At 43.2% G+C, this 144,179-nt stretch overlaps 6 protein-coding genes across 12 annotated transcripts; 4 read left to right on the forward strand and 2 right to left on the reverse strand.

The window, feature by feature from the left end:
- The first annotated feature begins 8,544 nt into the window (after window positions 1–8,544).
- LOC106577645 (claudin-15) lies at window positions 8,545–11,409 on the forward strand. Its single transcript, XM_014155947.2, has 5 exons — window positions 8,545–8,985; window positions 9,550–9,714; window positions 9,837–9,918; window positions 10,072–10,179; window positions 10,287–11,409. Exons 1-5 carry the CDS (start codon window positions 8,769–8,771, stop codon window positions 10,381–10,383), a joined length of 669 nt encoding a protein of 222 aa, XP_014011422.1. The 5' UTR covers window positions 8,545–8,768; the 3' UTR covers window positions 10,384–11,409.
- A 9,397-nt stretch (window positions 11,410–20,806) lies between these two features.
- On the forward strand, window positions 20,807–32,780 carry LOC106577647 (dnaJ homolog subfamily C member 3). Its single transcript, XM_014155948.2, has 12 exons — window positions 20,807–21,299; window positions 21,674–21,784; window positions 22,139–22,263; window positions 22,521–22,595; window positions 23,355–23,498; window positions 23,718–23,899; window positions 24,150–24,269; window positions 26,747–26,852; window positions 27,124–27,244; window positions 28,286–28,418; window positions 28,652–28,800; window positions 29,035–32,780. The coding sequence occupies exons 1-12, from the start codon at window positions 21,215–21,217 to the stop codon at window positions 29,181–29,183; spliced, it is 1,500 nt and encodes a 499-aa protein (XP_014011423.1). The 5' UTR covers window positions 20,807–21,214; the 3' UTR covers window positions 29,184–32,780.
- Window positions 32,781–37,362: 4,582 nt separating this feature from the next.
- Window positions 37,363–44,999, reverse strand: LOC106577650 (N-alpha-acetyltransferase 38, NatC auxiliary subunit). Of its 2 annotated transcripts, none has more exons than XM_014155958.2 (3): window positions 44,783–44,999; window positions 38,494–38,671; window positions 37,363–38,189 (listed from the first exon to the last, which is right to left on the reverse strand). In XM_014155958.2, exons 1-3 carry the CDS (start codon window positions 44,801–44,803, stop codon window positions 38,065–38,067), a joined length of 324 nt encoding a protein of 107 aa, XP_014011433.1. In that variant the 5' UTR covers window positions 44,804–44,999; the 3' UTR covers window positions 37,363–38,064. The 2 variants fall into 2 exon arrangements, with proteins under 2 accessions (XP_014011433.1, XP_014011432.1); XM_014155957.2 differs by lacking the exon at window positions 44,783–44,999 and adding an exon at window positions 40,128–40,251.
- On the forward strand, window positions 38,896–42,818 carry cyb5d1 (cytochrome b5 domain containing 1). The gene is made up of 5 exons (XM_014155955.2): window positions 38,896–38,927; window positions 40,492–40,779; window positions 40,847–40,923; window positions 41,028–41,246; window positions 42,508–42,818. The coding sequence occupies exons 2-5, from the start codon at window positions 40,659–40,661 to the stop codon at window positions 42,736–42,738; spliced, it is 648 nt and encodes a 215-aa protein (XP_014011430.1). The 5' UTR covers window positions 38,896–38,927; window positions 40,492–40,658; the 3' UTR covers window positions 42,739–42,818.
- On the forward strand, window positions 43,789–106,179 carry chd3 (chromodomain helicase DNA binding protein 3). 5 transcript variants are annotated; one of them, XM_014155949.2, is made up of 39 exons: window positions 43,789–44,440; window positions 46,503–46,636; window positions 46,837–47,016; window positions 47,136–47,260; window positions 47,515–47,804; window positions 48,127–48,290; window positions 53,039–53,171; window positions 53,411–53,592; window positions 57,069–57,341; window positions 57,513–57,716; window positions 57,948–58,165; window positions 58,466–58,597; window positions 58,823–58,919; window positions 59,100–59,291; window positions 59,452–59,652; window positions 59,843–59,980; window positions 66,841–66,962; window positions 67,500–67,673; window positions 67,926–68,067; window positions 70,658–70,789; window positions 70,917–71,034; window positions 71,274–71,398; window positions 74,108–74,339; window positions 74,639–74,856; window positions 75,226–75,403; window positions 75,761–75,847; window positions 76,279–76,367; window positions 80,261–80,394; window positions 80,635–80,779; window positions 81,136–81,334; window positions 84,220–84,377; window positions 84,475–84,856; window positions 85,007–85,144; window positions 87,902–88,010; window positions 88,409–88,541; window positions 90,279–90,474; window positions 91,086–91,249; window positions 92,220–92,346; window positions 95,056–95,347. In XM_014155949.2, exons 1-39 carry the CDS (start codon window positions 44,275–44,277, stop codon window positions 95,283–95,285), a joined length of 6,561 nt encoding a protein of 2,186 aa, XP_014011424.1. In that variant the 5' UTR covers window positions 43,789–44,274; the 3' UTR covers window positions 95,286–95,347. The 5 variants fall into 5 exon arrangements, with proteins under 5 accessions (XP_014011424.1, XP_014011426.1, XP_014011429.1 ...); XM_014155951.2 differs by having other exon boundaries at window positions 74,687–74,856; XM_014155954.2 differs by lacking the exon at window positions 95,056–95,347 and adding an exon at window positions 104,796–106,179 and having other exon boundaries at window positions 43,790–44,440.
- Window positions 106,180–110,118: 3,939 nt separating this feature from the next.
- tnfsf12 (TNF superfamily member 12) lies at window positions 110,119–118,537 on the reverse strand. Of its 2 annotated transcripts, XR_006760485.1 has the most exons (7): window positions 117,714–118,537; window positions 115,988–116,069; window positions 113,253–113,309; window positions 113,005–113,028; window positions 111,819–111,949; window positions 111,223–111,672; window positions 110,122–111,045 (listed from the first exon to the last, which is right to left on the reverse strand). XR_006760485.1 is itself a non-coding variant. In XM_014155959.2 (6 exons), exons 1-6 carry the CDS (start codon window positions 117,912–117,914, stop codon window positions 111,406–111,408), a joined length of 762 nt encoding a protein of 253 aa, XP_014011434.1. In that variant the 5' UTR covers window positions 117,915–118,537; the 3' UTR covers window positions 110,119–111,405. The 2 variants fall into 2 exon arrangements, 1 of the variants encoding a protein (XP_014011434.1); XM_014155959.2 differs by having other exon boundaries at window positions 110,119–111,672.
- Between the last annotated feature and the right edge of the window lie 25,642 nt (window positions 118,538–144,179).

The following is a 144,179-nucleotide window of genomic DNA, read 5'->3' on the forward strand; positions in this document are numbered from 1 at the left end:
GCTACTAGCTAATTTTGCAGTCGGGTAGACATGGATCGATTTCTTTGTAAAAAATAAACGGAAATCATTGACAATGAAAATGAGGGGGAAGAGCTGGAGAACAACGTGACAGCTATGAACGAACAACCACCGGAGAACCAGGAAATTCAGGAAGATGGCGGTGGGGAAATGCAGCTAGCTAACGTAGCTAACGTGGCTCCGGTGGCTAAGACGGTCGATTCAAGAAGAATACAGAAAGTTCCAAAAGAAATGAACAGACAAATATTTCTTTGTACCTTTATTTAACTAGGTAAGTCAGTTAAGAACACATTTTTATTTACAATGATGGTCTACCAGTCAATAGTGGGTTAATTGCCTTGTTCAGGGGCAGAACGACAGATTCTTACTTTGTCAGCTCTGGGAATCGATCCAGCAACCTTTCCGATCCACTAGGCTACCTGCCGGGACTAGCTCACGTTGTCTTTTTTGCCAGAAGGCAGTCAATTGTTTTCAATGAGCAAATTTAGAGCAACATTTCCAGTGACACCATGCCACTTTCACAAAACATATCCGCCACAAAGCTACCTCAGAAACAACAAAATAGTGCAACTCAAAGGACAGCTCAAAGGACAACAACAAATGATGGACAGATCTAGCACTGTTGCAGAGAAAACGAGAGGCAACATATGAGATTGCTTGGATACTCACAAGAAACAAGAAGGCCTTCACAGACGCGGAGATTGTCAAAGAATGTTTTTTGGCCTCAGCCGAAATAATGTTTGCTGATTTCACAAACAAGGAAGCTATTTTAAAGCAAATTAAGGGACTGCAACTCTGACTCGACCATAACAAGACACATAGAAGACATCGGCGAGGACATCGGTAAGCAACTGATTACTGACATATCCGTGGCGCCGTGTTTTAGCATTGCACTTGACGAAAGCACTAATGTAAGTGACATTGCCCAATTATGTGTGTGGGTCCGCTTCCCTCAAAACGAGTTATTCAGAAAGGAACTTTTATGTTCACTGCCCCTTCAGGGACAAACACGAGGAGAGGATATTCTGAAAGCCCTTGTTATATTTTTTGCTGGTAATAATATTGACTGGTCAAATTAAAGATCTGTGCAGCCCTCTGAGTGATTGTCTCAACCCAAAGTGGCCCCCTTAAAAAAATAGTGACTAAAACTGTTAGAAGGTAAACCTTCGCCCCAGTCTGAGGTTCTGAGCGCTCTGCAGCAGGTTTTCATTAAGGAACTCTGTACTTTGCTCCGTTCATCTTTCCCTCGATCCTGACTAGTCTTCCAGTCCCTGCTGCTAAAAAAACATTCCCACAGCATGATGCTTCCACCACCATTCTTCACCGTAGGGATTGTGCCAGGTTTCCTCCAGACGTGCCGCTTGGCATTCAGGACAAAGAGTTCAATCTTGAATTAATCAGACCAGAGAATCTTGTTTCTCATGGTCTGAGAGTCCTTTAGGTGCCTTTTGGCATCTCCAAGCGGGCGGTCATGTGCCTTTTACTGAGGATTGGCTTCCGTCTGGCCACAATCCCATAAAGGCCTGATTGGTGGAGTGCTGCAGAGATGGTTGTCCTTCTGGAAGGTTCTCCCATCGCCACAGAGGAGCTCTGTCATAGTGACCATCGGGTTCTTGGTCACCTCCCTGACCAAGGCTCTTCTCCCCCGAATGCTCAGTTTGGCTTGGCGGACAGTTCTAGGAAGAGTCTAGGTGGTTCCAAACTTCTTCCATTTAAGAATGATGGAGGCCACTGTGTTCTTGGAGACCTTCAATGCTGCAGACATTTTTTGGTACCCTTCCTCCATATCTGTTCCTTGACACAATCCTGTCTCGGAGCTTTACGGACAATTCCTTCGACTTCATGGATTGGTTTTTGCGCCAACATGCACTGTCCACTGTGGGACCTTATAAAGACAGGTGTGTGCCTTTCCAAATCATGTCCAATCAATTCAATTTACCACATGTGGACTCCAGTCAAGTTGTAGAAACATCTCAAGGATGATCAATGGAAACAGGATGCACCTGAGCTCAATTTTGAGTCTCAAAGGGTCTGAAAAGTTATGTAAATAAGGTATTTCTGTTTTTTTGTTATTTTATACGTTTGCAAACATTTCTAAAAACCTGTTTTTGCTTGTATGTAGATTGTGTGTACATTTCTGAGGATTTTGTGGAAAAAGTCAAGGGGTCTGAATACTTTCTGAAGGCATTGTTTTATATATATATATATATATATATATATATATATATACTGCTCAAAAAAATAAAGGGAACACTTAAACAACACATCCTAGATCTGAATGAAAAAAATAATCTTATTAAATACTTTTTTCTTTACATAGTTGAATGTGCTGACAACAAAATCACACAAAAATAATCAATGGAAATCCAATTTAACAACCCATGGAGGTCTGGATTTGGAGTCACACTCAAAAGTAAAGTGGAAAACCACACTACAGGCTGATCCAACTTTGATGTAATGTCCTTAAAACAAGTCAAAATGAGGCTCAGAAGTGTGTGTGGCCTCCACGTGCCTGTATGACCTCCCTACAATGCCTGGGCATGCTCCTGATGAGGTGGCGGATGGTCTCCTGAGGGATCTCCTCCCAGACCTGGACTAAAGCATCCACCAACTCCTGGAGAGTCTGTGGTGCAACGTGGTGTTGGTGGATGGAGTGAGACATGATGTCCAAGATGTGCTCAATTGGATTCAGGTCTGGGGAACGGCATCAGTCCATAGCATCAATGCCTTCCTCTTGCAGGAACTGCTGACACACTCCAGCCACATGAGGTCTAGCATTGTCTTGCATTAGGAGGAACCCAGGGCCAACCGCACCAGCATATGGTCTCACAAGGGGTCTGAGGATCTCATCTCGGTACCTAATGGCAGTCAGGCTACCTCTGGCGAGCACATGGAGGGCTGTGCGGCCCCCCAAAGAAATGCCACCCCACACCATGACTGACCCACCGCCAAACCGGTCATGCTGGAGGATGTTGCAGGCAGCAGAACGTTCTCCACGGTGTCTCCAGACTCTGTCACGTCTATCACATGTGCTCAGTGTGAACCTGCTTTCATCTGTGAAGAGCACAGGGCACCAGTGGCGAATTTGCCAATCTTGGTGTTCTCTGGAAAATGCCAAACGTCCTGCACGGTGTTGGGCTGTAAGCACAACCCCCACCTGTGGACGTCGGGCCCTCATACCACCCTCATGGAGTCTGTTTCTGACCGTTTGAGCAGACACAAGCACATTTGTGGCCTGCTGGAGGTCATTTTGCAGGGCTCTGGCAGTGCTCCTCCTGCTCCTCCTTGCACAAAGGCGGAGGTAGCGGTCCTGCTGCTGGGTTGTTGCCCTCCTACGGCCTCCTCCACGTCTCCTGATGTACTGGTCTGTCTCCTGGTAGGGCCTCCATGCTCTGGACACTACGCTGACAGACACAGCAAACCTTCTTGCCACAGCTCGCATTGATGTGCCATCCTGGATGAGCTGCACTACCTGAGCCACTTGTGTGGGTTGTAGACTCCGTCTCATGCTACCACTAGAGTGAAAGCACCGCCAGCATTCAAAAGTGACCAAAACATCAGCCAGGACGGATTGGAACTGAGAAGTGGTCTGTGGTCACCACCTGCAGATCCACTCCTTTATTGAGGGTGTCTTGCTAATTGCCTATAATTTCCACCTGTTGTCTATTCCATTTGCACAACAGCATGTGAAATTTGTCAATCAGTGTTGCTTCCTAAGTGGACAGTTTGATTTCACAGAAGTGTGATTGACTTAGAGTTACATTGTGTTGTTTAAGTGTTCCCTTTATTTTTTTGAGCAGTGTATATACATATATATATATAGAACATGATCTATACTTGTTTTAAAATGTGACTCGTACCTGGTAGAGTTGAAAAAGGCTATTGAGATTGGTGCCAATTATTACATTTACATTTTACATTTACATTTAAGTCATTTAGCAGACGCTCTTATCCAGAGCGACTTACAAATTGGTGCATTCACCTTATGATATCCAGTGGAACAACCACTTTACAATAGTGCATCTAAATCTTTTAAGGGGGGGGTTAGAAGGATTACTTTATCCTATCCTAGGTATTCCTTAAAGAGGTGGGGTTTCAGGTGTCTCCGGAAGGTGGTGATTGACTCCGCTATCCTGGCGTCGTGAGGGAGCTTGTTCCACCATTGGGGTGCCAGAGCAGCGAACAGTTTTGACTGGGCTGAGCGGGAACTGTGCTTCCTCAGAGGTAGGGGGGCCAGCAAGCCAGAGGTGGATGAACGCAGTGCCCTTGTTTGGGTGTAGGGCCTGATCAGAGCCTGAAGGTATGGAGGTGCCGTTCCCTTCACAGCTCCGTAGGCAATCACCATGGTCTTGTAGCGGATGCGAGCTTCAACTGGAAGCCAGTTGAGAGAGCGGAGGAGCGGGGTGACGTGAGAGAATTTGGGAAGGTTGAACACCAGACGGGCGGCGGCGTTCTGGATGAGTTGTAGGGGTTTAATGGCACAGGCAGGGAGCCCAGCCAACAGCGAGTTGCAGTAATCCAGACGGGAGATGACAAGTGCCTGGATTAGGACCTGCGCCGCTTCCTGTGTGAGGCAGGGTCGTACTCTGCGAATGTTGTAGAGCATGAACCTACAGGATCGGGTCACCGCCTTGATGTTAGTGGAGAACGATAGGGTGTTGTCCAGGATCACGCCAAGGTTCTTAGCACTCTGGGAGGAGGACACAAGGGAGTTGTCAACCGTGATGGCGAGATCATAGAACGGGCAGTCCTTCCCCGGGAGGAAGAGCAGCTCCTTCTTGCCGAGGTTCAGCTTGAGGTGGTGATCCGTCATCCACACTGATATGTCTGACAGACATGCAGAGATGCGATTCGCCGCCTGGTTATCAGAAGGGGGAAAGCAGAAGATTAATTGTGTGTCGTCTGCATAGCAATGATAGGAGAGACCATGTGAGGATATGACAGAGCCAAGTGACTTGGTGTATAGCGAGAATAGGAGAGGGCCTAGAACAGAGCCCTGGGGGACACCAGTGGTGAGAGCGCATGGTGCGGAGACAGATTCTCGCCACGCCACCTGGTAGGAGCGACCTGTCAGGTAGGACGCAATCCAAGCGTGGGCCGCGCCGGAGATGCCCAACTCGGAGAGGGTGGAGAGGAGGATCTGATGGTTCACAGTATTAAAGGCAGCAGATAGGTCTAGAAGGATGAGAGCAGAGGAGAGAGAGTTAGCTTTAGCAGTGTGGAGAGCCTCCGTGACACAGAGAAGAGCAGTCTCAGTTGAATGCCCAGTCTTGAAACCTGACTGATTAGGATCAAGAAGGTCATTCTGAGAGAGATAGCAGGAGAGCTGGCCAAGGACGCACGTTCAAGAGTTTTGGAGAGAAAAGAAAGAAGGGATACTGGTCTGTAGTTGTTGACATCGGAGGGATCGAATTATCACTCAGCACAGCTTGACAATACTCACATTTGTTTCAGTCTCTTAACCTCTATGGGCTAGGTGGGACGCTAGCGTGCCACCCGTGGTGCACTCCATCAACAGCAGGTGCATTTCAAGAGCGGCAAATTTGAATCCAAATAAATGTCAAAATTCAAATTTTTCAAACATACAACTATTTTACACCCTTTGAAAGATAAACATCTCCTTAATCTAACCACGTTTTACGATTTCAAAAAGGTTTTACGGCGAAAGCATAAATTTAGAGTATGTTAGGACAGTACATTTACAAGAGTTGTGTGTAATGTTTTGTCAAGTCAAAGACAGGGTCACCAAAACCATAAAACCAGCTAAAATCATGCACTAACCTTTTACAATCTCCATCAGATGACACTCCTAGGACATTATGTTAGACAATGCATGCATTTTTAGTTCTATCAAGTTCATATTTATATCCAAAAACAGCGTTTTACTATGGCATTGATGTTGAGGAAATCGTTTCCCTCCAATAACCGGCAGTCAAGTCAGCGTCACAAATTAAATAATTAAAATTAGAAAACATTGGTAAAATATTATATTGTCATTTAAAGAATTATAGATTTACATCTCTTGAACGCAATCAACTTGCCAGATTTAAAAATAACCTTACTGGGAAATCACACTTTGCAATAATCTGAGCACTGCGCCCAGAAAAATACGGCGTTGCGATACAGACTAGACGTCATGTTGGGGAGATCTAAAATCGAAAGTACTATGTAAATAATCCATTACCTTTGATTCTCTTCATCAGATGTCACTTCCAGGTATCACAGGTCCATAACGAATGTAGTTTTGTTCAAAAAAGCTCATCATTTATGTCCAAAAATCTCCGTCTTGTTAGCACATGATCTAAGCCAGCCGGACTCTCGTCATGAACGAGGGGAAAAAATATATTTACGTTCGTTCAAACATGTCAAACGTTGTATAGCATAAATCATTAGGGCCTTTTTTAACCAGAACATGAATAATATTCAAGGTGGACGAATGCATACTCTTTTATAACGTATTGGAACGAGGGTACCCAACATGAACTCGCGCGCCAGGTGTCTAATGGGACATCATCGTTCCATGGCTCTTGTTCGGTCAGATCTCCCTCCAGAAGACTCAAAACACTTTGTAAAGGCTGGTGACATCTAGTGGAAGCAATAGGAAGTGCCAAAATATTCCTCAGCCCCTGTGTTTTTCAATGGGATAGGTTTAAAGTCAATACAACACATCAGGTATCCACTTCCTGTCAGAAAATGTCTCAGGGTTTTGCCTGCCAAATGAGTTCTGTTATACTCACAGACACCATTCAAACAGTTTTAGAAACTTTAGAGTGTTTTCTATCCATATATAATAAGTATATGCATATTCTAGTTACTGGGTAGGATTAGTAACCAGATTAAATCGGGTACATTTTTTTATCCAGACGTGCAAATGCTGCCCCCTAGCCCTAACAGGTTTTAAGCTGAGACTCCCAAGGAAAAGGTCAGGTCTCTGAACAATAGTTCAATATTACATTAACATTTACGTCATTTAGCAGACGCTCTTATCCAGAGCGACTTACAAATTGGTATTGATATTGTTTAGCACTCTTACTTATGTGTTTCCTTCAGCATTTGCCTGAACAATAAATGCACTGTTAGGAAGTGGATACTAATTATTTAGCCCAATAATTGATGGTTGTGCCTCTGGAAGGTGAAGAAAAGGAATAGGGCTAGGACAGACTGTAAACTAGGTTCACTACTGTTGCTGCCACCATGGACTTTAAGCCAGGTTCAGGACTGTTGCTGCCACCATGGATTGTAAACTAGGTTCAAACTAGGTTTTATTGATGTATTATATTAAGTTAAAATAAGTGTTCATTCAGTATTGTTCTAATTGTCATTATTACAAATAAATAAATAAATAAATATATATATATATATATATATATATATATATATATATATATATGTATATATGTATATATATATGTGTATGTGTATATATGTATATATACATATATACATATATGTATATATACATATATGTGTATATATGTATATATACATATATACATATGTGTATATATATATATATGTATATATATACATATGTATATGTGTATATGTATGTATATATATATATATATATATATATATATATGTATATATATATGTATATATATATGTATATATATATATATATATATATATATGTGTTTATATATATGTATGTATATATATATATATATCTATGTGTTTATATATATGTATATATGTATATATGTATATATATATGTTTTTTTTTAAAAGCTAAAATAAATCAAAATCGTTATGGGCTTTTTTTGGTCCTCCAATAATCGGTATCGATATCGGCGTTGAAAAATCATAATCGGTCGACCTCTAATAGGATGTGTTGACATATTGGAATCCTACAGATTTAATTCCAGTAGATTTGACCCAGTGACCTTGTTATCCAAACTGCCAGTAAGGAACTGCACAATGGTAGCTGTGGTACCTGTCTTTAGGGAAGACTCACTTCTGAGGCAGATTGAGGATTACAGAATATAAATCCTGTATAACCATTCTCCACAACTCTAGGCCACTATCCCATATGGGTTTAAAAACATTAGAATGGTGTAAACCATTAAACGCAATGCAAAGACGCACCAGAAGCTTGGTCCCCTGCAGTGCCACAGTGATGTCACACTTTGTAATGCAAATAGTAAAGACATAACTGGTCCTCATTAGGGTTGATTATCTGACAAGTACTCAGCAGGATGTGAAATGTCAGGTGTGGTTAATATGACAACATCTTGATATTTCAAGCAATTTCTAAGATTGCAGAAGCACAAGAAATGTGTATCAGTTTGGATCATGTCCCTAGACCGTTTGAGAAAGTGCTGTCCCTGTCAGGCACTTCCCAGACATGTCTCCCCATGGTGTTGCAAAAACAAGTGTGTGTGTGTGTGTGTGTGTGTGTGTGTGTGTGTGTGTGTGTGTGTGTGTGTGTGTGTGTGTGTGTGTGTGTGTGTGTTTGTGAGGGGGTGGGAGAGAACACAGGTAGGCAACGATAAATCACTGAGCATGTCTGATGTCTGTTGCTCATTGACAACCTGACACAATCGTGACCAAGAAGAGGAGCATACACTCAACAGAATTTCAGCCTGTGGAGCTATATGCTTATATATTTTTTAAGCACAAATATCATAAACAAAAAGAAGGGAATCGAATAAAATCGAAGAGGATACAAGCTAACGATAGGATATCCTCTTTCTCTTTTCTTTCTCCTTCTCTGTTTTTATGTACACCAGTTACTTGAAAAACTCGAAATGGATCCTATACTGGAGGTTGTTTGCTTGCTGCTTGGGTTCATTGGATGGGTGATGGTGGGGATAGCTATACCAAACCGTTACTGGAAGGTTTCAACGGATGACGGGAACGTCATCATAACCTCCACCATCTATGAGAACCTATGGATGTCCTGTGCCACGGACTCAACTGGTGTCCACAACTGCCGCGAGTTCCCCTCTCTACTGGCCCTGAACGGCAAGTGCACCCAAGATAATAGGAATCTTTGTCAATAAAAAAATAGAACAATTGCAATAGAGAAATTAAGCAATAATGTTTGAAGAGTAAATGTATTTATTGCCTGTGATGTTTGATATTATTTTGTTGTAGTTAAACAAATATGTAAAGTCCCATAGGCAATACTTTGACCTTTTTCATTTGTGGTTAAACATATGATTATGCAAGAACGACATAAATATTCAATCAATTTAGGTTGAATCAAGATGTAATTGGTTAAGATAAAAAAAATCTGCCAAATAATTGATTCTATACTACACAGTTCTGGTATTTGATTGTGCCAATTTTCCTTCCCTACTCAACAAAACAGAAGGCTGTTCCACTTCAATACATCATATCCTTAAATATTTATCGTAATTATTAGTTTCACGTGGCTATTAAAATGTGCATTACTCAATATGATTCTGTACAAATCACATGTGAAACCAATTTGATGATCATTGTATTTATTATTACAGTATATAAAAGAACATGTAATAGCCCTATTAATCTTGATTGTACAATTTGTCTTTAATTTTTAAGCAGGATACATCCAGGCGTCTCGAGCATTGATGATTGCAGCGGTCATTTTTGGATCTATCGGGCTCATCGCCACCCTGGTCGGGGTACAGTGTTCTAAAGCGGCCGGAAAGGACATGGTTCGAAAGGGTAGAATAGTTGGCGTTGGTGGCGTGCTTTTCATTCTTCAAGGTAACTGGGCATGCTCAAGTTTACTAGAATTACTGCTTCTATGTGTTACAACTGCCAAATCTCAATTTGTGCACAATTAACTTCTCTCTCTTTCTCCCGCTCTCTCTCAATTTCTCTCTCAGGCCTGTGCACAATGATCTCAGTGTCTTGGTATGCTTTCAACATCACCCAGGACTTTTTTAACCCATTCTATCCCGGGATAAAGTAAGTGTGAGGAGACTGATGGCCTATTCCAACTGAAGTAATGAGGCTAGTAGCACACTGCTGCCCTCTGTTGTATTTTAGACAGAAGAGCAGTCTCGCTTCCAAAGCCTGTTTATGAACATGATTAACTGTAGAACATACTGTGTGTTGCAGGTATGAAATTGGAGAGGGCCTCTACATTGGCTGGTGCTCAGCTGTTCTTGCTCTCACTGGAGGGTCATGTTTGACATGTGCCTGTAAACTGGGCACGTCTGAGAAACAGTGAGTTCAGTGGATACTGTGTATATGTATGTGTGTGTCTGTATCCTTCCTTATCCACATCTATGTGTGTCCTCACCCATTCTTCCTCTCTTCTTTCCCTTTCTCAGACCTTACCCATACCAGCCCAGGGGCAGAGTGTACTCTGGAGTTGCACCATCACAGAGTCAGGCTGCCACTTCCTACGGCCAGCACGCCTATGTCTGAGAAAGAGAGGGAACAACACTGGACCCGGTGGATCACCTTCATTCACCATGTGTAAAACCTACCAGACACTATTACATGCACAGCTACTGAGGAGGTGTAAGGGAATGTACGTTATTTATAATGAGGGATACATGGAGAAAAACTGGACTTCCCTTAAATGAAAATTAAATGTCCCTCCCTTCAGTAAAATGTATTATTACCCAACCCTCCCTGAATGCAAAAAAAAGTGACACTCCCCTATACCCACAATAATAATTCAAACATAAAGTGGATAGCAGAGAACATGCCTACCATTTACCGTCAATACTAGGATAAACCAGAGCCTTAGATATGTCGTTTTAGAAACTGTTCTTCGTTTTAAAAGTATTGCATGGCAAACTAGCCAGAAGGTTGTGGATTCGCAGACCACCGCAGACAATGGTAGGGGTGAAAAGATATACATTATAATAAAAACACTGCATGAATCTCTTATTTTCGGTCTGAGAAAAATATGCCTTTTATAAATGCATTTCATGCAATTCTACATGACTGGAGACAAGCAGAATCTTTTTTAATAGCACGACAGAGCATGACAACGAATGAACGCATGGTGCAGCACCGGAGACATTTGCATTTCTATTCATTCTATTGTTAAAAAAGATGATAGTTACAGTGTAACAAGTTGTCTATCAATTGTAGAAATGTAGTGCAACATAACCAGTTACAACTGAAGTAAGTGATCATTCATGAATTCAAGAAAAAGCGATATGCACTTGTAACTTTTTTTCATTTGGGAAATTATAATTTTCTTATTTATTATATTTTAGCCCATGACATTGTTGTTACAAAATTGATTTGTGTTGTCTGTGATTAGGGCATGGGAATACAAGAGCATCTGCTACAGTATTTTAAATTAACAAACTAGGCATGCATAGCTAACTGCATGATCCTCAAACCAAAGACTGGCCAAACTCATGTTTCTTAAAGTGAATTCAAAAGGTACTGTAAAATGACTGCACTGTGGAATAAAGGCATTTTGTTTTATTATTCAATAGTAAGGAATCATTTTTTTGTATACAGCCTAAATGCAAAATGTACAGGCAGGCTATAGCCTTGAAATAATAATAATATAGCCTAAATAATAAATTGTTGTTCCTTCTTAGGCTACCTGGCTTGCTCCTGACTGATTTAGAATTAGTATGTTGTTTAAGCCTGTCGAACGTCAATTGATAGCGACAGAATCACACATTCCGACCCAAGCAAAGTCATTTTTTTGTCTCCTCAGGTATAGAACGTTGTAGCACAGCCTCATTGTCACAGAGACAAACCAAAGATATCCCATGTGCATCAGAGTCACGTCTTCCCCTTGCATTTTACAGGTTGTTTCTAGCATAAAGCTTTGCGGTCTAAAGCGTTGTTATATGTAGATCGCTTTATATAAATCAGGTCCTATGCTTTTAGCCATTTTCTTTAACAAAAGCCACAATACCCTCGCATACCCCCTCAATTCGAGCCCTGGTGTTAACACACCAAGCTCTTCAATGACACAGATATTTAAGGAGTACATGGTGACTGAAGGAATTGGTTGACAAAAATCTAGACTATAATTTCATCTGTCAAACAGGTACCTCTTTTTTTTCTTGAATAGGAAACAAAACATATTGATTTTATTAAAATCTATTATAGCAGTAGCAAGATTACCTCCAGTCCTCCTAATCTAAGTGCTCTATCTCTCAAACTGAACATCAGTAGGCCTAGTCGCTTGCACAGATATTGCATTTTTTTTACAAATAAAAATGTATTTTCTGAAGAAGCCTTTGACTCGCCTCCTGAAGTGCCACCATACACAGCACAGTCATTGGTTAGGCAGCACAACAGGGTTTACATCAGGAAGAGCAGGGCAAGCCAGGGCTCATAATTCAGAATGCCTATCCATTGCAGTGTAGTTTAATATACACCATCCCAGCAGCACAAAAACTTGGGAAGGAAGTATATTTTCTTAGAAACATAACTTTTCCCTGTGCTTCTCCAAGCATGCTCTTCTTATAGCCGGTAGTATAGGCCAAGGGTAGTACTCAACCCTTACACTACGAGATCCGGAGCCTGCTGGTTTTCTGTTTTACCTGATAATTAATTGCACACACCTGGTGTCCCAGGTCTAAATCAGTGCCTCTTTAGGAGGAGAACAATGCAGTGGAACTGGCTTCGAGGTCCAGACTTGAGTTTGAGGAGTATAGGCTATGGATCATTTTATTGACACTACACTAGGAGCACTTGATAATTGCACACCAAGCAGAGAATCAGGGATGAGGGGCATAATCGGGCACACATCGAGATACTATATTAAGCAACTAATTCTCAAACACTGAGAAATATGCCATTTCATCTATTACACATTGCATGCCCCTCCCCTGGACTAAATTTAAAAACTACAAAACCCCCCTCCCCCTGACTGAAATTGAAAACGCATGACCCTCCCACATTTTCCTTCTGGTAACAATTACGTACGTTTCGACCGCTCCCTAAACAATATCTATTGAGAGAGTTTTATACTGTACTGTATAGGGGTGTCAAACATACAGCCAACTTGGCCTGCTGGTGGTTTGAGTATTTTAGACATACACAGTACCAGTCAAAAGTTTGGGCACAACTACTCATTTAAGGGTTTCTTTATTTTTACTATTTTCTACAATGTAGAATAATAGTGAAGACATCACAACTATGAAATAACACATATGAATTCATGTAGTAACAAAAAAACTATTAAGCAAATTCTTCAAAGCAGCCACCCTTTGCCTTGATGACAGCTTTGCACACTCTTGGCACTCTCTCAACCAGCTTCAGCTGGAATGCTTTTCCAACAGTCTTGAAGGAGTTCCCACATATGCGGCGCACTTGTTGGCCGCTATTGTATATATATATATATATATATATATATATTATTATTATTATTATTTGTATTTATTTGTAATTTTTTTTGTAACAATTTGTAACAATATACTTTTAAATTACTAAATCCAAACTGTGTAGAAATTATAACACAGTTTATTGACTGTGTCCAGCTCACTAATAAGCATAGCTGCAAGAAGGGATTTTGAGTTGGAAGTGCTGGATGGTACATTTACAAAAATGGTGATGTGTTGCATGCATCTATAATCAAATTTGTATAGTTGAGCAGAAGCGTTTTTAGGATTTCCACATATGCAGATTTTTTGGGGGTATTTATATTTTGTTTTATCATTATTATTATTATTATTATTATTATATATCATTATTATTGTAGGCCTATTTATGAATCTAAATCAGTTCTTTAAATAGCCTACGCAAAACCTGTTTGTTTCATTCTGAATGAAACAATCCTGCTCGTATTTTCCCTATAAACAATGGCTTGACTTACTTTTGATATTACCTTAATAAAGTTGAGAAAAGGTTGTGAAGGTTTTGTGTGGTGGGGCTATTAAAGGCTCTGCATGGTCAATCCAACCTCTGAAGTGGCCTTACAGCATTTACTGCGATGTAGCCTCAGAAGTCAGGGCTTTCATACTTCTTGCGCTTAGCAGAGCAGCACTATTGTGAAGGAATTTGTCAAGGAAGTGAGTTAGTGTATATACGAGACCTCCCGCCCCCACCTACCATCAACCAATCAAGTCAATGTGGAGCTATACAGAGCCCTCCGCATTGTTAAAGATTTTGAGAGGCGCATCGGTAAGGATTTGGCCTCTGCATGCCTCCGGGGGCTCCACAATTGCGTCACATGTGCCTCCGACCACATTTCCAGATCAAGCATAAATTGGCTTTAAGCCTAAAGGCCTATGCATGCCATGCCCTTATCCATTTAGTGCTCAAAGCTCAGATAGCTGAACTGTGAGACGGACAATTATTGAATGCAAATGCAAATGCATAGGCAACGGAAGGCACACTTCATCAGCGCGTAACACCTCTTTGAGCTGGAGGCAGTATGCATTTTTATTCACTGCTTTAGCACACTCTGCCAACCCGGATGTCCTAGCCGTGTCTGAATCCTGGCTTAAGAAGACCACCAAAAACTCTGAAATTTCCATCCCTAACTATAACATTTTCCGACAAGATATAACTGCCAAAGGGGGCGGAGTTGCAATCTACTACGGAGATAGCCTGCAGAGTTCTGTCTTACTATCCAGGTCTGTGCCCAAACAATTTGAGCTTCTACTTTTAAAAATCCCCCTTTCCAGAAACACGTCTCTCACTGTTGCCGCTTGCTATAGACCACCTTCTGCCCCAGCTGTGCACTGGACACCATATGTGAATTGATTGCCCCCCATCTATCTGCAGAGCACGTGCTGTTAGGTGACCTAAATTGAGACATGCTTAACACCTCGGCCATTCTACAATCTAAGCTTGATGCCCTCAATCTCACACAAATTATCAATGAACCTACCAGGTACAACCCCAAATCCGTAAACACGGGCACCCTCATAGATATCATCCTAACCAACCTGCCCTCCAAATACATCTCTGCTGTCTTCAACCAGGATCTCAGCAATCACTGCCTCATTGCCTGCATCAGTAATGGGTCTGCGGTCAAACGACCACCATCACTGTCAAACGCTCCCTAAAACACTTCAGCGAGCAGGCCTTTCTCATCGACCTGGCCCAGGTATCCTGGAAGGATATTGACCTCATTCCGTCAGTAGAGGATGCCTGGTTATTCATTAAAAGTGCTTTGCTCTCCATCTTAAATAAGCATGCCCCATTCAAAAAATGTAGAACCAGGAACAGATATAGCCCTTGGTTCACTCCAGACCTGACTGCCCTTGACCAGCACAAAAACATCCTTTGGCATACAACATTAGCATCAAATAGCCCCCGCGATATGCAACTTTTCAGGGAAGTTAGGAACCAATATACACAGGCAGTTAGGAAAGCAAAGGCTAGTTTTTTCAAACAGAAATTTGCATCCTGTAGCACAAAGTCCCAAAAGTTCTGGGACACTGTAAAGTCCATGGAAAATAAGAGCACCTCCTCCCAGCTGCCCACTGCACTGAGGCTAGGAAACACTGTCACAACCAATAAATCCACGATAATTGAGAATTTCAATAAGCATTTCTCTACGGCTGGCCATGCTTTCCACCTGGCTACCCCTACCCCGATCAACAGCCCTGCACCCCCCACAGCAACTTGCCCAAGCCTCCCCCAATTCTCCTTCACCCAAATCCAGATAGCTGATGTTCTGAAAGAGCTGCAAAATCTTGACCCCTACAAATCAGCCAGGGTAGACAATCTAGACCCTCTCTTTCTAAAATTATCCGCCAAAATTGTTGCAACCCCTATTACTAGCCTGTTCAACCTCTTTCACATTGTCTGAGATCCCCAAAGATTGGAAAGCTGCCACGGTCATCCCCCTCTTCAAAGGGGGAGACACTCTAGACCCAAACTGCTACAGACCTATATTCTATCCTACCCTGCCTCTTCGAAAGCCAAGTTAACAAACAGATCACTGACCATTTCGAATCCCACCGTACCTTCTCAATCTGGTTTCCGAACTGGTCATGGGTGCACCTCAGCCACGCTCAAGGTCCTAAACGATATCATAACCACCATCGATAAGAGACAATACTGTGCAGTAGTATTCATCGACCTGACCAAGGCTTCGACTCTGTCAATCACCACATTCTTATTGGTAGACGCAACAGCCTTGGTTTCTCAAATGACTGCCTCGCCTGGTTCACCAGCTACTTCTCCGATAGAGTTCAGTGTGTCAAATTGGAGGGCGTTGTCCGGACCTCTGGCAGTCTCTATGGGGGTGCCACAGGGTTCAATTCTCAGGCCGACTCTCTTCTCTGTATACATCAATGATGTCGCTCTTGCTGCTGGTGATTCTCTGTTCCACCTCTATACAGACGACATGTATACTTCTGGCCCTTCTTTGGACACTGTGTTAACTAATCTCCAGACGAGCTTCAATGCCATACAACTCTCCTTCCATGGCCTCCAACTGCTCTTAAATGCAAGTAAAACTAAATGCATGCTCTTCAACCGATCGCAGCCTGCACCTGCCCGCCAGTCCAGCATCACTACTCTGGACGGTTCTGACTTAGACTCACATTAAGCATCTCCAATCCAAAATTAAATCTAGAATCGGCTTCCTATTCCGCAACAAAGCATCCTTCACTCATGCTGCCAAACATACCCTCGTAAAACTGACTATCCTACTGATCCTTGACTTCGGCGATGTCATTTACAAAATAGACTCCAACACTCTACTCAGCAAATTGGATTAAGTCTATCACAGTGCCATTAGTTTTGTCACCAAAGCCCCATATACTACCCACCACTACGACCTGTATGCTCTCGTTGGCTGGCCCTCGCTTCATATTTGTCGCCAAACCCACTGGCTCCAGGTCATCTATAAGTCTTTGCTAGGTAAAGCCCCGCCTTATCTCAGCTTACTGGTCACCATAGCAGCACCCACCCATAGCACGCGCTCCAGCAGGTATATTTCACTGGTCACCCCCAAAGCCAATTCCTCCTTTGGCCGCCTTTCCTTCCAGTTCCCTGCTGCCAATGACTGGAACAAACTGAAAAAATCACTGAAGCTGGAGACTCATATCTCCCTCACTAACTTTAAGCACCAGCTGTCAGAGCAGCTCACAGATCACTGCACCTGTAATATCCCATCTGTAAATAACCCATCCAACTACCTCATCCCCATACTGTTATTTGTTTTTGCTCCTTTGCACCCCAGTATCTCTACTTGCACATTCATCTTCTACACATCTATCACCCCCAGTGTTTAATTGCTATATTGTAATTATTTTGCCTCTATGGCCTATTTATTGCCTTACCTCCCTTATCCTACCTCATTTGCACACACTGTATATAGACTTTATTCTATTGTATTATTGACTGTATGTTTGTTTATTCCATGTGTAACTCTGTGTTGTTGTTTGTGTCGCAATTCTTTGCTTTATCTTGGCCAGGTCGTAGTCGTAAATAAGAACTTGTTCTCAACTAGCCTACCTGGTTAAATAAAGGTGAAATAAATAAATAAACATTTTGAAAACATATAGCCTACTGAACTGTTTAAACCTGAACGTTTTACTACATAATGAGGCATGTTTTACCTTGCTTCAAAGTAGCCTGGTAAAATCTGACCATATTTCTGGAGGCAATTATTTTATAAAGACTTATATGCCATTAAAACCAGTAGCCTGTTCTATTGGTTTTCAACTTGCTTTCACTGTCCAGTAGCCAAAGGTTATACAATCCTAGTCATACTAGCAACCCAGAGTTTTTGCATCTTTAGATTTCCCCTCTTTCTAAATTTCTAACAATATTTTAATCTGTCACTTTGACAAAAGTTCTCTGCTAATTGCATAATAAAACAATCATTAGCCTACTGCCTTGTGTGAATTGCTGCGTTTATAACTTTAAGAAATAGTTATTCAACATTTTAACGTTCTCAACGTTCTGATCTGTTGCATCATTAAAAAAAAATGATGTAGCCTAGGTCTACTGGTTGTATTAATTTTGGATTTATGGTCTCACAACTGCCCCAGAGTCTGTTTTGGAATACGCTATTTCTTTCGACAAACTGACCAATAGAATAGATCAACTTTTTTACTATGAAGGATAGATAGTAAGTAGATTGACCTACACAAAAAAAAATGCTGGGTCAATAATGTAGGCTACATTTACACACAAAAAAATGCTGTAATTAAAAAGTAAAACACTGTATAATGCACAGCATAATAGCCTTGACATAAATGTGTTTTACAGCATGAATGCTGTAGATTGAAAACTTCTGTAACAATTACTCAAACATTCTGTTTTCTTTACAGTAGACCTAGATGTAAGATGACGCCAGAGTGGATGTCTGCCGTTCTATTGGCTCTTAAACAACCGTGCTATTTTGGTTTCTTTTTTCGCATTGTAACTTATTTTGAAATAATGTTGCTGCTACCGTCTCTTATGACCGAAAAGAGCTTCTGGACATCAGAACAGCGATAACTCAACTTGAACTGGACGAATAATTTTTCTTTAATGAGACGGACGAGAGTGATTTTCTACAGACACCTGAACAGGCCCTCATCCCCGTCAATCGCAGGAGAAAGAGACAGAGAATTTGCAGAAGGAGATCGGGGTGCCTTGTGAGGATCAGGCAACGAGTGGCTAATCTGCCTTCACCATCGGTACTATTGGCCAACGTACAATCGCTCGATAATAAGTGGACGAACTACAAGCACGTATATCCTACCAACGGGACATTAAAAACTTGAATAACATACAGCTGGTGGGTTATACACTGCATCGGCAGGATAGAACAGTAGTCTCTGGCAAGACAAGGGGTGACGGTCTATGTATATTTGTAAACAACAGCTGGTGCATGATATCTAAGGAAGTCTTGAGGTTTTGCTCGCCTGAGGTAGAGTATCTCATGATAGGGAAAATTGCAACCTACACAAGAAATAACTAATATTGTTAGCCATCTACAGTAGATGTCACCGTGTCTGCTGAAATACTTTTTGTACATATTTGCATGAATTGATTGTGTTGCACCATGATATAGTCTAGTCCAGGGCTGTCCAACCCTGTTCCAGGAGAGCTACCCTCCTGTAGGTTTTCATTTGCTATTCTCATGTTATTTTCTGGCACACACTCCTTTTCCTCCAGACATCTTTTTTTGAAAAACCTAGCGATCGGCATTTGGTTTGTCATTGCTAGAACTACTAAATTACCTTAGCTGGTGAGTCAATTCAAGTAAGCTAGCATGGTTGAGCTTGCTAGCTTATGCGCTACAAAGTTTAGCCACGTGACGTTGTTAGGTTATTGAGGTTTTTTATAATTCCAACCAATAAAATTCATTTTAAATACTCAAATTCCATTTTTTTTGTATCTAATAAGGAATGAACATCGTCAAACATATGTTTCTTATTACCACAGAAAATTAGACATAGGGTAGGCCTATCAATGATATTCCTTCTGTGATTATTTCTGGTAAATTCCACTGTATGGCATCCCTGCCTGTGCAGTGACGGCATTCTGTACCATACAAGGACATGGGAGTTTCGTGTACGAGCTAAAATAGTTCAACCAATGAGACCGCCCCACGTTTGTAGGCAACAAGGATGTGTGCTGCTAGGACTGGCCAGTGGCCACTCACCGCACATAAATTAGTAATGGAATTCGGCTCTTATTACTGACTCGGATATATTCGACTCGTTCAGTCCAAAGAACGAATCTTTCGACTCATTTCTTTCATTTATGACCAGAGCACGCAGGACCCCCTACAGGGGGCGTCTTTAAACGTACTCTCGAAAGTCGTAATAGTAGAATGCACAGCATTATCCTGGCACCAGAGTTGCCATCTTAATACGGTAATTTTGCTCTCTCGTTCACATCTCAAGGAGCAATTTCATACCTGGGTAGTGCATCATCAGCTCTTCATGTCATGTTAGTCATTGCATAGCTTAGAGAGCTATTTGTAACTTGTCAGAAATGTCCAGATGAACTTGCCCATTTTTATTTCATTTTTTTAGCTACTCATATATTACATGAATACACATTAGGCATGGCACAATGTATAGAATTGCAAGAAAATTCGCTTTAAAATTGCAACATTTTATTTGCACCCCATGACAAAATGTGAAGAATTGCAGGAAATAAGCTTTAAACCAGCAAAGTTCTCTCCACCAACAAGAGGAGTGTGAACAGTTTGTGTTATGAATAGTGCTTGTGCCCATAGAAATAGACGTTGCGCGCGCAGGGGGGTACGTGATGTTCCCGAATGCTGGAAGGGGGGCCCGACAGAAAATGTTTAGGAGCCCCTGCCATAAGGGGGCTTATGGAGCTGTAATTAGTGACTGAGACTTTTAAACGTGTGCTTTAAACAATGTACATTTGTTGATTTCTAGGCATACAATAAAGATTTTTTATTGAATGATACATTTGAAACGAGGTCTAGTTATGGCCGCAACCGGACTAGATTGTGAACGACTCTTGGCGGAATGTATTGCGTGACTGCCGTGAGGGTGATGAGCACAATATCGTTCGCGAACTGCAGCCCCCAAAAATATTCGTTCTCGAGTTCGGGTTTGTTGAGCAGATGGCTCTGAGGCTGTGTATGTTTTGGTTCTAAAACGCTGTGTCCATCATAACGTTCAATAATACATTATTTATATTATTTCTTGCATCAATGATCAGTTCTAAACATGAATTTGTCTTCTCTATGCTCATGATCTATTTCTTTGCGCGTATATGACAGACAGTTGGTGGTTTGATCATGTCTCTGGAGCTTCTGTGCCAGAGGAGCGTGTAGCCAGCCTATGCTGTAGGACTCATTGATGCCAGCACTAGCAAGTTAAACTAACGACTAAAATGAACAAATGACTCAGAAAATGAATCATGACTCTCGAGTCGGTAAAAAGAATCGTTCAAAAAGAATGAATCGTTCGCGAACTGCACATCACTAAAGAAATGTAGGGCAGCTTGAATCAGTGAAGGAGGTGGCCAGTAACGGGACCGGTTGAAGTTTCACTTAAGAAACCACCTATTGTTGACATTTGCCGAAGTTATTCAATGGCATGCCACGTAGAGAAAATGGCAACAATATATTAGATGCATGCTATATTTTTGCTCACTCTTGGTTGTCTAAACAATTTGTGTTGTCCTTCGCAAAGAAATTGCAGGAACCTTCCAGTGGCGTTCCACTGTGTCACTCGGAACTATTTCTTAACCGGACAATGGGAACACTTGTTATCCTCAAAGGTTCAGGAAGAAAAACGATGAAGGAAATTACAGTTTAAATGATAGCGTACAATATAATTAGAGACGTGAAATATACCACTCCGGGAGAAGTGTGAAGTATTCAAGTATGGAGTTGGGTCGACGGAAAGGTCTCAACGGGGTCCTGTCTTCCTTGTCACTGCTCTGTGTCATTCTAGACATCCAGTTGGACGGTAAGACAAGACAGACAAGGTAGTTAGCTTGTGTTTTGTGCTGTAAAAGTTCTGCGCATAGAAAATACCGGTAACTAAAGTATTCAGTAATTTCCTTAGCTACGACCGATTGTATATGGTTCAGCTTGAACAGGTGTGCCCCCAATTACTTGCTACTAGTTGTAGGCTAACTAGGCTACCCAAACCCTTTGGCTGTAACTTAGCTGGTTTTCCACTTGTCTTTTGAATATCCCCTTTACTAACAAAGCCCTTTAGAATTAAAGAACATACTCTGTTTCCTGCATTTAAAGTCAGTTCCTATGTGGTTAGCTGAACTAGCTATATGTATTGCTTTGGGGCCTTCTTGGAGGCTCACGCACACAGTGTTCTTTCAGGTGTCTTGGGGGCAACTCATGTGGAGATTGAGCAGCACTTGGAGATGGGCCGTACGCTGTTGGCCGCCGGTCAACTGGCGGAGGCTTTGTCCCACTACCACTATGCAGTGGGTAAGGTTACCAACCAGAAACGTGTCATCAGAGCTCAAACATCCTTAGATCCCAGCCTCTAGCCTTTGTGTCTGTCTGTCTCTCCCTCCGTTAGTACCCTCTCTTAAAAATAAGTCAGGCTGCTGCATTGCGTAACACAGTCCTTCCAAAGGATGAATCGTTATATGCCAACTTTGTCATGCATCCTTTCAGATCTCACTGTCTTTCACTTAGATAAATACATTTACCATTTATACCTACACACTTTCAGTCAATGGATGGCCATGTAATCAGTGTAGCCACATGAAAATAGCTAGATCTAAAGTATGTGATCACCTACTAATTGAATGTATTCAACCCTATGCCTCCCCTCAGAGGGAGACTCTAAGAACTACCTCACCTACTACAAGCGGGCAGCTGTGTTTCTGGCCATGGGGAAGTCCAAATCAGCCCTTCCAGATCTGACCCGAGCCATCCAGCTCAAACCAGACTTCCTGGCTGTAAGTGGACACAGACAGTCATCAACAATAATATAATCTCTGTTGTCATGATAAATCACAGTTATGGACACAATGTTGTGATATTGTTATTAACTCTTTCTTTCTCTCTCTGCCTGTTTACCTGTATCTTTCTCTGTCTTTGTGTCCTATGTCACCCTCTCTGGCTCCCTCCCTCATTGTTTCTCTCGCCTCCTACTTTCAACATTCATCCCTCTCTCTTTCTCTCTCTCTTCCTCCAACTGCCTCCATGTTTCCAGGCCAGACTGCAGAGAGGGAATATCCTCCTGAAGCAGGGCAACACCCAGGAGGCCCGGGAGGACTTTGAGACTGTGGTAAATCTAGATGCTTAGAAATATAACTACTAAACTCAGCAAAAAAAGGAGGTCCCTTTTTCAGGACCCTGTCTTTCAAAGATAATTTGTAAAAATACAAAACTTCACAGATCTTCATTGTAAAGGGTTTAAACACTATTTCCCATGCTTGTTCAATGAACCATAACAATTAATGAACATGCACCTGTGGAATGGTCGTTAAGACACTAACATCTTACAGATGGTAGGCAATTAAGGTCACAGTTATGAAAACTTAGGACACTAAAGAGGCCTTTCTACTGACTCTGAAAAACACCAGAAGAAAGATGCCCAGGGTCCCTGCTCATCTTTGTGAACGTGCCTTAGGCATGCTGCAAGGAGGCATGAGGACTGCAGATGTGGCCAGGGCAATATATTGCAATATCCGTACTGTGAGATGCCTAAGATGCCGCAGTTGACAGTGAGAGGACGTTTCTTTTTTTGCTGAGTTTATAATGCTACTACTTCTCACTGCTGTATTTTCCGAATGCTCATACCATCATCATATCGTTTCACTGTCTCATGTTGCGCTTAAAAAAAAATCGCATTCATTATCATTTTGTTACTGCAATTATGTGATGTGGGCGAGGTAAAGAGAATCTGAACGATTAGACTTGATGTGTTGTGTGTATTTTTAGACCTGATGAGTGATCTGTTATAGCAATTATAAGCTTGTAATAAATATGTCACAGTTTCTTCAGAAACTCAACCTTTCTATTTGATTTACTTCCTCCTCCTCAGCTGCAGCGCTCCCCTGACCAGGAGGAGGCGCAGGACCAGTTGATGAGGGCCAACGAGCTGGAGGAGCTGCGGGAGGATGCCCACGCGGCCCACCACAGAGGAGACTACAGCACCACCATCACTGTGCTGGACCGCATCGTAGAGGTAGGGGCTAGCTCCACCACAGGGCCAAGATATTGGGCCTGGTCATGGAGGTAGGGGCTCCCTCTGTCACAGGGCCTAGTCTGAGGATGGAGAAAAATGCTTTTTCACCTAAGCAATACCTTCATCATCGAACAGTGCTGTACTATACTTCAACAGTCTTGTATCAAATCATAAAAAGGGAAAATTCACACCACTGACCTTACCTCTCTTTCTCCTCAGCTCTCCCCCTGGGACCCTGAGACTCGGGAGCTCCGGGCTGAATGCTACATCCGCCTGGGAGACCCCAGGAAGGCCATCCAGGACCTGACTCCCACCACCCGGCTGAGGAACGACAACCGAGCTGCCTTCCTCAAGCTCAGCACCCTGCATTATAGCCTGGGAGAGCACCAGGAGTCACTAGGGTACGCTCACTAGGAATTTATTAGTGATGGGGAGGTGTGATTTAAGCAAACAATCAACCACGTTTATCAAGCAAATACATGTAAATGAAGAGGTTTTGGGCTTCAGAGCAACATTGGTTTGAGTTTTTGCATTTGTGGTTGATTGTGGCACTTGAGGTTTGTCAGTTGGTAAAGAATACTCAGTCTTTCAAAATTCATGAAAAAGAATTTCAATCCGCTTCACATTATATGTAAATCTCTCTCTGTGCAGTCACGTCCGAGCGTGTCTGAAGCTGGACCAGGATGACAAGGACTGTTTGTCCCACTACAAACAGGTGAAGAAGCTCAGCAAGCAGCTGGACTCTGCCGAGGAGCACATCGAAGAGGCGAGGTCAGTACCACTATGCAAGTTGAGCCTGCTCTGAAGAAGAAAAAAAAAATGTATATATTTTTTTAATAAGAAATATAGTCAAGACGTTGACAAGGTTTTAAATATTGATTTTTCATTTAAATAATAATTGTGTCCTTCAAACTTTGCTTTCGTCAAAGATTCCTCAATTTCCAGCAATTACAGCCTTGCAGACCTTTGGCATTCTAGTTGTCAATTTGTTGAAGTAATCTGAAGAGATTTCACCCCATGCTTCTTGAAGCACCTCCCACAAGTTGGATTGGCTTGATGGGCACTTCTTACGTACAAGCTGCTCCCACAACAGCTCAATAGGGTTGAGATCTGGTGACTGTGCCCACCACTCCATTATAGACAGAATACTAGCTGACTGCTTCTTCCCTAAATAGTTCTTGCATAGTTTGGAGCTGTGCTTTGGGTCATTGTCCTGTTGTAGAAGGAAATTGGTACCAATTAAGCGCCGTCCACAGGGTATGGCATGGTGTTGCAAAATTGAGTGATAGCTTTCCTTCTTCAAGATCCCTTTTACCCTTTACACATCTTCCACTTTACCATCACCCCCAGACCATCACATTGCCTCCACCATGCTTGACAGATGGCGTCAAGCACTCCTCCAGCATCTTACATTTTTTTCTGCATCTCACTAATGTTCTTCTTTGTGATCCGAACACATTAAACTTAGTTTCGTCTGTCCATAACACTTTTTTCCAGTCTTCCTCTGTCCAGTGTCTGTGTTCTTTTGCCCATCTTCATCTTTTATTTTTATTGTCCAGTCTGAGATATGGCTTTTTCTTTGCAACTCTGCCTAGAAGGCCAGCATCCCAGAGTCGCCTAATCACTGGTGTTTTGCGGGTACTATTTAATGAAGCTGCCAGTTGAGGACTTGTGAGGCGTCTTTCTCAAACTAGACACTCAAATGTACTTGTCCTCTTGCTCAGTTGTGCACTGGAGCCTCCCACTCCTCTTTGTATTCTGGCTAGAGCCAGTTTGCGCTGTTCTGTGAAGGGAGTAGTACACAGCGTTGTATGAGATCTTCAGTTTCTTGGCAATTTCTCGCATGGAATAGCCTTCATTTCTCAGAACAAGAATAGGCTGACAAGTTTCAGAAGAAAGGTCTGTTTCTGGCCATTTTGAGCCTGTAATCGAACCAACAAATGCTGATGCTCCAGATACTCAACTAGACTAAAGAAGTTGTATTGCTTCTTTAATTAGAACAACAGTTTTCAGCTGTGCTAACATAATTGCAAAAGGGTTTTCTAATGATCAATTAGCCTTTTAAAATTATAAACTTGGATTAGCTAACACAACGTGCCATTGTAACACAGGAGTGATGGTTGCTGATAATGGGCCTCTGTACGCTTATGTAGATGTTCCATAAAGAAATCAGCCGTTTCCAGCAACAATAGTCATTTACAACATGAACAATGTCAACACTGTATTTCTGATCAATTTTATGTTCTTGTAATGGACAAAATGTTTTGCTTTCAAAAACAAGTACATTTCTAAGTGACCCCAAACTTTTGAACGGTAGTGTATATGTTTTTACTGAGGTACAGTTCATATAAGGAAATCAGTCCATTTTAAATGAATGTATTATTCCCTAATCTGTGGATTTGACATGACTGGGCAGGGGTGCAGCCACTAACTGGGGAGTCAGGCCCAGCCAATCAGAATGAGGTTTTTCCTCCACAAAAGGGCTTTATTACAGACAGAAATACTCCGAAATTCTCTGCCAACAGCTCTGGTGGACATTCCTGCAGTCAGCATGCCAATTGTACACTTCCTCAACTTGAGACATCTGTGGCATTGTGTTGTGTGACAACTGCATATTTTAAATTCACCTTTTATTGTCCCCAGCACAAAGTGCACCTGTGTAATGATCATGCTGTTTAATCAGCTTCTTGCCCGGAAATGTAAATGAGCTTTTTACATGCAGAAGTGGAATATATTGTCTGCCTTTTGCCTACACATAGTGGAGGAATCAGAAAGATCAGTACTGGAATTCTTTGTATTTTGTTCAGTAAAAAGAATCTGAGCAGGCTCAACTTGCCCGACTTCCATAAATGTTTGGCCTTTCACTTAAACAACCAGAAAAACCTGTCTTAGGCTGCTGGAATTCTTTGCAGTTTGGTTGTTTAAATGGGGCAGGCTCAACTTGTATGACTGCTCAGCCCCAGGCAATAGGGCAACCCTTAATGTCAATCCCTGCCTTCCTATGTGGTCTTAAATGGTAGTCCCTCTGTGGGCTTATGTTTCAGTTCCCATGCTTTGTGTTTTAGAATTTCACTCCTTGTGTTCCTTTGACAGTTTTATATTTTAGGTTTCTTCTCAGCTTTCTATTACGGTTTTAGCACCAAACCTATTTGTATCCACTTTGGTTGATTTTAGTTATGACTATTGTATGGTGGTTGTATTTATGTCTTGTTGCTCTAAAATGTATATTATTAAATGTTTGTTCTCAGGTATCAGGAGGCCATAGTCAAGTATGAGTCAGTGATGAGAACAGAGCCTAATGTCCCATACTACACCAACAAGGCCAATGAGAGGATCTGCTTCTGCCTGGTCAAGGTGGGTCCCATCACATACTGTAGAAAGATTTAACCTATGGAGTGGACCGTTACCATGGCCTCAGCCATAGTCATTTGATAGTAATAGCTTGGCCTGTTCTTCTACTAAAGTCAGAAATTCATTGGTAGTGTCTTCAAATTCTCATGACTTTTACTACCGCTGACTTCACATAACTTTTATAAAAGTATATTACTTAATGATTAAGTAATTACTAATGGACTGGGAAGCAATAATAATGCTTAATAGACGTTGTTCCATTTTTCTCCACCAGAACAAGATGGCTGCTAAGGCAATAGACATCTGTTCTGAAGCCCACCAGAGAGACCTACGCAACATCAACATCCTCCGAGACAGAGCTGAGGCTTTCATCCTCAACCAGGACTACGAGAAAGGTACTTTCACCCAGTGGTGTAAAAAGTGCCCAATTTTTCATGCTTGAGTAAAAGTAAAGATGCCTTAAAAGAAAATGACTCAAGTACAAGTGAGTCACCCAGTAAAATACTACTTGAGTAAAAGTCTAAAAGTATTTGGTTTGAAATATACTTAAGTATCAAAAGTAAAAGTATAAATCATTAAACATTTCTTATATTAAGGAAACCAGATGACACAATTTCATTTTTTTTATTTACAGATAGCCAGGAGCACAGTTCAACACTCATAATTTACAAACAAAGTATTTGTTTAGTGAGTCTGCAGTAGGGATGACCAGGGATGTTCTCTTGATGAGTGTGTGAATTTAGAAAATGTTCCTGTCCTGCTAAGCATTCAAACTGTACCGAGTACCTTTGGGTGTCAGGGAAAATGTAAGGAGTAAAAAGTACATTATTTTCTTTAGGAATGTAGTGGAGTAAAAGTTGTCAAAAATATAAATAGTAAACTACAGACACCCTAAACTACTTAAGTAGTACTTTAAAGTATTTTTACTTGAGTTCTTTAAAACACTGCTTTCTCCATCTATTACTGTAGCAGAGAGAATGATGGCATGGAATGATAACACTTTATTTAGCATTGTTTTTCACTCCCTCAAGTACTCAAACACTGCCTTTGTTTACTTGTGGGCTTTTTGTAGCTCAGGGGAACCCACACTTGCCATGTAACCCAGTGTTTGTAGCCAGGAGCCAGTCTAAAGCATGAACTAACACTTTTCTCCTCTTACTAGCTTTGACTTTGCTGATAGTTACTTTAATGAGATATGTTCTTACTATGACTGTGATTTATGGTTCTCAGCTAGCTATCTTAAGATGAATGCACTAACTGTAAGTCACTCTGGATAAGCATGTCTGCTAAATGACTGACATGTAAAATATGTGAATGTCTTGATTACTGCAGACAAATCCCAGTGGGATCACTGTGCCAGCTTTGTCAAGTATCCATTTGATCTTTCTTTCTGTCTCTGCCTTTCTTTCTTTACCTCTCCCTCCCTCCATCTCTAGCGGTGGAAGACTACCAGGAAGCAAGGGAGTTTGACAAGGAGAGCAATGAGATCAGGGAAGGTCTAGAGCGAGCCCAGAAACTGCTCAAGCTCTCCCGGAAGAGAGATTATTACAAGATCCTGGGTGTCAATAGGTATGGCTGACCTAGAGAAGGGAGTCCTGTTCAAATATTTCTTAAAAACATAATTCCTTCCTTCCTTGACATAATCTACTGTCTATGTGATCTTTAAGCAACTGGACAAGTGAGAAGTTCATGATGTTGAAATAATCTTCACCAACCTCTGTGATAACCTCAGGGAAATTGGAATGCATGTGCTCCTTGTATTCAAACAGTCTTTTATCTTAGCTTATGTTATTTTTCTCCAGGAGTGCCAACAAACAGGAAATCATCAAGGCGTACAGGAAGCTGGCCCAACAGTGGCATCCTGACAACTTCAGAGAGGAGGCAGAGAAGAAGGAGGCGGAGAAAAGGTTCATCGACATCGTCTCTGCTAAAGAGGTGCTCACCGACCCAGGTACTGTACTTTACTGTATATGCATCTGATGGTGTTCGTCAAGCTTGTAGATAAGAGTACTATTAACCCCTCCCATATTGGAAAATGTATACCTGGTATGATTGTATTTAGGAAGCTGTAACCTATTTGCAGTATGATGACATCCTGTTTTCAGGAATCTAAATTTCTGTTGAAAACCTAGCCGGAACCAAGATGAACTTGTTGCTTATTCGCACGTCTCTCCATCCCCTGTAGAAATGCGTCAGAAATTTGACTCGGGCGAGGACCCCCTGGACCCAGAGAGCCAGCAGGGTGGAGGAGGGGGTCAGGGTGGCCAAGGATGGCCCTTCCACTTCAACCCCTTCGAGTCCGGCGGCAACTACCACTTCAAGTTCAACCACTAGTGAGGACGAGAAACATGGGGGGGGCTGACGGAACCGGAAAGGACCTACGATTGGAGGATTTAAGGCCTATGACAACCCGCGGAGTAATTTATGGATGTACCCAGGTGTCGGGTTTGGGGGATTGTGTAATGTAATGAGACTACGGGGACGTGAATGACTGTCAAAGGCGGTGGACTACTACTGTCCCGCCAGGGGTTGAGTTGTACGAAGTTAAACTTTCCTACCACAGATTCTACATGGATGAAACTGAGTGACAATGTTGTCGGCAGTTGACTCTGAAAAGTATTTAAGTATTTTATTAGGATCCCCAATTAGCCGCTTCCAAGGCAGTGGCTACTCTTCCTGGGGTTGAAACGAAAATCAAATAATATACATAATACAATACATATAAAAATGTCTGTGTCTCTCCACAGTCTGCGTCGTGAGGTGTTTTTTTTTAAGTCTGGTTTTATGGCTGGCTGATAATGTTACCTGGGGTGGCAGAGTTCCATGTAGTCATGGCTCTAATTTAATACTGTGCGTTTCCCAGCCTCAGTTCTCGACCTGGGGACTATGAAGAGTCCTCTGGCTACATGTCTTGAGTGGTACTGAACTGTGTACCAACTGCTTGAACAGACAGTTCAGTACCTTTTTAACCCATCATCACCTCACACAAAGACCAATAGTGATGCAGTCAATCAATCCTCAACTTTGAGCCAAAAGAGATTGACATGCATACCACTGATATTCACCCTCCGTGTACATCTAAGTGCAATACGTGCTGCTCTGTTCTGGAGCAATTGCAATTTTCCACTCGAGTGGTCGAAGATGCGAGAATGAAGACTGGTATAGGTGCGCTGTTCAGTCCTCCCAACTAGGCCCAGGCTGTTGATGACATCAGTGCATCCCTCCTCCAGTATCCATGTTCTTTTTCTTTGGGATGTCTGTCTGCTGCTTTTGCTTTGTGTTTGAGGAAGAATGAGGCGTGAAAAAAAACTGCAAAGGGCTCGTTTTGGTAACAACGTAGCTCTTTTGGTTTTTGCTCTGCTACAATAGCCTGGGTGCCGGACTCTTTATCCATTATGCTAAGACGAGCTCAAGTCGGATAAAATCAGATTCAGACTGACACCCAAGCTACTCAGACAGATTATATTCAGAAAAATACAACATTCAGAGTTTTCAAATATTTTACAAGAGATTGATGTCGTTCTGTTTGTAATATTACAATCTGCAAAGCTCTGAATGTTGTAATGTAGTCAACTGGGAGGGACTTCCATCTTCATTGGCTGATGATCAGCCAATCGTGAAGAAAATTGACTATAAAAATTGAGCTTGCTATAATTGCACAGATATAAAGATGAGTCCTTTCTCAATGCCAATCACACGACTCCTTCCTAGTTGTGTACCCAATCAAAAGGGTGTGCATGAAGCTTGTCTGTCTACTTCCTGAAAGAGCCTGTGTTGTTGCATTCTCTCTCCTTTTTCATTGATTTCAAAGCATGTCTGAAAACTTGCACTTTTTGTATTTTGTCTATTTTCTTTTTAATAACCACTCCTCCTGATGTTACTGAAAATGTGTTCCACGGTTCAAAGCAACTGAAGGGACTCACTGCAACAACGAAGAAACTATTGAGTCATTTTAACGTGTCACAAATTATGGACTACAAAATGTATGGACTGTCTATCATCCCGTCAACTATTAACATACATTGAATTCTAAGGATACAGTATAGCTGTAACTGAAAGCTTTGAATGTCACTGACTGCTAAACTACAGTGCCTTCAAAGTATTCATACCCCTTGACTTTCTCCACATGTTGTTACAGCCTGAATTTAAAATTGAATACATTGAGATGTCTTTATGACTGGACTACACATAATACCCCATAATGTCAAAGTGGAATAATGTTTTCATAAATTAACAAATTAAAAAGCTGAAATGTCTTCAGTCAATAAGTATTTAACCACTTTGTTATGGCAAGCCTAAATAAGTTCAGGAGTACAAATGTGCTTTACAAGTCACAAGTTGCATGGAATATTATGTGTCCAATAGTGGTTAACATACTTTTTGAATGAGTACCTCATCTCTGTACCCCACACAGGAAATTATCTGTAAGGTCCCTCAGTCGAGCAGTGAATTTCAAACATCGATTCAACCACATAGACTGGGGAGGTTTTCCAATGCCTCGTAGGGAAGGGCACCTATTGATTGATGGGTTGAAAATATATATATTTAGAGCAGACATTGAATATCCCTTTTGAGCATGGTGAAGTTATTAATTACACTTTAGATGGTGTATCAATTCACCCAGTCACTACAAAGATACAGGCGTGCTTCCTAACTCTGTTGCAGGAGAGGAAGGAAACCGCTCAGGGATTTCACCATGGGGTCAATGGTGACTTTGAAGCAGTTAGAGTTTAATGGCTGTGTCAACTGAGGATGGATCAACAACATTGTAATTACTCCACAATACTAACCTAATTGACAGTGAAAAGGAAGCCTGTACAGAATAAAAATATTCTAAAACATGCATCCTGTTTGTAACAAGGCACTAAAGTAATACTGCAAGAAATGTGGCAAAGCAATTCCCTTTTTGTCCTGAATATAAAAGTGTTATGTTTGGGGAAAAATGCAATAACACATTACTGAGTAACACTTGCCATATTTTCAAGCCAAAAAAAAGGTAGACTAACTAAATGGAGCGCAGAGATCTATACACACGAAACCTTTCACTCAGCCATCACATGCGGAAACGGTCCGAAAAGTTGGGGGATGACAGAGTTTGACTGTGTGATATTAGGTTGCTTCTTGTGTAAATATTTTCCGTCTGGATTTTAATGATTTGTTTTAGTTGCTGCATCATGTTATGGGTATGCTTGTAATCGTTAAGGACTGGTGAGTTTATCAGGATGAAAAAGAAACAATGGAGCTAAGCACAGGCAAAATCCTATAGGAAAACCTGGTTCAGTCTGCTTTCCACTGGACACTGGGAGATTAATTCACCTTTCAGCAGGATAATAATCTAGAATACAAGGCCAAATCTACACTGACGTTGCTTACCAAGAAGTTTTGACTTAAATATACTTAAATCTATGACAAGACCTGAAAATGGTTGTCTAGCAATGACCAACAATCAATTTAACAGAGCTAGAATAATTTTGAAAAGAATAGTGGGCAAATGTGGCACAATCCAGGTGTGGTAAACTCTTAGAGACTTACCCAGAAAGACTTACAGCTGTAATCACTGCCAATGGTGTTTCTACAAAGTATTGACTCAGAGGTGTGAATATGCATGTAAATTAGATATTTCTGTGTTTCGTTTAAAAAAATGTGCATTCACCTGTTAGGAGAGATGGTGAGACTTTAATCCATTTTGAATTCCATCTGTAACAACAAAATGTGGAATAAGTCAAGGGGTATGAATACTTTCTGAAGGCACTGTACGTCATCATTTTAATGTGATAACCTTGTTAATTTAACTGCTTGGGATGGGTTATTTTCTGGGGTTTGTTTCTATGGAGGTTTTCTCCTGGTTTTAGTTGCTATGGACAGTTTTTACATTGCCAAACAGAATCAACTGAAATGTTCAAAAACAATTAAAATATGTAAACAAACCCAGTTTTTATGTGGATGGTGTGATCTTATTTTGAAGAAAGTTTAAAAATTGTTTGTACAATACTGATAGTTCGCTATCTCTAGCTCTTGTTTGAGTTGTCTTTTTATTGTTGTGCAAATATGAGAATCATCTTCCAGCAATCTGTAGCAGGCAGTAGTCTGTCTAGTTCCATGAAAATTAATGTTTATGTGTACTTTAATTATTTGTTTGACACGCCTACAATTTGGTTTCCTACTACACTGTAATCACAACCAATAACTAGATGGTAACTTTACAAGTAAAGTTGTGGGGCTTGGTAAAGCTCTTTTAAAAGTAGTTTTGTGGTAGTGGAAGAGGTTTAAGAAGTGTTACTTTAATGATATTATTCGAAAGGGATAATTTCAAATGCCAAACCCTAGCCAGTAGGAGTGGTCAGTAGTTGTGCGGTTCAGTAGTGTGGTTGTGGTCAGTAGTTTTGGTAAGTAGGTGTGTAGTTCAGTAGTTGTGGTCAGTAGGTAAGTAGGTGTGTGGGTCAGTAGTTGTGGTTTAGTAGTTGTGGTCAGTAGTTGTGTGGTTGTGGCCAGTAGTTGTGGTTTTGGTCAGTAGTTTTGTTAAGTAGGTGTGTGGTTCAGTAGTTGTGGTCAGTCGTTCTGTGGTTGTGGTCAGTAGCTATGGTCAGTTACGGTCTGTAGTTCTGGTGTTGTCTGTATTTCTGGTAATGTGGTCAGTAGTTGTGTTGTGGTCAGAGGTTGTGGTCAGTAGTTGTGTGGTTAGTAACTGTGGTTGGTAGTTGTGTGGTTCGGTAGTTGTGGTCAGTAGCATGGTTGTGGTCATTAGTTGTGTGGTTGTGGTCAGTACTTTTGGTAAGTAGGTGTGTGGTTCAGTAGTTGTGGTCAGTAGTTGTATGATTGTGGTCAGTAGTTTTGTAGTCAGTAGCAGCTGTGTGGTTGTGGTCTGGAATTGTGGTCTCATTGTGTGGTTGTGGTCAGTAGTTGTGTAGTAAGTTGGTTGTGATCAGTAATTGTGGTCAGTAGTTTTCTGGTTGTGGTCAGTGTGGTTCAGTAGTAGTGGTCAGTAGTTGTGGTTGTGGTCAGGAGTTGGTTGGTTGTGGTCATTAATCATGTGGTTTTGGTCAGGAGATGTGGTCTCTGTGGTTCTGGTCAATAGTTGTGTGGTCAGTCGTGTTCAGTAGTTTTGGTGAGGAGGTGTGTGGTTCAGTAGTGGTCAGTAGTTTTGTGGTAAATTGAGGTTCTGTAGTTGTGGTCAGTAGATGTGTGCTTGTGATCAGTAGTTGTGTGGTTGTGGTCAGTAGTTTTGTGTTTCAGTAGTTGTGTTCTTGTGGTCAGTAGTTGTTTTCAGTAGTTGTGTGGTGTGTCAGTAGTGTTGTGGTTTGTAATTGTGGTCGGTAGTTGTGTGGTTGTGGTAGTAGTGTGGTCAGTACTTGTGGTGTTATGGTCACTAGTCTTGGTCAGAAGTTGTCAGTAGTGATGGTCAGTAGTTTTTGTCTCTGGTTGTGTTGTGGTCAGTAGTTTTGTGGTTGTGGTCAGTATATATGGTCTGTTGTGGTCTGTAGTTGTGCTGTTGTGGTCTGTAGTTGTGCTGTTGTGGTCAGTCGTTGTGTGGTTCTGGTCAGTAGTTGTGTGGTTGTAATTGTGGTCAGTAGTTGTTTGGTTCAGTAGTTGCGGTCAGTAGTTGTGGTTCAGTAGTCGTGGTCAGTAGTTGTATGGTTGGGGTCAGTAGTTGTGGTTTAGTAGTTGTGGTCAGTAGCAGCTGTGTGGTTGTGGTCTGGAGTTGTGGTCAGAAGTTGTGATCTCGTTGTGTGGTTGTGGTCAGTAGTTGTGTGGTAAGTAGTTGGTTGTGATCAGTAATTGTGGTCAGTAGTTGTGTGGTTGTGGTCAGTAGTTGTGTTAAGCAGGTGTGTGGTTCAGTAGTAGTGGTCAGTAGTTGTGGTTCAGTAGTTGTGGTCAGTAGTTCTGTGGATATGGTCAGGAATTGTTTCTAGTTGTGTTCAGTAGTTGGTTGGATGTGGTCAGTAGTTGTGTGGTTTAGTAGTTGTGTGTTCAGTACTTGTGGTCAGTAGTGTTCAGTAGTTTTGGTGAGTATGTGTGTGGTTCTGTTCAGTAGTGGTTAGTAGTTGTGGTCAGTCTGTGTGCTTGTGGTCAGTAGTTGTGTGGTTGTGGTCAGTAGTTTGTGGTTCAGTAGTTGTTGTCAGTTATGGTCTGTAGTGTTGATCAGTAGTCGTATGGTGTGTCAGTAGTGCTGTGGTCAGTAGTTGTGTGGTTGTGGTCATGAGTTGTGGTCAGTAGTTATGGTCTCTAGTTGTGTTGTGGTCAGTATTTTTGTGGTTGTGGTCAGGGGTGGTGTTCAGTAGTTGTGGTCAGTAGCTATGATCAGTAGTTATAGTCTGTAGTTGTGGTCAGTAGTTGTGATCAGTAGTTGTGTGGTGCAATAGTTGCTGTAAATAGTTTTGTGGTTGTGGTCAGTAATTGTGGTCAGGGGTGGTGTTCAGTAGTTGTGGTCAGTAGCTATGATCAGTAGTTGTGGTCAGTAGTTGTGATCAGTAGTTGTGTGGTGCAATAGTTTCTGTAAATAGTTGTGTGGTTGTGGTCAGTAATTGTGGTCAGGGGTGGTGTTCAGTAGTTGTGGTCAGTAGCTATGATCAGTAGTTATAGTCTGTAGTTGTGGTCAGTAGTTGTGATCAGTAGTTGTGTGGGGCAATAGTTGCTGTAAATAGTTGTGTGGTTGTGGTCAGTAGTTGTGTGCACTTTTAGGAAAAAAGGTTCTGGAAAGAATCAAAAAGGGTAATCTGCTTGCTTCATATATGGCACGCCTTAATTCTATATAGACCTGAAATTGGTTCCATATAGAACACTATATAGCACCAATTTTGGTTCAGTGAAGAAGACCCAAATGGGTTCTGATCAAAGAACCCTACAACCATTTTTTGGTTCTATCCAGAACCTTTTTTCTATGATTCTGGTGGGGTTCAGAGTCTAAACTACAGTTGTTGCTTGTGAAAACTGAACGAAGTGCAATGAGAAGTTATCGGGTGAAATATGAAGTGAGTGAACCGAGACAGCTTTGCTCTATCCAATCAGCGCAACCGGATCTTTGCAGATAGGCAAACTAGCCAGTTGACTTATTTAGAGCACAATCCTGAGGACGAAGCTAGTGAGCATTACAAATCCTCTCTGTCATTCCAGGTATTTCAGACCGGAGAATTATTCAAAATATTTGTTGCAAGCTGTTTGGTCCGAAACAGATTCTGAATCATGGGAATTTGTTATGAAGACATTGTCTCCCTCCGAGGCACGTGTTGAAAAAAACCATGGTGTTAAACATGCTAACAAACGTTTGTGCTTTGAAACTAAATAAATGCTGCACTCTGACCCACAACTTCTTTGATAGATTCATGATAATGTTGTTATACAAAGTAAGGAATGAACTTCAAAATGTGACTTAGTTGTATTGGAATTTACTGCTGTTGGTAAGTAATGAATCTGTTAGCTTCTGACATGAATAATTGCATCTATAATGAAAGCAGTTGATGTGTTACTAAAACAGCTCAATCTATTAATTTGAAGAAGCTATTCCTAATCCGTTTTCTGATTTTAAAAGCAGTGAAGTAGAGGAAAATTTCCTACTCTAACTTTTTGTCTAAAGTGTTGGCAAAGTATTCGAAGTAGTAGATTTGGGTCAAAAGTTGTTGTTGCATTTAGAGTGAATTGGATGTTGGAAGTGATGTCACAATGGGGGAGATTGTTGAAAAAAAAGCCATAAAAAGTTGAATAGTTAAAAAGTATCAAATATATCAAAAAGTTGAATACGAGCAACTCAACCCAGACCAGTCTACACGTTTGAAGTTTGAATGGCATTTTTAGCTTAAACGGTGTAAAAGGAGTTGCGCACTAAATAACAAAAATGTTGAAGATGTAAGTGGGGGCATTTGCTTCGCAAACCCCACAAGGGCAAAAATGTATACAAATACACATTACCAGGAAATAATGGCAAACTTTTGCAATCATGCGTCATCATGTAACTCTCGTACTGGGGCCTCCCGAGTGGCGCAGTGGTCTAAGGCCCTGCATCGCAGTGCTACTAGAGATCCTGGTTCGAGTCGCAGCCGGCGACCGGGAGACCCATGGGGTGGCACACAATTGGCCCAGTGTCATCAGAGTTAGGGGAGGGATTGGCCGGCAGAGATGTTCTTGTCCCATCGCACTCTAGCGACTCCTGTGGCAGGCCAGGTGCAATGCACGCTGACACAGTTCCCAGGTGTATGGTGTTTCATCAGACACATTGGTGCGGCTTGCTTCCGGGTTAAGTGGGCATTGTGTCAAGAAGCAGTGTGGCTGGTTGTGTTTCGGAGGACGCATGGCTCTCGGCCTTCACCTCTCCTGAGTCCGTACGGTAGTTGCAGCGATGAGACAAGACTGTAACTACCAATTGGATCCCATGAAATTGGGGTAAAAAAAATAAAATACCTCATACTGAACATCTTTTCCTAGTAACACGTGCACTTTAACTGATGACCTGGACGTGTCCCGAAACGAGTGAGATGGAGGACGTTTGTCAACGGCCTATGCTGCTAATAGGAGACAAGGGTTTAATCAAATCAAACTTTATTTTCCACATGCATCGAATACAACAAGTGTAGACTTTACTGTAAAATGCTTACTTACAAGCCCTTAACCAACAGTGCAGTTCAAGAAGAAGAAAATATTTACCAAGTAGGCTAAAATAAAAAGTAACACAATAAGAATAACGAGGCTATATACAGAGGGCACCGGTACCGAGTCAGTGTACAGGCTAGTTCAGGTGTTTAAGTCAAGTAAGTCACGAACTTTAGCTAGTCATGCTCTGAACCATCTGTAACTGCTGCACTACCAGTATATAAGGACAGTCTGCATCATTCTTCATTAACAGATCAGACAGGTTTAGATACTGAAATGTATTGGAAAACATTTATCCATATTCCATACAATTAAACAGCGGTTCCACACAAACGCATATACTGTACAGCCTGGCTCAGTCCATGAATAAACATCTGTTGTACTCAGTATATTAACTTAACACACACACACTGTAATGTCACTGGGAGTGCCTGGTTAGATCTCACATACACCATGGCTGCCTGCTAAACCAAATACACTGGCACCAGAGATCACCTGCATCTGGAATTCTCCTTTGATTGAATTCTCAATTTCAAGTCTGTACTGTAACATCTTATAGGCTGCTGAGACATAGACCTGGCTAGCCAGGATGTTAGCTAGTCTCCTCCAGCTTTGGGCGAGCTGATCTTGTTCCTCATTGGCTGGACCCAAACCCCTGTGTGCCGACAAGGCTGTCTGATTCCACCTCGATAGAGACCACGTGGTGGCCAGGAATCATGGCTAACCCCAGCACTCTGGGCTCACCCTGGGAGAAGGAGTCTGATGCAGATGCAAGTAAGACACACACAAAATACATTTTAAAAATGAACACGTACACAGTACACAGTGTATTAACGGCAATGTTACACTGTTACAAAGCAGAATATGGATATGTGTTTACTCCGGTCCCAGAGAGCTATAAGGTTTTTACAGCAAATAAACTAAGCAATACATTTGCTAGCTGAATCAGGTTTATTAGTGCTGGGTTTGGACAAAACCCTGCACCCACTGCTCTGCAGGAACGGGTGAGTAGCAGTGAGCTTACTAGAGTATGTGGGCTGAGCCTAATAAGTACTGTAGTTACCTGAGGATTTGAGGAACTCCTGAGCGGACCCCAGGATGACGTTGCAGTCTCTGTCCGTGCACAGGAACAGTCCCACCAGTGTCCGTCCGTCTGTCATTCTGATTCTCATGTTTTTGTTCAGCAGGCTCTCCAGCTTCTGACGCCCTCTGGAGGAGTAAGATGACAGTTCGCCCTGCCCCTAGAAATAGGGAGAAATTAGATGATAGGACTATACTTGTAACGGAAGCATAATGGTGATACTGGGTGCATCTCAACCGTCTAAAGTGGCTTGCTCTCTTTGTAGCCTATACTTGTTAAACTTCCCCTTGGCAAGGTTGTCAAGGAGACACGACTTTCGAACACTGTATTTGCCTAGCTCTGGTCCTTGTGCATACATCGGATGTGTGCAAGCAGATCATAGTGACGTATGCGCTTGGACCAGAGCTAGTTTGACGGTAAACAAAATGCTCAACATGTGTTTATTTGTATTTTGAAGAGACGACAGCTTGTACATACAGAGAAACGTTTATCGGCACTATAGCAACATCTTTACTTTGGTAACGAAAGTATATTGAAGCCAGTCACTAGACAAAATCTGAGATATCCTCTATGAAGGAAATAAAACGATGCCAGGGTGTTGAAGAAGCAGGCGTGTTTACCTGTGCATATGAATAACGGCTGTTCAGGCTAGATTAGAGCTAACGTCGGAGAGAAAGCTACTTTAGACTATTGAAATAATGCTAGCTAGCTACGTTAACGTTAGCCCTTGATCATGACTCTCAGTTCCATTACATATAAGGCATCTTCTGTATGGGGGAGTTTTGTTAAGAGCCCCAACACTGTCTGAACATTAACACGCATAGCTTGCGGTACGATTTTGGAAGCATAAGTACTTTATCTTTCATATCAGCAACAACAAAAAAATACACCTTTATAGGGTTCCCACACGGCCATACATCCATGCAGCAGGTGTTTACGGAAGACAGAAGGACCACCAGTGTTAATTAGCTATAGAGCATGTTCTGAACACCTGTGTTTAATGGAAGACGGCTGCCAGAAACGTATTGCCACTGAAAAATAATGTTGCCTGCAACTGTGATAAAGCCGGTTAAAACAGTGTACAGCACAGGATGTTGGTGGCACTTTAATTGGGGAGGACAGGCTCGTGGTAATGGCTGGAGTGGTTTTAGTGGAATAGAATGAAATACATCACACACTGTTTTCATGTGTTTGATGCCATTCCATTTGTCCGTTACGGACAATATGAGCCGTCCTCCCCTCAGCAACCTCCTGTGGTGTACAGTAATAGTACATTTTGCGTTTGTGAAATTATTTTGTTGTGATATGAAAGTAAAGGGCTTTATGTTTCTAGAACCGTATCGCAAATGAGAATCGATTGACGTTTAGATTAAGTATTTGGCTGTTTTGGCTGCCAGATCAAGTCTATCTCTGGAAAAAAAACACAAGGAGTAATGTTAACGGTAGGCTCTTTAAGAGTACATCTTGGGCTACTTTAGCTTAGCTAGCTAGTGGATCCAACTTGCCCACGAAATGTATGGATCAACTATGCACGCTCTCCTTTCAGTTTGGCAAAGTGAATATTATGTGTTAGAAGTGTTTCAAATACGACAATATTAAATGTATATCACCCCTACATGAGTTGATGGACCATTTTCTTCAATCATTGTTGCCATTCCACCCTTTCTTGATCGTATTTTTCTCGAGGAATTATTTCACTGTTGTACAGGCGGAAATTCGTTAGGGAATACGGTGCATTGTGGGTATTGTAGTATGCAATGTAGGTAGGTAAAGCCAGAGGTTTGGTAAAACTTCGCACCTATTTAGTTTTGGAGCATTTAATAGATAATTCAGTTAATAGAGATCCTATTAAATTACAAAGTATTGTAATTATTAATTCTATAATAAAATTGGTCAAATGTGTGTCATGATGTATTGACTGTGCAACCACTCGTGTGAGATGCAGCAAAGCTGATTTCAGTGTCGTGCTTTCTTTACCAGACGCTTCCGTGGTTACCACAGTAACGGAGCTCCAGCTGTTCGTGTGTACACTTGTTGGTACAATAGCGAGTGAGCTTGCACATAAACAAGATACGTTACTTTTTATATCTCTGACATTACCTTTTATAGCTCTACATAAATTGGGTAAATTTTTGGAAGTAATACAAATGCGGCCAACCAAGTATTTCACCCCAACAGAGGTGTCCCTTCATAACACCCTTGGCGACCTGTGGGTGTCATACCTGGGCAAGGTGTACGACTTAACACCATTGGTCAATGAATTTAAAGGTAAGTTGTCGAATGCAAATAGGCTATTAGGTTACAACAGTTTAATAAATAACACACTCTTTTTCAGGGGATGTACTTCTGAAGCCTATCATTGAGTGTGCAGGAAAGGACATCAGTCACTGGTTTGACCCAAAGACAAAAGATGTGAGTGAGAAAATAATCAGACGTCTATCAAGAATGTAGCATATTTGTCTTTCTTTTTCATTATATTGATGATGAGTAGGCTAATTCCCTATTTGTATTTTCAGATTCTGACCCACATTGACCCACTATCTGGGTGTGTGAAATACTACACCCCTAGGGGGCGCTTTGTGCACGTGCCGCCTCCTTGCCCTCGTACTGACTGGACCAATGACTTTGGGCGACCCTGGTGGAGAGATACGCAATATGAGGTGGGACTACTTTCTGTCAAAACCAGGTGGATCCGCATCATCAACACCCTCACATCCCAGGAGCAGGGTCTGGAGGTAAGTCATCCTTATTCTGATCAGGGAGAATGTCATGCATAGATCATAAGAGGCTGCATATGTACATGACACATGTATACATGTGTTATCATACTAATCTCACATAGCAAGACACCATCCCCTGGCAAGTGGGGCTAGTGCCATACATAGATATCATAAATGCTGCATGCATGTATTATACATATGCTATAGATATGCACGCATCATACCGACATCATTCTGCACACATACATGTCACCTTCATGCATACATGCACCATTTATACGTAACCATCATGCATACTATTGTAGCTGTTCAAGCCTTATCCTCCCACTTCCCCCTCAACTGCCTTATCAGCAAAGCATTTTCAGCATATCACAGTAGCAGTCTATTAGGAGTGTATCCATTCAGCTGGCACTGTTTCACACACACTGCGTAATATCACTGACTGGAACACAGGTGCTGTGTCTCCCTTACTCTGTGTGTCACTGGCTGAATAAAATATGGGTTATCACACTGCACTCTAGGGAGCCCTGGCCTGTATGTGACTAGCTTCCAAAGGGACCAAAAGGACACTGGGAGAGGGAGTGAGTAGCACAGTAGTGCAGTATGTCACTGTCAAGCGCTGGGGGGTTTGTGAGCAAGTCCTGGCTTGGTTCGCTCATTCCCCCCGCAGCCCACACAAACAAACACACAACACACTCACACCCATAGCAGAGCATGCCTCTCCTCTCCAGCACGGTGGGAGCGCAGGCTTTCCCGCCAACCTGCCCCAGCTGGCACTAGTAGTCTTCTACTGGGCCAGAAGCTTAGTGTGGGTGTTCCACACAGTCAGACACATGCTCTCTCTCTCTCTGATACAGTCACAAATACTCACGCACACACCACACACAAATCCTCTCTCCCCCCCCCCCACACACACACACACACTTTCTGGTTCTTGGCAAGTGTGCCCATTGCACCCTGCATAAACAAATTATTATTTTTTAATTTTTTTGGGCTCCTGGAAGAGTGGTTTAACGGCTAGTTGCAAAACATGCCCATAGCCCACATGATGAGTTTCAGGTGGAAAAACAATGGAAAATATATATTTTTATTATTAAAATACAATGGCTGATGACATTGACTGATCATACCTATAGGTTCTAGATCTGAAACAGCTGCAACAGATTTCAGCTGCAGTCAATATATCCCCTGGGAAGTCAGGAACTACTGTACATGGGTTGGAAAAGTAAAAGAAGAAAAAAACTGCAACTTCTCCCTCCTCTCTCTCTTTCCCCAGGTGTGTTCCGAGGAGACCTTGAATGAGATTCTCCAGCGGTACCTCCGCTACAACTCTCATGCCGCCAGCTACACTTGGAAGCACAACTGTGTCAACTTGGACATGAGTAGAACGCTGGAGGCGAACGGCATCCCCGACGAGGACGAGGACTTCTACAACACACGCATGGACCGCGACCTCTTCTCCCAGTCCATCTGCCTATACTTCAACGACGACCTCACTGAACTTTGACCCCATATGTAAGGATGTTAGAAAATGGTGGTGAGCAATACAAGCAGACAATCTATTAAAATGTTGACTCACAAAATACATTTTCTGTATGTGTTATTTGTTTGCGTTATGATATTGTTGTAGCAATTTTATTATAGCCAATTTAACCCAAAAAGGACTTGAACTGGTAACCTCACAATTAACCTGTTCCTTTCCTGTCATTATATCCCAGTGTCATCCTTTTGTCATTCCTTCAAAGCTTCTTGCATCTTTACAATAGGCCTACATAAATTCATGCCAACATTCTACATAAAATAGCATAGTAACCATGGTAATTGTTTATGTGATATTCAACAGCGCCTTTGTGGTTCTGCTGGGTTAAGATTTCCAGTTGTGCAGGAAAACAAATCTACAATAATAGTAGCAATATCAGGTTTAGTCAGTCTGATATATAATATCAAATCAAATCATACACATGGTTAGCAGATGTTATTGCGAGTGTAGCGAAATGTTATCCATAGTTCTATTAATCAGTGACCTGTCATTGTTACCAATATCTAGGCTATTTATCATTATTCACAATTATACACACATTTTTTACTCTAAAATGTGCATACTGTATGTATGTATGTATGTATGTATGTATGTATGTATGTATGTATGTATGTATGTATGTATGTATGTATGGCTGACCATAGACCCCTTTGTCAAAGCTGAGCTGCCTGAAGGGAGACCAACCATTGTCTGACTACTAGAGGTTCCCATGGCCTTACTGCCACCTATATCAAAGGAACTCTAGTGAAAGTGTGCAAGATGATTTTAAAATGTATCCTCTTTCATTTTAATGCTTTCAGAATGTTGAAAAAAATATATTCAATTTCTATTATTATTATCAAATGATCTCCAGTTGAAAAAAATGCCAGTTTGCACATTGCATAGATTTTTCTCCCTACCACAAGTGGTTAATTTTTAAGCAATCCAATCTGATGTAAATCTGGGCATGGCTGCGGCAGATTTTCCCAACCCCCCCACTCTCAAGCTCCCTCCCTGACTCTCTCGCACACGTATCATTTTATACCACGGTGGGGGCCTTTAAGAATATTAAGGTGGCCATATTTGATAGATTTGTATCGCGTTTTTCAGTGCAGAAAGGGAGTTTTGTTGCGTGTGATCTAGAGACAGTTAGCTGGCATGGCTGATCATGGGGGGGCAGTAACATTACAAGCAGTCAAACACCCCCTTTCTTGTTTCTTGTAACAATGTACATGTTTTTTGAGGAGGGAGGGGTGCGCGGAGAGAGGCAGAGAGAGAGAAAAGAAGAGGGGGGAGCGTTCTGCAATAATATAGTCAGCCATTTTTTATGTAAGGGGATTTTTCTTATTGGGGGGGTTGTTAAAAAATAAATATAAGAGCGGCCATCTTTGTTTCCCTGCCTTGTAGTGTAAAATATTCCAAAACGGCCCCCACTTTTTTTCTGGTGAATATTTGAATATTAAATAAATATCATAATTCCGGACGGTTTCTGATTTCGAGGACGGAGCCGATGACAGGAATATAATGTCCTCTCCTCTCCGGTCCTGTGAGGAAGACCAGGGTATGTTGGTTAATTCCGAGGGAGTGGATTTTGATGAAGAAGACGAGGACGACGGAGATCTAGACGAAAACGCAAGCGACATAAACTCGCCGGCGGCGCCTCGAGAAACTGCAACACTAGCCGCGCCAGGTAGGCTATATTAGCAACAGTCGAAAGAGACACTGGCGAAAGACTCGGGAGCGCGCACACAAAATAGAAACACATACGCCATATTTTGTTTAAGTACGCCAGGACGCCCTGTGCCGCTCATCTCAATAGTTATCTGTTGCTGCAATATAATTAGTTGCGCGCCCGTTGCTCCAAAGGATAGCGTAGCTTTGAAATAGAAAGAGTTGGGAAGATTCCAACTTATAAACAATTCCACAAAGTTGATCCTCCTCAACGTTGCTTTTCATCCAGACAATGCTGCCATATTCATAGATGTAAATAATATCTCAATGTTAATCGGTCGATGTGAAGTGTACAGCTCACCACATCACTGGCAGAAAACATGGACTCCCCAGCAATAAGCTTTCTGATTGTGATCTTTAGAATAGTGCTGTGATGTTTGTTCCCGAGGCGTGAGCGTTAAAACCGGATGATAGAGTAAGTGCTGGTATGACAGTGTAAATAAACTTGCCTCCTACCCCATGACGGTCTCCACTGTCATACTGACAGGGACGGTTCATGATAGGACACTGACGCTCTACTCCCAAGTTCTGAATAGAACCGTTATGTGTAGCCTACAGGGCTTTTGTTCCCACTCTCTTTTCGATGTCATACCAGACTAACACATGTAACACGTAGGCCTATAATACACAAAGCCTAGAAACTATACTGTGAAGCCTAATTAAAGAAAGGACTTGCCTACAACAATTTCATGTGAAAAATACGATCAACAGAAATCTTATTTTACTCCAAATAAGTTTTTGTTGTTGAGGGATTACAGATTTGGCCTACCTGGTTCCACACCAAAGAACATGTTTACATTATTTTACAGTTCATTTTAATTAATACAATTACATTAATTTGCATGTATTCAATAGTGACATTAGATATTGCATATCATGATTTTGGGATATTCAACAAGGGACATTTTAGCATCACTCTGAACTACTAGCCTAAACTATGTCGCCTGTCTCGAGACAAGAGCCGCGTATGAATTAGTGCGCTTCCCGCAGCGGCTCTAAATCCCCCGCGACCTGCGCTGGCGGTTGTTGCTGTTGTGGTCGGGACTCAGGTGTTGGAATTAATTGCGGGGAAGTAGGGTAGGGAGTCGTTTGAGTTCATCCTATAGAGACAGACTGGCTTGCGGCCTCAGAATCACCGAGCCCCGCGTGATGCTAATGCCGCCCCTGGCTGCACTCTGCAGCAGAAATATGCGGAGACCTTGTCTGGGCGCGCGCTGCGTGTTGTAGCCCTACCAACAAAGACATACCATTAAATCGAACTAATTTCTACCAAGTGCAATGGCGGCCGCAAGCGATAGTTTTTTTGGTGATGTTTTTTCCCCCTTCTCTTCATCCCCTGACAAAGCATAGGCTTCACTCTCTCTCACTCTCCAATAGGGTGCTGTCTCACTTTTTGCCAGGGGAAAAACTTGAATACAGGGATGAACGTCTCATTATCACTTACTGACCCTCAAAACCTGGGATGTGGTGTCTTCGAAATACATCTATTACATGTTTGATTGGATTTTATTTTCCCAATTCATTATTGCGGGAAATATATATTGCCATGGACATAACGTTTTAGAAGCCCTAAAGCACTGTGTAACATGTAGCCTACATAAGGCCTTACTTTCATATGTCTCAGCCTCACATTTTCAATGCCACCATGAACAACATTCTTGTGTGTTGTGAGGCATTCATTAACAAATAAGCCAGATATGGATTTGGTTTTCACTGAACTGATACCAAGCTACTGCCAATTCCACTTATCAGTCAAACTCACTGACTGGAACTAATTCAGCATGTCACAATTCAGTCAATCTCGAAGGTTGTGTTAAGACACTACTCTCCCATATGACACATTTGGTGTCAATGCACACATGACAGTGTGTTGGTGAGAGGCTTTTGTTGTGCTTAATTGTGTTCAGAAGAGATTAGATCGACAATTCAAAGCCTTCAAAGATGATTATAGTCAATATCATTTAGTCACATCTCTCTCTTTCTCTCTTCCATCCCCCTCTCCTCTCTTCATTCCCCATTAGAGGAAGAAAGGGAAGCATCAGACAGGGCCAGTCTAGGGAGGAAGAAACGAGGGCCCAAGAAGAAGAAGGAGACAAAGAAGAAGGAGAAAGAGAAAGAAGGAAAACCGGTTAAAGCCAAAAAACGGAAAAAGATTGTAAGCTTCTCGATCATTATGGTCCATCTACCGCCATACATTCTGATGACACGTCATTCTATTTCATTTGCTTAATTGAAGTAATTGTTTTTTTCAATGTGTGACATTACATATTGATTGAGCATCCTCACCCTCTCTTTTCTGTTCTTTCTCTCTTCCTCACTTTCCCTCTCTTCCCTTTTCTCCTCTCCCCCTCTCAGGAAAGTGATGTAGAGAGAGACTCGGAGCGAGAGAGAGATTATGGTGAGAACTCCGACAGCGCAGCGAGTGACTTCTCTAGCGAGAAAAAGAAGAAGAAGAAACACAAGGAAAAGAAGGAGAAGAAAACCAAGAAGAAGAAGAAAGATGAGGGGGACAGCACGCACGAGGAGACAACAAAGGTAAGAAGAACACAACAAGAAAGTGCAATTGTTGCAGTTGTTGTTGTTTTGCTTAATTTTTTACACATTCTGATGGCTCAAGTCGTCCAGCTCTCTGACTGGTTGTTTCTCTCCTGCAGCCAATAGAGCAGAAGACGTCGGCCCAGCTGGCTATGGACTGGGGTCTGGAGGATGTGGATCATAAATTCACTGAAGACGATTACCGCACACTCACCAACTACAAAGCCTTCAGCCAGTCCATGAGGTACAGTTGGCCTGCTGTAGTGATTAACTGTCAGCGAGATGACTCAATGAGTTATTGTTTATTTCAGTTGTATAGTTCACTACCAACCGTGGAACAATTCCCTCCATTCACAATCCCTCAGAAACAACAATTTCTAGTTCAAGTTTATTTTCAAGTTCAAGATATTTGCCACACTGTTCAAAATCAATCGTCATTACTGTTCTGTACATCAAACACTCAGCTCTTCTTCCTCACCTTCCTCTTCATCTTCCCAGGCCCATGATCGCCAAGAAGAACCCTAAGATCCCCATGTCTAAGATGATGACCATCCTGGGGGTCAAGTGGAGGGAGTTCAGCTCCAACAACCCCTTCAAGGGCTCCGGTGCTGCAGCCGTGGCAGCTGCAGCCGCCGCCGCCGCCATCGCCGTCGCCGAGCAGGTCTCCGCGGCAACACCATCCCCGGAGCCGCCTCCACCCCGGAAGCAGCCCCAACCCCCACGGCCGCCCCCCCCGCCGCCACCTCCGCCTCCCCCGCTCCGCAAGGCCAAGACCAAAGAGGGCAAAGGTCAGAGGATGAGAGAGAAGGGTGGAGTGGTGAAGTGGTGGAGTGTAGCATGAATTGCAAGGACTGATTGAATTAAAATGGAATTGGTCCCAAATTGTAGTCTGGACCCTCAGACATTTCACATTTTTGTTGTAGCCCTGAACTGGCACACCTGATGCAATTCGTCAAGGGTTTGGGAGATAGTTGACTAATTTAATCTGGTGTGCCAGTTTAGGGCTAGAACAAATATGTGAAACGTCTGAGGACCCCGAGGAGAGGTTTGGGAAATCCCACGCTAGAGCACTAGTAGAAATCTTGACTTCACACTGTCCCTGTTTCTCAGGCCCTGGGTATAAGAAGAGTCGCAGTAAGAGTCCTCGTGTTCTGGCTGAGAGGAAGAAGGCGGTGGCAGCAGCAGTAGCGGCTTCAGTAGCTAAAGCCAAGAAGATGTCCCCCATACGCATAAAACTGGGGGCCTTAGGCAACAAGAGGAAGAAGAGCAGCTCTGTAAGTATTATAATGCTGTGAATTTGGATCTATAGATGTGCTGTGTAGGCCAATGTATGTGGAGCATGCTGTTGTATGAGAGACGAAAGATCAATGTTTCTCTCCTCTCCTCTCTCTCTCTCTCTCTCTCTCTCTCTCTCTCTCTCTCTCTCTCTCTCTCTCTCAATTCAATTTAATTCAATTCAAGGGCTTTATTGGCATGGGAAACATATGTTTTGTCACAAGCGTTGATGAAAGGGGATCAAAGCGCAGCGGGTATAGTGCTCATCTTCTTTTATTATCGTAATAAAGTGAACACTTAAACAAAATTAATAAACCGACAATCAACAGTTCCGTAAGGTTCTCAGACTATACAGGAAACCACCACCCACAACCCACAGGAAAAAACAGGCTGCCTAAGTATGGCTTCCAATCAGAGACAACTAACGACACCTGCCTCTGATTGGAAACCATACTCGGCCACACATGGAAAAAGAAACATAGAAATAGAAAACTAGAACCAAAATCCCCTAGAACCAAAAAACCACAAAACACACAAAACAAACACCCCCTGCCACGCCCTGACCATACTACAATGACAAATGACCCCTTTACTGGTCAGGACGTGACATGTTTACATTGCCAAAGCAAGTGAAATAGATAATAAAGAAAAGTGAAACAAACAATAAATAATGTACAGTAAACATTAAAGTCACAAAAGTTCCAAAAGAATAAAGATATTTCATATTATGTGCAAATAGTTAAAGTACCAAAGGGAAAATAAATAAACATAAATATAGGTTGTATTTACAATGGTGTTTATTCTTCACTGGTTGCCCTTTTCTTGTGGCAACAGGTCATATATCTTGCTGCTGTGATGGCACACTGTGGTATTTAACCAAATAGATATGGGAGTTTATCAAAATTGGGTTTGTTTTCAAATTCTTTGTTAGTGTGTGTAATCTAAGGGAAATATGTGTCTCTAATATGGTCACACATTTGGCAGGAGGTTACGAAGTGCAGCTCAGTTTCCACCTCATTTTGTGGGCAGTGTGCACATAGCCTGTCTTCTCTTGAGAGCCAGGTCTGCCTACGGCGGCCTTTCTCAATAGCAAGGCTTTGCTCACTGAGTGTGTACATAGTCAAAGCTTTCCTTTTATTTTGGGTCAGTCACAGTGGTCAGGTATTCTGCCACTGTGTACTCTCTGTTCAGGGCCAAATAGCATTCTAGGTTGCTCTGTTTTTTTGTTGTTAATTCTTTCCAATGTGTCAAGTAATTATCTTTTTGTTTTCTCATGATTTGGTTAGGTCTAATTTTGTTGCTGTCCTGGGGCTCTGCAGGGACTGTTTTTGTTTGTGAACAGAGCCCCAGGGCCAGCTTGCTTAGGGGACTCTTCTCCAGGTTCATCTCTCTGTAGGGGATGGTTTTGTTATGGAAGGTTTGAGAATCACTTCCTGTTGGGTTGTTGTAGATGGCTCTTTTCTGGATTTTGATAATTAGCGGGTATCGGTCTAATTCTCCTCTGCATGCATTATTTGGTGTTTTACATTGTACACAGAGGATATTTTTGCAGAATTCTGCATGCAGAGTCTGTCTCTCTCTCTCTCTCTCTCTCTCTCTCTATATATATATATATAAGTATTTATTTATTTATTTATTTATATATACAGTTGAAGTCGGAAGTTTACATACACTTAGGTTGGAGTCATTAAACTCGTTTTTCAACCACTCCACAAATTTCTTGTTAAGAAACTATAGTTTTGGCAAGTCGGTTAGGACACCTACTGTGTGCATGACACAAGTAATTTTTCCAACAATTGTTTACAGACAGATTATTTCACTTATAATTCACTGTATCACAATTCCAGTGGGACAGAAGTTTACTGTGCCTTTTACTGTGCCTTTAAACAGCTTGGAATATTCCAGAAAATGATGTCATGGCTTTTGAAGCTTCTGATAGGCTAATTGACATCATTTGAGTCAATTGGAGGTGTACCTGGGGATGTATTTCAAGGCCTACCTTCAAACTCAGTGCCTCTTTGCTTGACATCATGGGAAAATCAAAATAAATCAGCCAAGACCTCAAAAATATTTGTAGACCTCCACAAGTCTGGTTCATCCTTGGGAGCAATTTCCAAATGCCTGAAGGGACCACGTTCATCTGTACAATAGTACGCAAGTATAAACACCATGGGAACACGCAGCCGTCATACCGCTCAGGAAGGAGATGCATTCTGTCTCCTAGAGAGGAACGTACTTTGTTGCGAAAGTGCAAATCAATCCCAGAACAACAGCAAAGGACCTTGTGAAGATGCTGGAGGAAACAGGTACAAAAGTATCTATATCCCCAGTAAAACGAGTTCTATATCGACATAAGCTGAAAGGCCGCTCAGCAAGGAAGAAGCCACTGCTCCAAGACTGCCATAAAAAAGCCAGACTACGGTTTGCAACTGCACATGGGGACAAAGATCGTACTTTTTGGAGAAATGTCCTGTGATCTGATGAAACAAAAATAGAACTATTTGGCCATCATGACCATCGTTATGTTTCGAGGAAAAAGGGGGCGGCATGCAAGCCGAAGAACACCATCCCAGCCGTGATGCACAGGGGGGGCAGCATCATGTTGTGGGGGTGCTTTGCTGCAGGAGGGACTGGTGCACTTCACGAAATAGGGGATGGGAAATGATGTGGATATATTGAAGCAACGTCTCAAGACATCAGTCAGGAAGTTAAAGCTTGGTCGCAAATGGGTCTTCCAAATGACCCCAAGCATACTTCCAAAGTTGTGGCAAAATGGCTTAAGGACAACAAAGTCAAGATATTGGAGTGGCCATCACAAAGCCCTCACCTCAATCCTATAGAAAATCTGTGGGCAGAAGTGAAAAAGCGTGTGCGAGCAAGGATGCCTTACAAACCTGATTCAGTTACACCAGCTCTGTCAGGAGGAATGGGCCAAAGTTCACCCAAGTTATTGTGGGAAGCTTGTGGAAGGCTACCCAAAACGTTTGACCCAAGTTAAACAATTTCAAGGCAATGCTACTAAATACTAATTGAGTGTATGTCAACTTCTGACCCATTGGGAATGTGATGAAAGAAATAAAAGCTGAAATAAATAATTATCTCTACTATTATTCTGACATTTCACATTCTTAAAATAAAGTGGTGATCCTAACTGACCTAAGACAGGGAATTTTTACTAGGATTAAATGTCAGGAATTGTGGAAAAACTGAGTTTAAATGTATTTGGCTAAGGTGTATGTAAACTTCCGACTTCAACATTTATATTGTATATAATAAACTCAGCAAAAAAAGAAACGCCCCCTCACTGTCAACTGCGTTTATTTTCAGCAAACTTAACATGTGTAAATATTTCTATGAACATAACAAGATTCAACAACTGAGACATAAACTGAACTAGTTCCACAGACATGTGACTAGCAGAAATTGAATAATGTGTCCCTGAACAAAGGAGGGGTCAAAATCAAAAGTAACAGTCAGTATCTGGTGTGGCCACCAGCTGCATTAAGTACTGCAGTGCATCTCCTCCTCATGGACTGCACCATATTTGCCAGTTCTTGCTGTGAGATGTTACCCCACTCTTCCACCAAGGCACCTGTACGTTCCCGGACATTTCTGCGGGGAATGGGCATAGCCCTCACCCTCCGATCCAACAGTTCCCAGACGTGCTCAATTGGATTGAGATCCGGGCCCATGGCTGGCCATGGCAGAACACTGACATTCCTGTCTTGCAGGAAATCACACACAGAACGAGCAGTATGGCTGGTGGCATTGTCATGCTGGAGGGTCATGTCAGGATGAGCCTGCAGGAAGGGTACCACATGAGGGAAGAGGATGTCTTCCCTGTAACGAACAGCGTTGAGATTGCCTGTAATGACAACAAGCTCAGTGCGATGATGCTGTGGCACATCGCCCCAGACCATGACGGACCCTCCACCTCCAAATCGATCCCGCTCCAGAGTACAAGCCTCGGTGTAACGCTCATTCCTTCGACGATAAACGCGAATCCGACCATCACCCATGGTGAGACAGAACTGCATCTCGTCAGTGAAGAGCAATTTTTGCCAGTCCTGTCTTGTCCAGCGACGATGTCTGGTGAGGACCTGCCTTACAACAGGCCTACAAGCCCTCAGTCCAGCCTCTCTCAGCCTATTGCGGAACGTCTGAGCACTGATGGAGGGATTGTGCGTTCCTGGTGTAACTCGGGCAGTTGTTGTTGGCATCCTGTACCTGTCCCGCAGGTGTGATGTTCAGATGTACCGATTCTGTGCAGGTGTTGTTACTCGTGGTCTGCCACTGCGAGGACGATCAGCTGTCCTTCCTGTCTCCCTGTAGCTGTGTCTTAGGCGTCTCACAGTACGGACATTGCAATTTATTGCCCTGGCCACATCTGCACTCCTCATGCCTCTTTGCAGCATGCCTAAGGCATGTTCACGCAGATGGGTAGGGACACTGGGCATCTTTTTTTTGTGTTTTTCAGAGTCAGTAGAAAGGCCTCTTTAGTGTCCTAAGTTTTCATAACTGTGACCTTAATTGCCTACCGTCTGTAAGCTGTTAGTGTCTTAACGACCGTTCAACAGGTGCTTGTTCATTAACAAGCATGGGAAACAGTGTTTAAACGATTTACAATGAAGATCTGTGAAGTTATTTGGATTTTTAAAATTATCTTTGAATGACAGCGTCCTGAAAAAGGGACATTTCATTTTTTGCTGAGTTTATGTATATATCTAACTCCATCCCTTCCTCTCAGAGTTGTGATGATGTTGATGAGGAGGACTCGCTGCAGGAGGACTCCAGTGTCCACAGCTCCTCGGTCCGCTCCGACAGCTCCTCCCAGGTCAAGAAGAACAAGAGAGGACGTCCGGCCAAGAAGAATAAGAAAAGTAAACAAAATGTTCCTTAAAAAAAGGTTATAAACTCTGAATCTGTTTGACTTATGCTCAGCATATGATGTCTCTCTGTCTTTTCTCCTTCTCCCTCTCTGTCAACCCCCTCTCTTATCCCGTTCCCTTTTCCCTCCTCATTTTTCCTGCCCCAATTTCTCTCTCTCTCTCTCTCTCTCTCTCTCTCGCTCTCTCTCTCTCTCTCTCTCTCTCTCTCTCTCTCTCTCTCTCTCTCGCAGTGCTGGATGAGGGTGAGGTGGAGGGGGATGGTTATGAGACAGACCACCAGGACTACTGTGAGGTGTGCCAGCAGGGAGGGGAGATCATTCTGTGTGACACCTGTCCTAGGGCCTACCACCTGGTCTGTCTGGAGCCTGAGCTGGAGAAGGCCCCCGAGGGCAAGTGGAGTTGCCCCCACTGTGTGAGTACCGTACCATACCGTAATCCTCAAAGTTGGTGTTAATAATCCTCAAGTCTGCCTATTTGACTGATTGTTTATGTCAGCATTACAAACAGAGCTGCGTGTAATGCTACTTTTAGTGTGTACTCTATTTACAGAGAGCTTTCGGAAAGTATTCAGACCCCTTGACTTTTTACACATTTTGTTACGTTGCAGCCTTATTCTAAAATGGATTAAATCGTTTTTTCCCCCCTCCTCAATCTACACACAATACCCCATAATGACAAAGAAAAAACTGTTTTTTAGACATTTTTGCTAAATAAATTATTTAAAAAACCCGGAAATATCACATTTACAGTTGAAGTAGGAAGTTTACATAAACCTTAGAAAAAGACATTTAAACTCAGTTTTTCACAATTCCTGACATTTAATCCATGTAAAAATGCCCAGTTTTAGGTCAGTTAGGATCACCACTTTATTTTAAGAAAGTGAAATGTCAGAATAATAGTAGAGAGAATGATTTATTTCAGCTTTTATTTCTTTCATCACATTCCCAATGGGTCAGAAGTTGACATACACTCAATTAGTATTTGGTAGCATTGCGTTTAAATTGTTTAACTTGGGTCAAACATTTCGGGTAGCCTTCCACAAGCTTCCCACAATAAGTTGGGTGAATTTTGGCCCATTCCTCCTGACAGAGCTGGTGTAACTGAGTCAGGTTTGTAGGCCTCCTTGGTCGCACACACTTTTTTCAGTTCTGCCCACGAATTTTCTATAGGATTGAGGTCAGGGCTTTGTGATGGCCACTCCAATACCTTGACTTTGTTGCTTTTAAGCCATTTTGCCACAACTTTGGAAGTATGCTTGGGGTCATTGTCCATTTGGAAGACCCATTTGCGACCAAGCTTTAACTTCCTGACTCATGTCTTGAGATGTTGCTTCAGTATATCCACATATTTTTCCTGCCTCATGATGTCATCTATTTTGTGAAGTGCACCAGTCCCTCCTGCAGCAAAGCACCCCCACAACATGATGCTGCCACCCCCGGGCTTCACGGTTGGGATGGTGTTCTTTGGCTTGCAAGCCTCCCCCTTTTTCCTCCAAACATAACGATGGTCATTATGGCTAAACAGTTCTAATTTTGTTTCATCATACCAGAGGACATTTCTCAAAAAAAAACAATCTTTGTCCCCATGTGCAGTTGCAAACCGTAGTCTGGCTTTTTTATGGCTGTTTTGGAGCAGTAGCTTCTTCCTTGCTGTGCGGCCTTTCAGGTTATGTCGATATAGGACTAGTTTTACTGGGGATATAGATACTTTTGTACCTGTTTCCTCCAGCATCTTCACAAGGTCCTTTGCTGTTGTTCTGGGATTGATTTGCACTTTTCGCACCAAAGTACTTTCATCTCTAGGAGACAGAACGCGTCTCCTTCCTGAGCGGTATGATGGCTGCGTGTTCCCATGGTGTTTATACTTGCGTACTATTGTTTGTACAGATGAACGTGGTCCCTTCAGGCGTTTGGAAATTGCTCCCAAGGATGAACCAGACTTGTGGAAGATTACAATTTGTTTTCTGAGGTCTTGGCTGATTTCTTTTGATTTTCCCATGATGTCAAGCAAAGAAGCACTGAGTTTGAAGGTAGGCCTTGAAATACATCCCCAGGTACACCTCCAATTGACTCAAATTATGTCAATTAGCCTTTCAGAAGCATCTAAAGCTATGACATCATTTTCTGGAATTTTCCAAGCTGTTTAAAGGCACAGTCAACTTAGTGTATGTAAACTTCTGACCCACTGGAATTGTGATACAGTGAATTATAAGTAAAATAATCTGTCTGTAAACAATTGTTGGAAAGATTACTTGTGTCATGCACAAAGTAGATGTCCTAATTGACTTGTCAAAAACTATAGTTTGTTAACAAGAAATTTGTGGAGTGGTTGAAAAACGAGTTTTAATGACTCCAACCTAAGTGTATGTAAACTTCCGACTTCAACTGTATGTAAGTATTCAGACCCTTTACTCAGTACTTTGTTGAAGCACTTTCGGCAGCGATTACAGACTCAAGCCTTCTTGGGTATGACGCTACAAGCTTGGCATACCTGTATTTGGGGAGTTTCTCCCATTCTTTTCTGCAGATCATCTCAAGCTCTGTCAGGTTGGATGGGGAGCGTTGCTGCACAGCAATTTTCGGGTCTCTCCAGAGATGTTCGACCGGGTTCAAGTCCGGGCTCTGGGTGGGCCACTCAAGGACATTCAGAGACTTTTCCCGAAGACACTCCTGCGTTGTTTTGGATGTGTGCTTAGGGTTGTTGTCCTGTTGGAAGGTGAACCTTCGCCCCATTCTGAGGTCCTGAGCGCTTTGGAGCAGGTTTTCATCAAGGATTTCTCTGTACTTTGCTCTGTTCATCTTTCCCATGATCCTGACTCGTCTCCCAGTCCCTGCTGCTGAAAAACTGAGGAGTGGCTTTCAGCTTGCCACTCTACTATAAAGGCCTGATTGGTGGAGTGCTGCTGAGATGGTTGTCCTTCTGGAAGGTTATTCCATCTCCACAGAGGAACTCTGGAGCTCCGTCGGAGTGAACATCGAGTTCTTGGTCACCTCCCTGACCATGGCCCTTCTCCCCCGATTGCTCAGTTTGGCCCGGCGGAGCCTGGAGGCCACTGTGTTCTTGGGGACCTTCAATGCTGCAGAACTATCTTGGTACCCTTCCCCAGATCTGTGCCTCAACACAATCCTGTCTCTGAGCTCTATGTACAATTTCTTTGACCTCATAGCTTGTTTTTTGCTCTGACATGCTCTGTCAACTGTGGGACCTTATATAGACAGGTGTGTGCCTTTCCAAATCATGCCCAATCAATTGAATTTACCACAGGTAGACTCCAATCAAGTTGTAGAAAAATCTCAAGGATGATTCATGGAAACATGATGCACCTGAGCTCAATTTCGAGTCTCATACCAAAGGCTCTGAATACTTATGTAAGTAAGGTATTTCTGATTTTTTTTAAATATATTTGCAAACATTTCTAAAAACCTGTTTTTGCCTTGTCATTTTAGGGTATTGTGTGTTCATTGATGAGATTGTTTTTTTATTTAATACATTTTAGAATAAGGCTGTAACGTAACAGAAGGGGTATGGAAAAAGTCAAGGGGTCTGAGTACTTTCTGAATGCACTGTAAGGTATCATCAGACTTATAAACCCTACCAATGATGATGATAATGGGTAATGGATCAAATTATTTTATTTACCTATTAATTCCCCATGCACTCTTCTCCTGTCCTCCTCTTCTCTTCTCTTCTCCTGTCCTCCTCCTCTCCTCTTCTCCTTTTCTCCTGTCCTCCTCCTCTTCTCATCTCCTGTCCTCCTCCCCTCCTCTCCTCTTCTCCTCTCCTGTCCTCTTCCTCTCCTCTTCTTCTCTCCTGTCCTCTTTCTCTCCTCTTCTCCTCCTCCTCTCCTCTTCTCCTCTCCTGTCCTCTTCCTCTCCTCTTCTCCTGCAGGAGAAAGAGGGGATCCAGTGGGAAGCGAAGGATGAGGACTTTGAGGAGTTTGAGGAGGAGATTGAGGACATGGTGGTACCAGAGGTACCTGGGGTTGGACTGCTGGTAGGACTGGAGGAAGAGGAGGATGACCACATTGAGTTCTGCAGGGTTTGTAAAGATGGGGGGGAACTATTATGCTGTGACACCTGCACTTCCTCCTACCACATCCACTGTCTCAACCCGCCCCTGCCTGAGATCCCCAACGGAGAGTGGCTGTGTCCACGCTGCACTGTAAGTCTTGTTTGTTTGTTATCATTATGTGCACAATGCCACTATGAGGCCAAATGCAAAATGTCCACATTGTGTGGACAATAAAGCTTTCCTATTGTATTCTATTCAATCTACTCTACTTTACCTTACTCTAATCTATTCTGATTCTTCATTTTCATCTTCTACCCCCAGTGTCCTGCTATCAAGGGCAGGGTACAGAGGATCCTCCACTGGCGATGGGGTGAGCCCCCCGATCCTGTACCCGTGCCCCCCGACCCCGATACCCCTCCTGATGCTCCCCTGCCACCCCCCATGAAGGGCAGGGCCGAGAGGGAGTTCTTTGTCAAGCTGACCGGACAGTCCTACTGGCACTGTACCTGGATCACCGAACTACAGGTGAGAGAGAGAGATGAGAGGAGAGGGAGAGAGAAGTAGGCAGGCAGGGAGAGAGAGAGGGAGAAAGAGAGAGTGAAACAGTTGGAGAAGAGGCTGATGTAATGATATGAAAAACGACAAGACACTTAGCATGCAAGTATCCTACACACTTCCCTTCCTTGTTTTCATTCAACACATTCCCTCTTTCCTCCATCTATTCCTCTCTTCTTTTTCATCCCTCCATCCCTCTAGCTGGAGATCTTCCACTCGGTGATGTTCCGTAACTACCAGAGGAAGACAGATATGGATGAGCCTCCCAGTCTGGACTATGGGTCGGGGGGAGAGGAGGAGAGTCTTAAGAGTGAGAAGAGGAGACTAAAAGACCCAGACTATGCTGCCCTGGATGACAAGTTCTATAAATACGGCATCAAGCCTGAATGGATGATGGTCCACCGCATCATCAACCACAGGTACGTGTGCATGTGGGGTGTGCTGGGGGTGAGTGGGCGGGCGGGGTGTGTGTGTGTGATATGGGGCTGGGCGGGTTGGGGTGTGTGAGATGGGGGTGAGTGGGCGGGCGGGGTGTGTGTGTGTGAGGCGGGGGGGTGTGTGTATGTGTGTGTGCGCTAGTTTATTGATTGTCGGCAGTTCTGGCCATAATGTGTGTGTACGTGTGTGTGTGTGTGTGTGTGTGTGTGTGTGTGTGTGTGTGTGTGTGTGTGTGTGTGTGTGTGTGTGTGTGTGTGTGTGTGTGTGTGTGTGTTTCCCAGTATGGACAAGAAAGGGATATACCACTACCTGGTCAAGTGGAGAGACCTGACCTACGACCAGTGCACATGGGAGAGAGACGATCTGGAGATGCCAGAGTTTGTCATTCACAAGGCCAACTACTGGGCACACAGGTACTGGACTACTGTCCTTGCCAAATGGCATCCATGTTGGCACTAAACACTACTACAGTGAATCTGTCTTAATAATGTCAGTGTCAACATGGTGAACGTCACAGTTCTACATCACAAACCAAGTTTGGCGAACCTTGTATGATGTTGTAAATAGCTCAGGGACACTGGATTGATGATTGATAGATTGATTGATGGATCGATTGATTGATTGATTGATTGATTCAGGGATGAGGTGATGAAGGAGGCCCCAGACATGCCGAGGAGGATGAGGAGGATGAGGATGGAAGAGAGCGAAGACCCCCACAGATCACCTGTCAACGACGTGAGTTCTGATTGGCTCACTCACTCCGTAACAGCCACATCTATTGGTCGTCATTCCATTAGCCGATCAACTCTCACTACCAAGTCAAAACTCTAGTGTCATTCTGTACAAGGATGTCAATGATGTTTATCTCCTTTTTCCCTCCTTACATCACCATCCCTCTTTCTCTTTATCTTCCAGCCTACGATAAAGTACGAGGAGCAGCCAGACTTTGTGACAGCGACGGGGGGCACTCTGCACCTCTACCAGCTGGAGGGGCTCAACTGGCTGCGTTTCTCCTGGGCACAGGGCACTGACACCATCCTGGCAGACGAGATGGGGCTGGGCAAGACTATCCAGACCATCGTCTTCCTCTACTCACTCTTCAAAGAGGTAGGACGGTACCGTTAGGAGCCTTGTGTTCTGTGTGCTATGCAAATTCCCTCTTGAGTATCATGTGGTCATTTTAATAGAATAATAAATTATTAATAAATTATTCTATTCATCTTTGTAAAAAAAAAAATCTCTCTCCTCCCGTCTTCCCCCCACCAAGGGCCACACAAGGGGCCCGTTCCTGGTGAGCGCCCCCCTCTCCACCATCATTAACTGGGAGAGAGAGTTTGAGATGTGGGCCCCTGACTTCTACGTGGTGACCTACACAGGGGACAAGGACAGCAGAGCCATCATCAGAGAGAACGAGCTGACCTTCGACGACACGGCCGTACGAGGAGGGAAGAAAACCTTCAAACTGAGGGTGAGAACGGAGGGGAGGGAGGGAGGGAAGAGGAGGGGAGGAAGGGGCAGAGGAACGACATGAGAGAAAGCTCAGATCTGTTCATCCCATCCTTACATTTTTTTTTTTTTTAAATATCTGCTTCTGTTTCTCTCTGTCCCTCTCCCCCTCTCCCCTCTCTATCCCCCCTCCTCCTCTCTCTCCTCTCCAGAGAGAAGCCCCTATAAAGTTCCATGTCCTGTTGACGTCCTATGAGCTGGTGACGATAGACCAGACCTCCCTGAAGTCTATAGACTGGGCCTGTCTAGTGGTGGACGAAGCCCACCGCCTCAAGAACAACCAGAGCAAGGTAGGCTGCACCTGTTTGGTTTTGTGTGTGTGTGCGTTTGTACTGTATTTAACTTTGGCCAATCAGATCGCGTCTTTCTGTTCATACTCCCCGCCTACACGCAGCAACTCAAGAGGGAGACACCAACAGAGAGAATAGTGAGGAGCTGGGCAGAGGAGAGAGGCTCAATGCTGCAGGAGATTTTTGAGAATACTGATTGGAATACGGTCAAAGATTCATCCACCCAGGACTCATCCATCAACATTGAGGAATATACATCGTCAGTCACAGACTTCATTAGGAAATGTGTTGATGATGTTGTACCCACAATAAGAATCCGGATATACCCCAACCCAGTGGTGTAGTGGAGGGTATACGCAGGTATACGCCATATACCCACTTATTTTTCAGTGGGCATTGCTGTATACTCACTTCTTAATCCCCCCTGATAGGTATCAAGGTAGTGGAGGTTTACGCCATATCGACTAATAGGGCTGATGGAACAGATTGGAATGTTTAGTTTAAAATGTTGATAAACTATTATTTCATCACATTTTAGGCGCAGCTATGTACACACGGAAGTAGGCCTACGTGTGAACGTTCCAAAATGCAATTTGCGGGAAAATACCAAGTTGTAAAAATGAGCACTGCACATACAAGCGGTATCATGGACAGAGAATTGAACTATCCAAAGAGGGGGGATTTAAAGATGCAACAAATCAAATCACATTATATTTGTCACATGTGCCGAATACAACAGGTGTACCTCTTACAGTGAAATGCTTACTTTCAAGCCCTTAACCAGCAATGCAGTTTTAAGAAAATACAAAAACAAGTAAGAGATAAAAGTAACACATAATTAAAGAGCATCAGTAAATAACAACAGCGGGGCTATATACAGGGTACCGGTACAGAGTCAATGTGCGGGGGTACCGGTGTCGAGGTAATTGAGGTAATTTGTACATGTAGGTAGAGTTATTAATGTGACTATACATAGATAATAACAGAGAGTAGCAGCAGCGTAGAAGGGGGGGATGCAAATAGTCTGGGTAGCCATTTGATGACCTGTTCAGGGGTCTTATGGCTTGGGGGTAGAAGCTGTTTAGAAGCTTCTTGGACCTAGACTTGGCTCTCTGGTACTGCTTGCCTTGCAGTAGCAGAGAGAACAGTCTATGACTGGGGTGGCTGGAGTCTTTGACAATTTGTGGGGCCTTCCTCTGACACCGCTTGGTATAGATGTCCTGGATGGAAGGAAGCTTGGCACCGGTGATGTACTGGGCCGTACGCACTACACGTACGCACTACACGTACTCACTACACTCTGTAGTGCCTTGCGGTCGGTGGCCGAGCAGTTGCCATACCAGGCAGTGATGCAACCCGTCAGGATGCTCTCGATGGTGCAGCTGTAAAACTTTGTGAGGATCTGAGGACCCATGCCAAATCTTTTCAGTCTGCTGAGGGGGAATAGGTTTTGTTGTGCCCTCTTCACGATTGTCTTGGCGTGCTTGGACCATGTTAGTTTGTTGGTGATGTGGACGCCAAGGAACTTGAAGCTCTCAACCTGCTCCACTACAGTCCCGTCGATGAGAATGGGGGCGTGCTCGGTCCTCCTTTTCCTGTAGTCCACAATCATCTCCTTTGTCTTGATCACATTGGGGGAGCGATTGTTGTCCTTGCAGCACACGGTCAGGTCACTGACCTCCTCCCTATAGGCTGTCTCATCGTTGTCGGTGATCAGGCCTACCACTGTTGTGTCATTGGCAAACTTAATGATGGTGTTGTAGTCATGTCTGGCCGTGCAATCATGTTTGAATAGGGAGTACAGGAGTGGACTGAGCACACACCCCTGAGGGGCCCTGTGTTGAGGACCAGTGTGGCGGATGTGTTGTTACCTACCTTTACCACCTGGGGACCGCCCGTCAGGAAGTCCAAGATCCAGTTGCAGAGGGAGGTGTTTAGTCCCAGGGTCCTTAGCTTAGTGAGGAGCTTTGAGAGTACTATGGTGTTGAACGCTGAGTTGTAGTCAATGAATAGTATTCTCACATAGGTGTTCCTTTAGTCCAGGTGTGAAAGGGCAGTGTGGAGTGCAATAGAGATGGCATTATCTGTGGATCTGTTTGGGCGGTATGCAAGTTGGAGTGGGTCTAGGGTTTCTGGGATAATTGTGTTGATGTGAGCCATGACCAGTCTTTCAAAGCACTTCATGGCTACAGACGAGTGCTACGGGTCGGTAGTCATTTAGGCAGGTTTCCTTAGTGTTCTTGGGCACAGGGACTATGGTGGTCTGCTTGAAACATGTTGGTATTACAGACTCAGACAGGGAGAGGTTGAAAATGTCAGTGAAGATACTTGCCAGTTGGTCAGTGCATGCTCAGAGTACACGTCCTGGTAATCCATCTGGCCCTGCGGCCTTGTGAATGTTGACCTGTTTAAAAGTCTTACTCACATCGGCTGTGGAGAGTGTGATCACACAGTCGTCCGGAACAGCTGATGCTCTCGTGCATGTTTCAGTGTTACTTGCCTCGAAGTGAGCATAGAAGTTATTTAGCCCGTCTGGTAGGCTCGTGTCACTGGGTACCTCTCGGCTGTCCTTCCCTTTATAGTCTGTAACAGTTTGCAAACCGTGTCACATCCGACGAGCATCGGAGCCAGTGTAGTATGATTCGATCTTGATGGTTCGTCGGAGGGCATAGCAACATGGGTTGCTAACATGATTAGGATAATGCCTTTGGCTGCTAGACAATGAAACAAAGTTGAAAGAAAACCAATAGAACAGGAGAACACATATGAGGAAGTCTTTATAAAAAATAATTGCCTCCACGTTTCTACAGTAGGGTGGATTTTAGCTACATGCTACTTTGAAGCAAGGTAAGACATGCCTCATAATATGAAGTAAAACGTCAAACAATTAAGGAACAGGAAAAATATAGTGATGCTAATGATAGGCAAACACGTCTTCTGGTAGATTGAAATGCTTTCCCAAAAACCTTCTATATTATATGGTAACTAGATACAAAGTAGCCTACCTGTCAGAAACATCATGATTATTTGCGTCATTCCAGTGGCCATTTCCTTTGCAAACTCCATCTCATGTGCTAGAAACACGCTAATCAAACAATAGTCCTAGGTGCCTGCACACGTGAAGTAAAGGGTAACTACTCTCAAAAATCTAAATTTCTTAGATTTTCCCAGACCTCAAAAGTGGTCTCCTGATGTGGTTTAAGCATTGTTATTGACTTAGAACATACAATTATGTTGTTTTCCTGTAAAAAAAAGTGTGACTTATAAAAATTGGGGGAAATCTGTAACCTGTGATTTTCTGACTCAGTTTATCTGTTTCAATAGTAGGTCTACTATTAGCCTACTGCACAGTACAGCTTGGGTTGGCCTAACTGTGAAAGACCAATATGGGATTTATCGTTGTAGGTTCATAGTGTATGCCATTGTTTCTCAATTTTTCAGACAGGGTGCCCTTCCTTCGCCGGACAGGCCGTTTGGGAGAAAAATTGGCAAAGTTAGACTATACCTACATTTCCAGGCACCACTACACCACTGCCCCAACCAAAAACCCTGGATGAACGGAGATATCCGTACAACGCTGATAGCCCGTACTGCAGCATTCAATGTCAGCAGAACGAACCCTGATGACTCGGTGGCACGCGACGCGTACAAGGCAAGCAGGTACAAGCTCCGCAAATCCATTAGGGATGCAAAAGGCAATACAAACCTTGAATTGACATTCGACAACTCAGATTCACTCCGCATGTTGCAAGGACTACACACTACCAAAGACTACAAAGGCAAATCCAGCTGTGTGGTGCCCACCGAAGCCTCCCTCCCAGACGAGCTCAACACATTCTATGCTCGCTTCGAGGCAGACAGTGCTGAGCCATCCAGGAAAACTCTCGCTGCTCCAGATGACCAGGTGCTTTCGCTCTCCGAGGGTGACGTGAGGAAAACTCTCAAACGAGTGAGTACTCCCAAAGCCACCGGCCCAGATGGCATCCCTGGCTGTGTCCTCAGTGTGTGCTGACCAGCTGGCAGGCGTCTTCTCGGACATCTTTAACCTGTCCCTCTCCCTGGCTATAGTCCTCACCTGATTTAAGGAGACCACCGTCATCCCAGTGCCCAAGAAAAACCAGGTGACATGCCCAAATGACTATCGCCGTCGTGCTCGCCCCTGTCCTCACAAAGTGCTTCGAGAGGCTGGTCATGCCCCACATCAAGGCCAGCATGCCAGGCACACTGGACCCACTCCAATTTGCCTACCGCTCCAACAGATCCACGGAAGATGGCATTTCCATCGCTATTCACATGGCCGTAACTGTCACGAAACACTTGGGGGGGTGAAGGAGGGGTGAAGTCAGGCGCAGGAGACTGAGGTCCGTGAAACACACGTTTAATAATTATTGAAAAAATGCCGCAACAAGGCAGGGTGCACAATAATACAGTAGGAGAACAGCTCCTACTGTATTAAAAATACTAAAGGATGGGACGCAGCCCGGCAACCCTAATGCCTAAAACACGCAGCGTAAATAGGAAAAATGCAATATACCCCTACGTGCCCAAAAGGCATGACACATAAACAATCCCACAGAAATCCCCAAATGAAACAGACAAACTAAATACCCCACTAATTGACTAAGACAAAACAGGTGCAGACCTAAACAGACATAACCAAAAGACACAGAAACATAGATCGGTGGCAGCTAGTAGGCCGGCGACGATGACCGAGATTATACACTGCCCCCCCAAACCCCCTGTCCCCAATACACGTGTAAATATTGGACTATAAATGGTGCCTTCCTGTATTATACTTATGCTAAAATGTTTATTCTATTCTACTGAGTTATTTACTTTATGCTCGTATTCTTATCTTTTATTATTTCTTATTGTTGTTGCGTTGTCAAGAAGGAACCTGCAAGTAAGCATTTAATTTCATTGGCTTTGTGCGCAATGTATACGAGTACAAGGCAAGCAGGTACGAGCTATCCATTAGGGACTCAAAAAGACAATACAGTCATGGCCAAAAGTTTTGAGAATGACACAAATATTAATTTCCACAAAGTTTGCTGCTTCAGTGTCTTTAGATATTTTTGTCAGATGTTACTATGGAATACTGAAGTATAATTACAAGCATTTCATAAGTGTCAAAGGCTTTTATTGACAACTACATGAAGTTGATGCATAGAGTCATTATTTGCAGTGTTGACCCTTCTTTTTCAAGACCTCTGCAATCCACCCTGGCATGCTGTTAATTAACTTCTGGGCCACATCCTGACTGATGGCAGCCCATTCTTGCATAATCAATGTTTGGAGTTTGTCAGAATTTGTGGGTTTTTGTTTGTCCACCCGCCTCTTGAGGATTGACCACAAGTTCTCAATGGGATTAAGGTCTGGGGAGTTTCCTGGCCATGGACCCAAAATATCAATGTTTTGTTCCCCGATCCACTTATCACTTTTGCCTTATGGCAAGGTGCTCCATCATGCTGGAAAAGGCATTGTTCGTCAGCAAACTGTTCCTGGAAGGTTGGGAGAAGTTGCTCTCGGAGGACGTGTTGGTACCATTCTTTATTCATGGCTGTGTTCTTAGGCAAAATTGTGAGTGAGCCCACTCCCTTGGCTGAGAAGCAATCCCACACATGAATGGTCTCAGGATGCTTTACTGTTGGCATGACAAAGGACTGATGGTAGCGCTCACCTTGTCTTCTCCGGACAAGATTTTTTCCGGGTGCCCCAAACAATCGGAAAGGGGATTCATCAGAGAAAATGACTTTACCCCAGTCCTCAGCAGTCCAATCCCTGTACCTTTTGCAGAATATCAGTCTGTCCCTGATGTTTTTCCTGAAGAGAAGTGGCTTCTTTGCTGCCCTTCTTGACATCAGGCCATCCTCCAAAAGTCTTCGCCTCACTGTGCGTTCAGATGCACTCACACCTGCCTGCTGCCATTCCTGAGCAAGCTCTGTACTGGTGGTGCCCCGATCCCGCAGCTGAACCAACTTTAGGAGATGGTCCAGGCGCTTGCTGGACTTTCTTGGGCGCCCTGAAGCCTTCTTCGCAACAGTTGAACCGCTCTCCTTGAAGTTCTTGATGATCCGATAAATAGTTGATTTAGGTGCAATCTTACTGGCAGCAATATCCTTGCCTATGAAGCCCTTTTTGTGCAAAGCAATGATGACGGCATGTGTTTCCTTGCAGGTAACCTTGTTTGACAGAGGAAGAACAATGATTCCAAGCACCTTTTGAAGCTTCCAGTCTGTTATTCTAATTCAATCAGCATGACAGAGTGATCTCCAGCCTTGTCCTCGTCAACACTCACACCAGATGTCAGCTGGTCCTTTTGTGGCAGGGCTGAAATGCAGTAGAAATGTTTTTTGGGGATTCAGTTCATTTGCATGGCAAAGAGGGACTTTGCAATTAATTGCAATTCATCTGATCACTCTTCATAACATTCTGGAGTATATGCAAATTGCCATCATACAAACTGAGTCAGCAGACTTTGTGAAAATTAATATTTGTATCATTCTCAAAACTTTTGCTCACGACTGTACAGACTCAAACTTGAATTGACGTTCAACAACTCAGACTCACTTCGCATGTGGCAAGGACTACAGACTATTAAAGACTACAAAGGCACATCCAGTTGTGCGGTGACCACCGAAGCCTCCCTCCCAGACGAGCTCAACACATTCTATGCTCGCTTCGAGGCAGACAATACCGAGCCATCCAGGAAGACTCTCGCTAATCATAAAACTTGAAAACTTAACAAATAAAACTTGAAACCTTACAGAATTTCCTCTTGAGAGACAATAAACATCAACAATCAATCAATCAATCGTTTAATCAATCAATTAATTATTGCCTGTGTTTTGTCTCCTCAGTTCTTCAGACGTCTGAATGACTATACGATTGACCACAAGCTGCTGCTGACTGGTACTCCTCTACAGAACAACCTGGAGGAGCTGTTTCACCTGCTCAACTTCCTCACTCCCAACCGTTTCAAGTATGGGAACACACGCACACGCATATTCACATAATGGTTGCGTTTACACAGACAGACTAATTCTGATCTTTTGTCACTAATTGGTATTTTGATAATTAGGCCAAATATCAGAATTGGGCTCTCTGTGTAAACACAGTAAACACAGCCATAGAAATACATACACATAACATGTACATATAGACTGGCACTGACTTGGACATATGTGGATGTATAGATGCACACACTCATAGGCTGCGTTTAGACAGGCAGCCCAATTCTGATCTCTTTTTCCCACTAATTGGTCTTTTGACCAATCAGATCAGCTCTGAAAAAGAGCTGCCGTGAAAAGATCTGATGTGATTGGTCAAAAGACCAATTAGTGGAATTGAGCTGCTTGTCTAAACGCAGCCATATATGCATGCAAACCACTCACACACAACACAATCATGCATCTGTACTTCTATTTGCATGTTTCAACCTAAATATCCTCCATTCACCAGACATTCTTTCGCTCTCTCTCTCTCCCTTCCTCCATCTTCCTCCTCCCTCCATCTGTAGTAATCTGGAGGGGTTCCTGGAGGAGTTTGCAGACATCTCCAAGGAGGACCAGATCCAGAAGCTCCATGACCTGCTGGGTCCCCACATGTTGAGGAGGCTGAAGGCTGACGTCTTCAAGAACATGCCGGCCAAGACTGAGCTCATCGTACGAGTGGAACTAAGCCCCATGCAGAAGTAAGGAGGAGCAGGGTGGAGGGGTGGAGAGAGAGTGGGGGAGGGTGTGGGGGAGGATGCATGGAGGGGGAGAGGAGAGGAGAGGAGAGGAACGACGAAAGGACAGGAATAGTGAAAGAGTGAGGGAAGAGAGGAGGGAAGGCGTATGGTAGATAAAGACTGAAAAGGAGAGAATGAGGGAGTAGTTAACAAGTTAATCATAAAAACAATCACACACTAACTGTGTCTTTCTTCATTGATGTATTATAACAGGAAATACTACAAGTTGATTCTGACGAGGAACTTTGAGGCTCTGAACTCTAAAGGAGGAGGTAACCAGGTGTCTCTACTCAACATCATGATGGACCTGAAGAAGTGTGCCAACCACCCCTACCTCTTCCCCGTCGCCTCCATGGTAACTATGATCATAATGATACACTGAGTGTACAAAACATTAGGAGCACCTGCTCTTTCCGTGACGGACTGACCAGGTGAATCAAATCAAACCAAATTTGTTGGGGCGGTATGCGAATTGGAGTGGGTCTAGGGTTTCCGGGATGATGGTGTTGATGTGAGCCATGTCCAGCCTTTCAAAGCACTTCATGGCTACCAACGTGAGTGCTATGGGTCGGTAGTCATTTAGACAGGTTACCTTCACTTTCTTGGGCACAGGGACTATGGTGGTCTGCTTGAAACAGGTAGGTATTACAGACTATGTGAGGGAGAGGTTGAAAATGTCAGTGAAGACACTTGCCAGTTGGTCAGCGCATGTTCTGAGTACATGTCCTGGTAATCCGTCTGGCCCCGTGGCCTTGTGAATGTTGACTTGTTTAAAGGTCTTGCTCACATTGGCTACAGAGAGTGTGACCACACAGATGTCTGAAACAGCTGGTGCTCTCATGCATGTTTCAGTGTTGCTTGGCTCGAAGCGAGCATAAAAGGTATTTAGCCCGTCTGGTAGGCTCGCGTCACTGGGCAGCTCACGGCTGTGTTTCCCTTTGTGGTCCGTAACACTTTGCAAGCTCTGCCACATCCGACGAGCGTCAGAGCTGGTGTAGTAGGATTCGATCTTAGTCCTGTATTGATGCTTTGCCTGTTTGATGGTTCATCTGAGGGCATGGCGGGATTTCTTATAAGCTTCCGGATTAATGTCCCGCTCCTTGAAAGCGGCAGCTCTAGCCTTGAGCTCGGTGCAGATGTTGCCTGTAATCCATGGCTTCTGGTTGGGATATGTACGTACAGTCACTGTGGGGGGGACGTCGTCGATGCACTTATTGATGAAGCCGGTGACTGAAGTGGTATACTCTTCAATGCCATTGGATGAATCCAGGAACATATTCTAGTCTGTGCTAGAAAAACAGTCCTTTAGCGTAGAATTTGCGTCATCTGACCACTTCCGTATTGAGCGAGTCACTGGTACTTCCTGCTTTAGATTTTGCTTGTAAGCAGGAATCAGGAGGATAGAATTATGGTCAGATTTGCCAAATGGAGGGCGAGGGAGAGCTTTGTATGTGTCTCTGTGTGTGGAGTAAAGGTGATTGAGAGTTTTTTTCCCTCTGGTTGCACATGTGACATGCTGGTAGAAATGAGATAAAACGGATCTAAGTTTGCCTGCATTAAAGTTCTCGGCCACTAGGAGCGCCGCTTCTGGATGAGCCTTTTCTTGTTTACTTATGTCCTTATACAGCTCGTTGAATGCGGTCTTAGAGCCAGCTTCGGTTTGTGGTGGTAAATAGACGGCTATGAAAAATATGGTAGATAGAGTGGTCTACAGCTTATCTTGGTAGATAGTGTGGTCTACAGCTTATCATGAGGTACTCTACCTCAGGCAAGTAATACCTCGAGCCTACCTTAATATTAGACATTGCACACCAGCTGTTATTTACAAATAACACAAACCCCCACCCCTACCAGACGTAGCTGTTCTGTCCTGCCGATGTACGGAAAACACAGCCAACTATATATTATCCGTGTCGTCGTTCAGCCACGACTTGGTGAAACATAAGATATTACAGTTTTTAATGTCCCGTTGGTAGGATAGTCTCGAACGGATGGTCGAGGTGGGTTACCCACTTGCCGACGAATTCTCACAAGACACCCTGATCTGCGCCCCCTGTATTACCTTATTTTCTTCATGTGAATGACAGGGATTTGGGCCTTGTCTGGGAGCAACATTATAGCCTTCGCGTCAGACTCATTAATTAAGGTGAAAGCTATGGTCCCTTGTTGATGTCAGCTGTTAAATCCACTTTAATCAGTGTAGACGAAGGGGAAGAGACAGGTTAAAGAAGGATTTGTAAGCCTTGAGACAATTGAGACATGGATTGTGTTTGTATGCTATTCAGGCGGTGACTGTGCAAGACAAAATATTTAAGTGGCCTTTGAACGGGTTATGGTAGGATGTTCCAGGTGCATCGGTTTCAGTGTGTCAAGAACTGCAATGCTGCTGGGCTTTTCACTCCGAACAGTTTCACGTGTATATCAGTAATGGTCCACCACCCAAAGGACATCCAGCCAACTTAACACAACTGTGGGAAGCATTGGAGTCAACATGGGCCAGCATCCCTGTGAAACACTTTTAACACCTAGTACTCCATGCCCCGACGAATTGAGGCTGTTCTGAGGGCAAAAGTTGGTGCAACTCTATATTAGTGTATATTATCTCATGTTACAGCAAGATCAACATTGGGGCAATGATATTAAATCACATTTTCCACAGTAAGGACACTGTAATTCACCTCTGAATTGCAGAACAGTGACACATTCTGGTAGGTTTGAGTAGTATAGCTACAAATGTATTCAGCCTATTAGCCTATTATTACAGTCTAAGGGGGAAACAAATCTAGGAATATGTATTAATGTAAACATGACCACAAATGTTCATGGAAATGAAAGAGTTTACATTCTTTCAGTTATTCACGTTCAATAAAGAAGTTATATCTGTATAATGTATGAGTTATATGTCATCACATGGCCATGGTGTGTTGTCTTTACCGTGGTATTAGGAAGCCCGTAAGACGGCGAGCGGAGCGTACGAGGGCACGGACCTCACAAAGGCTTCTGGGAAACTGACTCTGTTGCAGAAGATGATGAGGAAACTGAAGGACCAGGGACACCGCGTGCTAGTCTTCTCACAGGTTGCTACACACACACACACGCACACGCACACACACGCAAACACAAACATGCACACTGTTAGCACTTCCGTGACCATTTCTCTTCTCTCTCCTGCTCTCCTCCCACTCTCTCCTCTCTCCCTGGTAGATGACTAAGATGTTGGACCTGTTGGAGGACTTCCTGGACTTTGAGGGTTATAAGTACGAGAGGATCGACGGAGGAATCACAGGAGCTCTGAGACAGGAGGCCATAGACAGGTTCAATGGTGAGGCAGACACTCAGTCTACTGCAGGTTCTAGAAACAAATACAAGCCATTTAGATGAAAGGGAACATTGCGATGTTTTTTTTTCTTCTCATTATCAGTGTCTAATGCAATTTATTTCTCTCCCCCATCTCACTTTCTCTATCTCCCTCTCTCACGCTCTCTCTCTCCTCTCTCTCTCTCTCTCTCTCTCTCTCTCTCTCTCTCTCTCTCTTTCTTTCTCTCTGTCTCTCTCTCTCAGCTCCTGGTGCTCCTCAATTCTGTTTCCTGCTGTCCACCAGGGCAGGGGGTCTGGGTATTAACCTGGCTACAGCAGACACTGTTGTCATCTTCGACTCAGACTGGAACCCCCACAATGACATCCAGGTAGACTGTCTCTTGAATGTTGAAATAATGTCCATTATCGAAAAACAAGACTTAAGGACGTTCATGTAGAATTTACATCAATTTCCATGCACTTCATTTTTGCTCTTTAAACATCATACAAACAGTAAATAAGTGGCTAATCTGCCTTTGCCTTCCGTCCTGCTAGCTAACGTTTAATCGCTGGAAAATAAATGGGACGAACTGAAAGCATGTATATACCTACCAACGGGACATAAAAACTGTAATATCTTATGTGTTACCGTGTCGTGGCTGAACGGCGATATTAAGAACATACAGCTGGTGGGTTATACACTCTATCGGCAGGATAGGAGAGTAGTCTCTGGTAAGACATGGGGCGGGGGCCTATGCATATAGGTAAACAACAGCTGGTGCATGATATCTAAGGAAGTCTTAAGGTTTTGCTCGCCTGAGGTAGAGTATCTCTATCAACCTAGAGAGTTTTCATCTGTATTTTTCGTAGCTGTCTACATACCACCACAGATCGATGCTGGCACTAAAACCACACTCAATGAGCTGTATACCGCCATAAGCAAACAGGAAAACACTCATCCAGAGGCGGCGCTCCTAGTGGCCGGGGACTTTAATGCAGGGAAACTTAAATCAGTTTTACCTAATTTCTATCAGCATGTTAAATGTGCAACCAGAGGGAAAATAATTCTAGACCACCTTTACTCCACACACAGAGACGTGTACAAAGCTCTCCCTCGCCATCCATTTGGCAAATCTGACCATAATTCTATCCCCCTGATTCCTGCTTACAAGCAAAAATTAAAGCAGGAAGCACCAGTGATTCGGTCTATAAAAAAGCGGTCAGATGAAGCAGATGCTAAACTACAGGACTGTTTTGGTAGCACAGACTGGAATATGCTCCGGGATTTTTCCGATTGCATTGAGGAGTAAACCGGAAGCTTATAAGAAATCCCGCTATGCCCTCAGATGAACCATCAAACAGGCAAAGCGTCAATACAGGACTAAGATCGAATCGTACTACACTGGCTCTGATGCTCGTCGGATGTGGCAGGGCTTGCAAACGATTACAGACTACAAAGGTAAGCACAGCCGAGAGCTGTCCAGTGACACGAGCCGACCAGACGAGCTAAATAACTTTGATGCTCGTTTCGAGGCAAGCAACACTGAAACATGCATGAGAGCATCAGCTGTTCCGGACGAGTGTTTGATCACGCTCTCCACAGCCAATGTGAGTAAGACCTTTAAACAGGTCAACATTCACACGGCCGCAGGGCCAGACAGATTACCAGGACGTGTACTCCGAGCGTGCACTGACCAACTAGCAAGTGTCTTCACTGACATTTTCAACCGCTCCCTGTCTGAGTCTGTAATACCAACATGTTTCAAGCAGACCACCATAGTCCTTGTGCCCAAGAACACTAAGGTAACCTGCCTAAATGACTACTGACCCATAGCACTCACTTCTGTAGCCATGAAGTGCTTTGAAAGGCTGGTCATGGTTCACATCAACACCATTATCCCAGAAACCCTAGACCCACTCCAGTTTGCATACCGCACCAACAGATCCACAGATGATGCAATCTCTATTGCACAACGCACTGCCCTTTCATACCTGGACAAAAGGAACACCTATGTGAGAATGCTATTAATTGACTACAGCTCAACACCATAGTGCCCTCAAAGCTCATCACTAAGTTAAAGGACCCTGGGACTAAACACCTCCCTCTGCAACTGGATCCTGGACTTCCTGACGGGCCGCCCCCAGGTGGTAAGGGTAGGTAACAACACATCCGCCACGCTGATCCTGAACACGGGGGCCCCTCAGGGGTGCGTGCTCAGGCCCCTCCTGTACTCCCTGTTCACTCATGACTGCACAGCCAGGCACGACTCCAACACCATCATTAAGTTTGCCAATGACACAACAGTGGTAGGCCTGATCACCGACAGCGATGAGACAGCCTATAGGGAGGAGGTCAGAGACCTGACCGTGTGGTGCAAGGACAGCAACCTCTCCCTCAATGTGATCAAGACAAAGGAGATGATTGTGGACTACGGGAAAAGGAGGACCGAGCACGCCCCCATTCTCATCAACGGGGCTGTAGTGGAGCAGGTTGAGAACTTCAAGTTCCTTGGCGTCCACATCACCAACAAACTAACATGGTCCAAGCACGCCATGACAGTCGTGAAGAGGGCACGACAAAACCTATTCCCCCTCAGGAGACTGAAAAGATTTGGCATGGGTCCTCAGATCCTCACAAGCTTTTACAACCGCACCATGATGCAACCAGCTTCCTGACTGGTTGCATCACTACCTGTTATGGCAACTTCTCGGCATCTGACCGCAAGGCACTATTCTCTGTTATTATCTATGCAAAGTCACTTTAATAACTCTACCTACATGTACATATTACCTCAATTACCTCGACACCAGTGCCCCCACACATTGACTCTGTACCGGTACCCTGTATATAGCCCCGCTGTTGTTATTTACTGATGCTCTTTAATTATGTGTTATTCTTATCTCTTACTTCTTTTAGGTGTTTTCTTAAAACTGCATTGTTGGTTAAGGACTTGTAAGTAAGCATTTCACTGTAAGGTCTACACCTGTTGTATTCGGCGCATGTGACAAATGCAATTTTCTCTCTCCCTCATTCTGTGTCCATTCCCTACTGTCTCACTCTTTCCTCCCTCCTCTTCTCCCTCCATCTCCCTCACAAGGCGTTCAGTCGCGCACACCGCATCGGGCAGGCCAACAAGGTGATGATCTACCGTTTCGTGACCCGTGCCAGTGTGGAGGAGCGCATCACCCAGGTGGCAAAGAGGAAGATGATGCTGACCCACCTGGTGGTGAGGCCCGGCCTGGGCTCCAAGGCTGGATCCATGTCCAAACAGGAGCTGGACGACATCCTCAAGTTCGGAACCGAGGAACTCTTCAAGGACGAGATCGAATGTAAGTGACATTTGTTGATTGGTTTGATTTGATTGATGATCGATTGTGTGGGATGGGAGGAGGATAGGAGAAAGGGGGAGGTGGAAGAATAGAGGAGGAGCAGGAGGAGGATGGAGGGATTTCAGAGGGAGAAATGCGAGGATAGGACATTTATTTTGTATATATGTTTAGATGTCAGAGATTTAGGAACATTTTGTAATATACATTGCATTTTGTGGGTTGTTACATACATCTTTATATCGATCGATTTTAGTCACATCCTAATCTGTGCTTCACCACCGTTTTCTATTCCCCCAAAGTCCTCTCACCACCACGTATGTCCACTCTCTCTCCCCTACGCTGTCCAGCGGGGGACAACAGGGATGATGAGGGCAGTGTGATCCACTACGACAGCTCAGCCATCGAGAGACTGCTGGACCGGAGCCAGGACGCTACAGACGACACAGACATGCAGAACATGAACGAGTACCTCAGCTCCTTCAAAGTGGCCCGCTACATGGTCAGAGAGGAGGACAAGGTGAGAGAGGGAAGGAGAGAGAGAGGGAAAGAGAGAGAGAGGGAAGGGAGAGGTGATGTTTTGGGGGGGGGGGGGAATACCTCAGCTCCTTCAAAGTACCTGGCTACATAGTTCGAGAGGATAAGGTGATGTACAGAGAGAGCGATGGAGAGAAGGTGTTCGAGAGAGAAGTGATAGATAACATTACTGTTTTTGTATGCTTTAATGTATATAAAAATGTGTATGGCACTTTAGTGTACTTTAAAAAATATTTATCTATGTGTAAACTGTTAACACTGTCCATTGAGCTATATACGAGTTTATAAGTAGATTATATCACACGGTTTGTATGTAAACTGTACTTCCATGTTCTTGCATGTGTGTATCCAGATTGAGGAGGTGGAGCGTGAGATCATTAAGCAGGAGGAGTGTGTGGACCCAGAATACTGGGAGAAGCTGCTGAGACATCACTATGAGCAACAACAGGAGGACCTGGCTAGTAAACTGGGCAAGGGCAAGAGGAACCGCAAGCCTGTCAACTACAACGACGCAGCACAGGAGGACCAAGGTAGGTAGTTGGTAACCATCAGTCCTGGTTGTCATGGAGATGGATGTAGGTGTCGTTTATTTTTTTAGCATGCATCACTATGACAACATGGGCCATTTTGTACTGTCACACCTTAGGCATTCTGAATAACTTCTTCTTTTTTATAATTAAAGAAGGGTTGGACTCCTCCTACTTTGTATTGGCCCATATATTGGTTCATCCATGATTGTTTTAAATGAAAGTTGTGCTCTTTGCTAGAATTAGATCATGTAATATGGTCTCTGTGCTATACGTTAGGTATTGCTAAGGTATTGCTAATGGTAGCCGCATGGGGCCAGTGTGCCTAGCCTATTGACGGTACACCATGTGCTGTTTCAGAGTGGCATGCTGGTATTTCAGATAACCAGTCCGAGTACTCTGTGGGCTCTGAGGAGGAGGATGAAGACTTCGATGAGAGGCCAGAAGGTATGCCTAAGTACACAAGGCACACACACATTTGGAATGAAGCCTCTTCTGTTGAATGTGTTGGGATGGATCACGTGTTAAACTCCTGTCCTCGAAGGCCGAAGGTCTGCTGGTTTTAGCTCCTCCCTTGTACTTGATTGATTAATTAAGATCATTGTAAGGAACTCCCCTCACCAGGTTGCCTAGGGCTAATTGGACAGAAATGGAAAGGAAATAACGAAAACCAGCAGACAGACAGCCCTCCAGGAATTGAGTTTGACACCCCTGTAACAGATGGATGATTAGATTTCAGATGTTATGGCTGCTTCACTCAAGTACCATAATGACTATGCTGCTTACTCTCCTGATTTCCCCTCTCTTTCTCTCTCTCTCTCTCTCTTTCTCTCTCTCTCTCACACTCCCCCCTTCATATTCTCTCTATCTTTATCCAGGTTCTCGCCGACAGTCCCGTCGCCAGATGAGGAACGAGAGAGACAAGCCACTCCCACCCCTGTTGGCCAGAGTAGGGGGAAACTTGGAGGTTAGAAACAACAACTCATCTGCTATTCTTGTTGACATAAGAATTTATAAATTCTGTATAGGGGTTATGAATATTATACAGTTGAAGTCGGAAGTTTACATACACCTTAGCCAAATACATTTAAACTCAGTTTTTCACAATTCCTGACATTTAATCCTATTAAAAATACCCTGCCTTAGGTCAATTAGGATCACCACTTTATTTTAAGAATGTGAAATGTCAGAATAATAGCAGAGAGAATGATTTATTTCAGCTTTCATTTCTTTCATCACATTCCCAGTAGGTCAGAAGTTTACATACACTCAATTCGTATTTGGTAGCATTGCCTTTAAATTGTTTAACTTGGGTCAAACGTTTCGGGTAGCCTTCCACAAGCTTCCGACAATAAGTTGGGTGAATTTTGGTTTGTAGGCCTCCTTGCTCGCGCACACTTTTTCAGTTCTGCCCACAAATGTTCTATAGGATTGACATCAGGGCTTTGTGATGGCCACTCCAATATCTTGACTTTGTTGCCCTTAAGCCATTTTGCCACAACTTTGGAAGTATGCTTGGGGTCATTGTCCATTTGGAAGACCCATTTGTGACCAAGCTTGAACTTCCTGACTCATGTCTTGAGATGTTGCTTCAATATATCCACATAATTTTCCTGCCTCATGATGTCATCTATTTTGTGAAGTGCACCAGTCCCTCCTGCAGCAAAACACCCCCACAACATGATGCTTCCACCCTCGTGCTTCGCGGTTGGGATGGTGTTCTTCGACTTGCAAGCCTCCCCCTTTTTCCTCCAAACATAATGATGGTCATTATGGCCAAACAGTTCTATTTTTGTTTCATCAGACCAGAGGACATTTCTCCAAAAAGTATGATCTTTGTCCCCATGTGCAGTTGCAAACCGTAGTCTGGCTTTTTTATGGCGGTTTTGGAGCAGTGGCTTCTTCCTTGCTGTGCGGCCTTTCAGGTTATGTCGATATAGGACTCGTTTTACTGTGGATATAGATACTTTTGTACCTGTTTCCTCCAGCATCTTCACAAGGTCCTTTGCAGTTGTTCTGGGATTGATTTGCACTTCTTGCACCAAAGTACATTCATCTCTAGGAGACAGAACGCGTCTCCTTCCTGAGCGGTATGATGGCTGCGTGGTCCCATGGTGTTTATACTTGCGTACTATTGTTTGTACAGATGAATGTGGTACCTTCAGGCGTTTGGAAATTGCTCCCAAGCATGAACCAGACTTGTGGAGGTCTACAATTTCTTTTCTGAGGTCTTGGCTGATTTCTTTTGATTTTCTCTTGATGTCAAGCAAAGAGGCACTGAGTTTGAAGTTAGGCCTTGAAATACATCCACAGGTACACCTCCAATTGACTCGAATGATGTCAATTAGCCTATCAGAAGCTTCTAAAGCCATGACATAGTTTTCTGGAATTTTCCAAGCTATTTAAAGGCACAGTCAACTTAGTGTATGTAAACTTCTGACCCACTGGAATTGTGATACAGTGAATTATAAATGAAATAATCTGTCAATAAGCAATTTTTTTTAAAATGACTTGCGCACAGTACATGTCCCAACCTTCTTGCCAAAACTATAGTTTGTTAACAAGAAATTTGTGGAGTGGTTGAAAAATGAGTATTAATGACTCCAACCTGTGTATGTAAACTTCCGACTTCAACTATATATTATGATGTCCTTATGTACGTTCTCTTCCTCTCCTTATTTAGGTTCCCTTCATCTCCTTATGTAGGTTCCCTTAATCTCCTTATGTAGGTCCCCTTCATCTCCTTATGTAGGTTCCCTTCATCTCCTTATGTAGGTTTCCTTCATCTCCTTATGTAGGTTCCCGTCATCTCCTTATGTAGGTTCCCTTCATCTACTTATGTAAGTTCCCTTCATCTCCTTATGTAGGTTCCCTTCATCTCCTTATGTAAGTTCCCTTCATCTCCTTATGTAGGTTCCCTTCATCTACTTATGTAAGTTCCCTTCATCTACTTATGTAGGTTCCCTTCATCTCCTTATGTAAGTTCCCTTCATCTCCTTATGTAAGTTCCCTTCATCTACTTATGTAGGTTCCCTTCATCTACTTATTTAGGTTCCCTTCATCTACTTATGTAGGTTCCCTTCATCTCCTTATGTAAGTTCCCTTAATCTCCTTATGTAAGTTCCCTTCCTCTCCTTATGTAAGTTCCCTTCATCTACTTATGTAAGTTCCCTTCATCTCCTTATGTAAGTTCCCTTCATCTACTTATGTAGGTTCCCTTCATCTACTTATTTAGGTTCCCTTCATCTACTTATGTAGGTTCCCTTCATCTCCTTATGTAAGTTCCCTTAATCTCCTTATGTAAGTTCCCTTCCTCTCCTTATGTAAGTTCCCTTCATCTACGTATGTAGGTTCCCTTCATCTCCTTATGTAAGTTCCCTTCATCTCCTTATGTAAGTTCCCTTCATCTACTTATGTAAGTTCCCTTCATCTACTTATTTAAGTTCCCTTCATCTCCTTATGTGGGTTCGCTTCATCTCCTTAAGTATGTTCCCTTCATCTCCTTATGTAAGTTCCCTTCATCTCCTTAAGTAGCACCCATCTTCTTATGTAGGTTCCCTTCATTTCCTTATGTAGACAGTATGTACACTACCGTTCAAAGGTTTGGGGTCACTTAGAAATGTCCTTGTTTTGGAAAGAAAAGCACATTTTTTGTACATTAAAATAACATCAAATTGATCAGAAATACAGTGTAGACATTGTTAATGTTGTAAATGGCTAGTGTAGCTGGAAACAGCTGATTATTTATGGAATATCTACATAGGCGTACAGAGGCCTATTATCAGCATCCATCACTCCTGTGTTCCAATGGCACATTGTGTTAGCTAATCCAAGTTTATCATTTTAAAATGCTAATTGATCATTAGAAAACCCTTTTGCAATCATGTTAGCACAGCTGAAAACAGTTGTCCTGATCAGAGAAGCAATAAAACTGTCCTTCTTTAGACTAGTTGAGTACCTGAAGCATCAGCATTTGTGGGTTTGATTACAGGCTCAAAATGGCCAGAAACAAAGTACTTTCTTCTGAAACTTGTCAGTCTATTCTTGTTCTGATAAATGGAAGGGAATTCCATGCTAGAAATTGCCAAGAAACTGAAGATCTCATACAACGGTGTATGCTCTAGTCAGAGTTCATCTGTCCAGTGTCTGTGTTATTTTGCACATCTTAATATTTTATTTTTATTGGCCAGTCTGAGATATGGCTTTTTCTTTGCAACTCTGCCTAGAAGGCCAGCATCCCGGAGTCACCTCTTCATTGTTGACGTTGAGTTTGGTGTTTTGCGGGTACTATTTAATGAAGCTGCCAGTTGAGGACTTGTGAGGCATCTGTTTCTCAAACTAGACACCCTAATGTACTTGTCCTCTTGCTCCATTGTGCACCGGGGCCTCCCACTCCTCTTTCTATTCTGGTTAGAGACAGTTTGCGCTGTTCTGTGAAGGGGGTAGTGCACAGCGTTGTACAAGATCTTCAGTTTCTTGGCAATTTCTTGCATGGAATAGCCTTCATTTCTCAGAACAAGAATAGACTGACGAGTTTCAGAAGAAAGTTATTTGTTTCTGGTAATTTTGAGCCTGTAATCGAACCCACAAATGCTGATGCTCCAGATACTAAACTAGTCTAAAGAAGGACAGTTTTGTTGCTTCTTTAATCAGGACAACTGTTTTCAGCTGCTACAATAACCATTTACAACATTAACCATGTCTACACTGTATTTCTGATCAATTTGATGTTATTTTAATGTACAAAAAATGTGCTTTTCTTTCAAAAACAAGGACATTTCTAAGTGATCACAAACTTTTGAACGTTAGTGTATGGTTATGAATGTGTTATGAAGTCCTTATGTCCTCTCTCCCCTCTAGGTATTGGGCTTCAACACGCGCCAGAGGAAAGCCTTCCTAAACGCGGTGATGCGTTGGGGCATGCCCGCACAGGACGCCTTCTCCTGCCAGTGGCTGGTCAGAGACCTGAGGGGCAAGAGTGAGAAGGAGTTCAAGTGAGTGGAGTGGGACTGATATGACATGGGGTCCTTATTGTTTGAGTCATAGGCAGGCTACAGTATGAGCTTACACTGAGCTCTTCATGCTACAATGTTGCTGCTTGTCTGTTCCCTCTCTGTCGTCTGTTTTTCTCTCTTCCCCCTTTTTTGCTGCCTCTCTGCCTTGTTCTCTCTCCCTCACTTATCTCATCTTATGTATCAATCTCTTCCCTCTCTCCTCTCTTTCTCTTTTTCCAGGGCGTATGTCTCCCTGTTCATGCGTCACCTGTGTGAGCCCGTGGCCGACGGTGCCGAGACGTTTGCCGACGGCGTGCCGAGGGAGGGCCTGTGTCGGCAGCCTGTGCTCACCCGCATCGGGGTCATGTCCCTGGTCAAGAAGAAGGTCAGGGGTCAAAGTGTATCTTACAAACCACAATGCTAAGCTAACAGGCTAGCTAGCTACATATCAACCAATAGCAATTGTTTGTTTTTTGGCAAAGCTTTAATTGATTCAGACCTGTCAGACCAGAATCATATGAGGCAATACAGATATTTCACAGTTATTCAACTTCTTTCATTTCCACTAAGACATTTTCCCAGGCTGTGACTTCCTTGTAACATAACGATAAATCAATGAATAGACAGAACATAAGGGTCAATTTCTTTCCAAGGGAAAAGGGACTGTTGGCTAGAATAGAATTAGAACAGAACAGAATAAAATACTTTATTGCTTGGTTCTGTCACAACCCCCTTCCTCAGATCCAGGAGTTTGAGCACATCAATGGGCGGTGGAGTCTTCCAGAACTGAAGCCAGAGATGAAGCCAGAGGCCCTGAGACCAGAGGTCAGTGTGTCTTCTTCCTCCAGAGCCTCCTCCCCCGGGGGGACCATGAAGACTGCTACGCCCACCCCTGACCCCAGCTGCACCTCAGACAACACCCCCTGCACCTCAAAACCAGGTGGGTGAACAAAGACACGCACGCAGATGCAGGCACGCAGCTCACAGGATGCCCAGCAGAGAGCACTCAAGTCTGACTGTGATAACTGTGTGTGGAAACTACAGTAGGCTACATTCATCAATCTGACTCCATTATTATGTGAAGAAATGCTACATGAAATGCGTGATACGTTACAGAATAACACAGAGTAAATGACTATCACCAATAGGCTAAGACTTAACGTGGTTACACGTGTCTTCAGTTCAGAATCATCTCTGAGAGAATGCGTCTGTACACACATGGAGCTCGAAGAAATATCGATGAAATAAACCAAGTCTAAATATATAGCATACTGCGTATACCAGGAGATTATAATACTGGCATATTTTACCAGAGAAAACTCTGACCTTTTATCCAGGGAAAAAACTTAAGTCACCCCCAACCTAAATAAACGTGACTTAGCATTCTGCTGTTGAAAAACATAAGGCATGACATCACACCCAGATATGAGTCTAATCAACTCAATTCAATTTGAATGTTATGACCGGAGAACAGGAATGTGCCTGAAACCGGTCAAACTGGTCGCTCTGAAAATCCATCAACATGGAATACATACAGTTGAAGTCGGAAGTTTACATGCACTTAGGTTGGAGTCATTAAAACTCATTTTTCAACCACTCCACAAATTTCTTGTTAACAAACTATAGTTTTGGCAAGTCGGTTAGGACATCTACTTTGCATGACACAAGTAATTTTTCCAACAATTGTTTACAGACAGATTATTTCACTTATAATTCACTGTATCACAATTCCAGTGGGACAGAAGTTTACGTACAGTAAGTTTACTGTGCCTTTAAACAGCTTGGAAAATTCCAGAAAATGATGTAATCAAATTTCAAATCAAATCAAATCAAATGTATTTTTATATAGCCCTTCGTACATCAGCTGATATCTCAAAGTGCTGTACAGAAACCCAGCCTAAAACCCCAAATAGCAAGCAAAGCATGTGAAAGAAGCACGGTGGCTAGGAAAAACTCCCTAGGAAAAACTCCCTAGAAATGGCTTTAGAAGCTTCTGATAGGCTAATTGACATCATTTGAGTCAATTGGAGGTGTACCTGTGGATGTATTTCAAGGCCTACTTTCAAACTCAGTGCCTCTTTGCTTGACATCATGGTAAAATCAAAAGAAACTAGTCAAGACCTCAGAAAATTGTAGACTGGTTCAAGTCTGGTTCATGCTTGGGAGCAATTTCCAAACGCCTGAAGGTACCACGTTCATCTGTACAAACAATAGTACACAAGTATAAACACCATGGGACCACACAGCCGTCATACTGCTCAGGAACGAGACGCATTCTGTCTCCTAGAGTTGAACGTACTTTGGTGCGAAAAGTGCAACTCAATCCCAGAACAACAGCAAAGGACCTTGTGAAGATGCTGGAGGAAACAGGTATAAAGTATTTATATCCACAGTCAAACAAGTCCTATATCGACATAACCTGAAAGGCCGCTCAGCAAGGAGGAAGCCACTGCTCCAAAACCGCCATAAAAAAGCCAGACTTCGGTTTGCAACTGCACATGAGGACAAAGATCCTACTTTTTGGAGAAATGTCCTCTGGTCTGATGAAACAAAAATAGAACTGTTTGGCCATAATGACCATTGTTATGTTTGGAGGAAAAACGGGGAGGCTTGCAAGCCGAAGAACACCATCCCAACCGTGAAGCACAGGGGTGGAAGCATCATGTTGTGGGGGTGCTTTGCTGCAGGAGGGACTGGTGCACTTCACAAAATAGATGGCATCATGATGATGGGAAAAGTATGTGGATATATTGAAGCAACATCTCAAGACATCAGTCAGGAAGTTATAGCTTGGTCGCAAATGGGTCTTTCAAATGGACAATGACCCCAAGCATATTTCAAATGGATGTGGCAAAATGGCTTAAGGACAACAAAGTCAAGGTATTGGAGTGGCCATCACAAAGCCCTGACCTCAATCCTATAGAACATCTGTGGGCAGAACTGAAAAAGCATGTGCGAGCAAGGAGGCCTAGAAACCTGACACAGTTACACCAGCTCTGCCAGGAAGAAGGGGCCAAAATCCACCCAACTTATTGTGGGAAGCTTGTGGAAGGCTACCCGAAACGTTTGACCCAAGTTAAACAATTTAAAGCCAATGCTACCAAATACTAATTGAGTGTATGTAAACTTCTGACCCACTGGGAATGTGATGAAATAAATAAAAGCTGAAATAAATCATTCACTTTACTATTATTCTGACATTTCACATTCTTAAAATAAAGTGGTGATCCTAACTGACCTAAGACAGGGAATTTTTACTTTGATTAAATGTCAGGAATTGTGGAAAAACGGAGTTTAAATGTATTTGGCTGAGGTGTATGTAAACTTCCGACTTCAACTGTACATTGCAATAAGACATCAAAATGAATGGATTTAATGCATTTCTAATCTCTTGAAACAAACCAAACACAACAATTGAATTCGCACAAACATTCACAACATCAGGTCCAGTTTTAATCACTTTCTAGGAGACAAATGGAAGTGCCTGTAGGCCGCTGTCCTGTCGAGGGCTGGAGGTACGAGTTCAGGATGTACCATGCTCTTTGAAGTGCAAACATGTGGCCATCTATCCGGACAATATCATAAATTGTGATTGAATCATCACGCTGTGCTCCCACGCCAGCCAGTCGCCGATGTGTCTGAATCACAGAGTCCAAGAAGGTCATCATCTCTCCCAGTGTGTGTGTGTGTGTGTGTGTGTGTGTGTGTGTGTGTGTGTGTGTGTGTGTGTGTGTGTGTGTGTGTGTGTGTGTGTGTGTGTGTGTGCTCGTGCGCGAGTGTGTGTGTGCGAGGGAAATGACCCCCTTGCCTGTGTGTTGTGTTCAGCTACCCCAGCTCCGTCGGACAAACTAGAGAAGAACGGGAAAGATGGAGAGAAGGAGGAGGAAGATGAGGAGGGTAAGGCCTCATCTGAGCCAGAGAAAGATGGCGAGAAGGACGAGGGGAAGGAGGAAGAGAGCAACAAGAGTGCAGACTCTGAAGAGGTGAGAGATTGAACGTTATTAATTACACAGTTGACGCTCTTAATAAATCTTGCTACCAATAACTGTCACTGAACATTATGTTTGGTCATGTCCCCAGCCTCAAATCTCTACCAAAGAAGCGCTACAAGAATTATCCCCTTGCACAACAACAGACAAGGAAGAGAAGGGTACAAAAGAGGAGGAGGGGAAAGAAACCAAAACGACTGACACCCCTCCGGCCCTAGTGGAGGAGAAGAAAGTTGAGGAGGAGAGTAAGGAGGAGGGGTCCTCCGGAGAAACAACTAAGCAAGGGTCGGAGGTCAAAGATGAGAAACCAGGTAGTGTAACACTCTCGCCTGGAGAGAAGGTGGAGGAGGAGAAAGAGAAGGACAACAACAAGGAAAAGGACATGGAGAAGAGTGAGGAGGCCCCTGTCTCCACAGAAGGGCCAGACAACCTGGAAAGGATGGAGCGACAGCAACCCTCTGACGTGATGAAAGGTGAGTGACCTCACCTGTCCGTCCGTCTGTACATGTTAGTTAGTTAGTAACTCACTGACTAGTCACTAGTAGAAAGGTATAGACTATTAGGTATATTTCAATGGCATCCACTTATCTGAATGAACTGGCTTGTGTTTTTACTGCTCACAGAGGAAGTAAAAGGTGAAAAGGATGTTGGGAAAGAAGTGGCGAAGGAGGAGGTTGCCAAAGATGCCTTACCGAAACCCCCCATCACCACCCCCGAGCGACGGCGCTTCATGTTCAACATCGCTGACGGGGGCTTCACGGGTAAATGAGCCCTATCATATGACCCCTGTCATGTCTGGTACTGTGTATTAGAGCGAACACAGTCCTTAGCCGTGGTATATTGGCCATATATCACAAACCCCCGAGGTTCCTTATTGCTATTATAAACTGGTTACCAACGTAATTAGTGCAGTAAAAAATACGTTTTGTCATACCCGTGGTATACGGTCTGATATACCATGGCTGTCAGCCAATCAGCATTCAGGGCTCGAACCACCCAGTTTAGAGGCAGAACTCACTGTGTCCTGGGTTGTTTCAACTAGAGGTCGACCGATTAATCGGAATGGCCGATTAATTAGGGCCGATTTCAAGTTTTCATAACAATCGGAAATCGGTATTTTTGGATGCCGATTTGGCCGATGAATTAAAAAAAAATATATATATTTTTTTTTTACACCTTTATTTAACTCGGCAAGTCTGTTAAGAACACATTCTTATTTTCAATGACGGCCTAGGAACGGTGGGTTAACTGCCTTGTTCAAGGGCAGAACGACACATTTTTACCTTGTCAGCTCGGGGATTCAATCTTGCAACCTTACGGTTAACTAGTCCAACGCTCTAACCACCTGCTTTACATTGCACTCCACGAGGAGCCTGCCTGTTACGCAAATGCAGTAAGAAGCCAAGGTAAGTTGCTAGCTAGATTTAAACTTATCTTATAAAAAACAATCAATCAATCATAATCACTAGTTAACTACACATGGTTGATGATATTACTAGTTTATCTAGCCTGTCCTGCGTTGGATATAATCGCTTAGGTACACGTTGCTCCAACCATAAACATCAATGCCTTTCTTAAAATCAGTACACAAGTATATCTTTTTAAACCTGCATATTTAGTTAATATTGCCTGCTAACATGGATTTCTTTTAACTAGGGAAAATGTGTCACTTCTCTTGCAACAGAGTCAGAGTATATGCAGCAGTTTGGGCCGCCTGGCTCGTTGCAAACTGTGAAGACTATTTCTTCCTAACAAAGACAGCCAACTTCGCCAAACGGGGGATGATTTAACAAAAGCTCATTTGCGAAAAAAGCACAATCGTTGCACGACTGTACCTAACCATAAACATCAATGCCTTTCTTAAAATCAATACACAGAAGTATATATTTTTAAACCTGCATATTTAGCTAAAAGAAATCCAGGTTAGCAGGCAATATTAACCAGGTGAAATTGTGTCACTTCTCTTGCATTCATTGCACGCAGAGTCAGGGTATATGCAACAGTTTGGGCCGCCTGGCATTGTTGCGAACTAATTTGACAGAATTTTACGTAATTATGACATAACATTGAAGGTTGTGCAATGTAACAGGAATATTTAGACTTAGGGATGCCACCTGTTAGATAAAATACGTAACGGTTCCGTATTTCACTGAAAGAAAAAAACGTTTTGTTTTCGAGATGATAGTTTCCGGATTCAACCATATTAATGACCTAAGGCTCGTATTTCTGGGTGTTTATTATATTATAATTAAGTCTATGATTTGATAGAGCAGTCTGACTGAGCGGTGGTAGGCAGCAGCAGGCTCGTAAGCATTCATTCAAACAGCACTTTTGTGCGTTTTGCCAGCAGCTCTTCGCTGTGCTTCAAGCATTGCGCTGTTTATGACTTCAAGCCTATCAACTCCCAAGATTAGGCTGGTGTAACCGATGTGAAATGGCTAGCTAGTTAGCGGGGTGCGCGCTAATAGCGTTTCAAACGTCACTCGCTCTGAGACTTGGAGTAGTTGTTCCCCTTGCTCTGCATGGGTAACGCTGCTTCGAGGGTGGCTGTTGTCGATGTGTTCCTGGTTCCAGCCCAGGTAGGAGCGAGGAGAGGGACGGAAGCAAAACTGTTACACTGGCAATACTAAAGTGCCTATAAGAACATCCAATAGTCAAAGGTATAGTCCTATAATTCCTATAATAACTACAACCTAAAACTTCTTACCTGGAAATATTGAAGACTCATGTTAAAAGGAACCACCAGCTTTCATATGTTCTCATGTTCTGAGCAAGGAACTTAAACGTTAGCTTTCTTACATGGCACATATTGCACTTTTACTTTCTTCTCCAACACTTTGTTTTTGCATTATTTAAACCAAATTGAACATGTTTCATTATTTATTTGAGGCTAAATTGATTTTATTGATGTATTATATTAAGTTAAAATAAGTGTTCATTCAGTATTGTTGTAATTGTCATTATTACAAACACATTTTTTAAAATCGCCCCGATTAAGCGGTATCGGCTTGTTCGGCCCTCCAACCATCGGTATCGGCATTGAAAAATCATAATCGGCCAACCTTTGGTTTCAACATGAATTCAACGTTATGCTGATGATCCCCCACAAAGAGCTCCGCACACAGTGACTTAGTATTAAATCAAATCAAATTGTGTTGGTCACAGACACGTATTTAGCAGATGTTATTGCGGGTGTAGCGAAATGCTTGTATCATGGGTTGTTTTAACGTCAATGTTTTCAGTATCACAGGTTGCTATTATAACATTGACACACAAAGTTATGTTGATGATCCCCCACAAAGAGCTCCACACACAGTGGCGGATCACACTCAGTATCAGATGTTGTTTTAACATTGTTTTAACATTGACACAGCGTTATGCTGCTGTCCCTTGTGTTGAGCAACATACACTGTGGCATTATACACTGAGTCCATATCACTGGTTGTTATGACATTGACACAACGTTACGTGGGTGTTATAACACTGACCCAACATTATGCTGACGTTTCACCCTGCAGAGCTGCATACGCTGTGGCAGAACGAGGAGCGGGCGGCCATCTCCTCCGGGAAGATGAATGAGATCTGGCACCGGCGACACGACTTCTGGCTGCTGGCGGGAATCGTACTGTATCCTTGACTGTGGTTGCTGCGGAGACCGTCTTTTCATGTTTATTTATCTGTCATACTGCGGCAGTGGCTTCGTGTGAAGTCCACCCGCCGGTGCATTTGTGTAGCAGAGAGGTATTAGATTGTATCTGCAGAAATCTACACATGGAATAGAGATTGGAACAGTCCATTCTGTTCTGTTTGTATGACTTTTACTAGAATGACAAATATCGAATCCAACCCTAGCCCTCCTAACACAAGAAACAATAAAGATCTGAAAGGATTCGATAGGAATACACTGGATGAGGATAGCCCTATTCATAGGAGTTATGCTAAAATACTTAGTACTACTGACAGACTAGGTGTTGCTTTGGCTAATGGTGTATTGAGCTGTATGACCCTTGACCCCTGCATATCAGTCATGGCTATGCACGGTGGCAGGACATCCAGAACGATCCCCAGTTCGCTATCGTCAACGAGCCCTTCAAGTCGCAGGCCAACAAGGGCAACTTCCTTGAGATGAAGAACAAGTTCCTGGCCCGCCGCTTCAAGGTGCGACACATCGTAACAATACATGTGACACAACATGACATAGTATGACATAACATGGCATGACATAGCGTGAAAAAACATGACATGGCATAACAGTGTAGCATGGTATAACCTTCATAGCATAGCATAACTAGAAGGCCTGGAAACACTCTGGACCCTACACATCACATGACATACTATAACATTACCATAACATAACTATGACACAACAAAATCCAACCATGACACAGACAAGACTGTCAGGATTCAGGACATGCTTTTGTACTATTCAATTAAGCAATAAGGCCCGAGGAGGTGTGGTGTATGGCCAATATACCACGGCTAAGGACTGTTCTTATGTCCGACGCAACGTGGAGTTCCTGGATACATCCCTTAGCCATGGGATATTGGCCGTATATCACAAACCCCCGAGGTGCCTTATTGCTATTATAAACTGGTTACCAACGTAATTAGAGCAGTAAAAATACATGTTTTGTCATACCCGTCGTATACGGTCTGATATACCATGGCTGTCAGCCAATCATCATTCAGGGCTTGAACTTCCCAGTTTATAATATCTAATAGAAAACATCTGTTTGAAGGATGTAAGAACAAGACAGACCCTATGAGAGACAGATATTGGGTTGACAGACCGGGTTGGTATTGCTGACCGGTGCATTTGTGAAATGGCACTCATCCTGTTTTTGACGGCCTCACATGTTTCATACCCTGACCTCAACATCCGCATTCTCTCTCTCTCTCTCTCTCTCTCTCTCTCTCTCTCTCTCTCTCTCTCTCTGTCTTTCTCCTACTCTCTCTCTGTCTCTCTCTTTCTCCTTTCTGTCTCTCTGTCTCTCTCTCTCTCCCTCTCTCTAGTTCTCTCTGTCTCTCTCTCTTTCTCTCTGCCCCCGAATTGAGTAAAATCACAAATGATGGTGTTGAATAAATCACCGCTGGCTAAAATAAAACTGTAAATATGAATATAATGTCTATAATTTGTCCAAACATGTCATCTATCGTTTTCCTCCTCCTCACCCCACACCCACCTATACGGTATCTCTCTGCTCTCTCTTCCTTTCTATCTCTAACATCTTCCTCATTACAGTTCAGATCAATGAAATTCAACAGAACTGTATTGCCATGAAGTGCAGTAGATACTGTAGATATACTGTATGTCAAAAAGCAGAAGAGTTTTACGATGGTCCGGCAGGTAGCCTAGTGGTTAGAGCATTGGACCAGTAACCGTTTGGTTGCTAGATCGAATCCCCGAGCTGACAAGGTAAAAATCTGTCGTTCTGCCCCTGAACAAGGCAGTTAACCCACTAGGCCGTCATTGTAAATAAGAATTTGTTCTTAACTGACTTGCCTAGTTAAATAAAACAAAAAGGAAAAAACTGACTGTAACGATGTGCGCTGAGAGTTGGGAAGCAAGTTCAGGGAGTGATTATTTTAATAAAATAAACGGAACATAATGCAAAACAAGAACCTCAAACAACGCACAGACATGAAATGGAAACAGAAACAACGACTCCTGGGGAAGGAACCAAAGGGAGTGACATATAGGGCAGGTAATCAGGGAAGTGATGGAGTCCAGGTGAGTCTGATGACGCGCAGTTGCGCGTAACGATGGCGACAGGTGTGCGCCATAACGAGCAGCCTGGTGACCTAGAGGCCGGAGAGGGAGCACACATGACACTGACTCTCCTTGTCTCCCCCTTCCCTCTCTCTCCCCCTTCTCCCCTCCCGCTCTCCCCCCAGTTATTAGAGCAGGCCCTGGTGATAGAGGAACAACTGAGACGGGCAGCCTACCTGAATATGACCCAGGACCCGGTCCACCCCGCCATGGCGCTGAACGCCCGTTATGCCGAGGTGGAGTGTCTGGCCGAGTCCCACCAACACCTCAGCAAGGAGTCCCTGGCCGGGAACAAACCGGCCAACGCCGTGCTGCATAAAGGTGAGGGGGGGGTGTGGAGGGAGGATAGTGTGTGTGTGTGTGTGTGTGTGTGTGTGTGTGTGTGTGTGTGTGTGTGTGTGTGTGTGTGTGTGTGTGTGTGTGTGTGTGTGTGTGTGTGTGTGTGTGTGTGTGTGTGTCTGTACGCATTTATATCAGTGATAAAGAAGCACAGGCCCCCCCAGGCTATATTTTTTCAAGGTTCTTTGACCTAAATCTGTCCAGTAAGCCTCACAGAGCTGTTGCTGCCAGAGGCGAACATTTCACAATGTCATCATCAGGATAGAGTTACAATCTCAGAGGAGTTGGTATGTTTGTACTGTTAATTTGAAAGGACAACATACTTGGTACATTTTCAACTGTTAAATGATGTTGAAAAAGGAATGTTCAATACTGGCAGACTGCAGAGTTTGAACGCTTTGGTTCTAGTGCAGCACCATCACACCGGATTCTCTATGCACCGTGACTCACGTTTTCTGTGTCCCACTTCTAGTGGATAGAGTACCCCGAACCCAGTGGAACTGAATAGTAGATGGTTGATGGTTGACTTAATAATAATAAATGAAGAGGTGCCTGTTAACTGGAAACTGACCGTTGTGTTGGTGTAATGTCAGTGCTGAACCAGTTGGAGGAGCTGCTGAGCGACATGAAGGCTGACGTGACACGGCTCCCCGCCACGCTGTCCCGGGTCCCGCCCATCGCCGCACGCCTGCAGATGTCAGAGAGGAGCATCCTCAGCAGGCTGGCCAGCAAGGGCACTGACACACACCCGCCCCCAGTGAGCATACACGCATGCAAGCGTACACACACACACACACACACACGCACACATACAACCCCACACTGGTTAAGATACTCTGGCTTCTGATGACTTGATTTAAGATTCATCATCAAATCAAATGTATTTATATAGCCCTTCTTACATCAGCTGATATCTCAAAGTGCTGTACAGAAACCCAGCCTAAAACCCCAAACAGCAAGTAATGCAGGTGTAGAAACACGGTGGCTAGGAAAAACTCCCTAGAAAGGCCAAAACCTAGGAAGAAACCTAGAGAGGAACCAGGCTATGAGGGGTGGCCAGTCCTCTTCTGGCTGTGCCGGGTGGAGATTATAACAGCACATGGCCAAGATGTTCAAATGTTCATAAATGACCAGCATGGTCAAATAATAATAATCACAGTAGTTGTCGAGGGTGCAACAAGTCAGCACCTCAAGAGTAAATGTCAGTTGGCTTTTCATAGCCGATCATTGAGAGTATCTCTACCGCTCCTGCTGTCTCTAGAGAGTTGAAAACAGCAGGTCTGGGACAGGTAGCACGTCCGGTGAACAGGTCAGGGTTCCATAGCCGCAGGCAGAACAATTGAAACTGGAGCAGCAGCATGGCCAGGTGGACTGGGGACAGCAAGGAGTCATCATGCCAGGTAGTCCTGAGGCATGGTCCTAGGGCTCAAGTCCTCCGAGAGAGAGAAAGAAAGAGAGAATTAGAGAGAGCATACTTAAATTCACACAGGACACTGGATAAGACAGGAGAAATACTCCAGATATAACAGACTGACCCTAGCCCCCCGACACATAAACTACTGCAGCATAAATACTGGAGGCTGAGACAGGAGGGGTCAGGAGACACTGTGACCCCATCCGATGATACCTCCGGACAGGGCCAAACAGGCAGGATATAACCCCACCCACTTTGCCAAAGCACAGCCCCCACACCACTCAAATTAACCATCTGTCCCCTCTCCCTCCAGACCATCCCTCCAGGACCCTACGCCACTCCTCAAAACTTTGGGCCCCCCTTCACCCCCACCCCTCCGGGAGTCTTACCCATGGGAGGAGCCAACTACAGCCAGATGCCTCCTGGATCCTTCGTATCAGGTCAGTGGCCCATACTGTACATATACCCATTCACTGAGAAGGGCTTTCCAAAACTACTGGTGAAGGATTCACTGTTTATATCGGTTACGATTGACTTTAAGGGTGGCTACTCTGCAGCAGCTGCAATGTTCTCTGAAATCATTCATGGACTGTCTATAGTCAACAATTCACTAGAAAACCTTCATCAGTGGTGCTTTGGAAGAAGAAGAAACGTTTGTGTGTGTGTGTGTGTGTGTGTGTGTGTGTGTACTCGATCCAAGTAGGTGGTCTGCACAGTCCAAATGGAGTAAACAGATCAATTTAGCTCAGTACATACACACACACACACACACACACACACACACACACACACACACACACACACACACACACACACACAGACATGTTTCTTCTTCTTCCAAAGCACCACTGATATGAAGGGTTTCTAGTGAATTGTTGACTATAGACAGTCCATGAATGATTTCAGAGAACATTGCAGCTGCTGCAGAGTAGCCACCCTTAAAGTCAATCGTAACCGATATAAACCTGCCCCGCAATGGACGGCCCAAGAAGCCCTGAGGATGGAGGGATGGAGAAGTATGTCACTATGTTTGTGTTGATGTAGACCTAATAAGGTACAGTTCAGAATGCATTGGCTTCTGGCTTTGGCAACTTGGACAGATGGGTGAAATCTGTTCCAGATATGCATGGGGAATGTAGCATCTTTATATGGTCATACATTTTGTAGTGAGACATAATGTAGTGAAATATTTGCAGCTGTTGCTATATATAAATCATTATGGTGAGGTTAGTGCTTCTGTGTAGTAATCAGCAGTTTGTTCTCAAATGGCGCTGTGGGATTACTCCATGTTTTATAACACCCTCCTAAGCACTGTTTATTGAAGAAAACAGATATAACCTGCCAATGCGGGAGACACTTAGATCAGGGAGATCCACGTGATCCACTTGATCTTCCTCTCTGTCGTCGTCGTTGTTGACAGATGGCCACCTGAAGTAGTCAGGTTCACAGCCAATCACAATCTCTGATGTCAGACTATTTTTAGATCACTGTGGGGCAGACCCCCCCCCGAACTGTCACTTCGTCATCCGTTGATGGCAATGGGAGATTTAATAATTCAATGTAGGTGCAAGTTAGGATTCCCTCCTTTATCTTTTCAACTCGATCGTTAAAAAAAACCCTACAAACGGTTTTCTATCAGATGTTATGAACAAAGCTAGTAAAAATATTAAGGATTCTAGTACATTGGAACCCACCGACAATTTTGGAAGAATATTTGCAGATGTTTATTTTTTCCTCCTAAAGGTTTATTGTACTCATTGAAGTGCTTTTTAATTAAAATCTCCTAAACTCTCCACCTCAAAGGTTTGTTGGCTTATTATCCAGCTCCTTCGGTCTTTCTTAGTCCTCATCAACTGCCAATGATGGAATTTATTTTCCCTCCATTAGTTTGGCTCCAGCAGATGTTGACCAGATACGTCTGCACTGGGGTGTGTTTGTGTTCCAAGACATTTTGTAATGTAATAGAGATATGTGGCGAAATCTGCTACTCTCGACTGGTATTACCTTGTAATTGGCCTGACCCAGTGTCCAGTCCAGTCCAGTCTGTCTGTAGCGTGGGCTCTGACTCTATTCCAACGTCTTCATTTATGTAATTGCAGAGGGACCCGTCTGTCAGAGACATAGTATTTTTGGGAGCTTTTTCTGAAAATCTCATTGCAGTGCAGTTTCGTACCGAGTTGCGGTGCCAAGATACAATTCAGTCTCCAGGGACTTTTGTACAAAGGTATTTTAAGAGGACACTAAACCACACAGAAGTTACTTGTGTAAACTCCTTGTTGGGACTTGTAAACTAGATCCCTCTTAGACCGAGCTGAATGTTGGGCTGAACGCTGGTGTTCAGAAATAGTCGCTAGATCGCGCACCGTCTGTTCTCCGTGGGTGTTGAGTCTGAGTGGACCGTGCCAAGCTGAATGTTGTCTGAACGCACAGACGAACGCGTTGAACTCTCTCTCTCTCTCTGGAGAGAGCTATACATATTTGGTACATGGGGGCGCATTGGGTTTGTTGTCTTGGATGTTGTTACTTACCCCTTTTTAGAGAGAAGCAAGAAAGGTAGAGGGAGATGAGGAGAGGAGCGATATGAGAGGGGGATAGAGAGAGGGTGAGGGAGAACAACTGTGAATGAAAAAAAACAAGCAAACACTTGTGTGACCTCATAATAACCTCCTAATAACCTCAACAGTCTTTTAACCTCATCCTAGTCCTGAGTACGCAAAGCTGCTGCTGTCTCAAAGTAAACAATGTCTGTCTGCCCTGCTTCTTTTCTCATCACGTAACTTTAAGCTACATTTGGTGAACTCCAAGCAAAAACGCATGACATTTTGGACTCTCATACCAGTCACTTTCTGTGCTTTTCAACAGTCCTGAATTGTGGGAACACAAACTTTCAACAACATTGAAAGTCCCCCAAAATGCATTCCCCTCTGGGAAGTATAACCGTGGTTGTCGATGTTTCCATGACACCTCGAGGAAACTGACCCTCTCAGTATTGGAGTGTTGAGGGCCAGACAGAGTGTTGTCTCTGCTACGGTACTGCCTGAACTGCCTGACTGTCACTCGTGTTACCGTGCCGTTGCCGTGGCCACCCCTACCTCTCCCTCCCAGTCCCACCCAGTCTCTACAGCTCTGCCGCTTGTCTGCCCCCACAGAAGCCCCAGAAGCACCGGGTGGCGGCGGCGTCGGCTTCCTGAAGACCAAGGAGCACGACATCATTCAGCGGCAGCGAGTGGTCGACCTGTGGAAGGACGGCAAGTCGGAGGGGTCCATAGGGCAGGAGCTGAGGATGCCTAAGTCCACGGTACACAGCATCATCGTCAAGTACCGTCTCAGTAACACTGTGGAGAACCTGCCCCGCAATGGACGGCCCAAGAAACCCTGAGGATGGAGGGATGGAGAAGTACAGAGAAACCCTGAGGATGGAGGGATGGTGAAGTCCAGAGAAACCCTGCAGATGGAGGGATGGAGAAGTCCAGAGAAACCCTGAGGATGGAGGGATGGAGAAGTCCAGAGAAACCCTGAGGATGGAGGGATGGTGAAGTCCAGAGAAACCCTGAGGATGGAGGGATGGAGAAGTCCAGAGAAACCCTGAGGATGGAGGGATGGAGAAGTCCAGAGAAACCCTGAGGATGGAGGGATGGAGAAGTACAGAGAAACCCTGAGGATGGAGGGATGGAGAAGTCCAGAGAAACCCTGAGGATGGAGGGATGGAGAAGTCCAGAGAAACCCTGAGGATGGAGGGATGGAGAAGTCCAGAGAAACCCTGAGGATGGAGGGATGGAGAAGTCCAGAGAAACCCTGAGGATGGAGGGATGGAGAAGTCCAGAGAAACCCTGAGGATGGAGGGATGGAGAAGTACAGAGAAACCCTGAGGATGGAGGGATGGAGAATTACAGAGAAACCCTGAGGATGGAGGGATGGAGAAGTCCAGAGAAACCCTGAGGATGGAGAGAGAGAGAGAGAGAGAGAAACACTGAGGATGGTAGGAATGGAGAGGCACAGAGAAGGGGGGGGAGAGGTGAATTGTCTGGCCTAAAAATAGAGGGAGAAAGAGGGGTGGAAAGAGGCCTGAAAGCTGACCCTGGAGGAGAAATGTTGGCAGAGAGAAAAAAAAACGAGAGTATGTTAATGTAATCAAGAGAGAATGTAGGTATGAGCAGCTGAAAGAACAAAAAATGCAAAGAAAGGGGATTTGTCCTTTTTCATCCCTCCTTCCCTGTGTCAGACAAATCTACTGGCCCGTTCTGCTCCCGACCCCGGCCACAACGTTTCCCTTCCGGAATCCTTCTTTATCCAATGGCAGAGTGAACGAGTCTGACCCCGCCCTCCTTTATTCTTCCTCAACTCCTCTCTCAGTCCTGCACACCTCCTCAACCCCCACTCCCTCTCTCTTTCTCTCTCACACATACACGCACACTCCCAAACACCACAGACCTCACACACAACAGGACCTATAAACCTATTAAGACTACTGTCTCTTTCCGTAGCCACCCTCCTCTGTTCAATACAAGACACTTGGATGCAAATGCAAGCCAAAGTGGACCATCCTGGAGTTTCTCATTTCAACCATCAGAGCAGGAGAAATGAATGACTTCTAAATATTACACACTCCTTTCCCTGAACTCTGTCACCCCTCGGCATTCCACCCCCGACCAACCGTAAAGGAGCATAGATGTAGAGACAAAAACAACTTCCTGTTCTTATATTGTTGTCGTTGTAATGAACCAATCAGCATGAGATGTTGAGAGGACAGCGCCCAATGGGAAGAGAGCTTGGTGTAGAGACATGTAATCTTTGTACTGTATTGACCAATCATACTTACTGTAGCACCTTTATATGAGGTCACTTTATCTTGATGGATGTAAGAAGGAAACAGGGGCAATAGGGGGTCTGGTATCGGGATGAGGATGTAGTGTACACTCTTAGAAAAAAGGGATCCACAAGGGTTCTTTGGCTGTCCCCAAAGGAGAACCTTTTTGGTTTCAGGTAGAACCCTTTTGGGTTCCATGTAGAACCCTCTGTGGGAATCAAATCAAATCAAATTGTATTTGTCACATGCACCGAATACAACAGGTGTAGACCTTACAGGGAAATGCTCACTTACAAGCCCTTAACCAACAATGCAGTTTTTGAGAAAAATAAGTGTTAAGTAAAAAATAGATGAGTAAAAAAAAAAAAAAAAAATTATAATAATAATTATAGAGCAGCTGTAAAATAACAATAGCGAGGCTATTGGGTTCTACATGGAACCCAAAATATATTTTACCTGGAACCAAAAGGGTTCTACCTGGAACCAACAAGGGTTCTTCAAAGGGTTCTCCTATGGGGACAGCCGAAGAACCCTTTTAGGTTCTAGATAGCACCTTTTGTTCGAAGAGTGTAGTGTCATGAAGTGTGTCTGTGTGAAAAAGTTCTGAGCTGGCGTTTCCTGTACCTCAAAGCACAAAGCGTGGCTCGACTTGTCGACCCAAATTCCTTAATGGAGTGACATTACAAAGAGATTAGGTTGGATCTGAAGAAGGGAAAGTGATATTATATAGGACATGCCTGTGCACAAACACAAATACACATACAGTGCCTTCTGAAAGTATTCAGACCCCTTGAATTTTTCTACATTTTGTTATGTTACAGCCTTATTCTAAAATTGATTAAATTGTTTTTTACCTCATCAATCTACACACAATACCCCATAATGACAGAGCAAAAAATATATATTTTTAAAAAATGTTTGCTAATTTATAAAAAATAAAAAAACAGAAATATCACATTTACATAAGTGTTCAGACCCTTTACTCAGTACTTTGTTGAAGCCCCTTTGGCAGCGATTACAGCCTCCAGTCTTCTTGGGTATGATGCTACAAGCTTGGCACGCCTGTATTTGGGGAGTTTCTCCCATTCTTCTCTGCAGATCCTCTCAAACTCTGTCAGGTTGGATGGGGAGTGTTTCCTCCAGACGTGACGCCTGTCATTCAGGCCAAAGAGTTCAGTCTTGGTTTCATCAGACCAGAGAATCTTGTTTCTCATGGTCTGAGAGTCCTTTAGGTGCCTTTTGGCAAACTCCAAGTGGCCTGTCATGAGCCTTTTACTGAGGAGTGGCTTCTGTCTGCCCACTCTACCATAAAGACCTGATTGGTGGAGTGCTGCAGAGATGGTTGTCCTTCTGGAAGGTTCTCCCGTCTCCACAGAGGAACTCTAGAGCTCTGTCAGAGTGACTATCAAATTCTTGGTCACCTCCCTGACCATGGCCCTTCTCCCCCGATTGCTCAGTTTGGCCGGGTGGCCAGCTCTAGGAAGAGTCTTGGGGGTTCCAAAGTTCTGTATGTATGGAGGCCACCATGTTTTTGGGGACCTCCAATGCTGCAGAAATGTTTTGGTACCCTTCTCCAGATCTGTGCCTTCACACAATCCTGTCTCGGAGCTCTACGGCTCTGACATGCTCTGTCAACTGTGGGACCTTATATAGACAGGTGTGTGCCTTTCCAAATCATGTCCAATCAATTGAATTTACCACAGGTAGACTTCAATCAAGTTGTGGAAACATCTCAAGGATGATCAATGGAAACAGGATGCACCTGAGCTCAATTTCAAGTCTCATAGCAAAGGGTCTGAATACTTATGTAAATAAGGTATTTCTGTGTTTTTATATATATATACTGCTCAAAAAAATAAAGGGAACACTTAAACAACACATCCTAGATCTGAATGAAAGAAATAATCTTATTAAATACTTTTTTCTTTACATAGTTGAATGTGCTGACAACAAAATCACACAAAAATAATCAATGGAAATCCAATTTATCAACCCATGGAGGTCTGGATTTGGAGTCACACTCAAAATTAAAGTGGAAAACCACACTACAGGCTGATCCAACTTTGACGTAATGTCCTTAAAACAAGTCAAAATGAGGCTCAGTAGTGTGTGTGGCCTCCATGTGTCTGTATGACCTCCCTACAACACCTGGGCATGCTCCTGATGAGGTGGCGGATGGTCTCCTGAGGGATCTCCTCCCAGACCTGGACTAAAGCATCCGCCAACTCCTGGACAGTCTGTGGTGCAACGTGGTGTTGGTGGATGGAGCGAGACATGATGTCCCAGATGTGCTCAATTAGATTCAGGTCTGGGGAATGGGCGGGCCAGTCCATAGCATCAATGCCTTCCACTTGCAGGAACTGCTGACACACTCCAGCCACATGAGGTCCAGCATTGTCTTGCATTAGGAGGAACCCAGGGCCAACCGCACCAGCATATGATCTCACAAGGGGTCTGAGGATCTCATCTCGGTACCTAATGGCAGTCAGGCTACCTCTGGCGAGCACATGGAGGGCTGTGCGGCCCCCCAAAGAAATGCAACCCCACACCATGACTGACCCACTGCCAAACCGGTCATGCTGGAGGATGTTGCAGGCAGCAGAACGTTCTCCACGGCGTCTCCAGACTCTGTCACGTCTGTCACGTGCTCAGTGTGAACCTGCTTTCATCTGTGAAGAGCACAGGGCACCAGTGGCGAATTTGCCAATCTTGGTGTTCTCTGGCAAATGCCAAACATCCTGCACGGTGTTGAGCTGTAAGCACAACCCCCACCTGTGGACGTCGGGCCCTCATACCACCCTCATGGAGTCTGTTTCTGACCGTTTGAGCAGACACATGCACATTTGTGGCCTGCTGGAGGTCATTTTGCAGGGCTCTGGCAGTGCTTCTCCTGCTCCTCCTTGCACAAAGGCGGAGGTAGCGGTCCTGCTGCTGGGTTGTTGCCCTCCTACGGCCTCCTCCACATCTCCTGGTGTACTGGCCTGTCTCCTGGTAGCGCCTCCATGCTCTGGACACTACGCTGACAGACACAGCAAACCTTCTTGCCACAGCTCACATTGATGTGCCATCCTGGATGAGCTGCACTACCTGAGCCACTTGTTTGGGTTGTAGACTCTGTCTCATGCTACCACTAGAGTGAAAGCACCGCCAGCATTCAAAAGTGACCAAAACATCAGCCAGGAAGCATAGGAACTGAGAAGTGGTCTGTGGTCCCCACCTGCAGAACCACTCCTTTATTGGGGGTGTCTTGCTAATTGCCTATCATTTCCACCTGTTGTCTATGCCATTTGCACAACAGCATGTGAAATTTATTGTCAATCAGTGTTGCTTCCTAAGTGGACAGTTTGATTTCACAGAAGTGTGATTGACTTGGAGTTACATTGTGTTGTTTAAGTGTTCCCTTTATTTTTTTGATAAGTGTATATATGTATATATATATATATATATATATAAATTTGCAAACATTTCTAAAAACCTGTTTTTTCCTTGTCATTATGAGGTATTGTGTGTAGATTGCTTAAAAAAAACATATTAAATACATTTTAGAATAAGGCTGTAACGTAACAAAATGTGGAAAAAGTGAAGGGGTCTGAATACTTTGAGAATGCACTGTATATGTGAATACACACACACACACACACACACACACACACACACACACACACACACACACGAAAATGCATGGGCATGCACACATACACACACACACACACACACACACACACACACAAATCCATACATCACACATCTCTGACAGTGTAATTGTGGATATTCTTGTATGTTATCCTAAGTGGAGCTGCAAGTCTCTCTCCAAGACTGCTCTCGTCCTAAATGGACAACTATAAATCCCTGTGAACTCCAAAACCTCTGCTGCCTGCGCTCATTTGTGTTGCCAGGTCTTCTCCCCCTCCTCTGTTCATGGTTTTCATTTCTCTCTGAGGTGAATGATAGATGCACCAGCGCAGTGTCTGTTTAGACAAGCAGGACAGAACACTCTCTCGCCTTCTCTCCTTTCTCTTCTTCTCCCCCCCCTCTCACTCTCTCTCATTCTCTCTGATAGGCCAGAAACAGCCGCTTGAACAAAGGAAACACAGGTAGAACAGAATGAACAAGGGATTAGACTACACTCCCGAGGAGGAGGAGAGAGGAAAAAGAGAGAGAAGGAGGGGGAGTGAAGTTGTGAAAGTGCTGGATTGGTGAACAGGCTGACTTTGGAGTCAGAGAGAGAGAGACAGAAGGAGGAGAGGGAGAAAATGAGAAAGGGGGAGGAGGGAGGGAGAGAGAGATGTGTGGATAGGTTTCGAGTGAAGTATATGATATGAAAACCTTTATCTTGTAACAGCACAAGTATTCCGTTACATTCCCCTCACTCACATTCTCGTTCTCTCTCTCTCTCCTTCTCTACCTCCCTCTGTCTTTCTTCATCTCTTTCTCTCTTTTATTCCCTAAATTGTTACATCTCTCATCTCCCTGTCTCTCCCTCTGTTTCCTTCTCTCTTCGCCTCTCTCTCTCACTCCCCCCCCTCCTCGTTCTCCAACTTTCCAGCTTTATTTGTATTATTCGTTATCAGATTTGAACTCACACACACAGTCACACAGCTCTAAGTGAAGTAGTCCGTCTGCCTTCCTTCCCTTCCATTGGCCTCCACTGGGCCACATGCCATACGGTGTCCCTGTACCCCCCCCCCTGTCTCTCTCCGGCTGGACGTACAGCAGCTACAGCCACAGCAGCGGTAGTTATCATTATCATCACACCCATTGCTCTCCTACAGTACGCTATCAGTGCTTTGATCTCGACAGCGGGTGTTATGACAATGTATGCCTCTCCGGGGCCAGAGACCATTCCAGCCAATGCAGACAGGCCTAGGTCTGTTTGTGATAGACCACCACCTCCAGGAGAGTTTAGCCTCCAGGAGTGAGTTTGAGGTCACGACTACCATCCGTTTAGAACTATGACAGTGAATCTAAAGGGAAATGGATGTATATCTTGTTGTAGGTTTCCCGCGCTAACTAATGACAAGCAGTGTGTGTGTGTACGAGTACATGTGTGTTTTTTGTGGTGTCCCCGCAGTGAGCATGTTGGATGGAGGTGAAGGGACAGTAGCAGCAGACTTTATATACCTCAGTTTAGTAGATTCTAGTCTGCTCTGAGTCACACGTGTTGGGTTGAGGCTACAGACCTACTTGGCAAGGTGGAAGCTTCAACACGGTCCTTCCTCTGGATTTGTGGTGTTCCACTACCTATTGGTGTAGTGTATGTGTTTGTGTGTATGCGTGTCTTTTGCAACTGTGTTTGTAAGTGTATGCCAGCCCCATATTCCTCAAGCAGACCCCCATTAAACATCTACTATATAAGCTGTTTTTATGTTCGGTTTTGTTTTATTATTCTTACCATTACACATACAGTTGAAGTCATAAGTTTACATACACTTAGGCTGGAGTCATTAAAACTTGTTTTTCAACCACTCCACAAATTTCTTGTTAACAAACTACAGTTTTGGCAAGTCGGTTAGGACATCTACTTTGTGCATGACACAAGTCATTTTTCCAACAATTGTTTACAGACAGATTATTTCACTTATAATTCACTGTATGACAATTCCAGTGGGTTAGAAGTTTACATACACTAAGTTGACTGTGCCTTTAAACAGCTTGGAAAATTCCAGAAAATGATGTCATGGCTTTAGAAGCTTCTGATAGGCTAATTGACATAATTTGAGTCAATTGGAGGTGTACCTGTGGATGTATTTCAAGGCCTACCTTCACACTCAGTGCCTCTTTGCTTGACATCATTGGAAAATCAAAAGAAATCAGACCTCCACAAGTCTGGTTCATCCTTGGGAGCAATTTCCAAACGCCTGAAGGTACCACGTTCATCTGTACAAACAATAGTACATAAGTATAAACACCATGGGACCACGCAGCCATCATACAGCTCAGGAAGGAGACACGTTCTGTCTCCTAGAGATGAACATACTTTGGTGCGAAAAGTGCAAATCAATCCCAGAACAACAGCAAAGGACCTTGTGAAGATGCTGGAGGAAACAGGTACAAAAGTATCTATATCCACAGTAAAACGAGTCCTATATCGACATAACCTGAAAGGCTGCTCAGCAAGAAAGAAGCCACTGCTCCAAAACCGCCATAAAAAAGCCAGACTTCGGTTTGCAACTGCACATGGGGACAAAGATCGTACTTTTTGGAGAAATGTCCTCTGGTCTGATAAAACAACAATAGAACTGTTTGGCCATAATGATCATTGGTATGTTTGGAGGAAAAAGGGAGACGCTTGCAAGCTGAAGAACACCATCCCAACCATGAAGCACGGGGGTGGCAGCATCATGTTGTGGGGGTGCTTTGCTGCAGGAGGGACTGGTGCACTTCACAAAATAGATGGCATTATGAGGACGGGAAATTATGTGGATATATTGAAGCAACATCTCAAGAGATCAGTCAGGAAGTTAAAGCTTGGTCGCAAATGGGTCTTCCAAATGGACAATGACCCCAAGCATACTTCCAAAGTTGTGGCAAAATGGCTTAAGGACAACAAAGTCAAGGTATTGGAGTGGCCATCACAAAGCCCTGACCTCAATCCTATAGAACATTTGTGGGCAGAAGTGAAAAAGCGTGTTCGAGCAAGGAGGCTTACAAACCTGACTCAGTTACACCAGCTCTGTCAGGAGGAAGGGGCCAAAATTCACCCAACTTATTGTAGGAAGCTTGTGGAAGGCTACCTGAAACGTTTGACCCAGGTTAAACAATTTAAAGGCAATGCTACCAAATACTAATTGAGTATATGTAAACTTCAGACCCACTGGGAATGTGATGAAATAAATAAAAGCTGAAATAAATAATTCTCTAGTATTCTGACATTTCACATTCTTAAAATAAAGTGGCGATCCTATCTGACCTAAGACAGGGAATTTCTACTAGGATTAAATGTCAGGAATTGTGAAAAAGCTGAGTTTAAATGTATTTGGCTGAGGTGTATGTGAACCTCCGACTTCAGCTGTGGTTTCTGATATCCTGAATGTATATGCCAGTTCGCTCATTAAAAAGGTTATACGTGCTCGGAAGCAAATGGTGTGTATCATTCTGTTTATCAGTGTTGTACGTGCTGTCTCTCTCTCCCTCTCTCTCTCTCCCTCTCTCTCACTCCCTCTATCTCGATTTTTTTTCTCTTTCCCACGTTCCTGATGCTGAGTGTCCAGGATAAGGATTAAGAGAGTGATAGAGTGTGACATTGTGATCATTCTTGTGGAGGACAGGGCTTTGATTCAGCACAACATGCCCTGACCTCTGTTCATCATGGAATGGAGAAACATTTTAAGTCGGACATCAAACAAAGTGCAGGGTTTGATGTGTTCTGTGTGTGTGTGTGTGTGTGTGTGTGTGTTTGCACGTGTGTTTGTCCAATTGTTTCTGAGTATACCGTATGCATGTACACTGAGTGTACAAATCATTAGGAACACCTTCCTAATATTGAGTTGCACCCCTTTTGCCTTCAGAACAGGCTCAATTGGTCTGGGCATGGACTCTACAAGGTAACGAAAGAGTTCCACAGGGAAGCTGGTCCATGTTGACTCCAATGCTTCCCACAGTTGTGTCAAGTTGGCTGGTGGACCATTCTTGATACACACGGGAAGCTGTTGAGTGTGAAAAACCCAGCAGCGTTGCAGTTTGATTCAGTACAACATGCCTTAACCTCTGTCAATCATGGAATGGAGAAACATTTTAAGTCGGAAATCAAACACTCAAACCTGTGCGCCTGGCACCTACTACCATAACCTGTTCAAAGATACTTAACTCTTTTATCTTGTCCATTCACGCTCTGAATGGTACCCATACACAGTCCATGTCTCAGTTGTCTCAAGGCTTAAAAATCCTTTTTTAACCTGTCTCTTCCCCTTCATCTACACTGATTGAAGTGGATTTAACAGGTGACATCAATAAGGGATCACAGCTTTCACCTGGATTCACCTGGTCAGTCTGTCATGGAAAGAGCAGGTGTTCCTGTTTTGTACACTCAGTTTATATGCTGTGTGTGTGTGTGCTCATGTGTGTGTTCTCTTCCCCCTACAGTGTTGAACGGTCCTCCTGTGTCAGTGAAGAAGGAGAGGGAAGCAGAGCAGCTCCTGAGCAGGAGAGACCAGCGCCGTGGAGAGGTCATCTGTATCGACGACTGAACAACATCACTCACTGACCGCACACACACACGTCAACATATATATATACACACACACACACACACACACACACACACACACACACACACATCAACATATACACACACATAAACATATACACACACACACACACACACGAGCGTACACACACACACGAACACACACACACACCAAGACATAACACATGCAGTACAGTATCCACACTCCGCAGACACACACACACACACACACATGAACATACACACACCAACACACAACACACACAGTACAGTATCCACACTCCACAGACTGACACTCCCTATGAATACACACACACACTTGTGGTCCATGCTGTCACCTACATACTCACCTGCTCAATCGCTTGTTGTCTGCCTCAAACCAACCAATACTCCTCACAAGCAGCCTACTCATATAATATCTCCCCTCCAGAACAGTATGGTTCTGTAATCTAGAACCTCCCTCTCTATCCTAGCATCGCTCACAGACCCCCCCCCAATACCTAGAACTAATAACTGCTACCAAACCTGACCCTTGACCTTTGACCCCCCCCCCCCAGGGGTCGCACCAGTGACATGAAACTGCATGATATAACATTGTGAAGATTTTGCTCTTGACACCATTCCTGCCATTCGTCCTGAGAAGCATGCTGTGCTAAAACTCACCAAAAATGGCGTTATCATGCAAGCTGTGCCTACAGTATTTCTTCTAGTGCTGGTTTTATCTCCGAAGCTTGCCGAAAACCATTCATCAATCGCCCCATTGGAGAATTGATTGAGTGAAGTATTACAGGACTCGGGGCTGTAAACTTGTCAGGAAACTCTCAGCCCATTTCCCTTTCATGTTGACCTGATTGTACATGTAGAAATACTGAAATGTCAGTCAGTCCAACCCAACTTAGTATTATGTTGACTGTATGAGTTATAGCTGGTATGCCAGAGGATGTTCTTACAGACCAGAGTACACAGTTTATATCTTTGGTTTTGATTGGGATGGGAGGTCCCAGTGCTTGTTCAGGATAGGCCTCACTCATAGAACTGGTCATAACCTTTCATAGGCAAGTCATACAGTGTTGACCACCCTCAACTACAGTCGTCTCCCCTTGCTCTTTGACCCCCTACGTAAAGCTTCTGAAAGTATTCAGACCCCTTGACTTTTTCCACATTTTGTTAGGTTACAGCCTTATTCTAAAATTGATTAAATTGTTTTTTACCTCATCAATCTACACACAATACCCCATAATGACAGAGCAAAAAATATATATTTTTTAAAAATGTTTGCTAATTTATAAAAAATAAAAAAACAGAAATATCACATTTACATAAGTTTTCAGACCCTTTACTCAGTACTTTGTTGAAGCACCTTAGGCAGCAATTACACCCTCGAGTCTTCTTGGGTATGACGCTACAAGCTTGGCACTGTATTTGGGGAGTTTCTCCCATTCTTCTCTGCAGATCCTTTCAAGCTCTGTCAGGTTGGATGGGGAGCGTTGCTGCACAGGTATTTTCAGGTCTCTCCAAAGATGTTAGATCGGGTTCAAGTCCGGGCTCTGGCTGGGCCACTCAAGGACATTCAGAGACTTGTCATGAAGCCACTCCTGCGTTGTCTTGGTTGTGTGCTTAGGGTCGTTGTCCTGTTGGAAGGTGAACCTTCACCCCAGTTTGTGCCTCGACACAATCCTGTCTCGGAGCTCTACAGACAATTCCTGCGACCTCATGGCTTGGTTTTTGCTCTGACATGCTCTGTCAACAGTGGGACCTTATATAGACAGGTATGTGCCTTTCCAAATCATGTCCATTCGAATGAATTTACCACAGGTGAACTCCAATCAAGTTGTAGAAACATCTCAAGGATGATCAATGGAAACACCTGAGCTCAATTTCGAGTGTCATAGCAAAGGGCCTGAATACTTATGTAAATAAAGTATTTCTGTTTTTTGGTTTTAAATAATTTGCGAAAAATTCTAAAAACCTGTTTTCTCATTCATGTCATTATGGGGAATTGTGTGTAGATTGCTGAGGAAATTGTTTTATTTAATCCATCTTAGAATAAGGCTGTAATGGGAAAAAAAATGGAAAAAGTCAAGGGGTCTGAATACTTTCCGAATGCACTATATCTCCCTTTCTCTTCATCCTCCTCCTCCTCCTCTCGATCAATCATTTCTTTCTTGTTAGTTTTTTTGAGTTTCTCCTTCTTTCTACGAATTCTGTGATATTCTTTGCATATTTAAACTTGGCTCATTCGTGTTCTCTTGTGTTTTTACTCGTTAACTTACTGCGACCATGATTATTATTGTTGTTGTCGACGTTGCTGTTGTCTTTGCTGTTGCTATTGAAAAAAAGAGCTTCTACCAAATGAGAGATTGAGAAAACAATAAAATCGTACGTTTTGGTGCACAAATGCACCTCTTATATCAGACGTCTTATAGTCGGAACATAAAGAAAAGCGAAGAGGTTGAGGTAACTTCGGAAAAAGATAAAATACATTTCTTGCTTTCATTCTAGATTCGGGGCTTGCAAATAACCTATATAAGATACTACATATGTAACCCTAAATGTGTTAAGACAAAATTAAACAGTGTACTAGCTTAACATCAGTTAAAGTACATCAATTCATTATTCTCTGGAAACTCAGAGACTGTTAGTAGAATCAAGTCAACTTTATATACTGTATCCACAAACAGCCTTAAACATAACGTAGCTGAAATAAGTGTAAAGAAGTTAAGTCTGAATTAAGTCTGTTAAGTCTGAATTAATCGGGAGATGTAAACTCTTTACATGCTAGTTGAAATAGACCACTTTTAGTTAGTTCCCTGGACATATTTCAAATAATTAAAGTAGAAAAAGTTCATGTATTTCCTTAAAACCCTGAATACTCCACACTGGTGTTCCAAGTGAAGAGTCTAAACTACATTTCACTGATTATGTTTCGTAGGAAGTGTTTTGCAACCCCTTAACTAAAATGGACACTGTCAAATCAGGCACTTCCTCTCTCTTTTCTTGTTCTTTTTTCAGATTTTGTGTTTTGTTTTTAATTCCTCGATATTTCGTGTCACTGTGTACGTTGTGGTGGTGCCGATCGATAAAACGATGAGTGGCAGTTAAACATGTCAATAATAATGCATCTCTTTTTATTTGGAGTTTTGTTTGTAATAAAATCAAATTAAATTCAACAAAATGATGTGATTCGTGGATGGATGCTTGAATAGCAACACAGGAAAACACGCGCACATCGGGCTGCTGAATCGCCTCCTCTAGCCCTCACAAGAGGTCATCCCAGTCTGTCTGCACTGTGTTGTACTGACTCCAGACCTTGAGCTACAGAAGTATGAATCACAGGTGGTGACGACTCAATACACAGTAGTATGTGAGTCATGATTAAAGAACCAGAATAGTGCAGCGTTCCACACATTCTATTTAGCAATACAGTGATGTCATTGGGGGAAGCTGGAGAATAACGGAGGGGTAAGAAGATTTTCTATTTTTTGTTTGTCATATTGTATCATAGAGCAGTAGTCGTCCCTGGCCTGAGTTGAAAGCGAACACAAGGAGATATTAAAAGGGTTAAAAAAGGTTTACCATTTTATGGGAAGTGAGTTTAGAACAACAACCAGCATTGCACACATCATTTCGCAGACAGGTACACACACAATATCCCCTTGCTGGTTCTTCAACCTTGACCTACTTTTTTTGACTTCTCACAGACAGGCCTCTTTGTGCCAAATAAGTCTTTTTAAGTTGGCAATAAACTTTGACATTTAAAAAAAATAGGAATTGAGGGAGTGAAGTGTTAGGAATTTGATTCCTCAAAAGCGTTCAGCTATTTGGTTCGGGTTGGATTCAGGAAGTGAGAGCTGTGTGTGTGTGTGTGTGTGTGTGTGTGTGTGTGTGTGTGTGTGTGTGTGTGTGTGTGTGTGTGTGTGTGTGTGTGTGTGTGTTCATGGGTTCTGAAAGGGAAATGTTAGATGCAAAACGGGGTAAATGTGAGGTGCAAAAGGGAAGCGGAGAAGGATTAGGAAATCAGACAGGAAATATGTCTACAACACAATAACACACTTTCCACTTGTGATCTAATGATGACAAACTACAGCTCTTTTGAGCTGGAAACCAGAATTATTTGACTTTTGGGAAGTGAGTTTAGAACAACAACCAGCATTGCAGACATAATTTCGCAAACACGTGCACACACAATATCCCCTCACTGGTTCTTCAACCTTGACCTACGGGTTTGACTCACAAATAGACCTCTTTTTACAAATGAGGTACTTTCCATCTAATGATGAGAAATTAGGACTGTTTTGAACTGAAAACCAGAATTATGTGACTTTTGCATTGTGGTGTATTTGTGTGTATCTGTGTAAATTGCTGAGGAGAAGCCAATGTGGTCACCCACACACTACTTATAAACCAGAGTAGGAGTGTTAAACCATTAAACCAAACCACCTACTAGAAATACTCTGTTTGTACTGTCTGTGTTCAAAACATATTGCTGCAAATGGCACGTAAGAGAGCTTGGAATGAGTACAAGTATTGTGATTACAATATACAAAATCATTTATATTTCCACCATGATATACTGTATCTCGACAGGCTAAGCCTTATTTACACATCTACGCCGGGATTCAATCCAATGTGTCTCATAGCACAGCTCACTATAATGGACTTTTGAAGGTACCGTAAATTCCGGACTATAAGCCGCAACTTTTTTTCCCAGGCTTTGAACCTCGCGGCTTAAACAATGACGCGGCTAATATATGGATTTTTCCGGCTTTCAAATTTTTTTTCTCCAAAAAACATTCTGTGACGTGCTCAGTTTTTTGGCGGCATGAAGCTTTCATTAGACCAATGAAATTGCCGAATGGGTTAAGGTCAAACAACTTTTTTGTTTACCGTTTAGATTAAATCGAGCGCTCTCAAACTTCCCATCATTCTGATTACGGTAGTCATTTTGTCACCCTCATCATGGCAAAGACACGGAGAAATGCATATGATGCAGCTTTCAAGTTAAAGGCGATTGATCTGGCTGTTGGAAAAGGAAATAGAGCTGCTGCACGGGAGCTTGGTCTTAATGAGTCGATGATAAGACGTTGGAAACAGCAGCGTGAGGAATTGACTCAGTGCAAAAAGACAACTAAAACTTACTGCAATTTTTTTTGTTGTTGTTATAAGCCGTGTTTCATTGAAGCCTATTTATTTTTGTTACAAGCCGTGTTTCGTTAAAGCCTATTTATTTTTGTTACAAGCCGTGTTTCGTTAAAGCCTGTGTAAAGTTCATTTGTTTCAATGTACCGGTAGGCACCTGCGACTTATAGACATGTGCGGCTTATTTATGTTCAAAATAATATATATTTTTTAATTCAGTGGGTGCGGCTTATATTCAGGTGCGCTTAATAGTCCGGAAATTACGGTAATTTGCTCTTGAGCCAACATGCGCAGCGATTACTGTGGATGCGATCTTCGTGAATTTTGGGGAAAATGTCTTTAAAAGACTCATTGTCGGCTGTTTAGAGTGTTGCTCTATAACGCGTCTTGGAATGAATCCCGGCCCTAGTGCTTCGATGTACAGTCTGAAACTGACAATCATGTAACATATTGCAATGTGATTCGACAGAACATATTGAATATTTGTATCTAAAATGATATATGATAGGCCTATAATGTTAAGAGATTCAGTTTAAAAGATTGAGATGCATAGTCTTAAAGAGTGTCTAAACTGAGAGAAGTTGGTAAGATCATAGGATAGTTTTTTTTTTATACAGTCCTGTGTGTGAAAGACATGTACAACCCAACTGCTGAGATAACATGGGCAAGGATTACAATGGATGAGAGACTCATAGTTCAACGTATCCATCCAGCTCATTACTCAGAATCCTTCTCATTCAGTAGTCCACCAGCTTAGCGCCTCAGAGAGGTGCATCATGGGTCAGTTCCCTGCTATGCTCAGGCGAAGTCACGGTGAACTAAGAGTCAGGAGGATGAGTTTCACCCCAGAAGAGCACCATCAACTGATCCAGACAACATTCCATGAGTTTTCCTTAAAAAAGCAGGGGTAGAATCGCTAGGAGAGTCTAGAAGTGCATAAGTATCCCTTTATAGTCTTCCTTACAGCTTCTGTCTTTGAAGAAGTATCATACAGAGCAGAGGAGGCTGGTGGGGGGAGCTATAGGAGGACAGGCTCATTGCAATGGCTGGAAGGAAATAAAAGGAACGGTATCAAACATATGGAAACCACGTTCGACTCGGTTCCATTTATTCCATTCCAGCCATGACAATGAGCCAGTCCTCATATAGCTCTTCCCACCAGCCTCCTCTGATACAGAGTGTCTGTAGCGAACATGATCCATAGTTATTCCAATGCTCCAGATCATTGGTCCAGATTTCACAATAAAACAAATGAGGAATGTCACGTTGGTGTGTCTCATTAATACAGGTCGGAGTAGGACAAAAAGCTTCCTTCAAAAAATGTTCCGCCCCCTCCATCCTTCCAATATTTCCATCCTCTCCGGCAACTCAGTTGACCTTGAAGAGGCTGAAGTAGTGCTTCCCCGTGGTGTGGAGGCTGAAGCCGGCGCCTGTGATGGCCTGTAGCTCCGCCCCCTTCTCTAGTCGCAGCAGGCCAGACACCTGGCAGGGTTTGAGAAAGTGGAACTGGTGGGATCCGGATGCAGGCGTAGTCCCATAGCCCTCCATGCACTGCAGCTTCTTCAGCGGCTGGCCGCTCTTCACCACCGCCACTTCCAACTTCACCAGCTGAGACTGATTCTCATTGAACAACACCTGTGGGAGGGATGGAGGGAGAGAGAGAGATGGAGAAGAAGTAGAAGAAAAGAGCAGACCAATCGGGGTTTGATTGAGCCTGTGTTGTTTGACAGGGGTACTTTTGGATGACAGGTGGCACAGGACTACAACTTCCAGAGGCTCACCTGACAGTAGAGAAAGTAGACTCCAGCTCTCTCCACTGTGAAGGTGCCTCTGTCTGTGTTGTACTTCACCGCTTTGCTCATATTCAACTGCTCCGAGTCCGTCCATCCTTTTATCAAGCCATCAGCTCCCACTGAAATACACACATGTTGAGGGGGGGGAACCATTGCACCCATTGACATAAATATAGCAGTATATTATTTTCTCTTTATTTATACTGTAGGTTTGTGTGTGTAGGGTGAATTTTGTACAGTTTGTATCATTGTCATGGGGGCAGTGATCTTACGAATACGAAACCAATTCCAGAAACCCTGAAGACCCTTTTCTATAATAATTGTCATCCTCAAAAGGTTTTGCAGCTGCACCATCGAGAGCATCCTGATGGGTTGCATCACTGCCTGGTATGGCAACTGCTCGGCCTCTGACCGCAAGGCACTACAGAGGGTAGTGCATACGGCTCAGTACATCACCGGGGCCAAGCTTCCTGCCATCCAGGACCGCTATACCAGGCGGTGTCAGAGGAAGGCCCTAAAAATTGTTTGAAGACTCCAGCCACCCTAGTCATAGGCTGTTCTCTCTGCGACTGCACGGCAAGCGGTACCGGAGCGCCAAGTCAAAGTCCAAGAGGCTCCTAAACAGCTTCTACCCCCAAGCCATAAGACTCCTGAACAGGTCATGAAATGGCTACCCCCCCTTCTATGCTGCTACTACTCTCTGTTATTATCTATGCATAGTCAATTTAATAACTCTACCTACATGTACATATTACCTCAATTACCTTGACACCGGTGCCCCCACACATTGACTCTGTACAGGTACATTTTAGTAATTTAGCAGACGCTCTTATCCAGAGCGACTTACAGTAGTGAATGCATACATTTCATACATTTTTTGTACTGGCCCCTCATGGGAATCGAACCCTAAACCCTGGTGTTGCACACACCATGCTGGCGTTGCAAACACCATGCTCTACCAACTGAGCCACAGGTACCCACTGTATATAGCCCCGCTATTGTTATTTACTGCTGATCTTTAATTATTTGTTATTCTTATCTGTTACAAAAAAAAGTATTTTCTTAAAACTGCGTTGTTAGTTAAGGGCTTGTAAGTAAGCATTTCACTGTAAGGTATTCGGTGCATGTGACAAATAAAATGTGATTTGATTTGATCTACGTTCATAAAGCTTACCTTTCTGAACAGACTCTTTGGTTACTAGCGGAAAGAGAGAGGGAAAAGGGTCATTAAGATTTTATAACTGTAATCGTATTTTGGTGTCCAATTGAAACCACTTCAACAGATGCTACATTATAACACTGTGGGTGTGTTTGAAATGGCACCCTAAACCTTATATAGTGCACTACTTTTGACCAGGGCCCATAGGGAATAGGGTGCTATTTCGGATGCAACCTTTAATGAGGATCTGCCAAGTCACTTACTCTCAAACTGAGAAGCCACTTTCTTTCCATTTCCACTCTTCCCTTTCCCAGTTCCCCCTTGCAGAGGGAAGGAAGAAAGAATATGAGTTAATACGACAGAAGAAAACAATTCAGAGGGATGTTTTAGTTTTTTTGTTCCAAGTAGAGGAGATAATATCATTGGTCACAGCTGTGGTGTGTGTCGTGGTGACCATAATGTATTAATTTACGGTTGTTTATCCACCACCTGAATACTCAACCAGCTCTAACAGATGGAGAAGGATTTCATTTCTCTTCTCCTGCTCTGTTCTGATATCTGTCATTTTTACTTCTTGTTCTCAGTAAGTGTAGTCTACTTTTCTCTCTGTCTGTTCTCACTACTTTCTGTGCCAGCTGGAGTAGAGTAAGACAGAAACATAGAGAATGAGAGAACAGGGTAAGAAAGGGAGGAGAGGGCAAGAGATAGATGGAGGGGGACAAAGAGAGAGGGAGAGAGAAAGAAAGAGATCGATGGAGGGAAAGAGAGGCACACAGAGGGGGACGATAGAAAGAGAGGCACACAGAAGGAGAGAGAACGCAAGAGAGAGAGACAGAAGACAGCTGAGGGAGAGTTAGAGAGAGAGGGAAGGGGGATGGAGAGAGAGAGGGTGAAAGATAGAGCAAAAGAGAGATAGAGAGAGGTCTTTGGCTGTTCTTTGACCCAAATTAATTGTAACGGCCCTGTCAGGAAAAACAGGCAAGAGCAACAGCCATGGCCACCGTTCAAATAAATACAATAAATACAAATCTATCTTGAAAACTGGGGGATAAGAGGGGGTAAGAGGAAGAGCGAGGGGTAAGACAGGCCTTTTTGTTCTTCAGAGGTTTGTTTTAGCGCCAGTATCAGGCCTGCAGAGAGTGATTCCAGGCCTTAAGCCCATTTCAACTACATTAGACGATACGCAACGTGACGGTCTTATAGAGTTTTAGATCTAAGTTGGTTTAATCCTAACTGTCTAGTTTTAGGACGTCTCATGTCGTCGGCTGGAGTTTCCAAGATTCAACATGTCAAATCTTTAGCTAAAGTCTTGAGAATGGAAGGATCCATTTAGCCAATCAGAGAACAGTGCGCTAATGTTCTGTGTTCAGCGAAGCAGCTAGCTAGCTAAACAAGCAGAGAGCTAGCTAGCTATTTTGCTGCACATAGCTAGCCTAGCTTGCTGATATTTATCTGACAAGTAACAAAAGTGTACCATGTTTTTGGTGCATGTATCTCATGACACTTGTTTGCTACAACACCTTGGTACAACAAGTCTCCAATTTGTTTCATAGTTTTAACAAGTCATTGTAAAGAGGCACGGTTACTGTGGAAATGGTCTCAACTGCATGTCTTGTCTTCTTGATCTGAATGACCTGTCTTTTAATCAGCTGTGGTACAACACAAAATTCTAAATGTATTTTGTCTATTCTCATGTCGGCTGTTGTATCTGAACTGGACTTTACACTCACTCACTCACAGAAGGTATTCACTATAGGATCAGTTATGTTGGGGGAAAAACAGCAAACATTGAACACTGGGGGGCTTGGGAATTTAAGCCATTTATCACTTTATTGCTCCTCTATTGTTCCTCAAGCAAGGGGGAAGCGGATGACATCACAACTTCACATCAGACCAACTCCTTGAATGTCCTACTACTTCTTGAAGTTTTCAGTTTTGTCTAAAAAACTGTATTTTGCTCAAAACATTTTTTTTTTTACCCTTTAGTGTGTGTACTTTACTGCATTTACTATATTATACTGTATTTATACTCAACAGGAAAAGTTCCTAAATCACTGGAGGACGTCTTTAAGTCTTGAGTAGTACTCCTAACAAATTGACCCAAGTTTACTATCGGCCATCCTCAGCATTATTTCATGACACACACTATTTAGAGATGACATGTGCACTACCTACATTTACATTACATTTAAGTCATTTAGCAGACGCTCTTATCCAGAGCGACTTACAGTAGAGTGCATACATTTTTATTACATTTTTACATACTGGCCCCCCGTGGGAATCGAACCCACAACCCTGGCGTTGCAAGCGCCATGCTCTACCAACTGAGCTACAGTGGGACTATACCTAGCCTATATATGACTGCTTAATCATAAAATAATCGCCAAATCATAGCTGTTGTCAGTCTCGTCAGGAGCAAAATAATTTTAAGTCCCTGAAGCGTGCAACGTTGTCTCCCTCCTCTTGCCAGATGGTTTCTCCAGGTTCTCGTCAGTCCAGAGCAGACCTGTAATTTCTGCATCAGTCATCCAGCTGCCTACTGTTTCCTGTGTCGACTTTTAGCAGCGGGCAGCAAGTGACCACAGGGCCTAACCAAGGTGCCATGCAGAGCCAAGATTCCCCTGGTCTGGTCGCTGTAGTTAAATGCTGCTCCAGCTCCGCAAAAACACAGAGCAGAGCACCATCGATGAGATCTATCTTATCTGTTTGGTTATTGTTGATTACGTATGTATTGCATGTATGATGATGGGGATGCAGAGAAAGAGGCATTGTCTGTAGTAGAGTGTAATTGAGGTGTAGTGCTATTTGGATCCTTTTTTTGCTTCCATGCACAAACAGTCTCACACACACACACACACACACACACACACACACACACACACACACACACACACACACACACACACACACACACACACACACACACACACACACACACACACACACATACATCAGCATGCAGACACGCCAGCACACACGTACACACACAGGCATGTACCATCTCTTTTCACCCTTTGCCCCACCAGCAACTCTCTCTTCTCCATGATGAGTTGGACAATGGCCTTACGCTGAGTGTTCACCTGTTGCACAGAGAGAGCGAGACAGAGGGAGAGAGAGCGAGATAAATAAAGAGAAAGACAGGCAGAGAGAGAGAAATCAAGAAAGCGAAAGAGAGAGAGAGAATGGAACCGTCAGAGAGACCATCGAGTCTTCAAATTGGCTCCCGCTGCAAATTTACACAGACAAAAGATTTCAGCAAAACCACAAAAATAAATAGTCTTCCAGTATCTGGCAGTATCACGCTGTAACGCCAAGGCTTAGAATAGGTCAACCACTTCCGCCTAAACCGGTTGTGACAACTAATGCGTGTTTTTAGTGCCCGCATTCCTCACATTTCTTAACTCCCTTTCTTAACTTCCCTGCTGAGACTGAGAAGCAGGAAGAAAAAAAAACCGCTGTGCTAAAATCTGTCAAGCTAGCAAAGTGAACTCGTACTTTATGAAGTACTGGGGCTTGCCATATATATATATATGCCAAAGAGGAGGAAGTAGGTTTCAATATACAGCTAGTGTGTCTGTGCGTGCAGCCTATGGGGTGGTTTAGATGTACTCAGGAGGTCTGCCTGGACTAGAGGTTACATTTATTGGGGACTTGAACTGTCCCAGGCCAGCTCATTGACTGCTTGCAAAAAGCATGAACAGATGGCTGAGTCAGGTCACTGGTAGTACTGTCAGACACACCATGAGTGATATTGAGTGCATAAGTAGACTATTTGAGGATGCACATGCATAATGTATTATTAATAAGGATGAGTTTCGAATGAATGAAAAGATCAGCCACATGTGTTAAAAGTCCAGTGCAGGGTGCATTACAATGATGTATAGAAATAAGTGTGCTATGCATTTGAAAGCAATACTTTCACCTGCAGAATTCTACCACCTGTGGTAGCCTAGCCTACCTGCAATTAGTAGGCTTTACATGTTGCAAATCGCTTAACCACAGTAAGGTCTACTCTGTTTTACGCAGTTAAATGTTTCAGTTCAGTGCAAAGTCAGTTGGCTATAATGCGCGCTCGAGCCAAGAAGTCAAGGGATTCCAGTAAATTGGGCTAAAATTGGAACACAACTGGCAGTAGAACGATTAAACTTGGCAGAGAAACTATAAGCAATAACTCCACGGCTTGAGCACACTTATTTGTACGCAATAAAACTGCCTCTAGAGCAGTCCCCAGAATGCGCAGGTCACCAGCAGAGAAGTGACCCGCTATTTGTGTACAATTTAACGCCACAAAGCTTGGGCGTAGAGGAGGGGGGAATTTAAAATGTGGCTTTGCATTTTCCATAGCCCCCACGGGGGTTCCCGTAACCACCGGTCAGCAGAGACAAAGAAGTTGTGTAACAGTCGCTTCAACTGCTTCAAATTGTTATTATGGAAATAATAACTTGGAGTAGGCCTACAGAGTGGGAGCGTGCGTAATTTACAATGGCAAGACCAAGACGAATTGATGCACACATGCTACGTTAGCGTTGCTACAAAATCCGAATGTGTAATATACATGTATTACACATGTTGGCCTAACAACACCCGTGACAATATATTCTCCAAACACCGGCTTCTTGAGCATTATCACTTAAATAACCGATGATAGTGTGGAAAGCATGGAATGCACATTTACTTCCTAAAATTGAACAAAAGTATAATAATGACATAGCATGGCTACTTACTTGCTCCAATCGGTCTTGCAGAGTTTTAACGGACTGGGACAGGTCCAGCGTCTGTCTCCAGGTCCACGCCGTAAATAGTGCGCTGCAGGCGGCGAGCGACAGAGCCACCATGGCCATGAATACCCAGACGAAGCGAAGTTTGCGCACTTTTCTCCTCTGCAGAATTCGATGCATGGTCGTTCCACATTCCCCGGCTATCATTGCAGACTATTCGAAGTGTTCATGTTAACTTCATTCCAGCGACACATGTTTCCCTTCTTGGTGAAATCAAATGCAAATGCTCACATTTTCGACAAGTCGCGCAAGTGTTATTGCCCGCAGTAACAAATGAGATCTCAACAGCCCTATTGATAAGTTAAAGTCATGTGAAAGATTAAATCATTCCATGGGTTTCAAATCAACAATTAAATAGCCATTCATGTTGCTTTAATCAATGCATTTAATCAGACGAAATATCGTGGACTGTCTGGCTTGCAGGTCGTATTCAAATGCGCAATGTTGAGTAATATGCAGCCAGGGTGCAACGAAATATGTATTTTACATCCACTAGGATTGCATCCTTCTGCCACTTGATTCGTTGAGTCAACTTCCTTGTCTTCCCCTTGCCTTTGCAGCCTTCCCGGGGGTCATTTCTGGCATAGACCACGTATGATCTTGCACACTTTCTCATGAGCTTTTCTTCTCCAGGAAAGAGATTTCAGTGCAGTGCACCCGTCGTGTGCCAGACGCTCGCACGAATGCAAAGCCTCAGCCCACAACTTGGATGCACTCTCAAAAGCCACTAAGTAACTGTTAAAACATTAGTCACACTATATTTGCTTCATTGCCCAAATCAAAATACCGAGCTGAATCAACTTGTTGCAGGCAAGGAAGAACTGTAGGCTATTAGAATATACCGATGGACTGAACTAATCCAAGTGTCCACAAGGTGGCTCTGTTGTATAGGGCAAGGTGCTACCCGCAGGCTATACGTGACCTGGGGTATAGTCATTAGTCCAAACCGTTGCAAACAGTTGCGTGTTTGCAACGAAAATAAGAGTTTCTATTGGACTAATTCAGGTAGGTCCCTCCCAGTTTCGTTCCGTTTGATTATGTTTCTTTTCTAGTGGTTATACCTCTGGATCGCACTCTCAACCTTCAATGAGTGTTTGTGTGTATCATGGCCAAAAATAGATTGTCTATCAATGGAACTATATATTTAGGTGTAGAGTGCAAGTACCATATACCACAGGGTCTAATGTGAGCAGCCCATTATACCAGTAGATAGGTGTAAATATTTGTGGCTATTCTGTCAAAATAGCCTATTCTACAGAATAACTCTATGTCATTGTGTATTTGATGACAAGGAATATACACTACATGACCAAAAGTAGTTGGACACCTGCTCGTTGAACATCTCATTCCAAAATCATGGGTATTGATAGGAGTTGGTCCCCCCTTTGCTGCTATAACAGCCTATACTCTTCTGGGAAGGCATTCCACTAGATTTTGGAACATTGCTGCGGGGACTTGCTTCCATTCAGCCACTAGAACATTAGTGAGGTCGGGCACTGATGTTGGGTGATTAGGCCTGTCTCACAGTCTGCGTCCCAATTCATCCCAAAGGTGTTCGATGGGGTTGAGGTCTGGGTTCTGTGCAGGCCAGTCAAGTTTTTCCACACCGATCTTGGCAAACCATTTCTGAATTAACCTCACTTTGTGCATGGTGGCATTGTCATGCTGAAACAGAAAAGGGTCCTCCCCAAACAGTCGCTACAAAGTTGGAAGCACAGAATCATCTAGAATGTAACTGTATGCTGTAGCGTTAAGATTTCCATTCACTGGAACTAAGGGGCCTAGCCCAAACCATGAAAAACAGCCCCAGACCATTATTCCTCCTCCACCAAACTTTACAGTTGGCACTATGCATTAGGGCAGGTATCATTCTCCTGGCATCTGCCAAACCGAGATTCATCCATCGGACTGCCAGATGGTGAAGCGTGATTCATAATTCCAGAGAATGCATTTCCACTGCTCCAGAGTCCAATGGTGGCGAGCTTTACACCACTCCAGCCGACGCTTGGCATTGCTCATGGTAATTTTAGGCTTGTGTGCGGCTGCTTGGCCATGGAAACTGATTTTGTGAAGCTCCCGATGAACAGTTCTGGTGCTTACGTTGCGTCCAGAGAGTTTGGAACTTGGTAGTCAGTGTTGCAACCGAAGACAGACGATTTTTACGCGCTACGTGCGTCAGCACTCGACGGTGCCATTCTGTGAGCTTGTGTGGCCTACCACTTCGCTGATGAACCGTTGTTGCTCCTAGACGTTTCCCCTTCACCCTAACAGCATGTACAGTTGTCCGGGGCAGCTCTAGCAGAGCAGAACTGACTTGTTGGAAAAATGGGATCGGATCCTATGATGATGTCATGTTGAAAGTCAGTAAGGTCATTCTAATGCCAATGTTTGTCTATGGAGATTGCATGGCGGTGTGCTCGATTTTATGCACCTGTCAGCAATGGTTGTGGCTGAAATAACATAATCCACTCATTTCAAGTGGTGTCCACATACTTCTGGATATATATAGTGTATTTATCAATAGCTGGATTTGGGCCATGGGAATATATAGAATGATAAAACCATTTTACAATAAAGTTATTTTTGTCCCCCATTGAGGAGTGGGTCAATAATAAAAGGAAACAAATAAAAAAATGATACCATATTGTGAGCACACAGCTGTATTGGCACACCACTTTATTCAATAGTGTGTAACATACACAACAAATAGCTTATTTAATGTAGTATGCAATGCAACACTAAGGTTCTTGCGGGGATTTCAAAGTGTAACAGGTTGACAGTTTTACTTAGTGACAAATGAAGTGGGGACGGACGAGTGGATTTTGTTTAAAACGCCAATGTTTTATAGATTTCTTGAATGAAAATATGTTTGATCTTTATTTTTTGAAATGTAGAGATGAATGGATGATGTGCAATAACACTTAGGTCAACTAAAAATGGCATTCGCTCACAGTTCTATTAATGGCATTTTCCATCAACAATAAATTACGTTATTCACCATCAACCTAGAAACCAAGCAAAAACAATCAAGCAAAGCAATTACATTCAGTTCAGTGATAAAGCTACAAGTAGATTAAAGATCAATCTTACCTATTATATGAATGTACCAAGATGATCGTCTGGATATGTAACAACTTAGAGAGCTGTCCAGTGTAGAGTAATGATGATGATAATGTTGTGGACTGGGCTCCAAGCCAGATCCCCAGAAGGCATAATAGCTCAATTTACTATAAAACACTTTGTTCATAAATCACCATTGCAAATTGCAAGCCTTGGTTTGTCGTATTTGCTTAAAGTAGCAGCCTAAGATCCAGAAATGATAAACTAACCTGAACAGGCATTCAATACTGTTGAAGGTGAAACAAGTATCAGTTAAAAAAAAAAGAAATCACATTGTGCTTCATCACAAAGACAATTGTACAGTACTTAATCATCATAATCATCATCTGGCTGGTGTTTCAGACAGGTGATTGTTTAGTGTCTTTGGTTCCTGTTTACCAGATTTCTCACATAATATCAACAGCTTAGGCAGGGACAAGTGCTATGGGGTCACATGTGAACATTACTGTACACACAAGTAATGTCAAAACACTGGTCGGGGCCTTGTTGGTTCATCGACAACCATTTTACATTGCATTGGCCTCGTTCCAATACTTAGGAAATGTATCCTGTCTTCCTCATTTCCTTGAAGGTAATCACTGATCTGACGAGGACTATGCAAAGAAATCTCACATTTTCTCAATCCTATTCAATCATATTAGATCAGTTCAGGGAAGAAGGAGGAAAGGTACATTTTCAACTATTGGAGCGGGAACTTTGAGTTGGTTCTTTATCCCTGCACGTGTTCCAGATTGACCTCAGTATTGCAGATGGTAGGTGTCCCCCTGGCCGAGCTGTTCCAGTTGTTCCCCTCAGAGCTCATGTAGTAGTACCCCATGTCTGCTAACATGTCAAAACACCCCTGGTTAAAGTAGAAATCCAGAGATGGTTTATTCCAGTCCAGCACAGTAACGTTGAGCTGGGTGCAGCTGGCGGCCAGGCCCAACTACAGTACAGGGGTAGTGGTGTGTGTGTGTGTGCGCGTGCGAAGGAAAAGAGGCGAGAGAGAAAAAGGTAAAAGAAAGTCCCTTGAAGAGGAAACGCTAATAAAAAAGGATAAAATAAACAGACAGGTTTGCACATAAATAATCACCGACATGTACACACTCAGCTAGACATAGCAGAGCATACAGCGCCTTGCAAAAGTATTCATCCCCCTTGGCGTTTTTCCTATTTTGTTGCATTACAACCTGTAATTTAAATGTATTTTTATTTGGATTTAATGTAATGGACATACACAAAATAGTTTAAATTGGTGAAGTGAAATTGAAAAAATTACTTATTTCAAAAAAGTATATAAAAAAAAAAGAAAAGTGGTGTGTGCATATGTATTCACCCCCTTTGCTATGAAGCCCCTAAATAAGATCTGGTGCAACCAATTACCTTCAGAAGTCACATAATTAGTTAAATAAAGTCGACCTGTGAGCAATCTAAGTGTCACATGAGCTCAGTATATATACACACCTGTTCTGAAAGGCCCCAGAGTCTGCAACACCACTAAGCAAGGGGCACCAACAAGCAAGCGACACCATGAAGACCAAGGAGCTCTCCAAACAGGTCAGGGACAAAGTTGTGGAGAAGTACAAATCAGGGTTGGGTTATAAAAAAATATCCAAAACTTTGAACATCCCACGGACCACCATTTAAATCCATTATTTAAATAGAAAGAATATGGCATCACAATAAACCTGCCAAGAGAGGGCCGCGCACCAAAACTCATGGACCAGGCAAGGAGGGCATTAATCAGACAGGCAACAAAGAGACCAAAGATAACCCTGAAGGAGCTGCAAAGCTCCAGAGCGGAGATTGGAGTATCTGTCCATAGAACCACTTTAAGCCGTACACTCCACAGAGCTGGGCTTTACGGAAGAGTGGCCAGAAAAAAGCCAATGCTTAAAGAAAAAAATAAGCAAACACGTTTGGTGTTCGCCAAAAGGCTTGTGTGAGACTCCCCAAACATATGGAAGAAGGTACTCTGTTCAGATGAGACTAAAATTGAGCTTTTTGGCCATCAAGGAAAACGCTATTTCTGGTGCAAACCCAACACATCTCATCACCATGAGAATATCATCCCCACAGTGAAGTATGGTGGTGGCAGCATCATGCTGTGGGGATGTTTTTCATCGGCAGGGACTGGAAAAATGGTCAGAATTGAAGGAATGATGGATGGCACGAAACATAAGGAAATCCTTAAGGGGAAACCTGTTTCAGTCTTCCAGAGATTTGAGACTGGGATGGAGGTTCACCTTCCAGCAGGACAATGACCCTAAGCATACCGCTAAAGCAACACTCGAATGGTTTAAGGGGAAACATTTGTCTTGGAATGGTCTAGTCAAAGCCCAGACCTCAATCCAATTGAGAATCTGTGATATGACTTAAAGATTGCTGTACACCAGCGGAACCCATCCAACTTGAAGGAGCTGTAGCAGTTTTGCCTTGAAGAATGGGCAAAAATCCCAGTGGCTAGATGTGCCAAGCTTATAGAGACATGCCCCAAGAGACTTGCAGCTGTAATTGCTGCAAAAGGTGTCTCTCCAAAGTATTGACTTTGGGGGTGAATAGTTATGCACGCTCAAGTTCTGTTTTTTTGTCTTATTTCTTGTTTGTTTCACAAAAAATATTTTGCATCTTCAAAGTGGTAGGCATGTTGTGTAAATCAAATGATACAAACCCCCCTAAAATCCATTTTAATTCAAGGTTGTAAGGCAACAAAATAGGAAAAATGTCAAGGGGGGTGAATTCTTTCACAAGCCACTGTACATGAATGACAACAATAATGCACCTGTACCACGAGAAGAAAACTGGCTTTAGCGGTGTCAATACATCAACAGAACAGAAACATAGCCAGAGGGTTCACTTTCATGACAAATGCAACACCAGGACAGCATCCCTTACCTGACCTACTTTGCTCATGAGTGCCTTCCCGATACCTTTACCTGTGATACGAAAACAGACAGGCCAGCATCCCGGAGTCGCCTCTTCACTGCTGACGTTGAGACTGGTGTTTTACGGGTACTATTTAATGAAGCTGCCAGTAGAGGACTTGTGAGGCATCTATTTCTCAAACTAGACACTCTAATGTTCTTGTACCCTTGCTCAGTTGTGCACCGGGGCCTCCCACTCCTCTTTTTATTCTGGTTAGAGCCAGTTTGCGCTGTTCTGTGAAGGGAGTAGTACACAGCGTTGTACGAGATCTTCAGTTTCTTGGCAATTTCTCGCATGGAATAGCCTTCATTTCTCAGAAAAAGAATAGACTGACGAGTTTCAGAAGAAAGGTCTTTGTTTCTGGCCATTTTGAGCCTGTAATCAAACCCACAAATGCTGATGCTCCAGATACTAAACTAGTCTAAAGAAGGCCAGTCTTATTGCTTCTTTAATCAGGACAACAGTTTTCAGCTGTGCTAACATAATTGCAAAAGGGTGTTCTAATGATCAATTAGCCTTTTAAAATTGGATTAGCTAACACAACGTACTGTTGGAACACAGGAGTGATGGTTGCTGATAATGGGCCTCTGTACATCTATGTAGATATTCCATAAAAAATCAGCTGTTTCCAGCTACAGTAGTCATTTACAACATTAACAATGTCTACACTGTATTTCTGATCAATTTGATGTTTTTTTAATGGACAAAAAAAAATTGCTTTTCTTTCAAAAACAAGTGACCCCAAACTTTTGAACGGTAGTGTATGTATGAAAATAACCTCAAATAAAAAGGTGACATTCTGTACTTTCAGTTCATATAAAACATTTGATATCAAATCCAAAATGCTGGACTATAGAGCCAAACTAAAAGATTTACCTTCACTGTTCAAATAAATACGTAGGGGAGTGTATGTGCACAGGCACACACACACACACACACACACACACACACACACACACACACACACACACACACACACACACACACACACACACACACACACACACACACACACACACGGAGAGAGAGAGAGAGAATCCATAAAGACAGAGTAATAGATGTGAAGAGGTGGCTGTTAGGAATATTAACCAGGTGGCCAACGGCAACCAGGCGGCTTCTGCTCTGAATGTGGAAAAAGAGACGGGTCATGGAAGGAAAAGAGAGACTGGCAGTCGTTGAAATGCATAATGTTCTCATTCTGGTGGTCTCATAAAAATATGTTAGGCCTCTTACATAATGAGTGGCCAGAGAGAGAGCAGAGTCAGCACTGACGGTTGACGGTTAAGTAGCAGAAAGAGAGCAAATTAACATATGGAGCCAGCCTGGTAACTATGATGGGGAGGATAGATTGAGAAGATGGTTAGTTGTTCTCTCACCCTCTGATGTTCGGGTACTTCTGCAACGATACCCTGAAATAATGTTTTTTTTTGTGAATGCATCCTGCTCCAAATCTGGAGGGGAAAGTTGACAAAGACACAGGACAGGAAGGGTTAACTTTGTAAACTGTTTACAGAGCTAGAACTCAACTCATCATTAGGGGGCTTGAGTGATGGAGAAAGTACTGATTTAATAGCACATCGATTCAGAAAAAAAATGGATGGATATTTCTTTAATAGCTAGGTTGAATTATTCTACCTTTCTGTGTAACTTTCATTTGGTCCAATACTTTCTCGTATTCAGCCAGTTCCCGAGGACAAAAAATTCACATTAGCCCCAACAAAATGTAATTAGTGTTATTGATTCCAAACATAATAACATTGATTTAGCAAATAAAATCAAATATATTTATAAAGGCATGTCTACATCAGCAGATGTCACGAAGTGCTTATACAGAAAACCAGCCTAAAACCCAAAACAGACAGCAATGCAGATGTAGAAGGAAGGAGGGTGCCTAGGAAAAACTCCCTAGAAAGGCAGGAATCAAGGAAGAAACCTAGAGAGGAACCAAGCTCTTCTGGCTGTGATAGGTGGAGATTATAAGAGTACATGGCCAATAAGGCCAGATTGTTCTTCAAGATGTTCAAACGTTGATAGATGACCAGCAGGGTCACTGAGACAATCATAGAGAGCTTGTATACAAGAATCTCACACCATGGGCACGTTCAGCAGGACACAACGTTTTGGAACGTTCCATTAGAAATCTGTAATATAGAACAAATATGTCTCTCTGATATGTAGACCAAGGAATCTATTCATGGTATTTCGACAACATTTGACAACTGAACATGGCCCAGGTTTGATTAAACATTTGTATCACTCCAACTGTACAACCATGGCTTCTGTAGCCTATCAAATAACAGGATACGCCTAGCTTTTGCGAGATAAAGAATTTACACAACGTAACAGCAGCTGCAAACAAAATATTTAATTTCACATGATGATGAATAGAGATCTACGTAGATACTGACATAATATTTATATGCAAATGTCATTCATTGTTCACCAAATTCCAAGCATGCCCTTGCCTTTACACACTGAGTGTACAAAACATTAAGAAATCCTTCCGAATATTAAGTTGTAGCCAGATATTTCACCGGATGTATAAATGTGAAGCATCCGGTTGACGTTTCCACTCACTACCAAATATGGTGATGAGAGGAAGCCCAGTGGCTGGCAGTGGGAGAAGATGGAATGAGGTGGATTTTGGCTGACATTCTGCTAATTTTGTCATCGATGAAACATTTCATCTCTTTAAAAAAATTGGTTTCAAAAACTAAAATCTGTTATGAACAGAGTGGACTAAGTTTTGTAGACGTAAAAAAGATTTTGTTCTTTAGAACGAGTGGAGGGGGGGAATTGATTTATTGCACACGTGCACTTCACAGAGTAGGCATTGCCTAATGGAAATATGCAAATATATGCTAGAACGCGCCAATAGGATCTCGCTAGCTCGTGCTTGGCTCTGTCCAACTCCTTGCTTGTTCTGCCCACTATGATTAATTTGCTCCCATTGGAAATGACAGACTGTGGTCTATCTTGGGTTAGTTATGCAAATCTTTGCCTTCCCCTTTTTCCCTCAGAACACCCTTAATTCGTTGGGGCTTGGACCCTACAAGGTGTTGAAAGCGTTCCACAGGGATGCTGGTCCATGTTGACTCCAATGCTTCCCACTTTTGTGTCAAGTTGGCTGGATGTCCTTTGGGCGGTGGACTATTCTTGATACACACAGGTAACTGTTGAGTGTGAAAAACCAAACAGCGTTGCAGTTCTTGACATAAACCGGTGTGCCTGGCATCTACTACCATACCTCTTTCAAAGGCACTTAAATATTTTGTCCTGCCCCTTCACCCTCTGAATGGCACATATACACAATCCGTGTCTCAATTGTCTCAAGGCTTAAAAATCCTTCTTTAACCTGTCTCTTCCCCTTCATCTACACTGATTGGTGGATTTAACAAGTGACATCAATAAGGGATCATAGCTTTCATCTGGATTCACCAGGTCAGTCTGTCATGGAAAGAGTTGGTGTTCATAATGTTTTGTACACTTAGTGTATATTACGAGGTCCATGGGTAAACTCACCATGATCATCTTCGCGATGTCTTTGCGATCTTCCAGGGTGGAAGCACGGACAGATAGAAACTGTTTTGAGCCCCACCTGTTTAGCAAAAACATATACACACTACCGTTCAAAAGTTTGGGGTCACTTAGAAATGTCCTTGTTTTTGAAAGAAAAGCACATTTTTTGTACATTAAAATGACATCAAATTGATCAGAAATACAGTGTAGACATTGTTAATGTTGTAAATGACTATTGTAGCTGGAAACGGATGATTTTTTATGGAATATCTACATAGGAGTACAGAGGCCCATTATCAGCGACCATCACTCCTGTGTTCCAATGGCACGTTGTGTTAGCTAATCCAAGTTTATCATTTTAAAAGGCTAAAGAGATCATTAGAACACCCTTTTGCAATTATGTTAGCACAGCAGAAAACTGTTGTCCTGAAAAAAGAAGCAAATAAAACTGAGCCTTCTTTATATTAGTTGAGTATCTGGAGCATCAGCCTTTGTGGGTTCGATTACAGGCTCAAAATGGCCAGAAACAAAGGACTTTCTTCTGAATACAACAGGTGTAGACCTTACAGTGAAATTAGTATTTACAGGCTCTAACCAATAGTGCAAAAAAGGTAAGTAAAGAAATAAAACAACAGTACAAAGACAGGCTATTTACAGTAGCGAGGCTATAAAAGTAGCGTGGCTACATACAGACACCGGTTAGTCAGGCTGATTGAGGTAGTATGTACATGTAATGGTTTCTATTGAGAAGTAGAGGAGTCAGGCGCAGGACACAGGAATAAGTGTAAACAAAACATGTTTACTCAAAATTATCAATAAACTTCTCTCAGAAAATAACATGGTTTAAAAAAAACACCAACAACCACAAAACAGGAAACAATCACGGACAAGACAAACAGGAAAGGCAGAGGGTTAAATAATGAACATAATTAGGGAAATCAAAAACAGGTGTACACAATAAAGACAAAACCAAACGAACAGTGAAACATCGATCGGTGGTAACTAGTAAGCCGGTGACGTCGTCCGCCGAACGCCGCCCGAACAAGGAGAGGGGCCGACTTCGGCGGGAGTCGTGACAGTACATGTAAATATGGTTAAAGTGACTATACATATATGATGAACAGAGAGTAGCAGTAGCGTAAAAGAGGGGTTGGTGGGTGGTGGGACACAATGCAGATAGCCCGGTTAGCCAATGTGCGGGAGCACTGGATGGTCAGCCCAATTGAGGTAGTATGTACATGAATGTATAGTTAAAGTGACTATGCATATATGATAAACAGAGAGTAGCAGCAGTGTAAAAAGAGGGGTTGGGGGGGCACACAATGTAAATAGTCCGGGTAGCCATTTCATTACATGTTCAGGAGTCTTATGGCTTGGGGGTAAAAACTGTTGAGAAGCCTTTTGTGTCCTAGACTTTGCACTCCGGTACCGCTTGCCATGCGGTAGTAGAGAGAACAGTCTATGACTGGGGTGGCTGGGGTCTTTGACAATTTTTAGGGCCTTTCTCTGACACTGCCTGGTGTAGAGGTCCTGGATGGCAGGCAGCTTAGCCCCAGTGATGTACTGGGCCGTACGCACTACCCCCTGTAGTGCCTTGCAGTCAGAGGCCGAGCAATTGCGGTACCAGGCAGTGATGCAACCAGTCAGGATTCTCTGGATGTTGCAGCTGTAGAACCTTTTGAGGATCTCAGGACCCATGCCAAATCTTTTTAGTTTCCTGAGGGGGAATACGCTTTGTCGTGCCCTCTTCACGACTGTCTTGGTGTGTTTGGACCATTCTAGTTTGATGTTGATGTGGACACCAAGGAACTTGAAGCTCTCAACCTGCTCCATTACAGCCCCATCAATGACAATGGGGGCGTGCTCGGTCCTCCTTTTCCTGTAGTCCACAATCATCTCCTTAGTCTTGGTTACGTTGAGAGATAGGTTGCTATTCTGGCACCACCCGGCCAGGTCTCTGACCTCCTCCCTATAGGCTGTCTCATCATTGTCGGTGATCAGGCCTACCACTGTTGTGTCGTCTGCAAACTTAATTTTGGTGTTGGAGTCATGCCTGGCCATGCATTCGTGGGTGAACAGGGAGTACAGGAGGGGACTGAGCACGCACCCCTGTGGAGCTCCAGTGTTGAGGATCAGCGTGGCATGTGTGTTGCTACCTACCCTCACCACCTGGGGGCGGCGCGTCAGGAAGGCCAGGATCCAGGTGCAGAGGGAGGTGTTTAGTCCCAGGATCCTTAGCTTAGTGATGAGCTTTGAGGGTACTATGGTGTTGAACACTGAGCTGTAATCAATGAATAGCATTCTCACATAAGTGTTCCTTTTGTCCAGGTGGGAAAGGGCAGTGTAGAGTGCAATAGAGATTGCATCGTCTGTGGATCTGTTTGGGTGGTATGCAAATTGGAGTCGGTCTAGGGTTTCTGGGATAATGGTGTTGATGTGAGCCATTACCAACCTTTCAAAGCACCTCATGGCTGCGGACGTGAGTGCTACAGGTCTGTAAGTTGACCTCTTTAAAGGTCACGTCGGCTACGGACAGCGTGATCACACAGTCGTCCGGAACAGCTGATGCTCTCATGCATGCCTCAGTGTTGCTTGCCTCGAAGCGAGCATAGAATTGATTTTGCTCGTCTGGTAGGCTCGTGTCACTGGGCAGCTCGCGGCAGTGCATCCCTTTGTAGTCTGTAATAGTTGATCATTAGAAAACCCTTTTGCAATTATGTTAGCACAGCTGAAAACTGTTGTCCTGATTAAAGAAGCGATAAAACTGGCCTTCTTTAGACTAGTTGAGTATCTGCAGCATCAGCATTTGTGGGTTTGATTACAGGCTCAAAATGGCCAGAAACAAAGACCTTTCTTCTGAAACTCGTCAGTCTATTCTTGTTCTGAGAAATGAAGGCTATTCCATGCGAGAAATTGCCCCCTTCACAGAACAGCGCAAACTGGCTCTAACCAGAATAGAAAGAGGAGTGGGAGGCCCCGGTGCACAACTGAGCAAGAGGAAAAGAACATTAGAGTGTCTAGTTTGAGAAATAGATGCTTCACAAGTCCTCAACTCGCAGCTTCATTAAATAGTACCCGTAAAACACCAGTCTCAACGTCAACAGTGAAGAGGCGACTCTGGGATGCTGGCCTTCTAGATTGAGTTCCTCTGTCCAGTGTCTGTGTTCTTTTGCCCATCTTAATGTTTTCTTTTTATTGGCCAGTCTGAGATATGGCTTTTTCTTTGCAACTCTGCCTAGAAGGCCAGCATCCCGGCGTCGCCTCTTCACTGTTGACGTTGAGACTGGTGTTTTGCGGGTACTATTTAATGAAATTAGTCATTTACAACACTAACAATGTATACACTGTATTTCTGATCAATTTGATGTTATTTTAATGGACAAAACTTGCTTTTCTTTCAAAAACAAGGACAAGTGACCCCAAACTTTTGAACGGTAGTGTATATATGTTTTTTTTTGTGACTGCTTTGCATGTTATTTTGCCATTAATACGTACCACATATCAGCTTGAAAACAATGTAAAAAAAAATTATTGAGAGAATGCCAAGAGTGTGCAAAGCTGTCATCAAGGCAAAGGGTGGCTACTTTGAAGAATCTAAAATCTAAAATATATTTTGATGTTTCTAACACTTTTTTGGTTACTACATGATTCCATATGTGTTATTTCATGGTTTTGATATCTTCACTATTATTCTACAATGTAGAAAATTGTAAAAATAAAGAAAAACCCTTGAATGAGTAGGTGTGTCCAAACTTTTGACTGGTACTGTATATATGTTTTTAAAAAACAAGCTCCAACTGGGAAAATACTTTTTGGACGGTCAGCCAACTCAGAATTCCAAGTCGGGATCTCGGGCCTCTTTCTAATGCTCCGACCTGAAGGTCACTGACATCCTGATTTGACCTTGTTTTTTTTCCGAGTTCCCAGGTGTCTTGAAAGCACCATACATCCAGAGAATGCCAGACTCTGATGACAAACTTTTCCCACAAGAAAGACTGCAGCGCCACCTTCCTGTTCAAGTGAGCACGGCACAACAAGGTGAGTCCAGAAATGTTGTGTATGCAGTTGCATAAATTATGTAATATGTCAGGGAGATATGTATACTGTAGCTAAGAAAGTAATACTAAGTGTATGTTGTGTAGTAAGCTGTTAGTAGTCCATGTGCCTCACCCTAACAATTTGGTCCTGTTCCTCCTCATAACTTAGCCTACTGTTCTGACTTGGTGGTGCACATGTAGCCTATAGGCTGTTTTTAGAGAAATGTAATCATCTTATATTGTAAGAGCTTTCATTGTCTGCTTATATAAACCCCTTTATTTATCCTACGGTTCTGACTTGGTGTACAGGGAGAATACTGTAAGAACGGCCCATGTTCTGAATTCTGTTGCTGTACATTTAAAAAGTGCTGAACAAATAGTTATATTGACTGTGTCCGTTCTAGCTCGTTCATTAATGTCTTCATCGATTACGGATTGCCTCTTATCCACTCGTCGTCCCCTTATGCCATAATTTGTACATCTAAATAGTCAGTAGAAACAACATTTCTGCAAGTCAACCAAATCAGCTGTTTTTTTTAAAGGCAGTAAATGAGGACTGAACTGTTTTGCTGCCAGACAAGGCTCTGCTGATATTCAGGTGTAGCAGTGGTATGGAGTCACTCCATTCTGCTGTAAAGAAAGCTCTGCTGTTGGGACAGCTTTATGTAGGCCCTAACAGTTCGTGGGCACCGTTTGTCATATTATCTTGCAATTCATGTATTGTTTAGTTTTGTGTTGTGTTGTGTATTGTGTATTGGCTTTGCTGGCAAAAAAACATTTTTTGAGTTTACCCCACCAAGATTTACATGCTAACATCGCCACTGGGTACAGTAAACCGGAAAAGAACAGAAAGGAGATAACGGTTGTGATTTAAAACCGAGTTTTAGTCCAGGCTGTTAATAACTTAATTGTGCCTTCCAAGCGGAGGTGGTGACCGTTGGAACTTGCATGGAAGCACAGTCCCCCAGTAACACCAAAGGACCCACAAATTAGGTGCAAATAAAGAATGAAAATCTAGCCTACAGTTAATTCATTTCAAAATGTGTGAATTGGATTAATGGACAGACTCACTGCCTACTGTGAGAAACAGCATTCCAGCTTTCATTTCAGGCCCAACTACAGTTCAGGGGTAGGGGTGTGTGTTTGCGCTCCTTGACATGCTATTATGTCTATGATATTATGGCAGTTAATAAGCCTTGCATTTTACAGAACCGTTTCTCTTTTAGATTTTCTTCAAACAGTTTGTAATGACGCACAAAACAGCCATGTGACTTCCTTCAGTGCCAGAAATAGGCTAACCCATAAAATGATCTCATCAATCTCTAACGGACTCCAACTAGCATGGGAAATTTCTCTCCATGTCTGGTGAGACATCCATTAACTTGTGCAACACAAGTGCAATGCCATTAGTTTTCATTCTCACAAGAAGTGTATCAAATATGAAGTATATAAAAATATCAACAATGTTTAGTGGTGATTTGTAGTGCCATTACCTGTTCAGTAGGTTATAGAATAAATTAATTTTATAACCCTTCCACTTGGCATATCATCACCTGGTTAAATATTAGGACCATAACAGTGACAAAGTACAGTGACTTAAGCCCTAAAAATAGAAAAGGGTTGGTGATTGGAGCTATAAATAGATTTGGAGTGTTTTCACAGTCCAGGACATTTTGGGGGCTCCTGAGTGGCGCAGCAGTTTAAGGCACTGCATCTCAGTGCTAGAGGAGTGCTAGAGGTGTCACTATAGACCCTGGTTCGATTCCAGGCTGTATCACAACCAGCTGTGATTGGGAGTCCTATAGGGCGGTGCACAATTGGCCCAGCGTCGTCCGGGTTAGGGTATGGCCTGGTAGGCCATCATTGTAAATAAGAATTTGTTCTTAACTGACTTGCCTAGTTAAATAAAGTTTAAATAAAAAATAAGGAGTACGGGGAGGAAACGGGTAAGAGGGGGTGGCAGGCTTCGAAGTCGTCATTACAAGATTCTACCCTGACTTGTGTCTAAAAATGATACATACATTCAAGCCAGAGACGCGGTTTGGCACACAAGACGTACTAGACGGCTTTTTCTTCACTCGACGTAAGCAATAGCAGCGCTTGCCACTTTTCAATAAGTATCTCTAAGTCCCTGCTCTGATGACGAGCGCTCGACACCCTTGGCGGTTTTTATAGACGTACTTTAGAGAAGTCAGGCAGTTAGAAATGGAAACATTGTAAAGAATACGGGTATGAACAGTGAGTAAGAAGACAGAGAGAAAGAAAAAAGGGGAGTTTTCCGTGGGATACAGAGTAAGTCATAATGAATAATAGGTCAGGATCGGATTGCAGAAAAATGAAAAGTAGCCTACCAGAATAAGTCTGGAGAATATCGTTCAGTATAAAACAATACGCTAAATTATGCCGAAAAGGGTTTCGACCATCCTTAATGGCTTTTTCTATTCAAAACTTTGTAAGCCTTCAATTTTCCATCTGGAAAAAAAAATCATACAAATATTATATAAATATCCTAAAGCAAAAATAGACTTTCGTTATTCTCGGTAATACCAATTACCCCACTGAAGGCATTCTTTAAAAAAAAGTATAAAATACATTATATGGGCAAATAATACTCAGAATAAAAAGTAAGGTTTTACATCTCCCTAAGTGTGAGGGTGGTTTTGACCTTCCAGACTTTTAATTGTATCAACTTGCCACCCAGGGCTTTTACTTCAGACATATTGTTAAATGCACTATCGAGGAACAATGGGTTGGCTCAAGATGGAGGGAGTGTTGGAACATAACTAACAAAATTACAGTTAACGAATATCTACGCTTAATCCAGTATAAACTAATGTATGGAATTTATTATAAAAGAGAGAGAGAAAAAAATTCTACAGCTCAAGGCAGAGTCATATCTTAAGTGTAAACTAACAATGACTCAATAGTTCATGCCTTCTGGGAGTGCTATAAAGTCCAAAAGTTATGGACAGAGTTATACTGATCAAAAATGTAAACGCAACATGCAACAATTTCTAAGATTTTACTGAGTTACAGTTCATATAAGGAATAAAATAGAAATTAATTAGGCCCTAATCTATGGATTTCACATGATTTGTAATACAGATATGCATCTGTAAGTCATAGATACCTTAAAAAAAGGTAGGGGCGTGGATCAGAAAACCAGTCAGCCACCATTTGCCTCATGCAGCGCGACACATATCCTTCCCATAGAGTTGATCAGGCTGTTGACTGTGGCCTGTGGAATGTTGTCCCACTCCTCTTCAATGGCTGTGCAAAGTTCCTGGATATTGGCTGGAACTGGAACACGCCTGCCTATACCATAACCCCACCGCCACCTACTGTATGAGGCACTCTGTTCACAACGTTGACATCAGCAAACCACTCACCCACAGGACGCCATACACGTGGTCTGCGTTTGGGAGGCCAGTTGGGAGGCCAGTTGGAACATACTGCCACATTCTCTAAAATGAAGTTGGAGGTGGCTTACGTAGCGAAATTAACATTCAATTAACATTCAACAGCTTTGGCAGACATTTCTGCAGTCAGCATGGCAATTGCAGGCTCCCTCAAAATTTGAGACATCTGTTGTGTGACAAAACCGCACATTTTAGAGTGGCCTTTTATTGTCCCCAGCACAAAATGCTCCTGTGTAATGATCATGCCATGTAGTCAGCTCCTTGATATGCCACACTTGTCAGGTGGATGGATTATCTTGGCAAAGGACAAACGCTCACTAACAGCTATGTAAACAAATTTGTGAACAAAATCTAAGCGAAATAAGCTTTTTTTGTGTGACTGGAACTTTTCTGGGATCTTTTATTTCAGCTCATGATACATGGGACCAACACTTTACATGTTGCGTTTATATTTTTGTTCAGTGTAGAAAGTTGGCATATAAGCCGTCATCAAGGCAACAGGTTGCTACTTTGAAGAATCTAAAATCTAAAATATATTTTGATTTGTTTAACGTTTTTTTGGTTACTACATGATTCCATATGTGTTATTTCATAGTGTTGATGTCTTCACTATTATTCTACAATGTAGAAAATAGTACAAATAAAGAAAAACCATTGAATGAGTAGGTGTGTCCAAACTTTTGACTGGTACTGTTTTTCGCTGTAGGCCTACCATTAATTCAAATGTAATGAAGATATAGTAAATATATAATACATATTGTCTAATACAGGTGTGATACAATATTGAGAGTTATTATTTCCCAGAAGTTTGTGATGCTTTTTGTAGATATTTTAAAAGCCCAAATAATGAATTCCTCTGAGATTTGTAGAGATGACGTCATCCTCAGTGTTTCATAAGCGAGACTTATACTGTGCCAACGACCAACCAACCGTTATATAAGGTTCACATTATTAACACTACTAATAAAGCGTTTTGGAAACATTGGGGCTTCCTGAATGCCAAACTGTTGAATGTCAATGTGGGAAAACGATTTTAGATTACATTTTTTTAAGGTTTTATTCTTAACTTTGCCAAATCCACTAAATGTGTGCACTCACTCACTGCACTCATAATCAAGGTACACATTACACATACCGTGCCTGATAGAAGTCACTTATTTTGGGCACTGTTCAAAACAGGACATTTGGTGGTTGGGGGCACTAATGTAGCCCACCCAGAGCTGAAACTGCTTTCCAAGTCCTGGGGCTAAGTAGGCGTGCTGATCTAGGATCAGTTTAGCCTTTTAAAGCACAATGATCCTAATAGCATCCCTGCTCTGAGACTCTTTGTGAATATGGGCACAGAACCCTTCATTTAGATAGGGAACGAAATCTATTTATCTAATTACATTCATAGTCATTCTTGATTTCACTGAGCACAAATAACGTATGATGTTTAGTCTTGTAATGGGCAACTTGATTTCCAAGAGATTTTTCTTATTCTATTTGAATGGTCTGGTGTTGTGACTTGATGCGCTCACAAGTCATTTGGGAGCCCTTCTAGGCCAACACAGGAAGCTGCCTCCTTTTCCTGTTTAGTCTACCGTGATTGGGCTGTGAGGAGTATTTTCATGACATTTCAGTCATCACCACCATCACTAAACCTCGTCATAACATATATCTAACAATGGCCAAAGAGGGGGCACCAATAAGCTAGTCCAAATGAAAGGTTGATAGATACATCATTTTTACCCTTGTCCCTGTGTATTCCTTCCATCCAATGTTGGTCATATCACTCTGGATAACAGCATTCCCTGGAAAGCAGTGGCAATTGTTAAAAAGTGGATCCTGGTTAAATTACCCATAACACTTTATAATAACTCATAACGAATGAAATACAACTATACGGTAGGTTGTCCAAGGGCCACCCACCATAAAATGCTTCAGAAAAGGTGTTTTTCGTTGTCTAGGAAGAGGAACTGCAAAATAAGGTGTTTTTCCTGACCATGTGCCCTCACCAGGAACAACTCTGGACCCTTGTTCTTTGCCTAGACTGTTTCCTTCCTGGTCTAGTCATGTGGTTCACAAGAGAAACTCCTGGCCCTAAATATAGACTGGCCTACTGTGCCATAAGTATATTTCTGGATAGATAGCATGGTCTGGAGCAACATAGCCCACTGTGGGAACATAGGAGCATTGTGATAAGGGAACTATTCTAGAGGCTAGACGCCTTCTGGTGTGTGTATCTGTGTAGGCTGGCGGTTCTTCTCATACAACTGAATGGCCACAAGGGAACCCATTAAAGGACCATTATGATTTATTCTGCTCAAGGCTGTTACATAACAAGAGTCTCTCTCTCGCTCTCTCTCTCTCTCTCTCTCTCTCTCTCTCTCTCTCTCTCTCTCTCTCTCTCTCTCTCAATGAAATTGCTCCTACCAGAGTTAGGCTACCATAGACCGATGGGAAATGTAATAGTTTATTATTTGGAATGTTATTTAATAGATGATGACTTGTTCAGGGCAGATCAAGACAGCACAGTAGAGTAGGCCATGAAATAACGGAGTGTATAAAAACAAAAAAACAAGGGATTTCTACTGCAGGCCTATTACAAAAAAAAAGTGATTTCATGTGAAGGAATTCCCCTTAAACCCCTCCTCAAATTACAGTCTAATCTAGTCTAGTCTAGCCTATTCTATTCAAATGTTGTAACTCCCCCTCTTAAAAACAGTCACCACTTTGTCTGGTAGTCTGGGTGGAAAAATAGGAAATTAGATCATCATGAGCCTGATGTAACCCTGTCTCAAGACGAAGAGAACATAGGCTAAATAGAGAAGAAAAAAAGCTGACATAATCTCACACACTAGTTACTCATTCTCCTCCACAGACTTTAAACTCTCATCTGTAAACCGTATTAGGAAATGTGTAGTCGTCGTGTCACATGTCACTCCAGTAGCCTACTATAGGGTGAGAGGCAACGAACAATGTTTATTTAGCCCGCCTTCGCGGCTCAAGAAGGTCAGGTCACTTCCTGTCTGACACACTGGACTTTCAGAGAGAAAATTAAACAATAACCCAGTGAGTCCTGTTTTGGTATATCTGATCATGTATCCAGGGCCATTTCCATAAAGTATTTGTTGCTAAAATCTGGCCATTGAACAGGCCAAGGTTCTAATGAATTGGCTGTATAGAAATGAAGACTAGGCCTTCTCCCAATAATTATTTGATAAAAGTCTGTGTCACCCCTCCTGCCTTGACTTAGGCCTAGCCTATATATAGTCTGGGGCCACCTCCACATAAGGCACGAGGTGAAGAATATCTCAAAGAAGGCAAAATGTCTTTACAGATAACATGGAAATGCATCTGAATTTGTTGCCATTGGAAACAAAAGGCACAACTGTAGATTGTTGTCAGCATGTATATGTAAACATATTAATGAATGTGTATACAGTATATGACTTGATGAAAAGTATTTTTCAAGAATATAGGAACTAAGACAGGCCTACAGTTTTACAATGTGAAGTGAAGTTACCAGTTTTGCCAATAGCTGCAACATTTTCAATAAATGTTTACAACACCTCCACTTTGCTGATCCTCAGCACAGGGGCCCCACAAGGGTGCGTGTTCAGCCCCCTCCTGTACTCCCTGTTCATGCATGACTGTGTGGCCACGCACACCTCCAACTCAGTCATCAAGTTTGCAGACGACACAACAGTAGTAGGCCTAATTACCAACAATGAGACAGCCTACAGGGAGAAGGTGAGGGCCTTGGCGGAGTGGTGCCAGGAATATAACCTCTCCCTCAATGTCAACAAAATGAAGGAGCTGATTGTGGACTTCAGGAAACAGCAGAGGGAGTAGGCCCTTATCCACATTGACGGGACCATGGTGCAAAAGGTGGAAAGCTTCAAGTTCCTCAGCGTACAAATCACTGACAATCTGAAATGGTCCACTCACACAGACAGTGTGGTGAAGAAGGTGCCACAGTGCCTCTTCAACCTCAGGAGGCTGGAGAAATGTGGCTTGCCCCCTAAGACCCTCACAAACTTTTATAGATGCACAAGTGAGAGCATCCTGTCGGGCTGTATCACCGCCTGGTATGGCAACTGCACCGCCCGCAACCGCAGGGCTCTCCAGAGGGTGGTGCGGTCTGCCCAACGCATCACCGGGGGCACACTGTCTGCCCTCCAGGTCACCTACAGCACCCGATGTCACAGGAAGGCCAAAAAGATCATCAAGGACATCAACCACCCGAGCCACGGCCTGTTCACCCCTCTATCATCCAGAAGGCGAGGTCAGTACAGGTGCATCAAAGCTGGGACCGAGAGACTGGAAAAACAGCTTCTATCTCAAGGCCATCAGACTGTTAAATAGCCATCACTAGCCGGCTACCACCTGGTTACTCATCGCTGCACCTTAGAGGCTGCTGCCCAATGTACATATACATGGAATCACTGGTCACTTTAATAAGGTTTGCATACTGCTTTACTCATTTCATATGTATATACTGTATTTTGTTCTATTGTATTTTAGTCAATGCCACTCAGACATTGCTCGTCCTAACAGCTATACATTTCTTAACTCCATTATTTTACTTTTAGATTTGTGTGTATTGTTAGATGTTACTTGTTAGATATTACTGCACTGTTGGAGCTAGGAACACAAGCATTTCGCTACACCCGCAATAACATCTGCTAAATATGTGTATGTGATCAATACAATTTGATTAGATTTGATTTACTCAGAGGCTGGTGGGAGGAGCTATAGGAGGACGGACTCATTATAATGGCTGGAATGGAATAAATAGAACCGAGTCAAATGTGGTTTCTATATGTATTTATTTATTTATTCCATTCCAGCCATTACAATGAGCCCATCCTCCTACAGCTCCTCCCACTAGCCTCACAGTGGCCCATATGATTGTGTTAGTAATGCTGTGTTTGTTTCCAAGAGGGAGGTAGGAATTTACCAGTTGTGAAGTCATATATACCAGTTGGATGCATTCACATGCTTTGAACTAATTGAGAAATGCAGATTGGCTAAACTAAAAACCATAAACTAGAAGTACAGCTATCATGCTTGTAAACAAATTATAGAGTTCAAAAAACATATTAATAGATGGCTTTTTATAAATAATGTTTTGTTGTTGCATTTAACTGCCGAAAATGCTTTCCTTAGTAGGTAACGTCAGAGATCATTATGTGGAGAAGTGGGAGCTCAGGATGAAAGATGAGTTTCCACTAGTAATTACCAATTGGAGGGCTGTTCAAGTTGATTTTTCCCAGTCGTATGTTGTAAATTCCCACTTCCTAGTTGGTTTGCGAACGCAGCATTAAACAAAAAACAGAGGCCCCTTGCTATTCCCAGAAGTAAACATTTCAATGAGCCTGCCTGTGATATATGCACGTACAGTAATACAATTGTAGGTTACAACACACAGAACACAGCCGGGGTTTAAATAGCATAGCGACATCCTGAGGAAGTAGTTTTCCATAACAAGAGCTTACAGTAAATACCCTTCAAAGGCGGCCATCTTGGAGGCAGGCCAGAGACGGGTGTGCAACTAAGTGGGGAGTGTGCGCAAACGATATCGGGAACCATAACAAAGATAACACCCTCTGACTGTTAAATATGAGATAACACCGTCTTCTGAGGTTGAGGGTTTTTGGGGTCCTTTGAATGTTTTGACCAATAGGCCTAACATAAAAACATGACAATACGTGTTGTGAAACAATGGTTTAAATATTTGCTTTTACGCTCATTCCTCAGGAAGCAAAATAAAATTTCCTTCTGGGAAGGCATAAGGAAGTTTTGGGAGCTTGGTATTCTGCTGAATGGAGTGTTCGGTGAGGCGAGCAGGAACTTTTTGTTTTCTTTAAGAAAGACATCTCAAATACCATCCCTTGGACATTGTTATCACTGAAGTCAATGTAGAAACTGACTGAGATTAGTTTTTAAGGGGTGGAAAAAAACCTTTTTTAAAAGACACAGGCACATGGACACACAGGCACATTCACTATCCGGCAAACTTTTCTGATTACTTGGTTATCCTGCATGGCTACCTGGTAACCCGACTTACACTCTTATCTTCAACAGACCTTGGTGGTCAGAGGCATAATTTGTGTCAGTGGAAGCCTGGGTCACTCAATACCAATGTCCTGTACTACTGTAATTATATCACAGAAGGATTCTGGGATTGAGTTGGCGGATCAACATAAGCGTGTGACACCAATACATTTCTAACCCATTTCTCTCTAACCACTCTCCAAATGAAGTATAGGTTTACTGAGGTGTCAAATATAACACACACATATACATATACACTGCTCAAAAAAATAAAGGGAAGACTAAAATAACACATCCTAGATCTGAATGAATGAAATAATCTTATTAAATACTTTTTTCTTTACATAGTTGAATGTGCTGACAACAAAATCACACAAAAATAATCAATGGAAATCTAATTTATCAACCCATGGAGGTCTGGATTTGGAGTCACACTCAACATTAAAGTGGAAAACCACACTACAGGCTGATCCAACTTTGATGTAATGTCCTTAAAACAAGTCAAAATGAGGCTCAGTAGTGTGTGTGGCCTCCACGTGCCTGTATGACCTCCCTACAACGCCTGGGCATGCTCCTGATGAGGTGGCGGATGGTCTCCTGAGGGATCTCCTCCCAGACCTGGACTAAAGCATCCGCCACCTCCTGGACAGTCTGTGGTGCAACGTGGCATTGGTGGATGGAGCGAGACATGATGTCCCAGATGTGCTCAATTGGATTCAGGTCTGGGGAACGGGCGGGCCAGTCCATAGCATCAATGCCATCCTCTTGCAGGAACTGCTGACACACTCCAGCCACATGAGGTCTAGCATTGTCTTGCATTAGGAGGAACCCAGGGCCAACCGCACCAGCATATGGTCTCACAAGGGGTCTGAGGATCTCATCTCGGTACCTAATGGCAGTCAGGCTACCTCTGGCAAGCACATGGAGGGCTGTGCGGCCCCCCAAAGAAATGTCACCCCACACCATGACTGACCCACCGCCAAACCGGTCATGCTGGAGGATGTTGCAGGCAGCAGAACGTTCTCCACGGCGTCTCCAGACTCTGTCACGTCTGTCACATGTGCTCAGTGTGAACCTGCTTTCATCTGTGAAGAGCACAGGGCGCCAGTGGCGAATTTGCCAGTCTTGGTGTTCTCTGGCAAATGCCAAACGTCCTGCACGGTGTTGGGATGTAAGCACAACCCCCACCTGTGGACGTCGGGCACTCATACCACCCTCATGGAGTCTGTTTCTGACCGTTTGAGCAGACACATGCACATTTGTGGCCTGCTGGAGGTCATTTTGCAGGGCTCTGGCAGTGCTCCTCCTGCTCCTCCTTGCACAAAGGCGGAGGTAGCGGTCCTGCTGCTGGGTTGTTGCCCTCCTATGGCCTCCTCCACGTCTCCTGATGTACTGGCCTGTCTCCTGGTAGCGCCCCCATGCTCTGGACACTACGCTGACAGACACAGCAAACCTTCTTGCTACAGCTCGCATTGATGTGCCATCCTGGATGAGCTGCACTACCTGAGCCACTTGTGTGGGTTGTAGACTCTGTCTCATGCTACCACTACAGTGAAAGCACCGCCAGCATTCAAAAGTGACCAAAACATCAGCCAGGAAGCATAGGAACTGAGAAGTGGTCTGTGGTCACCACCTGCAGAACCACTCCTTTATTGGGGGTGTCTTGCTAATTGCCTATAATTTCCACCTGTTGTCTATTCCATTTGCACAACAGCATGTGAAATTTATTGTCAATCAGTGTTGCTTCCTAAGTGGACAGTTTGATTTCACAGAAGTGTGATTGACTTGGAGTTACATTGTGTTGTTTAAGTGTTCCCTTTATTTTTTTGAGCAGTGTATATATGTATATATACTGAACAAAAATATAAACGCAACATGTAAAGTGTTTGGTCCCATGTTTCATGAGCTGAAATAAAAGATCCCAGAAAATTTTACATACTCACAAAAAGCTTTTTTTCTGTTTACATCCCTGTTAGAGACCATTTCTCTTTTTCCAAGTTAATCCATCAACCTGACAGGCATGGCATATCAAGAAGCTTAATAAACAGCATGATTAATACACAAGTGCACCTTGTGCTGGGGACAGTAAAAGGCCACCCGGAAATGTTCAGTTTTGTCACACAACACAATGCCACAGATGTCTCATGTTTTGAGGGAGCGTGTAATTGGCATGCTGAACACATGAATGTCCACCAGAGCTGTTGCCAGAAATTGAATGTTAATTTCTCTATCATAAGCCACCGCCAACGTCGTTTTAGGGAATTTACCAGTACGTCCAACCAGCCTCACAACCGCAGACCACGTGTAAACACGCCAGCCCAGGACCTCCACATCTTCACCTGCGGGTTCGTCAAAGGCCAGCCACCCTGACAGCTGATGAAACTGAGGAGTATTTATGTCTGTAATAAAGCCCTTTTGTGGGGAAAAACTCATTCTTGCTCAAATTCATGCTTCCCACCGTGAAGCATGGAGGAGGAGGTGTGATGCTGTGGGTGTGCTTTGCTGGTGACACTGTCTGTGATTTATTTAGAATTCAGGGCACACTTAACCAGGATGGCTACCACAGCATTCTGCAGCGATACGCCATCCCATCTGGTATGCACTTAGTGGGACTAACGTTTGTTTTTCAACAGGACAATGACCCAAAACCCACCTCCAGGCTGTGTAAGGGCTATTTGACCAAGAAGGAGAGTGATGGAGTGCTGCATCAGTTGACCTGGCCTCCACAATCACCCTACCTCAACCCAATTGAGATGGTTTGGGATGAGTTGGACCACAGAGTGAAGGAAAAGCAGCCAACAAGTACTAAGAATATGTGGGAACTCCTTCAAGACTGTTGGAAAAGCATTCTTCATGAAGATGGTTGAGAGAATGCCAAGAGTGTGCAAAGCTGTCAAGACAAAGGGTGGTTACTTTGAAGAATCTAAAATCTAAAATATATTTTGATTTGTTTAACACTTTTTTTGTTACTACATGATTCCATATGTGTTATTTCATAGTTTTTATGTCTTCACTATTATTCTACGATGTAGAACATTTAAAAATAAAGGAAAACCCTTGAATGAGTAGGTGTGTCTACATTTTTGACTGATACTGTATATACTAAACAAAAATATAAACGCAACATGCGACAATTTGAACGATTGTACTGAGTTGAGGTTCGTATAAGGAAATCAGTCAATTGAAATCAATTAATTAGGCCCTAATCTATGGATTTCACATGACTGGGAAGGGCCGCCGCCATGGGTGGGCCTGGGAGGGTACGTTTTATTGCTTCTTTAATCAGAACAACAGCTTTCAGCTGTGCTAACGTAATTGCAAAAGGGTTTTCTAATGATCAATTAGGCTTTTAAAATGATAAACTTGGATTA

Source organism: Salmo salar, chromosome ssa18 (genome assembly GCF_905237065.1).
Source record: "Salmo salar chromosome ssa18, Ssal_v3.1, whole genome shotgun sequence".
Lineage (NCBI taxonomy): Eukaryota > Metazoa > Chordata > Actinopteri > Salmoniformes > Salmonidae > Salmo > Salmo salar.

Coding starts and splice junctions, on each gene's coding strand:
- LOC106577650 (XM_014155957.2), bottom strand. CDS start 40,166: ATGGCAACAATGATTGAAGAAAATGGTCCATCAACTCAT. Junction 38,672..40,127: donor AAAATGGTCCATCAACTCAT/GTAGGGGTGATA, acceptor CCCTATTTCTAG/GGGCAGGGCGAACTGTCATC. Junction 38,190..38,493: donor GGAGTTCCTCAAATCCTCAG/GTAACTACAGTA, acceptor CATCTGCATCAG/ACTCCTTCTCCCAGGGTGAG.
- LOC106577645 (XM_014155947.2), top strand. CDS start 8,769: ATGGATCCTATACTGGAGGTTGTTTGCTTGCTGCTTGGGTTCATTGGA. Junction 8,986..9,549: donor CTCTCTACTGGCCCTGAACG/GCAAGTGCACCC, acceptor ATTTTTAAGCAG/GATACATCCAGGCGTCTCGA. Junction 9,919..10,071: donor CCATTCTATCCCGGGATAAA/GTAAGTGTGAGG, acceptor TGTGTGTTGCAG/GTATGAAATTGGAGAGGGCC.
- tnfsf12 (XM_014155959.2), bottom strand. CDS start 117,914: ATGATAGCCGGGGAATGTGGAACGACCATGCATCGAATTCTGCAGAGG. Junction 116,070..117,713: donor TGCAAGACCGATTGGAGCAA/GTAAGTAGCCAT, acceptor TCTGTGCAACAG/GTGAACACTCAGCGTAAGGC. Junction 113,310..115,987: donor GCAAAGGGTGAAAAGAGATG/GTACATGCCTGT, acceptor TCCCTCTGCAAG/GGGGAACTGGGAAAGGGAAG.
- chd3 (XM_014155949.2), top strand. CDS start 44,275: ATGTCCTCTCCTCTCCGGTCCTGTGAGGAAGACCAGGGTATGTTGGTT. Junction 66,963..67,499: donor CTCACTCCCAACCGTTTCAA/GTATGGGAACAC, acceptor CTCCATCTGTAG/TAATCTGGAGGGGTTCCTGG. Junction 74,857..75,225: donor TGGTCAGAGAGGAGGACAAG/GTGAGAGAGGGA, acceptor GTGTGTATCCAG/ATTGAGGAGGTGGAGCGTGA.
- cyb5d1 (XM_014155955.2), top strand. CDS start 40,659: ATGCGGCCAACCAAGTATTTCACCCCAACAGAGGTGTCCCTTCATAAC. Junction 40,780..40,846: donor ATTGGTCAATGAATTTAAAG/GTAAGTTGTCGA, acceptor ACTCTTTTTCAG/GGGATGTACTTCTGAAGCCT. Junction 41,247..42,507: donor CCCAGGAGCAGGGTCTGGAG/GTAAGTCATCCT, acceptor CTCTTTCCCCAG/GTGTGTTCCGAGGAGACCTT.
- LOC106577647 (XM_014155948.2), top strand. CDS start 21,215: ATGGAGTTGGGTCGACGGAAAGGTCTCAACGGGGTCCTGTCTTCCTTG. Junction 22,596..23,354: donor GGGAGGACTTTGAGACTGTG/GTAAATCTAGAT, acceptor CCTCCTCCTCAG/CTGCAGCGCTCCCCTGACCA. Junction 27,245..28,285: donor CAACCAGGACTACGAGAAAG/GTACTTTCACCC, acceptor CTCCATCTCTAG/CGGTGGAAGACTACCAGGAA.